This window comes from Cynocephalus volans, chromosome 7, assembly GCF_027409185.1.
Source record: "Cynocephalus volans isolate mCynVol1 chromosome 7, mCynVol1.pri, whole genome shotgun sequence".
Taxonomy (NCBI): Eukaryota; Metazoa; Chordata; class Mammalia; order Dermoptera; family Cynocephalidae; genus Cynocephalus; species Cynocephalus volans.
This window is the reverse complement of record NC_084466.1, coordinates 34,379,783-34,507,118: the sequence shown is the minus strand read 5'-3', so window position 1 is coordinate 34,507,118 and position 127,336 is coordinate 34,379,783. Positions and strand designations below refer to the sequence as shown.

Sequence of the window (127,336 nt, the reverse complement as noted above, 5' to 3'; positions counted from 1 at the left end):
ACAGTCCAGAGTTCGGTTGTGGTCCAAGGATGGCAAGCAGCTCTGTTCCAAGTTCATTCAGTGATGCAGGTTCATCTATCCTGTTGATCTTCTGTCCCCTAGGGTGCTGCTTTCAGTACCGGGTCAAAGTAGGCTCTCCAGAGTCCAGGAAAGGGAACATGGAGAGCTGCCATCTTCCTTTTAAGGATGTGACATGGAGATTGTACAACTTCCACTCACATCCCATTTGACATACATAGCTTGGGATGCGTGACTAGGTGTAGTATCACAGGAGAATGAAATGTAATCTCTAGCCATGAGTCCCAATTAAATTTAAGGGGTTTCTATTGCTAAAGGAAGAAGGCAGATGGACACTGGGGATAAAGAGCAGTATCCATTACAAATCTGTAACTCTGGTTACTGCTCAAGAACTCAAGTGCGCCTTTCTTCCCTGACACAGAATATACCCCTCAAGGCACCATCTCTAAGTCCCATTCGATTACTCATCGAGCTCAAAAGCCAGGAATTCTGGCTGACTGTCGGTGCCCTTTGTTAGGTCCTGATATGACTCCTTCCTGTCCAGGGACCTATAAACTAAAAGATGAATTATCTGTCCCTCCAGTCATCCAATACATAGCAGTGGAGTAGGAACAGATAATCACATTAAAAACTCTCATGTGTACTTTCTGTTCAATTTCTCTGTAAAACTAAAACTGCTCTAAAAATAAAGAAAAAACAAACAAACAAACAAAAAAACCCCAAAACCACACAAAACCTCTCATTCAGAAGATGGGAAACAGCAGTCAGTGGTCTGCGGCAGTCAACAATTTAGCCAGGCAGGAATTGTGAAAAGTCCCCTCTGGTATGAAGTTCCTTGGTTTTACCTGGTTCTGCTCTCTGGGAGGAACTCCCTTGCCCACTGTCCTCCATGGTCACACCTGAAGTGGACATTGGAGAGTGTGGCCGCCTTGTGGCTGCACAGCTTTCATGGCCTGCTTCCTACAGTTATGGGTTTAGGGGCCAGGAGTTTACTTCAGGATTGGAGGGGGAAATGGCAAACTATCATAGCTTCTGTAAGCCTGGTTTATGTTTTATTTTTAAGTGGGACAATTTGTTCAAAAACTTAATAGGCTTCCAGTGCATTTCCTTCTAGTTAGCTCCATATGAAAGTAACCTCAGCAAAGGCCCTAAGTGGTCATAGTTCTTCCATCCACAGATTCCTCTCTTTTATTTACTGGCGTCTGGGCATGGCTCATCCCTCTCTCCCTCAATGAAATGATCTTTGCATGTGAGTTGATTCCCATTGTCTGAGGAAGAGCATTTAATAGAAGGCCCTGGAGAGTTTCTGAGAAAACACTGATATCTCTTTTTCTCTTGTCATAAGGTTTCAGTTGGCTTTTCTAGTTTGGTTGAGTCCTCAATCACTGGACTCCCAGTCGGTTTAGAGCACAGGTCTTACACAGAGCTGAACTGCCACGTCTAAGCACCTGTGCTTGCAAACTGACTAAATTATGCCTTACTTTGTCTCTCTCATGGTGTCTTGTTAAAAGCAGTATCTTAGTCCATTGGAGCTGGGATAACAAAATATAATAAACTGAGGAGCTTATAAACAATTGAAATTTGTTGCTTATAGAAATTATTTCATAAGCAATTAGCCAATACCACGTGTTGTAGGCTTTTGTTTATTAGCACCCTATTTTAAGTACCAGTTTCTATATAAGTTAGGGCACAATTAAGCAGCTCTAACAAAGACCCTCTAAACTACAGTGGTTCAAACAAGATAGACCTTTTTTTCTCTTTGCCTTAGCAAAACAAAGTAGGCTCTGTCTATGAAATTGTCCAGAGCACATGGTTGTACTGTCATGCTCTACGATCTCATGGTCAAAGCTGCTCACCAGCTCCTTAACTGTGCCCCCTACTGAGAGAAGAGGAATAGAAAGGATGTGCTGAAGAAGCTACCCTATTCCTTTCACCCATATCCCACTGGCCACACCTAACCCCAAGGAGGTTGTGAAATGTAGCTTCTAGTCATGTGCTTGCTAAAATGTGTTGAGGGTTTTCATTACTAAAGGAATATGGAGGGATGGATCATGGGAGCTGGTAATAGTCTCAGCCACAGAGCTCTGTGATCCAGGACCCTGACCTATTCCCTGGATAGCTTAATAGTGGATGGTAGCCCATAGCCTCTTATGAAACATCTCTTTGTATACAAAAACACTATGATTAGATCCATGAAATCTTTTTAATAATGTCTTTTCCTGTTGAACAAAGGATTTTAGATCTATGTGGTCAATCAGGTATGATTCTGACCTGATGTCCTCAATTTATAGGCTCTGGAGATGGAGAGAGTTGAAGACCTGAGCCCTTAACCAGTTCCATGACACAGCCAATTTGTCAGTGACAAAGCTCAGATTGAAACCCAGTATGCTAAAGTCTCTTTCACTATATACGGGATTTATAAATGAATACAATAATCTAAAAATGATCCCACTAGAGTAGAATACAGTGACAGACTAGGAGTTACTTGCCAGTCTCTTGTTAGGATAATGCAGTATTTTATTAACTTTTAGAATTACAGTGACACACTGCTAACTCCTACTTAACTTGTGGCTTTTATTTGTCTGGATCAATTTTATGGCATATATTTGAAAACTAAGTTCTGTCCTAGCTTGCATTTGTATAGATTTCATCTTTTACAAGTTACTTTTTGTATTCTGAATGTATCACTATTAATTAGTTATATTTACAGTCCTCTTGGAGTCTATTTAACATGAAATGTTTAAATCATCAAACCCTGGAACCAAATAAAAATTTTACCAAAGTTATAATGTATTATATCCATTATGTGCCTTCAATTTACTATAACTAAAGAAATACATTAAGATTTTTCTCCTTTAAGAGCCATATTATTTTCCATATTTTGCTATTTTGACTATGTATTCTAATATTTCCTCTGGAAGTATAGCTTCTAAATCTTCAATTCTAGTCTGTTCCCTTCTAAGTGTAGTTGTCTTTTTCACTTTTAGGCTTTTCCATAAATACTTTCGCTTTACCTTAGTGTGTAGAAATATATTTCACAATACACTTCTGCAAAGTGTGGGTCCCCAAGACCACCCTCGCTTCTGACATCAACTCCAGAGATTAGGTGTCCCCAACAGCACCTTCACTTCTGACAAAATGACAAGTTTGAGGGGTCCCCAAGACCATGGTCAGTTTTGATAATTCACTAAAAGGACTCACAGAACTCAGAAAAGCTGTTATGCTCATAGTGACAATTTATCACAGAGAGAGGATACAGATTAACATCAGCTAAGAGGAGCATCACACAGGGCAGTGTCCAGTAGACACCAGGTGCTAAGCTTCAGTTGCCCTCCTCCAGCGGAGTGGTGTGGACAACACCTATCTCTCCCAGCAGTGATGTGTGACAATATGCACTGAGTAGGGAACCAGGGAAGCTCACCCAAGCCTCAGTGTCCAGAGTTTTTATTGGGGTTCAGTCATGGACCTTAGTCTCCAGTCCCTCCAGAGGTAAAGCTGATACTGTGTGGTCCAACTTCCCCACCATAAATTACAATATCTGTTGGGTCCCAAGGCCCCCAGGTGAACAAAGTCACACTTAGCAGGCAGGACATTCCAAGGACCTAGACGTTGTCTCTGAGGAGCTAGGGAAAGGCAAACCTCTCCTGGGTCAAAGTTAATCCTTTTCTACACAACTTTCATGTCAATAGTATAAGCCTTGTAAATCTAGAAGTACTCCAAGTTCAGAGCGGTAACAGTGCTGTATTCAAGAAGGGTAGTTCAACTCTTGAAATGTAATTAAAAAGAATTCCATTTTTTACCAGTGCCTCTCAAAGGACGGCCAAGGGGATCCAAATACATACTCCACATCCCCTTTTATTAAAATCCCCTTTCTTCTTCTACTTCTCTCATCACCAACCCCAACCCCCACCCTCAAAACTCTTAACCCCCACCCCCACCCCAGCCTTCTTCTCTACTCTTTCTCATAACATCCTTCAGTACATTGACTTAGGCTTAAATTCAGCACAAAATTATTCTTCCCCTTTAGGAGGTGAGAAGGGGTGGAAAACTGAGCTTACTAATGCAGATTTTCTTTAGTGGGCAAGGAAATGAATAAAATTAAAGCATATGCCCATACTAATAATTTTTTTTGACACAAACACAACTTTCACTGGAACTGGGCACCAGCTGTGTTCTAGGCACTTTACATACCTGGATCTAATATCTCATCTCATCAGAGATGTCACAACCTGGGAAAATTTTCAACAATTGTTGAGTGGAGGCAGAATCATTCTGAAATACTATAGAAATATACTATTGAAGTGTTTAATTACATGATACTTTGATATGATAAGGAAAATATATACTACAGGAGGAAAAATGAAAAAGTGTTAGCATCAAAATATTCAGGATGGAAGATTTCTTTTTGTTTATTTTTTTAACCCTATGGTTGTCTTCTAACTTAATACTGGATGGTTAATTTAAGGAGAAAAAGGGAGAAAAAACCTAAGTGTTCTACCAAAGCTTAACAAACACAAAATTCTGAAATGCAGGCATATACACGTGTTGGTAAGTTTCATAAGGTATTAAGACGTTTTTTTCTGTCAATTCTAACATATGTGAAGGTGCTTAAATCCATTGCGATGTTTCAGTGCACTATGAGTAGTAGAAAAAAATGAACTATAGAGAAAATTTTTCCACTATGTGCATGCTTTCACAGTTCACCAATTCATTTGTTAAACTGCTCGTATACATGCTTCAGGGTGAAATGAAACCAAATTTGAAATATGCTTCAAAGTTTATTCTTCTGGCAAAAGAGAGCAACAAATCTGCCTTTTCTACCTCCATGACTCCTCTGCTCTTCCATCCCCACCCTACCCCCACTTTACCCTGGCCTTAGGAGATTGGTGCAATGGCAGTTAGCACAGTATACTTAATGTAGTACATTTACCATGTTTATATTTTTAGAATATGACACAATATCAACCATGTATCTCCCACATCAGCTATAATTCCTCAATCTCCTCAAATACCCAGGTAGTGCTCACATTTCCCAGATTGTTCTATAAATGTTCTCTTTCTGTTTAAGTTTGTTTGAATTATGATTCAAACAATCTCTATACATTGCATTCGGTTAATATGCCCTTGTCTCTTTTAGTGCACAAGTTTCTCCTCCATCACTTATTTTCCCCTTGCAACTTTGTGGTTGTTTTTGTAGAAGGAGGAGGAGGAAGAGGAGGAGAAAAAGCAGAAGATGGGTCCCTTGTCTTGTAGTTTTCTGCAGTTTGTGTTTTTCATTTTGCTTTGTTTTATACATATTTCTCAGCCTCTGTATTTCGATGTCTTGAGAAGGTATCAAATTCAGTTTTGGTGGTGGTGGTAGTGGTGCGTGTGTGTGTGAAGGCTACTTCTTCAGTGATGTTGGGTACTTTCATTAGAGGCACGTAGTGTCTGTCTCTCATTTTGTGATGTTAGTAATTCATTAGAGATTTCAAAATGCGATTTCTCATTCTATTTTCCCTTTTTCTTTTGTAAGCCAGAATACTTCTATGAAAAGGTACTTTGTCTCATCAATAATTTGGTTACCTTGTATTTGACTAGAAAAGGCACAAAGGATGCTTTATACTTTACTTACCAGTTTTCAAAATAATGTCAAAGTCCTTATATTCTGCAAAGATACTATTTAAGAATAATTTTGAATGCATACATTTAAACATACTTGATGTGTTTAAATACATGACAGTTATTATCTTCATTGATACTTAAATGATCCCATCTTTGGATGATAGGAGCTTATTCAAATTGGCTTCTGAGTCCTTTTGACACTACTAGTTTTTCATAAGAATTTTCAGGCTCATCTTAGTATGTTTCCTATCTTAGACCTCCAATTGGTCTTTTTCTTTTTTTTAAGAACCCCATTTCTTTTAGTGGTAGATGATATTTAAAGACCATAATTAGCCACTAGTATTACTCATTCTATTGGGTTGGTCAATACCTCTAGGCCACGGATAGTGCAAAAAATAAACATAGTATTTTTTTACTAAAAAAGATGAATGAGTTCACACTGATATTCCAATTCAATTCAATTCAGGACTCTAAGGTCAAACTCATAAATCTTAGTGGATATCTTTCTCCCATACTATTAACACCAGCTCTCAATGACACAAACACAATGTTCATTTGCTTTATCCCACAGTGCACACATCACACATCAAAATAACCATGTCAGCACCACAACCAACAATGTATTTCTGATAATTTCTTCAACTCAAAAAAAAGTGCCTCCAGGGAGAGGATGGGATCTGAAAACTGGCAATGATATGGATCATTCTTTCTTAAATACTAACTGCATGTCTTAAACATATTTACTTGGTGTTATTTAAGATCGGTACAAAAATGCTGAAATACTGCAGTATGTGTGGAAGTCTAGCTCAGGGGGATGGTAGAATTTTCTTCTCAGAATTAGCACCTTATAACTCAAGTGACAAACAAGAATGTCTATAACTAATTCTTATTTCTGCTGTGCATTAACCAGAAAGCTAACATCTTTGCAGAGAAACTCTCCCCTAATGTGACAAGACTCACAATGAGCTGGTCTCACTCCATGAGAAAGGCACGGTAGGGGTCAAGCCATACCCAATTATACTATGGTTCTGTCTGGTGTCCCCAAACAGTTACCATAGCCACTTTGAAGCACTGAAGTAACAGATGGTAAATTTAAAAGAACAGCTTTTTAAAATTTAAAACAAGTCCAAATGTAAACCTCCCTCATCTTCTCCATTCCATTCTTTGCCAAAAAAGGGAGAAAAACAACACAAGTATGATTCTGAGCTGTTTATTTTTGAAGTATCATTTATCTTAGGTTTCAAAGTCCATTACAACTCATATTAAACAGTGGATTTTTTTGTAAGCTGACACCTCATTTTTATCCGCTTTCCTTCACTGATGACCAGTATGTGGAAAGAGGAATCATGAGGCTCCAACTTCCAGGAGGCAGTAGCAGAGAGAGAGGCAAGCAGCAACCACTGCCCAGTTCACTCTTCCAACCGATACAGGACGTTAAATCACTATACCTGAATTAGTGTGAAAAATTGCCATTTTTCTTTTTATTAGAAAAATGTTTTATGTAATTTACCTTTTGGGTTTTATAAAAGATGGAGAAATTTAAAAGTACTTTAACTTCTCGTTCTTTGAGCAGGGATGGAGGCATGCTGATTTAACAGTGTATAGTGTTCAGTGCACTAGAGGTTCATGTTGAACTGGAGCTGTGACATGCAGAGAGAGCACACAGTTAGACATCTATTGAGAAATGGGGTTACGAGGCACTGTTTCATTTTTAAAAGGCAGATAATAAAAGTGTAGACTTTTTATCAAAGTGACATTCAAAGTTTACACTTTGAGCTACCAATGATGATGTGCTGTGGTTTGAATGCATCCTCCAAAGTTTATGTGTTAGAAACTTAATCTACAATGCAGCAGTGTTGAGAGGTGGGACCTACAAGAGGTGATTAGGTCGTGAGGACTCTGCCCTCGTGAATCAATTAATGCTGTTATTGTGGAAGTGTGTTAGTGCTGTAGTTTGAATGTTCCCCCAAGACTCGTTGTAGCTTGATTCCTATTGCAACAGTGTTAAGAGGGTGGGAAACCAGGCTACGGTATTTGAAAGGTGAGGCCTTTGGGATGTAATTGGATCATGAGGACTCTGTCCTCATGAATGGATTAGTCCATTCATGGATTAATGGGTTATCAGGGAGTACACTGGGGGCTTTATAAGGAGAGGAAGAAAGCATGTGAAAATGCTGTCTTGCTCAGTTCTTGCCATGTGATACCCTGTTTGTCACAAGACGGTGACCAGATTCCCCACCAAGAAGGTGGCCCTCACCAGATGCACCCCTCAACCTTGGACCTCCCAGCCTCCAAAACTATGAAAAATAAATTTTGTTTTCTTATAAATTACCCAGTTTCAAGCATTAGTTATAAGCAACAGAAAACAGACTAATGCAGTTAGTCATTTAAGAGTGGATTTGTTATAAAAGCAAGTTTGACCCCCTTTTGCTCTCTCACATGCTCTCTCTCACCTATGTGATGCCTCTACCATGTTATGATGCAGCAAGAAGGCCCTCACAAGATGCCAGCACTATGCTCTTGGACTTCCCAGTCTCCAGAACTGTGTGACAAATACATTTATGTTCATTATAGATTTCCCAGTCTGTGGTACTCTGTTCTAGCAGCATAAAACAGACTGAGACACTGTGGGAGAAAAAAATAAAATAAAGTGAACAGGATAATCTTCGTTATGAATGAGAGACTGAAGAGAAATGTAGAACAAAGTCTTCGGACTGTCATTCTCAGTACAGAAGGAGCAGAGGCAGTGAGGGTACCAGTTCCCAGGGCCAGGGAGAATTGGGGTGGAGTGGCGAATCTCTCTCCTCCCTCTTTCTTTCCCCCCACCCTAGGAAGAGCGGCAGCAACAAAAGGTGCTGCCAGTTGCTTCCCATAGCTACAGCTTATGAGAGTCTGAGTGCCACCGAAGACAGCAGGACACACTCAACTTTCATGACCAAACCTAGCCAACATATGTAACTCTAAACTGTTCCCAAAAGATGATCCGGTTTGGGACTATGAATCCTAGGGGCTAGGCTGGGGCAATCACAAAATCTCTAAATAGAGAAGAGGAAGAGAGAGAGAAAGAAAAGCAGCACCAAGTCAAGGTGGATCTAAAAACCAAAATTCTAAAGCATATAAAGAAAATTAACACAAAGAAAGATGGCAAGTAAAATCAAATATTGGGAAATGAAATCATTTTAGACAAAATTAAAATAAAAGTCATTTAAAAAAGACATTAGAATAAATATGTTTAGAGTTATCATTGAGATACATAAAACAGTAACATCATTCTGAAGAAACAGGGAAAATTATGTGAAAAATAATTTTTAAAACTCAGTAGACTGGATAAACTCTCAACTGAAATAATCAAAGCAGTACAAATGGATTGAGAGGTAGTACTAAAGAATTCACCCAGAATATAGCAGAGAGATAGAGAGAAAAAAAACATTTGAAAGAACAATTGAGAGATATGAAGGTAGATCGGTATGAAGATATATACAAATGAATGAATGATTCGATGAATGAATGAACATGTGCACGCGTGTGCACGCACACCCACACCCACACAAGGAATCCCAGAAGAGAACAGAGGAAAAGGCAGAAGCAACAAGCAGAGAGATAAAAAGTGAGAATTTTCAGAACTGATAAAAGATACTAGCTGTCAGATTGAAAATGTACTCCAGATAAATACAGCAAATGTATAATTAGACATATTATAACAGAATAGAGATTATTGAAATCTAGATATTATTGAAATCTAACACAGAGAAAAGACAGATAACCTACAATTAGACATCATTACCAGTGGCTGCCAGAAGAAATAAAATTATATCACTAAAGTTCTTAGGGAAAAAAAATCTACTTACCTAGAATTTTATACCTAGCTAAATCTCATTTAAGGATGAGGGTGAAATAGAGACATTTTCCCCACAGATCCTTACTGAAAACAAACAAACAGGTAAAAAAAAAAAAGTTTTAGAAGGGGGAAACAAACCCAGAGGTAAGAGAGAGATAAAAGAAAAAAATGAACATGTAAATTGATTTTTTGCTAAGTTAGTAATTGAATTACTTACTGTTAAATAAACTATATGTGTGTACATGAGTGTGTGCTCACAAAAGGGGAAACTAAAATTTAAGCAACAATAATAAGGATACTGAAGAAGTACCCATTGGATTCTAAAGTCTCTGTCCTATTTATAAAAAAAAAATTGAAAGTTTGTTAGAATGATTTCTAGTTGAACATGAATCTTAAAAACTGAAGAGCAGCTGAAAGAAAAAAAATACAATCTATAGCTTTTAGACCAGCATAGAGGAAAAAATAAATACACAAGTCTGTAAATTCAAGAAAAGGTAGAAAAGAGGGAAAAAAGGAAAAAGTATGGTGAACAGAAAACACAAAATATTGTGAAAGAAATAAGTCCAGAAATATCAATAATCATAACAGATGTAAACGTATTGAATTCTCCCAATAAATAAAAGTGGCCATCAGATTGGATAATCAAACAAAATCCAGCTATATGTACCTTACACAAATCACTTCTAAAACAAATCAAAATAGAAACATAAGAAGATTAAAAATACTACCTGATAGAAAGCTGGAGTAGCAATATTAATATTTTTAATGTTAGGTGAAATATGTTTTAAGGCAAAATTTCAGAAAAGAGATGGAGGGAACATGACATGATAATAAATGGAACACTCCTCAAAGAAGATATAAATCATGAACATGTATGCATAAAATATACAAAATAACAAATATATCTTTTTATATATGTTACCATAATAGGACATTTAAATATTTTTCTATCAGTAATCAATATATAAGTAAGACTATAGAAGATTTGAATCACATAAATAAGCAATCTGATTTCAAACAAATACACATAAGTTATTATACATATAAATATGTTTAGATAAATGTTATATATTTATGTAAGTATATGTGTGTGTGTGTATATATATACATATATATATGTATATACACTCTGTAGCCAGCAAAAAGAATATATACATGCTATTCAAGTATACATGGAACAGTTCCATATATTGATAGTGTACTAAGCTACAAAGGAAGTCCCACTAAATTTCAATGAATCAGATTTATACAGACTGTGATCTTTAATGACAATGCAATTAGGAATAAATAGTAAGAGATGATAAAACATATATGTGTATATACATGCAAACAAGAATTGCATTCTTAAATTACACATGAGCCAAAAGCATAATCTCAATGAATGTATAACCAAATAACCATAAAAAAAGGAGATTCTACAATGTATAGGAAGCAGCCAAAATATTTAAGGTAAATCTTAGCTTTAAGTTTATTCAGTAACAGGAAATATTTAAATTAAACAGACTATTGTAGTAGGCAGGGCTATACACTAAATATTTGCAGTTCTTCTTCTCGTCATATTCTGTTCTCTGGAAGTTATGTGTAGCCATATGACTTGTTTTGATCAATGAAATGTGAGTGGAAGGAATTATTGCCACTTTTAGGCAGAAGCTTAAAGAGCTAGAACACAGTTTGCCATGTCCTTCTTTCTTGCCTTGGCAATTATAGAAGCATGGAATAGAGCCCCCCTTAGCCTAGGCACCTGAGCTAGGCTAACAGTCTTCCAAGCCCTGAGTCCCTGCCATCCTCTGACTCTCTGTCTGTCCACATGTGCAGTGCGACAGCATCGAAAGGACTGATGGCTGCCATCTCATTTTCAAGTTAGGCTTCCACAGTTGTTCTCTGGATTTCTGTCTCCCACAAGCTAAATTATTTTAGATTTCCTTCTTTGGAGCTGCATTTGCCATCTATTGGCCTAATCACCTAATGAGCCTGATCCTTTAAAATTATGTTTTATTGTTTGCTGTTCTCTCTGTCTCCAGTATTCTAGTAGCATCTGAGAGCTTTCAGACACTGTTTTCCATGTACTAATACAAGTTGCTTACAAATACCATCAAATACAGCTTAGGATCTGAAAACAGACTTTAAACTAGTTATTAAGCTGTAAAATTGTCCTAGTAATTAGCTCTCCCCATCCTACCCATTTGACCACTCTGTAGTTACCAGAACCATTCATCTTTGAGCTTTTTAATTTGGTAAAGACAACCATAGCTTCCATATAGTATTCTATGGTAATTGACACAAATCTTCCTTTCTGAAAATAAAAATATTCTTGAACATAAGAAATAAGAACATGTCTGTAATCATTATGACACAAAACTTCTGTGACAGGATTATAATCTTTGCGAAGGATGTAGGATGAGGTATTGTAGTAAAAACACAGATCACCCCTTTATGATATAATTATTATTCTTTTCTGAAAATTAATTATGTACACAGACCATGAGTAGGCCCTCATTAGAGATTTGTTTTGAATAAACTTGCAGCAACTTTGAAGCTGACATAACTTTCAGAATGTGATGATTTGGTAAAGAGAATGGTGCACTGTTTTCTGGGTGCCGCCTTCTGCTGCAATTTACTGAGGTTCCAAGGAGAACTAAAGGATCCACTTTGAGAGGAGGGCTTTTTGCCCTCACATGTCACATCTCTTTCAAATGATTTCCATTTTTGGTTTGTAGCACTGGTTTGATTGCAATTTGTTGCAAGGGAGTTTTATAAAAGTTCTGTAAATTATTGAAGAAAACTTTTTTGAATTAAAGAAAGAAAACTCTACTGCATTGACTTTTATGATGAAACATTAGAGGAAAACAAGAAAATAGGTTGTTTCAAGTCCAAATACTTTCAAAAGCTCTAGAGTAGACATCCAGCGTGATGGTAGTATAAATTACCATTTTTTTCCCGGCAAGATAGTGATCATATCAAATTCATTTTTCTCTTATAAAATAGCTAAATTTTGAAAAAAATTAAAAGTGCTTTTAAACATGATGTTATTCTTCAAGGTTTAAGTAATATTAGGCTCTTATTTTCAAAAAGAGTAAATCTTGTTAAAAAATATCTATTTGGGGTTAAAAAAAAAAGCTTAAGATTCTGAAAAAATTTCTGAACTTTTTTTAATGTTTTCGAATTTTAAAATACTTCCCAAACCAGTATTGGATCTGTTCAGGTCTGCTATAGGCTGTAACATCATTTTTTTTTTTTTTTTTTGAGTATTCTTGAGTGGTATTGACATTTGAAGAATTCAAATGGCTAGAAATGCAAACAGACAAGTGATAATTTATGCTGTTTTTGTTATCTGCTCAGAAATAAACATTGAATGAATAGCCATTGTACTGTCAAAAATGTTGTACAAGCACTGGCAACCTTGTTGATCTTGGAAGCTTACTGTTTTCTAATCTGTGCTTGGTGACCTTTAAAGTTTCAGTAATATTTGCTTGTTAATGAATCAGACTTTGTTCAAGGTATTCCAGGCTACTTATTTTGCATTTGTCAGTAGTTTTTTCATATAAGCCAAGAAGGCCAGAGAAGGGGACTCTGCTAGGTGCTGCTTAAGACCTTAAAAGAGATATTACAGTTTAGGAACTCGGACTCTGAAGTCAGACTGCCTAGCTTTGAATCCTGGCTCTGACACTCACTGGCTGGGTAACTTGGACAGATTGTTTGACATCTCTGTGCATCAGTTTTCTCATTTATAAAATAGGAATAATAACTACTTCAAAAAACTGTTTGATGATCAAATAAGTTAATAGATGAAAAGGGCTTCAAGCAATTCCTAGCATTTTGTAAGTACCAATAGCTACTGTTAAGATAAATTGTAGAAAATTTCTTTCTAACGGCAATGGTAGATATGTGAGCTATTCATAAAAACAAAACAAACGGGCAACAGACTAAACAATATGAAGAATTAGAGCTTGGTGCTGTATCCTAGTTATATCATTGCTTTGATACATCCCATATCCTGACTGATAAATGAATATCCCGATACTTGCCCTAATGCCTCACAGCTTGATGAGGAGAATCAAACAAGATAATGCACACTCTCTACATGAAGCCTTCCTAAAAGTTTTAGCAAAATTGCTCCTTCTTGGCCACTCCCTATGCTGTTGATTTGTATTTTTTCATAATTCTTATCATACTATGTCTCGTGCTATAGTTAATTGTGCCTGTGCTTCTTTCTCCACTAGATAAGGTCTTGATGGTGGAGATACTTCCTTACTCACTTTTAAAAAATCATCTACCACTGTGACTTGACCATAATAGACATGTGTAAGTGTTTATTACATAGGGCTCTTACATGTATACCTGGCCAAATAGAATTATTATTACTACTACTATATGTGGCTTTATAGGGTATAATTATATGGATTTTTGACATGAATATGAGTAGTAGAGTTGGGTGGGGTTAAATGGAGCAACCCATACAGGGCCTGTTTTCAATAAATTCTGGCTTCATACATTTTTGTATTCTGTCTGCATTATCCCCTTACATTAAAATATAACACATTAGATGTAGCAAGTATTTTTCTAGCTTTAAATTGGGTCAGATGTAAAATAATCCATTAGTATGGGGTCTGCAAAAAGCCTTCTAACTTCCTATGTTGTTACCATGTGATAAATGAGGCTTATGGAAATAACTAATTAGGTTCTTGTCTAAATTCCAGCTAGAACTTGGGGATTTATTTATTTATTCATCTACTCTAAAAAAGATTTTCAATGGTTCTTTGCTATGTGCTAGACACCATGTTAGGTCCTGCACCTGCGTGGTAGGACTGACAGTATTCAAGTCTATTCTGTATAGATAAACAGGAATCTCCATTAAGAGGCATGAAAATCACTTTAACACTGTGTCCCGAATCAACTTGAAAATACAGTTGGGGATCCTTGATCTTAGTTTAACATATTAAGTGATTTTCTTTTCTTGCAGTAATTAGATCTACGAACTTGAATTAATGTAGTGCTCATATTAGGGTGTGTCAACTACATTGATAAAAAATGTATGTTTAAAACATATGAGACTTACTCTAGGAGGAATTGTACTCTAAGGCAAAGGGATAAGGAGAAGAGTGTTTGGGTCACTAGAAACTGAATGAACTTGGGCAAGTAACCCAACCTTGTTAGTTCTGTAAAACTTAATGAAAACAGGTTGTTCCTAGATTTCCTTGGAGAATTGTATTCATATATTCAAGAAGAAACTATGCTGCTTTTGCAATTCTGTTGCTGAATCAATTTGATGTCTGTAAATACTATTTGAGATACATGTGAAAAATACAAATTAAAATAAATTTATTTTATCTCTTAAAATTCACAAGCGTGACCATAGTTCTGAGGGGTAATGAATAGGGACTACTGGGGAAACATGCACTTCTTTATCCTGTTTTGGATGTGTGATATATGGATACATTTCTCATTATTTTATGGTGCTTCAAATGTATCCTTAAAGCATAAAGTTTTTACTGAGACACACTTTCATTTTTCATATCTTCTTTGTAAACCTCTGAAATCAACTTCTGTATTTTGCCTAAAATTAAAAACTATTTTAAAATTGAGCAATTACTCATGCACTTTCAAAACACAAAACTTACAAATTTGCATCAAAATAAACAATCAAGACTGTTAAATTAAAACCTTGACACCATCAACCTCTTTAATTATGTGTTGAAGAGACCAGCATCCTGGTGCTACTAACTTAAAATCAGTGTGCATTTTGAGTGTCTCTGGTGTGTGTACGTGTGCAATTCACAGAAGGGAAAAAAAGAGGGGTTTTAGTAGAAAGCAATGATTTAAAATTTCTCTGAACGTGAATAATTTCATACTTTTAGAGCAGACAAGAAGAGGCAAATTTCTTTTCAGAATGTTTCAGCTCTTTTCTATGTGAAAATTTCAATGAGTGCTTTCTTTTGAAACAATGAAGATTTTTACAATAACTGTTACTTAGAAAACACAGTTGTAAAGCTTGACTACTGGTTGCTTGGCTGTATTCTATAGACCATATAGGGGAAGTGAGGGATGAGAGGGCTGTTTATGTCTCTTCTCCCTTAGAGTATACATTTTGCAGTAAAATGATTGCTTCTCTTTAGATCTTAATTCCTGTTGTCTTCACTATTCTGTGCCTGTTTCCGATTTCTTTTGCTAGTGTGGAACCCAGCAGCTCTTTGTTCTCATTGTGTCTGTCGTCTCGCTTTCTTTGTGTTCCAGAGATACTGCTACCCGCATCTGCCACTGAGCATGCGGGAAAATCCTTCAATAGATTCTTTACTTAGGACTTTCAGTAGTATTACTCCACTTCTCCAGGTTTTAGTAATAGCCAAAAAATCATGAAGATAGACTGAAACTTGGAAAGGTGATGGGTGATACAGGTGGTTAGGTGATGGGCTAGCAAGCTGGGACACAGGTAGGCAAGATTAAGGATAGTTACCACACACATTTATCTAATTTATGGAAGCTCTCACCAAGCGAGTTAAATGCAGAACTCAGAAGCTAAAGATGTAGTTTGACAACTGAGAAGACACAAGTGTGTTTGAGAAGGAAGGCACAGACCATATCTAAAACTAATAGATACAATGTGTTAGCAGTTCCAGAGGGATGTGGTACATTGTCACAAGAATTGGCATGTAAAGTTCCTGATCAAGGACCTTCACCAGATAGTATATCATCTGGCGACGAGAACCAGTGGTGTGGACTTTTCTCATAGTAAAATCTCAGGCTTTTCTCTGTGTTAAACACTCAAAATGCTATCAATACTAATCGAATGAAACGATTCAATTTTTCTGCTTAAAAGCCTTTAAAAAAAAATTAAAATGATTTGCCTGTGGTTTCCAAGAGGTAAGAAATAGCAGGTTTGCAGGTGAGAGTAGAGTATTGGGTAGAGTTCTGAGGTTTTCTGGTTACCCCTCGCCCCGGGGGTCTGACTCCTAGAGCTTGTAAATTATTTAACAGATGGAGCACTATCCAATTTTACTCATATTTCTCCCCATAACGATTTTTGCCTGTTTTGTTCACTGCTTGTATGGCCAGCTCTTAGAATAGTGTCTGGCACAGAATAGGTGCTGAAAGATATTTTGTTTGATGAATGAATATACATAGTATAAAAAAAGCAACTCTGGTTTATGGCGGCAAATGGTGGTGGTAATAGTTCAAATCTGACTATTTTAGAATCAACTGAACACTTGGCTCTGCAGCAGCCGGCCATTCCCCTCTCTTAGTGACAGGGATTTCTTCCTCTTTCTCCTCAGCCTCCTCTCTCCCACCATCTTGTTTCTGTATTACCAATTAGTGTATTCATAGCATCGTCCCTAAGTGTTTCCGTTCCACGTGTCTACCTTTCGGTTTTGAGGATAACGTTCCCCAGCCTTTTGGTTTTCTCTAGGTCTCATTAGCTAGTGGCTGATAATCTCTGTCGTTAAGCCCAACAGTGCTCTCGGAAGGGAGTTCTAAACACTCCTCTAGGGCAGGCACCTGCAGCGACTCCTTCGGACCCGCGCCCCGGTCTCTGAGATCCGCTCAGTTCTCTCTCTGCAGCGGCGGGAGGAAGTGCCTGTGGCGGGAAAGTTCAGGCCAGGTCCAATCAGGAACCCGGGACTAGGTAGCGCGGGTGGGCGCCGGGCCCCAGGCCCCAGCCCGCGGGCCGGCCCCGCCCCCTCGGGAAGACCCGCCCCCGCCCCGCCCCGCCCCCGGCGCCCGCGCCCCGCCCCGCCCCGCCCCGCCCGGGGCCTCGGCTAAAACCCGGAGCCGCCGCGGCGCCCAGGGGACTGTAGGGAAGCACTGAGCATGTGCGGAGGAGCTCGGCGGCGGCTGCCTGGGCCGGAGGCTGGGGCCCGGTGCTGATGCGAGCAGCCGGCTCGGCCGCAGCCCCAGTGTGGTCGGCCCCCCCGGGCCGGGGCGGCAGTGAACTAGCCCGTAGCCTCCCGGTGGCCTGAGGAGCCGGGCCGGCGGCGCGCACCCCGCGGCGGCCGCGGCAGCCCTCGGGGCCCAAGATGATGGCGGAGCAGGTGAAATGCGCCTCGGCGGGGGGCGGCTCGGGAGCGGGCTCCGGGCCGGTGGTGAACGCGGAGCTGGAGGTGAAGAAGCTGCAGGAGCTGGTGCGCAAACTGGAGAAGCAGAACGAGCAGCTGCGGAGCCGGGCGGCCAGCGCGGCCGCCGCCCCGCACCTGCTGCTGCTGCCGACGCCGCCCCCCGCCGCGCCGCCCCCCGCCGGAGCCTGCAGCCCGTTGGGTCCGCGGAGCCCCCCGGCCGCCACGGCCGCCGCTACCCCCTCGGGGGGCCTGGGGCTCGGGTTGGCGCTGGGCGCCGCAGGCGGGGGCGGCGGCGGCAGCTCCAGCCCCAGCCCCGCCTTCCCGGGACCCTACTGCCTGCCCAGCCCGGCGCCCTCCCTGCTCTGCAGCCTGGCGCAGCCCCCCGAGGCGCCCTTCGTCTACTTCAAGCCGGCGACGGGCTTCTTCGGCGGCGGGCCGGAGCTGGGGGGCGCGGGGACGCCACCGGGGGCAGCCGCCGCGCCGCCCTCGCCGCCTGCCACGCTGCTGGACGAGGTGGAGCCGCTGGACCTGGAGAGCGTGGCCGCCTGGAGGGACGAGGAGGACGACTACACCTGGTACTGCCGAGCACCCCAGAGCCCGGCCTCGGAGGCCCCGGGAACCTGCGCGCGTGGGCGTGGGAAGGAAAGGAGGGTGGGGCTCGCGGGCGCCTGTAACGCCCAGTAGCGCTGGCATGGAGTGGCCTAGCAGGTGCCGAGCCGGGCGACGAGCTGAGGCTCTTCACCAAGGGAGGGACCTGTTCTCCGATAGCTCCGGCTGACGCGACTGGGGATGAAGTGGTCCCCCCATTTGCCCTGCGTTCTGCTCGTTAGCATTCACTGCAAGATCCACGTTGTCTTGTCTTGTTGCTCAGTCCCGCTCTTTTTCGCAGTCTTTTTGAGGGGATGACGGGGGATGGGTAGGGGTTGGGCTCCATCTGCGACTGTTACTGTTATTTCCTTCCGAACGAACGCTGGACAGGATCTGCGTGCCGTGCTCCTCCCGTGGCATCTGAAGCCGCCTGGTGACGGAGCTGTCCTTAAAGATTGTTCTTGCAGTCGGAGTTGTGCAGTTGTATGCTGCCTTTCATCGCATTTTCATTGGTATCTTTTTTTTCAGACTGACTTGCTTTTTAAAATGTGCTGGCTTCAGTGGCCTTCCCATCAGTAACAGTGTCAGAAATGAAAGCTTTTCAGGGAGTGGAGCGAGCAGGTTGAAGACACTTTTCATTGGTTCCTATGTTAAAAAATTTTTTTTTTAACTTTTAAAAATAAACTGTAGATTGAAGAAAAGTAAGATTAGAGAAACTTTACTTTCTTGGAAACTTTTAAAGTTATCAGAAAACTTGAGGCCTGCAGTATTTATTCAGTTGATATCTGGTTAGCTCTGTGTACTTTCCATGAGTAAATGAGTTTGGAGGGTCGGATCTCATTCCTCTATTTTTCCTGCTCCTTGATCATGGAGTAATAGTCATTTAATGGTTGGCTTCTTTTGTTTGGTTGGTAGGTTTTCCTTGGTCACTGGACGTAGTATGATATGGTCAGATAAGTATAAGCTTCAGGTAAGGTGGGACTTGGGTCCATGCAAGGAAAATAGACAGTATTTACCTCTGCGTAGCAGTGGCATGAAGAATAGGTACAGTCCTTCTATTAAGGACACTAACAGTTTTTTCAAGCTGGTTTTCCTCACTTTGTGTTCCTGTTGCATGATCACACAGAGGGAATGGGAGGTGGAGAACCTTACTTCTTTCCTACTGAGAACTACAGTGTTTCTTTTCCCTTACATTCTTTTATGTGAGAACTCTAACAGTTAAGCACATTAACTAATTGGTTGGATTCAAGAATCAAAATCAAAATATATGGAGCTATAATAAGCCTTTCAGGGACATTTCCATCTTCCTCCTTAGTACTTTTTGGCAGCTGTGCAAGTAGCTCAAGTTGTAAAATCAACTCACCACTTTCTGGAACTTTAAGCCATTCTTTAGAAGTGACACCTTTATTTTTGTAAAGCCCAAGATTTATTGTAATCTCCTTTTCAGCCTGAATATGGTACTGGAGAATGCTCTCTTGATGGTGGTTTTTACTAGTAACTATAAGCCTTTATGTCACTTTCAAATTGTTTCTGATGACATGTCCTAAACAATGGAAAGAAATTCAGTTGTATTTTTGCTGGGGAGATGTAGGTGATCAATCCCATGCTTAAAAAAATTAACATGTTTTTAAAACTTATTATAATGAATCACCTTGAATAGCTCATATAGTTTTAATATTTTCTTTTGAATAGACTTATACCATACTTAGTTATATCCAACTATTGATATCTTAGCTTTCCTTTTGTAGTTTATTTTTTGTCTAAATAGCATTGAAATAACTACTTATCACCTTAGTGGGATTAGCATTAGTCCTTCAGATGATTTGAAGCAAATTTAAACTGAAACAGGTCCTATTAATTTCATTCGTCAAGGATATAGGTGAATAAGTCAGATCAGTGCCTTGATGCTTTACAAATGTTTCTGTGGACAAATGGCACACTATTTATAGATCTTCCTCAAAAAGAAGGTAGGATTAGAATCCCAGGTGGAAAAACAAGGAGGGATCATTAATCTTAGTGAGATGGACTTAAAAATTTTAAGGTTACCTGATTTATAGATTTTTTGTAACATTTTACATATTAAGATATTTTTGTATTGCAACATGTTGACATTGAAAAAATCAACATAGTTTAGTTTTTAAAATTTAATCCACTTGTGAATGCTTGCAAAGCACTGTGAAGTTTATCACTGCAAACTATACATGTCCTTATCTTGTGGTCTCACAAATAAGAGTGCTTTTCATTTGAACTTCCTGATATAGTTGCAGATTACAATTTTTATTTCCTATGTTTACTAAGAAACAGCTGAAGTAGATATATAGTATCTGATTTTTTTTAAAAAATTAAAAACTAAAAGTTTTATATTTTCATTGCAAAGAAACAAAACATGGAAGTGGGTATAAAGTCACAAATTCTCTTGTTCCCAATCTGTTACCATGACTCAGAATTAACCCTGTTAGCACTTTGTAGATCCTGCAAGATAAAAACACAATTATGCAAATCAATATACAAATATATACATCAGTTTTTTTATAGTTAACTTTCATTGAACATATCTTGGACATCTTTGTCAGTGTAGCTCCACTTCTCCCTGTACAATTGTATGTTTGTTAAAATAACAATATTAAGGACCAAGTTACTGTTCATTTGTGTCACCTACAATTTTTCATGTATTTTTATGATTTCATCCTAATGGGTTAAACAAAATTGACATTTGAAAGTTTATTAATGATCAGATCAGGTGACCTTCTTGCTAAAATGCCATATCTTCAGGAAAGTTTGCTAATGTAGATTAATCAGAGTAGTTCAGAAGTTTTCATATAGGCATATCTTTTCTAATAAAACCTTAGAATATAACTATTCTGTTATTAATAAGTTGAACAAAATTTGGCTCAGAATTGTGTACAAGGAAAATTGTGAATAATAGAACTAGTATTTTCTTGATGATAGTTCATTGTTAATGATCAGGTCTCTTAGGTCTTTTACCTGAACAATTATTTAACCTTATAGGTAGTATTTTTTTTTAAAAAAAGAAACTTTAAGAATGATGTGTTCTACTTTTCATTTTGATAAAAAGCTTTGAAACAAAGCAATCTTATTTCTTCACATATTTATCTAAATTGAGTTTAAAGTATTTAATTTTGCTGTATTACAACCTGATTATCTTAGCACAGTGCTGCCAGAATTAAATGTCTCAAAATTAAAATTGGCTGTTCCAGAACCTTAATTCTTAAGTCCAATTATTATGGCCCTATACTGAAACTTCACATCTCACTGTACTATGCTGACTCTTCAGTTGTATTACTACTAATTTGACAGCCTTAGCTTTCCACATGACCATGGGCTAGAAAGTAAAAGGGTAAAGTATGAGTATCAGAAGCAAATAAACAGCTCAAAAGGACTAAAATCTTGATGCATACATGGGACGTGGTGTGACTGGATTATATTCCAGTCTTTATAGGAGTGTTTTTAAGATCCATATCTCTCTCCCAGTGTCATCAGGCTGAGAAGCACCTGGGTAGTCAGAGGAAGTCAGATCAGTATCAAGTGGCAGTGGGAACCATTAACTGCATACTAGAACTTTTTATGACCTTTTTCAGCTCCCTTATCTCAATGTTGAACAGAGCTCTGAGGTGAAATGAACTTATACACTGGAAGAGTTCAGACTGAAAGTCAGAATATTTACACAGATTCAGAAATGTGTACACCATTAATAGTTTCCCCCAAGCTAGATCGTGACCCATCAGTGGGTTATAGAGTCAATTTAGTGGGTAGACCAACATCTTTTTTTTAAATAAAGTACAGTGAATAGAAAATCAGAGTTCATTGCATCTTATAACACAATACTTGTTTTGATAAAACTTGTTTCAGTTTTACATACGTATGTTCTAGAAATATTAAATGTATTTGTGCATTGTCAAAGTTAGAGAAACTCCAGTTTGTACTGTGGGAAAGCAGAATGGACTTAGAAAACAGGTGGAAAAGCATAGCTCTCTGAAGATAGTGTAGTATGCTGGGATAAGTCAGGTCTTGCATACCTCAGTCAAGAAGATAGGCATTTTTTTAATGAAATGCCAAGATAAAAATACGTTATTGAATGTAAAATACAGCCATAAGGGGGCATTATTTTAGTAGTGACAATTAGCAGAATACTGAGACTTACGTAAAGGAGATGTGGCAGGAATTTTAAATTCACCCAACTGGAAAGAACAGGAGAAAAGTTGTTAATTATACAAGGGAAAATGGTGATGTGAACAAATTAAGGAAAATTTAATGAATGAGATATTTGTCTTCCATGTGTAATACCAAGACCCTAGACAGCTGGCTAAAATCATTGCCAATTCTTCATCAAAGCTGTTGAACACCTTGTGCTATACATATGGCACAGCTAAATTAGACCACCTAAACAGTTTTTTGCATAATTGATTTTCAGTGAAAAGACCAGAGGGTGCTTCACTTTCTGACAGTGCTAATTCAAAATGCAGTGTTTTGTAGGAGCAAATGGAGTTGACTGAAATGTATGATGTGTGTTTTAAACTAGTAACTTTGAATCATTGTAGTGAAACACTGAAATTGAAATTTAGAAACTGAGGGTGGGGTGGAGAGAAAGTTTGCTATAGGACAGTTCATTAACTAGAATTTGGACTTCACCAATGCTTTACTAGCTTAGTGGTGCTAAATTTTGCAGTGGCTGCCCACTTTGATCCCAGGAGATGCTAGTGAATCAAACACTGATTAAGTGAACTGAAGACTGATTGGGCTTATCAGTGTAAGTGGTTTAGCTTTCCTTAAAATGCTTTCTTTCTGGCTATTGAAGGTTCTTAAAATTACTTGTCTGAAAATTACCTCATTGCTTTTCAGTGACAGGTCTACAAATATGTATACTATTTGTTTTGACATTTGTTTTTGTATAATCTGCAAAAGGATGACTTTAGAACCAAATATCTTCTTGAGAATAACAGATTTTTTTTTCTTTTCTACACAGTTGTGATATTTTATTTGAAACATTCAGGGTTATTATGGGGGTTTTGTATTGTCTTTGATCTCTCAGTGGTACCACATGTATTAAGTAGGGAGGTGAAAAGTGTGGAAAAGAAGGGATTCTATGAGAAGGATAAGAGTTTCTGGGCATGTGCTTTTGAAAGTTATGAAGAAAAGTCAAAGAAGATTAGAGAGTGACATTTCAAATGGTAGTTTTTCTAATATATGAAGAATTCCAAAACTTTAGATTGAGGCTTCAGATATTCTTGCAGATTCCAATACACCATTAATTAAACAACTGAAGTTGAAAGAATAGTTAAGTCACTAGGAGGTATGTTATAGTAATGATGGCAAAAATAAGATATTGTACATATTACTGGCATTGTAATGACAGTGAATAAGGTGATGTTTATAATTTTTTTAAAAGATTAGAGCTGTGTAAGGGAAATAATTTTACCTTCTGTGTGTAATTTTGTAGATATATTGTACTCAAGCAGTTTGTAGCTACACAATCTCTATAACTACCCTTTTTCTTTTAAATTTAAATCCAGCTCTAGGCCTAGTCATAGAAATACTAGCCTCAAAGCTATCCTGGACACAGTGTGGAGACTGACTCTGAAAATGATCACTTCTGTCTTAATGCCATGCATTTGCATAGTGCTTCTACAGTACTATTAAAATAATACAGTGAATAGTATGTAAGTAATTTAAAAAACCCTCATGTATAGCAAGGCTTATTAGAGAAAGCTGTAGTCCTCTACTCCTTTCTACTTCCTACTGTTTCACATAGGCATCATGTTATACTCTTCTGTTTTTGCTCTTTATTTCTAAATAGGCTTTATACTTATAGAATCTTAGAGATCTGTAGTCTTGTTATGAAAGTTGAAGACTTACCTCTCTTCTCCTCACCCCCCCAACCACCATATCTTTTTTCTCTTATCACGGATTTTATAGTTTTTCTCTTAAAACTATATTTAATGTCTATATTATGATTATAACTGTTATTAGCTGAGCCCTGTTAACTGTATGTTACATTTATTTTCCCTAATCCCTTTGTTTCTCTAAGAATTAATAATGGCCTCCTTTCCCCTTCACTTTCTTGGAATTCTTTATTGCATAATATTCCCCCAAACACTCCAGTGGAGCCATAATATTCCTCAATAAGGTAATACACATTTGGGGCCGGCCCTGTGGCTCACTCGGGAGAGTGCGGTGCTGGTAGCGTGGAGGCCGTGGGTTTGGATCCTGTATAGTGGTGGCTGGTGGGTTCACTGGCTGAGCGTGGTGCAGACCACACCATGCCGCTGAGGGTTGCGATCCCCTTACCGTTCAAAAAACAAAAAAAACCAAAAAAAAACCCAAAGGTAATACACATTTGGTTATCACTGAAATCTGTTTTTAAAAATTTATTTGGTAGTGCCATTCCTTCTGAAACTCTTAATCCTATCGCTCCAGTCTTTATTGTTTGCTTCCTAGGCTGGATGCATGGTGCTATTGTCATGAGAATTCCTTCAGTTTCTTGCCTGTGTCAGATACCTTATTTCTCAAGCCCTTTGTCTTCATGCTTCACTTATTCTCTTAGGTGGGTCACATCCTCCAATAGCATTATGGTAAGAGGACATGCATGAGAGGTACACTTTGAGATTCTACATTTTTTAAAAAATGTCTTTTATTATACTCTCACATTAGACTCATAGTTGGGCTGGGCATAAAGTCTAAGTCATTCATTTCCCCTCATTTGCAAAGGCATTGTTCTATTTTCTTCAAGCTTCTATTATGTTCTAGCTGTTGAAATGCATTGTGATTTGGATATCTAATCCTTTGACTTTTTCTTTAGCTTTCTTTATCCCTAGTATTCTAAAATGTTGTACCATGGTATGGGTCTTTCTATTCAGTTGTTGTACTGGATATCTGTGGGTGCTTTCACTCTAGAATCCCATGGCCTGCTTTCAACTCTGGGAAATTCTTGTGCTTTTTTTTTTTTTTTCTTTTTAAAAACTTGTGATAGTCACATGTAGGTCAACCTGGGACAATCATTTAATATTCTTATTTGTCTTCTCCCATTGCTAATCTCTGTCTGTATTTTGCTTCTGGGAGACTTCAGCTTGATATTCCAAACTCATTTATTGACTCTTTTGTCTCTGCTACGATAGTTTCATTTTCCAAGAATGAAGAAACTATTTCTTAACATCCTATGTTTTGTGTGTGTGAATGCAACATTTTCTGTCAGATGATATCGGTTATAGTTGTCTTGGAATTTTCATCTGTTTCCTGAATTTTTTTTGTCCTCAGTTCCTTTTTTCCTCTACTTTTAGTCTTAGTGTTTTATGTTTCCAAATATTTGGCACCAGTGGTTGTCTTTTCATCTCAAAGGAAGTACTGAAGCTGATCTAAAGCTCCATGTGGTTGGAGCTCTGACTGGTTTGGCTTGCTAGTGACTGGGTAGGTAGCCAGTCCAGGTTTCAGTATCTCTTGGTGTTCTCTTCAGTTCATCTGTTTCTCCAGTCATAAACCTTCTATACTCCTGTGAGATATAAGTAAGGCAGTCAATTCTAGGAATGTAAAGAGAGAAATGGGGCCAGGGTTGCGGACTTTTAGTCTCTAGTTCATTAAGGTGCTTTATTCCTCCTTCAGCTAAGTTTGGTGTGCCTGAAGTCAGGGCTTCCCTGGATCAGCCTATTCAGATAGTGAATCTCTGATCTTAGATTGTCATGGAGGATTGGTGGGACTGGCTGTATGGGGTAGAGGAGAACATCTAGGATTCTAGCTATTCCTTATGCAGACTTTCAACTGAACTCCCCACTTTCAGGGCCATGATTATCTCCACATTCTATGAAACACAGGATTGGGGTGAGACATAGTACCAGATAGCAGGGATGGATGATGGAGTATGAAAGAGAAATCCGCTTAAGTAAAGACGGCCTAGTGGGTCACTTAGCAACTGAATGTGCCTGTGGGAAGCAAGCACTGCTTTTGAATATGCTGTAAGGCTGTGTGGCCAAATGAAAGAACTGTATTACATAGGCCCCAAGAGATTAAAGAAATCTTCCTTTGGGGTTCCCCTACAAACAAAAACCAAAAAAGACTTTATCAAAAAAAGAAAGTTTGTGGGAGTATGTGAAGTCTGTATGCAAAGCTGTTTGGTGAAAGCTTCCTAGCAGCAGAAGATACCAGCCGTCATCCCATAGGATGCTGGAGTAATGACTAGAAAGAACAGCGCTTCAGATAGCAGCTTCAGATGGTACCTGAGAGAGATTTGCAGACAACAAGCAAAGGCTCAGAGACGTGAGTTTGTGTGTATAATAAACAATGAGGAAAATTAATTTTAAAATGTCTAGAGATAAGGAAGTTCCACAGTTGACAAATTAGTGGCTCATTTATGTCAGGGCTGTGGCACCTACTTCTCTTCACACACACAAGATAGATGGCAGCTCTGAGTCCTAACATCTTAACACTGGCACAAAGCAGTCAGTTCCTGTCTTGTGACCTTTTTTTTAAAAGAAGTATAATATTTTAAAAATATTTAAAGTATAATTTTTTTAAAGAAGTATATAAACTTTATTGAATTATAATACATAAACTGCGCATATTTAAAATGTACAATTTATAGACTTCTGCATATGCATATTCCCATGCATCACCACTATCCAGATACTGCATATATTTCAGCACTTGAAGCTTCCTTGTGGCCCTTTTCATTCCTTCCCTTCTGATCCTACCTACCTCCAAGACAAGCAACCACTAGTCTGTTTCCATCACTATAGATTAGTTTGCATTTTCTGTAGTTTAACATCAGTGAAATTGTAAGTATGCACACTTTGTTTTGTTCTGGCTTCTGTCAAGCCAGATAATTATTTTGAAATTTGACTGTGTATGAATCAGTAGTTCATTCATTTTTATTGTGGGAGCCATTAGATTGTATGGATATAACCATGGTTTGTCCATCTACTTATCTTTTGATGGCCATTTGGGTTGTTTTCAATTTTTGGTTATTACCAGTAAAACTACTGTGAACGCTTACGTGTAAGTCCTTGAATGAACACATGCTTTCATTTCTCTTGGGTAAATACTTAATGACTCAAGAGGCTTCATAGAAATTAGGTGTACTTGTATGTTAACTTTTTAAGAAGCTGCCAAACTCTTTCCTAAAGTGGTTATGTCATTCTACATTGCTGCCAGCACTGTATGAAATTTTCAGTTGCACTACATCCTCATCAACACTTCCTGTGTAGTTTTAATTTTGGCCATTCTAGTAGGTATGTGGTAGTATCTCACTGTGATTTTAGTTTGCATTTCCTTAATGACTAATGATGAGCATCTTTTCATGTACCTGTTTGCCATCAAAGGATCTTCTTTGGTGAAATGTCTATTCAGATCTTTTGCCCATTTTTAAATTCAATTGCTCATTGAGTATGCAAATATTCTTTTTCCCAATCTGTGGATTATTACTTATTCTCTTAGCAGTGTCTTTCAAAGAACAAAGTTTTTAATTTTGATAAATTCCAGTTGATAATTTGTTTTCTTTTATGGATCAAACTTTCAGTCTTAGAAATTGTATCTATGAAATATGTGCCAATGTAAGGACACAAAGACTTTCACATATGGTTTCTTGTAAAAAGTTTACAGTTTCAAGTTTTATTTTTTGTCTGTGATCTATTTTTAGTTAGTTTTGGATATTGTGTAAAGTATGGATCAAAGATCGCTTTCTTGCATATGGATATTTATTTTGTTCCAGCACCATTTGTGCAAAAGACTACCTTTTTTTCAATGAATTGTCTGTACTTTGTTACAAGTCAGAGTTCCATATATGTTTGGTTCTGTTTCTGGACTATATTTCCCATTGATCTATTTATCTTTATGCTATACTGACTGCCTTCATCACTGTAGCTTTGTCATAAGACTCAAAGTTGGTAGCTCTCCAATTTTGTTTCTTAACAGTTGTTTGACTATTCTAGGATCTTCTCATTTTCATATGAATTTTGGAATCGTCTTCTATGTTTCTTACAGAAAAGACTGCTAGAGTTTTGATTAGAATTTTAGTTATATGGATCAGTTTAAGGAAGATCAATATCTTAACAATATTTAGTCTTTGGACCCATAAACACGTTATATCTCTCCATTTGTTTGTGTCTCCTTTAATTTCTCTGAGAATGTGTTGTAGTTCTCAGTGTACAGGTCCTAAACATATTTTGTCAGACTTATCTTTAAGCATCTTATGGTCTTTTAATGGTATTGTAAAATAGAAAGTAAAATTTTAAAAATCATTGCTAATATATAAAAATGTGCAATTAACTTTCTACATCAATCTAGTATCCTATAGTCTTACTATTAAACTCACTTATTAGTTCTACGATCATTCTTTTGTAGATTCCTGAGAATTTTTTACATAGACAATCATGTCATCTGTAAGTAAAGACAGATTTCTTTCTTTCCAATCTAAATGTTTTTATTTATTGTCTGATTGCACTGGTGAGAACCTCCAGTAGATTGTTGAATAAAAGTGAGGCGAGCCAATGTCCTTGTCTTATTCCTGATAACAGGAGAAAGCCTTCAGTCTTTCACCATTAAGTATGCTGCTTTTGTGGATGCTTTTAATCAGATCAAGAATGTTTCCTCATGTTCCTAATTTGCTGAGAATTTTTATCAGAATTATGCCAAACACTTTTTTGTCTATTGAGATTATCATATGGTTTTCTATTTTAGTTAATATGTTAAGTTATATTGATATTTGAATGTTAAACCAACCTTTCATTTCTTGGATAAACCCCACTTTGTAATGAAGTATCTCTTTGATATATTGTTAGACTTAATTTGCTAAAATATTTAGACTTTTGTGTCTGTTCATGAGCAATATTCAGCTTTGGTTACTTTTCTTGTAATGTCTTTGGTTATGGTATCAGGGTAAAACCGACCTCATAGAATGTTAGGATGTATTCCCTCTTGTTTTAATTTTTTGGAAGAGGTGGCGAAGAATTGGTATTGTCTTTAAATGTTTGGGAGAATTCTTCAGAGAAGCCCTCTGGGCCTGGGCATTTCTTTGTGGGTAGTTTTTTGTTTTTAATTACTTTTCCTTCTTTTTACTAACCTGTATTTCTATATTTAAAGTTCATTTCCTATAGGGATCACATAACTGGTTTTTTGTGAACCCTTTAAATGTGAGGAAAAACTTGCCCACAAGCCTATCAGATAATTTCCCCTCAGTTTTTTATGGCTAGGACTGTGTCCAGGGCTTGCACTAAACCAGTCACTGGGCAGAGGGGAGAAGTGGAATTCCCATGATGGCTCAGCCCTATGCATTTAAAGGTGTGAGCTCCAGACCAATAATACCAGCGTCACCTGGGAAGTTTAGAAATTCAGATTCTTTGATCCTACCCCAAACCTACAGAGTCAGAACCTTAGGGGGTGTAGCCTAGCAATTTGTGTTTTAACAAGCTTTTTAAGTGATTTTGATGCACCAAATATTGAGAACAACTGGTCTTAGACTAACAGTTACTTAGGGGACTAGGGAAAGGTACCTGGACAGTTCAGAGGTCCATTAACAAGGAAGAGTGGAAGGGATTATTACTTACTTATGTAATTACTTAGGTAATAATCTTGCCATATTAAGACTGAGGTAGGGCCCAGGAATATGAATTTCTTTTTAAGTTTATTAATATTGTTTACATTCTGTGATGTTGCTGAGCAGTTGGGGGGGGGGAAAGGGGAGATGGGAAGGAAATAGGGTGAGAGAAGGAGGAAGGAGGAGGGGTGGGGTTGAGACCTGTGGTACCCCATTCATTCCTGCAGGGGAGACCAGAAGGCTTCTAGCGGTAGCTTGGTCATTGCCGGGCTGAGTGTAGATGTCAGAGAGGTGTGGTTGAAGCCCTCGCCCCCCACTTCCCTGGCTCAGGAGAGCCCGGGGTGTGGTGGCTTGGTGGTTGTTGCTGGGCTGGTTATGAGTTTCGGGGGTGGGGTGGGCATGGCTGAGGCCCTAGGCCACCCACCACCCCAGCTCGGGATCCCAAGGAGCTTCCTCCGGTGGCTCAGTGGTCGTCACTGGGCTGGTTGTGATGTCGGAGGGCATGGCTGAGGCTCCCAGCCCTTCCCCCTCCCTGGCTGGGTATCCCAGGGGACTTCTGGTCCTGCTGTGTTTTATAAGTGTTCTTTGGTGATGTGAGACCTATACTAGTTAGTATCAAGCTTTGTGGGTATTTTTTTTCTTTCAGTTCTGTGTTGGATTATTTGCTGTTCCTACTGCTTGAACTCTGCACTGGAACTAATTAGTTGTCCTTTGTTTACTTCTAAAGTGGGGGAACTTCCTGTGGGGACCAGTAATTGAGCCCTGTGGTTGAGCTAAATTGCTGCTTTGCTGCTGATTCCCTGGGGAAGGCTTTTTGTGCAGCTCAGGTCTTAATGGTTGACTTTATAGGTACTTCTAGGCCAGTGAGATCGGTACACCCAGATTGTGTAGAAACTCTGGTCTGGGCCTGAGTCTTTTCAGAAAACTGCACTCCCTGCAGTTCTGTTTTCCTGACCAGTCTCTACTGAGTGGTCCTGTGCTGACTGGGGAGCTGTTCAGCTGCCCTTGCTGTGACCCAGTGTTCTTTCTCCCAGTGGGCCCGTCTCCCCCATCGCCCGTGCTCCAAACACTTCCCATGGGACGGGCTGTGCACCAGTCCGTTGCGATGACTCACTGGCCTCTGAGTGGCTCCTTTTTTTCAGTAGTTCTGGCTCCTCACTCCTATGTGGGTCCATGGGAACCTTGTTAGTAGTCTTGCTGTCCTGGGGTCACCAAGGCCCTCTTCTCCCCTGCCACTTCCAAGGAACTTCATAGGTAGGGCACAGCTGCGGCATTTTCCAGCTTCTGCTCTTTCCAGCTTCTGCTCCATGCACTTAGCAGCTACAGCCTGGAAGTGACTGGGGCTCGAAAAGGTCAGAGTGGTCCTTTATTTCTCTCATCGTGGCTTCTCCCACCTTCATGTTCTCCATAGGTCTCTCCTCCTCCTCCCCTGAGCTCTAGTGGCCCCAGCTTGGCTGTCATTGCTTTTTAATAGCTGTAAATTGGTTGATTTGTGGGAGAGAGTGACGCTGGGGTCTATCTATTCCGCAATCTTGACCGGAAGCTAGGAATATGAATTTCTAACTACTTAATATACTGTTGAATATACTGTTGATGTATACAGGAATATGGACCACACTGAGGAAAGAATGATATATTGGAATTACTGTTAAATCAGCTGAGAGATATTCTAGAATCTTCATCTGAAACAGGAGTCAGCATACTGTGTCCCAAGGGCAAATCAGTTCTGTTGCCTGTTTTGTATAGTTGGTGTATTAGTCTGTTTGTGTTGCTCATAACAAAATACCTGGAATTGGGTGGTTTATAAGAAAACAAAATTATTGCTTTGTTTTGGAGGCTGGGAAGTCCAAAGTTCAGGGAACACATTTGGTGAAGGCCTTGGTGGTGGCCACAGTGATGGCAGGGTATCCACGTTTCGAAATGGCAGAGCAGAGAGAGGGACAGACTCTTCATGCTCTCCTTTTAAAGCCCTCAGAACCATGCCCCTGACTACCGTTATTAATCCATTCACTATGGCATGGTCCTACAATCTAATCATCTCATCAAGAACCCACCTTTCAGTTACCTTAATAGGATTTCCCACCCTCTTAACAATCACAGTGGGGGTCAAATTTTGGGGGGACACTTATTCCAAGGCAGCTGGTAAGATAGGTTTTTACACTTCACAATGATGGGAAAAAATCTAAAGGTGAAAATCATGAGAAATTTATCTTTCAGTTTATAAATAAAGTTTATAGGAACACAGCCATGCTTATTTATTTACGTATTGTCTGTGATGCTTTTGGTCTGGAATGGTGGAGTTGAGATAGTTGCAACAGATATTGTGTGGCCTGTAAAGCCTAAAATATTTATTAGCTGGCCCTTTACAGAAAAAGCTTGCCAACCCTGATACATAAGAATAATTTGCCAAAGAACAGTACATTCCCTAACCATCTTTGATAACTGATAAATTAATAGGTGGGAGTCCTGTCTAGAACAGTAAAAGCGTGAATAATGAAGTACGTTGTTTCAAGAATACATGCTCATTAGAATTATGGTAACTTTGAAGGAGTGTTACTTTAATGAGATTTGTAATTAGAATAAGCCTAATGTAGTGAGGTCAGTTACTAGAACCAGCAATTGCGGGGAGATATTTTCCCCTACTTTTTAATTAACTTTTTATTCCTCAAGGTAAACCTTTTTGTATAACCCTAGCACTGAAAATATTCTAAAATTTACCATCGTATACCTTATCAATAAGAGAAAACCTTTACTATAACTTGCAGTGCCTCGAGGTAGTTATTTTGACTACTACCCATTACTGTGTAACAGTGTAGATGCTGAAAGTGAGGTCTTTATAAAGTGTATCTTTTCAAGCTGCTTGTTTGGCTTTAATGAAAAAGAAGCCAAATTTAGTATCGATTTGAGATGGGGGAAATATTTGATTACTTAAGGGTTCAGAGAATCAACAGACAAGAGAATCAACAGACAACTAATCTTGTGCTTGGAGTTTGAAAAAAAAAATGCATAAGATTTGCATTGTTTGCCATGTCATGTTTATATTCATTTGCCCAAGTTTATTATAAGATTCTGTTGCAGAAGAGAGAGATGAAAATGTTCATTTCTAGACATGCGAAGTGAGAAGATCATCATGGTGCCTGTTCACAGCTAGTTCGGCAGCAAAAGCATCTGACCTCTGACTCTCTGAAACACAGTTAAGGGGAAAATTGTTAGACCTTTTTTTTGAAAGTTCTTCTCATGAGGTTACAGAAAGTGTCATATTCTGTTCGGGGATATTTGCCTGTTAAAAATGATTTTTGTTACTTGAAGTACTCAGATATGAGTATTGTTTCCATAGAAACTGTTAAATACATGTTTTCTCCAAAAAGAGGTATTCTCTCTAATCCTATGTCATACCTATAATGTAGATTTCTTTTTTTAAGGTTATACGTTGGCTCTTCAAAGACGTTCACCCCATCTGAGAAATCCCCGAATCCTTTGCAGTGGTGTAGACATGTCCTAGATAACCCGACTCCAGAGATGGAAGCAGCCAGACGTTCCCTGTGCTTTAGACTGGAGCAAGGTAATTGTGAACGTGTGCGTTTACATTCTCCAACTCTCGCCACTCTCAGCTCTGTTTTTGTTGCTGATTTTGGAATAGCCAGTTCAATTGAAAACCTTACTCTGAGGTGCAGCCGTTGCATGCGATTCATTTTACATCAGGGTCATTCAACATAGGGTATACTTAGTTTTGTGTTACTTTTTTTAGCCAGATTTTTAGCTTTTTTAGTTTGTGTATAACATAGGAACACATCCCCCCCCCCTCGTATTTTTTCTGTTTGTAAATATACTGATAAGTAAATGGGTCAGTTTTCAGTTCTCTGGGGTTGGTAACAAGTTGCATGGCTGGAAACTGGGATACCGCTGGAATTTGAGCACCCACCTTATTGAACTACTTCGGTGTTTAGACATATCACTGGAAGTCCTAACCTTTATGGACTGGGAAATAATCTTCATATTGCACATAACAGTAATTAATATGGAGCTCCACAGAAGTGTAAGTTAAAAAAAAAAAAAAAAGACAGTTGTAGAAGGAAAAACAGCAAAAGGAGTGAGTAGTACTCAGCTCCTTGCTATTTTTGATAATGGTAGACTACTTAAAGCTGTGACTATTCGGGCTTTTGGTTTGTCTCTTTTTTTTTTTTTTTTTGGTCTTTTTATGACTAGCCGTACCGCGCTCAGCCAGTGAGCGCACCGGCCATCCTTATATAGGATCCGAACCCGCGGCGGGTGCACTGCTGCGCTCCCAGCGCTGCACTCTCCCGAGTGCGCCACGGGGTCGGCCCCTGGTTTGTCTCAACCTCTCGCTATTTCATTGTTTAGGGACACTGTTTCCATTCCATGCACTGCCTGCATCCAAATCATGCATGAGCTTTGAAAGTACAGATTCCTGCCCTCTTCCTATCGGGGAATTAGTATCTGAAGGTAGGGCCAAGGGAATCTGCACTGACAAGTTCGCCAGTGTGATTCTTGAGCACACTAAAATTTGAGAAAGTTGCCTGTGAAGCTCTTCAAGGATAATGGGTGGTTAAGACAAAGTATGATAGGTAACATTTCTTGAGTTATTAATTCTATAACAGTCAGTACCTTAAGTTCTTGACATCCTTTGTCACATCCAGTTTAAATGTCCTTGTCTGGAGCAGGTACTACATTTTACCTTTAGAGGTGAGGAAAGTGAAGTTTAGGAAAGTTCAGAGGATTACAAGGCCAGAGTGATCCTTGGGGACAGAGTCAGAAGCTGGGTCTCCCTGACATCAGAGACTCTGTCCTTAACCGGTATTGTGTACTGCTATGTTGGCATGGTCATAAGTAATTATCAACAGAAATCTGTTCTAAATATTTGGGGAGGTCAAACTAACAGGAATGCTTTAGTGACATTTTAACTAAAATGAAATAAGTGATTTAATAATATAAAGTTGAAGAATGGTATAGGAACACGGGCATATTAAGGTTAAAACTTTGGTGGCAAATGCTTATCCAATAGAGCAAACATCCCATTGTCAGTAGAATCTAGTATTGGTTCTGTTCCCATTTACCGTAGTGACCCTAAGCAAAGCATTAAATCCCTCTGGACTTTTTCTCTTTCAAGAGTTGTATGGACCATCCCTAAAGTTCCTTACTCAAAACAACCCTTGATTCATGGGCTTATGTGTACACTTTTTTATATGAATTTGGTTCAGTAATAGAAGTAAAATTCAAATGAAATTCAGAATTAGTCCTTCAACTCAGAAGTGAACAACCTTTTTCTGAAAGGGGCCAGATAGTGAATATCTTAGGTTTTTCAGGCTGTAAAGTCTGTGGTGACTATTCAGCTTGGCCATCACTAGAAAGCAGCCATAGATGCAAAAATTAATAAGCAAGGCTGTGTTTCAATAAAACTTTATTTATGGATACTGAGATTTGAATTTCATGTGATTTTTTACATGTCATGAAATACATCCTTCTTTTCAATCCCCCCCGCCCCCCCAAATCATTAAAAACTCTAAAAACCATTCTTCTCTAGTGGGTATTACAGAAACAGGAGCAGGCTGGATTTGGGCCACCCCAGGCCACGGCTTGCTGACCTCTGCTTTAGCTCATTTGCACACAAGGTAGATTTACACACAAGGTGGGTTTTAAAAAATAGAGGAGAAACTTTTGTTAAATTTAATGTAAATAATTCTAATTGGTGATTTCTTTTGAGATTTTAGACCAAGTGCCTGATGTTTCTTTCTTTTTTTTGTTTTTTTCATTTAAGATATTGTGACCTACCTTAGTCTGATATTATCTCCTTTCTGGTTCACTCTTCCTTGTGGGTTTATAAGACTTTGAATTTAACTGTCATTCTAGTGTAGTTTTGTAGGAGAATAGGGAGAAATTCATATAGTTCCTGTATTGAAGAATGCTTATTGGCTTCCAATTAAGAAAGTCCTTTGTCAGTGCTGGTTAATTAAAAGATACAGAAATTATGGTTTTAAACTTATTCATAACACAGTATAAACATTTAATTGGAATAATGTGAGCATTTCATATTTTAGAAGTTTCAATAACCCTCTAGTAAAATATTTTGGTTAGGGCTGGCCAGTTGCTCAGTTGGTTAAAGTGCAGCCTTATAACACCAAGGTCATAGGTTCATATCCCTGAACTGACCAGCTGCTAAAACAAACAAGCATTTTGTTTAGACTTCATTTCTGTCTTGGAGGGTCAGGATTTTCAAGTAACAGATACTATTGAGCATTTTCTTTGAGAGTAGGGTTGTTATCTTTAGATCAAATATAAATTGCCCAAGGATAGAGACTTTGTTTTGTTGATTACCAGTTCCCTGACTCCTGGGAGGGAACCTGACACATAATAGACACTGTTGCTAAAGTAAATGGATGTTTAATTCTTTTTGAACCCAATGACACAATTACTGCTGTTTTGATATCTGTTTTGGTTTTGAATAATTTAAGATGGGGCGGGGCCTTTGCAACATTTTCCTTGCCAGCCACCTGTTACCTTCCGGAGAAGGTGTAGTATCAGTTGAAGTGTCAGCTTGCAGTATTGCTTTCCTGTTCACTAGTGTGTTTACTTAAAAAATAATTTTTACTTATTAATTTGCAAAATGATTAATTAGTAGTTGCACATCTTCCCCCACATACACAGAATGTAGAGTGTTTGCTAAGAAATGTTACACCTCTTTTCCCTGTGTAACAGATACAAAGAAAAGAATTATGTGAATTCTCAAGCACTATGTGTGCGTTGAGGCCTGGACCGACTGCACTTCTGTAATTTCTCCGTTAGGAGCAAAACTGAGTGGCAGCCACCTCCAGTTAGCCTCTCCCTTCTATTGTAAAGATAAGGAAGTTTTACAAGAAAATTCAGTTGATTTAACCATTACAAAGACACAAGGGTATTATCAGAATTATGGCTAACAAGTAGAGAGCTAGTAACATCATTGAACTAAGCAAAGTGACATTACATAATGCAATTTGCAAAAGGTTAAGTTGATCCACCAGCAAAAGCTTGATCTTAGCAAACATTCTCTTTCCCAACACAGTTTTCCAGTACCTTTACATATCAATCAGTAGCTTGTCTGTCCTTGAGCCAGCAACCTTGCTGTGCTACAATTCTTTATCTTACGACAGAGACTTTAGCCTGGGGAAAATTTCCTGTCTTTTGCAAGGTTAACATTTGTATATACTTTTAAGAAGTTAGGCTAAACGTGAAACTGCAGGGCTTTGGAGGCCCTGTGAAATACATTTGCTTTATAAATATTAATATATTCCACAAAGAAACCCACTGCCACATTTAGGAGCAATTAGATTTAAAAGAAAGGGTAATCTTATCCCGTCTGTGTGTTCTAGTGCCTTCTCTCCCCGCAACAGGTAGATAAAAGTTCTTTAATGTTAGTCTGGGGCTTCAGGTGAGATGCTGCTTATGAGAGGAAATATTTTAGATATTTGGTTCCTATTTCTTGACGCTGATGTTTTTGAAAAGAAAATTAAAGATTAATTCCCACTTGGATGTGTGGAGAGGGACATAGTTAGAGGAGTGTGTCTAGTGGGCGGAGCTGGTCTTGTAGCCTCTTTTCTTCTTTTACCTAAGGTCCTTAGCCTTTGCTGGTTTCTTGGTTGTAGGTTAGCCATGGTGGTAAGTTAGCTATTCTTCCTGGGTGAAGGAGTAAGCATCCCCACGAAGGCATCTGAGTAAGGGTTTGCCAAGCTTGGTTTCTGTAGGTACATTAGGCTGCCGTTCTCTATGATCGTCTCTGATTGGAGATTGCTGATGAGCTCATTCAGATTGGAACTTCTTGGAGGGCCTCTATCCATCTTCCTGCTTGCCTACCTTTGGGATTTGGTAGGGTCCTTAAATAGCTTTCATACAGTGTCTGGCAACTTTATGACACTGTATGTAGATAACGAAACTTGGTAAATTATGTGAGAATGTATGGGAAGTATTCAAGCTTTGTCTTGAGGTTGTGAGGACAGGCTTATTAAAATTCTGCTTTTCTGGAGAAAGTATTTTTTCCTGAAGAAAATGAGAGAAAGGATGTTTTTAAGATTCAGTTTTATAGGGAGATAGCACCTGCGTTATGGCTGTTTTAAAATACTGCTAAAAGAAATAATAAGTCTTCACAACTATAGACATTCTTCCAAATTGGTTATTTATTTTTTTTAATACAATAGGATAACTATTTTTAGTTTAAGGTAAGAGGATATTTCAAAAAGTTCATGGAAAAATAGAATTGAAAGATATCTTTTCACGAACTTTTTGAAGTACACTCATATATTCTTACAGATGACTAGTATGTATCTAATACTCTTAAATTCTTATAGGGAATATTAATTGACTTGCATCGAAGAAACTTTTTATTATAGATCCCCAAACTTATTTTCTTCATTTTCAAACTGATCTTTTAATATCAAAATTTTTATATTTTGTAAAGTTTTATGTATCAAGTAATCAACACAGGAAGTTACCTAAGTTTTCTCAGCCTCTTATACATTTGCATTTATTTTGTAGAGTTGTTGAAAGGGATTAAATATGTTTGTGAGGCAGACGTAGCAAAGGCTTAAATATTAGGTCTCTCCCTCAAATATTCAAATAGCGTAAATGGCTTTTTTGAGTAATGTACATGAAATGTTAAAACTAAAATAATTAATCGCTAGACATTAAATTTTCTGGCATTTCTAAATCTGAAGTCTGTTAACAAAGTCTAGAATGATCTCTTTTTCCCCAAATACTGGGCACTTACTTGAGTGTGCAGTGTTAGACAAAGTTCAGTATGTTGGTTGCTTTTCTTCTTTTGAATGTGGTTCTCATAATGTTTATTGTCCATTTGGAGGCACCCTGTTTTTGTGAACTTTGTTTGATTTAATTTTTAATGTATATGCCTTTTTCCAAGTAGAGTAAGCATCTGAAGAGAGAGGTCTTTACCTCAGTTTCCTCTTGAGTTACCAGTGCTAAATAAAATTTTTAACATATCTAAAGTGCTAAATGTTTGGGTTTTGTAATTGACTAATTTGAGTACATTTAAATCTCTTAGATGAGCAAAGAAATTTTCATTGAACATTTGGTGTCGTAAATGGCATCCTACTAGTCAAGCCAAAGAGGGGAAAAAAAATCGTATGGTAGTGTTCATTAAAATGTTCTGAGGATGGGATTTGAGTCTGTTTTGTTCACTGTTCTAACTCTGTCAGTGCCTGGAATAGTTCCTATCACATTATAGGTATTGAGTGCTAATTGTTGAATGAATGAATATGGAAGAAGGAGTTTTGACCTAATAGTTAGACTTCGTGCTGCCTTGTGCTCCAGCCCTACTTAACTCTGTGATTGAGAGCATGCCCCTTGTTTCCAGTGTCATGCCTAGTAAGTGGGGACGTTTAACAGATTTCACAGGGCTGTTAGAAAAATTTCAAGGAATATTGAATGTGAAATTACTTTGAAAAATGTGAAGTGCTATAAAAAGAGTCATTCCTAATATGCAGTACTTCTTTATTCAGAAATTGAATGTAATTGACTAATAAAGGGACCTCTTTGGCTACTTATACTTCATAGAAAATTAATAACATTTTTAGGGGTAGGGAATCTGTTTTCTCTACCTATAAAGAAAGAAAGATGCATGTTAGAGTTAGGAATCTTAAAGTTTCATAAATGTAGTTTATTCAACAATAGTTGAAAATTCAGGACAACCTCTTAAGTCTGTTCCTTTTCTTCTGTTTCTTCTTAGGTCTAAATGTATTCCATTTCTGATGTGCCCATCTTTATTTTTTTCCTATTTCCCTTTAGAATAGAAATAACAAAATCCCATAGAACTTTCATGGGTAGGATTAACTCAGATGATATCCTAAATTGGAATAAGGATAATCTAGAGTCTTTGGTAAATCCATGTCTTGAGGCTGGGATGCTAACCAAATAATGATCAAAAAGCTTTATCTAAGTAATTTGAAACACCCAGTATGTGGCTCAGTTAATTTGGGGCCAGTTAATAAAAGGTTATCTTTACTTCAGATACTCGAATGTTCATAACTATTGAATCAGGACAGGTCACGTTTGAGGAATGTGGGTATAGTTTTCACAAATAGTGTAGCCCTGCACAATTACTATCTTGGCTCCTCTTTCGCTATGATCATCTCTCATTTCCTCTGGGATTATATACTAAGGAAATGTGCATAGGTATCAACCATTCATTGAATTTTTCTTTTATCTTCATGTGGTACCTGTTCCTGTTCTTATTTTGGTTGTGATAGAGTGTTAATCTCTAAATTTAGCCAATGAAGAAGAAAGTTGGAGACTAATCCAGTGTTCTGAAGGTGGCCTTTTCGTTTGTTTAAAAAAAAAAAAAAAAAAAAAAAAAGCCACACAAATTGAACTGAGGCTAAGGAATTTATCAAGTGTTTGTCTCCTGGAACCTGTCCAGTCTTTCCTTGCATGGCCCAAGATGCTATCTCCACCAGCTCATGTTTCTAGTCTTGAGGTGCTCTGTGAAATTTGGAACACAAAATTAAAATTTAGTCTGTGGGGTTCATTTTGGGTAAGCTTTGTAAAGGATTCCTTTTCTCATTGGAAAAATCTGGAATCATGTGAATTTTTTGTACAGAGACTGGGTCTTCTGACATTTGCTATTATTCCTGTGTGCTGGAAATTGAAGACACATTGTCATAGCTGTGAGATTCCAACACATCCTTGCTTTACTCTTATGTTCAGAATAGAGCCACTGCATTTATTTCAGTATTGCCAGTGATTTAGTGTACAGTAAGCAGCAAATAATTAGGGATTTTGCTTCTATATTTTCATTGTCCATCCATTATACCCAGCAGCCTGGAAATGTGTTTGCCAGATATCCTTAAACGATCTTTCTTTCCTTTTTTTTGCCAGTTGTGCATGTGTTTCATGTGGTTTTTTTGTTTTTTGCATTTTTACCATGATTATAAAGGCATTTATTAAAATAAGCAATAGCTTATGACAGTGCATAATGGTGTTGCAGTGAATTTATAATTGGCATGCCATTTTGTTATCCCCCAGCAGTGAAAAAAATAAAACAGATTCTCCCAAAGTAGTTGTCTATTGACTTCATACTACTGTGATGACTTATTAAATTTGACTCTATGGCAATGAAATTAATTTTATTTTGGTAGGTGTTTATGCCTGTTTCTTGGGATCTCTACAAAACAGAGTCAAGTTTAAGGAAGAATTACTAGACTCTTCTTTTCTGAAACACAGGAGCTTGCCAGACGTGATTAGAATGTTAAATCATGAAATGTGTAGAGGATGTTTACTAGGCGCAGGCACAGTGCTAAGTACTCAGGGTGCAGTCACAAGCAAGATGAGCTTGATGTCTGGCCTCTGGAGCGTGCAGCCTAGTGCAAGAAACAGACGACACAGACAGCAGCTCTTGTTCTTTTGTTCTTTTTCTTCCTCTCCCTTAAAAGAAGCATGATGATGCCAAAAGGTGACCTAGCTGAGTTGGAGGAGGATGGTCAGGAAGTGCTTTCCTGAGGATGCGACGTCTCAGCTGAGACCTGAGAGTCAGCAGGAGTTAAGCTGATAACTTGGGGGGTGGGGGGTCGAGGAAGTGAGGAAGACTGTCCCAGGTTCTGTAGTGGAACGAGATGCGGCATGGCGGGCCCTTGTTGAGGGGTGTGATGGTGGGAAATGAAGAGGTAGAAGTTCTGAGCTGAGTGACTCTAAGTGAAACTAGAGACGTGGGCAGAGCTTCCAGGGAAGTTAAGGATTTTGAATTTTGTCTTAAAATGGTTGGGAGGTCTTTGAATAATTTTAAGCAAAGGAGTGACATAACCCTGATCAAGAAAGCTATGGGGTATTGTCTGAATTGTCTTAGAAGATGCAGTCTCTTTTGAAATCTGGTGAGAAGTGGAGGAGAGTGAAATAGTGATTTTGGAAATTCTTTGGAATGTGGGTAAGGTTAGGCTTTAGCTTTTTTTTTTTTTTTTTTAATTGGCAGCTGGCTGGTATGGGGATTTGAACATGTGACATTGATATTATAAGGCTGTGCTGTAACCAACTGAGCTATCTGGCCAGCCAGGCTCTAGCATCTTTTTAAAAGGGGGATTCTTTAAATAAACTTGGGGATGTTTTCTTCTGCTTTTCTCATTAATATCTTGAATTTCTTATGTGACTTCATGTGAGAAGTGGTAGTTGAAATTGTGGCCAAACTCTCATGACACTTAACTTATAGGCTTTGATTTATTGATATTCTCAATTATTTATAAATACATGTGAACTTTAAACATATGTTTCATGTGTTTTGAGTTTTGGAGCTCTTGTCAATTTGTATTGTGAATCTAATTTCTTTCTACTGTCATAGCTGTAAGATTGTATTTCAAGGAACTGTGTGTGTGTATCTGTCTGTATATATGTATATGCATGCTCAGTCTGATCTTCCATTTTCATAGCATTTTCAGACAAGTGAAGCTGGATCAGTAAAAGTGTATGGCAGCAATGGGAGTTGCTAGGGTGTGTGAGTAGTGCTAAAGATGACTGCCAGCGGAGCACACCTACTCTTCAGAGTAGAACCAGATACCTGTTCTTAAAAAAGGCAGAGAGACCAAGGCATGGGGGTCCCTAGCCTTGATTGAGAAGTGGAACTTGAGGAAACTTCGGATGTCCACAGTAGACTGAGCAGGGAGTGGGAGGTGTGTTAGATGAGATGTTAGTGTTCTGCCTCCTTACTTTGCACTGTTGGGGTCCTCAGTTACTCTGCTGGTGCATGTTCAGACACCTATGGGAAGCCTGCTTGTGGAATAATCCACCTATTTACATAGTGCCTGATGTTGGTTTCCTCTTTAAGTTAGAGGTAATACCAGAACCGGTGCAGAAGAAACTCATGCTAGTTACCAGTTCAGATTAACTTAGTCTTTATTCATAAGTATGAACCAGTAACCAAGTCTCACTTGAATTCTGGGAAAGCTAATAGTGTGAACAAAATAAACAGATCAACTGATTTTGTAGGAAACAAGTAACTGAGGGAATGGAGAATTTAGTGTGCTCATATTTAAGAGAATAATATACCTTTAAAACAACAGACCACTGGGAAAAGAAGCAATCAAATCATTTTACTATTTTGGGGGCATTAATTTCTTAGAAGTACTGAAGTAAGAATAGACAGGGCTAAAAAACAAGCTGCTTCTCTGAAAGTCAGTCAATGAATCTCCCAAAAAGATGGAAAATATGAGAGAAGTTAGGAGGCTTGGAAGATAGATCCAGGACCTCTAATGTTTAACAGGAGTTCTAGATGCAGGAGCGGACAGTTGAGAGGAGATATTTAATAAAAGAAAAATTTCTTTGAGCCAAAAAATGACAAATCTGCATGATGAACTAAGGTGAAAAAAGACCTACACCTAGACCTCCTGGTTGAATCTCAGATTTTCCAGAATTAAGGAGAAAATCCTAAAAATGTTCAGAAGAACTAGGATATTTACGATAAAACAGACCTCTGACATTTCATAAGTAATACTGTACACTAGATGAAAAACGAATACTGTCTTTAAAGTTTTGAGGATAAGTTATTTTCAAACTATAATTCTGTATCCAAGCAAATAGATTAAGCATGGGGACAAAGGAAGAAACTTTTGGTTATGCAAAGATTTAGAAAGTTTTACCACTTTATGCACCTTATTTCATTTTTAAACATTTATTTGTACATACTTGTGGGGTATAGCATGTTGTTTCAGTGCATGCATATACTATATACTGTTTCATGTAATCCACCACTTCCTATCCCTGACTGTATTCCCCCTTCACCCACTCCCACCTGTGGTTACTTTTTTTTTTTTTGGATTTTACATATGAGTGAGATCATGCAGTATTTGTGTTTCTGCACCTAGCTTACTTCACTGAACATGATGGTCTCCAGTTCTATCCATGTTGCTGCAAATGACTATTTTATTTTATTTTTTATAGCTGAATAGTATTCCATTGTTAATATATACCATAAATTTTTTTATCCATTCATCCGTTGCTGGGCATTTAGGTTGGTTCCATCTCTTGGCTATGGTGAATAGTGTTCCAGTGAACCAGGCCTGTGATGTTCTCTGCCTGATCGTTATGGTTTCATGCCAAACAACTACTTTCTTTTCTCTGTTCTTGTTACATCTATTAGGATCAACTTATAGCATCTCATCTGGAGATGGAAATGGAAAGTAAGAGAGGGTGTATGAAATGTCTAACTTTTCGGAGTTAGATACTAACAAGGTGATACTTAGTTTGTCTGCTTAAAGTTATACTTATATAGTAATTACATAATTGTCCCAAATTCTGAAAGACAAAACTCTTAGAAAGTGGATCAGAGTGGGGAAGGGAAAGAGACTCTTGTTTTAGACGTGTGTGTGTGTGCGTGCGTGCGTGTGCGTGTGCGTGTGCGCGCGCGCACGCGCGCACCGGCGATCCCTATGTAGGATCCGAACCCGTGGCGGGAGCGCTACTGCGCTCCCAGCGCCACACTCTACCGAGTGCTCCACGGGGTCGGCCCAGACCTTTATGTATATTTTAATGTCTTTTTGTTTGCAGGTATTTAAATGAAAAAGTGAATGGGTTATTTCTAGGGCCAAAAAATAGTTTTTCCCTTGGTCATAAATCTATATATTTGCTTTCTAGCACCTCTCAGATTATTCTGCCACTAGAATGTAAACCACATATATTGTGCTCCTAACTGGAAGAAGAGGAAGTATTGTTCAAATTCAGCTCTCCTCACTCTTCCATTCAGGAATTTATGGTGGTTTCTAATAGTCTCCTGGGCTTGGATTTCTCACCTCACTGTATGTGGTCATAGGCATGAAGACTCTTATTAGTTATCTAGGCTACCCTTACTTTCAGGGAGGCAGGTAACCTCACTATTTTCAGACATGGGATTATTTATTCTATTTTGCCATAGAATTAGATTGTCATAACTTATCTCATGATTTCAGTGTTAGAACTTGAAAGTTATTCTGGTTGGTTGTCATGGCTTGCATTGTGGCAGTAGTCTAAATTGAAAGCAGCTGTCTATAATCTGCATGACAGCATCACATCATTGACAAATTATTAGGTCACTCTCCCCTTGTTCTTTTCAGATTAAATTACTTTCACACAGGCCCTCTGCTCACATTCTGTGGCCATTTTCACTGTCCTTATATTTAATTTAAGCCACAGAAGACAGACCTAAGAAAAAAATGGCTTTTATAAAAGTGACTTTTAAAACATGCCTTTGAAGTGTAATTACTAGTAAAGTTAGATTTTCTTTTAATCTCCCCTGTTAATTGCAGATGGGAAGTCTGACTTGTGAAGTTGTAGAGATCACTCCCGTCCTGGATAACACTGGATCCATGTGTGCTTAAAGCAGACATCTTACCTTGTTTTGACCATTGATTAAGTGGAAACAAGTTGACAGTCCAGAGAACTTCCCCTTTCCAACCCTCATTTTTCAGCTTTACTTTTTAGACCATTGTCCTGGTGAGAGAAGTCCTACAGAAGGACCCATAATGGCGATGGGGGAACAGTAGCGTGTGGTCGTGTGGCTCGTTGAGATCTAAGAAATAGAGAAGGTCTAATTCTTTAGTTATGATGACTAGATACTTTAACAATTAAGATTGTGTTAACTATTAAGACCTAGGAAACATTTGACCTATTCAGTATCAGTAATAATTATAAAACTGTGATCCCTATGGAATAAATGTTAAAATAATACTCCTTACTAAACATGGTGAAATTTTGTAACTCTCATTCAACAAATATTTAATAAACATTTACCTGCCAATCATTGGGGGTAAACAACTCCTTGGTTACTTTCAAACCAAATATATTTTAAAGCTTAATCCTAATGTTGAAAATGACTTTCTTGATTAGTTTTAGACATTAGTTATATAGGAAAATGAATTATTTTAGTGGATGTTTTTTTAAAGGTGGCATGTAAATTATGTTTTTGTGAATTAGTACATTTTGAATACAACTAGAGGTTTAAATACTAAGTATCTACAGTGTCCTAGGATCATGTATTATGCTTACTGATTTTTAAATCATTACATTTGTCATCATAGATTGAATCAACAGGAACTGTTGGGAAAGACTCAAATTAACCTTCTTGTAGGTTTTTCTAGCTGTAATTTGAAGAGTGAGAGACTTGGCCATAATGACCAATTTACTCAGATTAAATAGTCCATCAGACCACCAGTTAGGAACATTTACTAGTTCTCTAGCCCTTCTCCTTATACGAATACACTGACAAATACAGTTGACTACTCTTTATTTTGTGTATGTCAGGAAAAGAACACAATGAACACCTGTTTTGAAGAGGTAATAGGACTTCCAGACCCCATATGCTTACTTATCAGGTCATGGAGTACTGTGGAGAAATTAATGCTACTCAAGTTTACCCAATAAAAAGTAGTAGATCAGATAAGCTACAAACCGTATGTTACTACTCCAAGGGGGTTGCTCAGGTTGAAGCCAAGTCAGGGGTCACTTACTGTGAACTTATGGACTCTTCAGAAAACTTAGTCTCAGTCTGTGCAGTTAGGGTTTATAGGAGTGAACCAGTAAAATACTGTATTCACCTTGGTTTTTAAATTCTTTTGTTGAAGTTTATCATCATTACCATTATAATGAAAATCAAATCATCACCATTATCATTGTCACCATTATCTTCGTCACTATCATCACCATAGCCATTATCATTATTATCATCTATATCACTGTCATCATCACCAACATCACCAGCAGCATCATCACCATCATCATCACCATCATCATCATCACTACCACCATCAAAATTAAAACCAAATCAGCACCATCATTATCGTGATTTCATCACAAGTCTATAAGCTCAGTTTGAGCAAAAATCTGAACTGTTTGTTTACTCTGCCCAGTGTCTAGAACTATGTCTGGCACATAGTATACATATAAACATTTATTAAATAAATGTGGAAGCTATTAATGAATACATGGGCAAATACATCAGTTGCGGTGGAAATCTGGTGTAATGCCAACATAACATGGAATAGGCTGCTCATTGCTGGAGCCTGGATTTACAGGATCAAAAATAAAAATCACCCTTCCACACCCCACCCCCACAAATAGTTTAGTCCAAACGTTTGAGTGCATCTGTGTGCCAAGCACTTCCACAGGCTCTAGGTATGTAAAGATATAATATCACTTAGGAAGTTTATACTTGAGAGAATGATTTATGGAAATGGTGGTCTTCCTGCCCTGATGGTTCGTGTCAAAATGCTGTGGTCTGGATAAAACTTCCTGCCAGTTTAAGGGGGAATAAAAAATATTATAGGGTCTCATGTCTCCTTTACCTTCACTGACCTTAGACCACTCTGTAACTGGTAATAGTAAAGGATTATGTGGTTGGATTCGTGTTTGGCTATAACTGACACATGCTTGCCTGTTGTAAAAATAAAGCAGAAGGATTGAAAGTCTGTTAATCTTACCTTGCTTCCTTTTCCCTTACTTTCCAGGAACCTGTGATAATGAACATTACTAAGAGCCAAGATGACTTAAGGAACCTGTGGTTTTGAAGACACCACATTTATTAAAAACATAGTATTTGGGACATTTGTTCCCTCTGAGGTTGTCTTTAATAAATGAGAACTCTTGACTGTCCCGATCAAACTGTTGAAGGCTCACGGTTCAGTACTTTGTATCTGAGTTGGTAGCATCTGAGGAAAGATGATGAAATTGTCTAGATAAGATATAACATAGGGCTGGCCGGTTAGCTCAGTTGGTTAGAGCACAGCCTTACAACACTAAGGTCACAGGTTCAGATGCCTGTACCAGCCAGCCACCCAAAGGAAAACAAAACAAAATTAAATAAAAAGTGTGCCCATCATTTTGAGAAGACCAGGTAAAACTTTCTGAGAATTAGGACAAGTGGAAAATGCCTACAAAATCTTTCTCCCATCTAGCTGCTAGAACATTTTTCCTCAGAATAGAGTATATTTTTGCTACAGCCTGCCATAACTTTTTATTTAAAAATGCTTTATGGTTCATGAATGCATGGTGTGTGCTTTCATCTTGTCCTCTCCACAGCCCTGTTTATCACCCTCCCATAAACACAGCTTTTTTTTTCCCCAAATGAGAGCACTAACATGTTACATGATTTCTCCACATCTCAGAGCTAGCATGTGGCAGCATGGACACTGGAACGCTCATATTTGGATTCTTACTCCAGTGCGCTTTTAGTCTTGTGTTGATTTTACTACCATGTTATGGAAAATTGCAGGAAAGAAGGGTGCTGTTAGCCATCACTGTTATGAATCAGCACCTGACATACCCTTGTAGAATAGTCCTAGCCCTGTGCCTTTTTCTCAGTGAATATTATAAAACTGGTATTTATGTTTGCCCAGAGGTTGGCAAACTATGGCTATATCTGGCTTTCTGCCTGTTCTTGTATGGCCCATGAGCTAAGAATGTCTTTCATGTTTTTAAATGGTTGAAAAAAAATAATTCATGACCCATGAAAATTTTATTAAATTCAACTCTCAATTTTTATAAAGTTATATTGAAGGATGGCCACATTCGTTTGCTTACATATTGTCTGTGGCTGCTTTCGTGCTTTGTCAGAGGAGATGCTATTGCCAGCAAAGCCTACAACTCTCATTGTCATTGAATACAGCCACCTAGCCTTTGTAGACAGCCCCTCTTCTCCATCTAGCTCTTCTTCCCGAGGGTTACCCATGATCTCTAAAATTCCCAGTGGCAGATTAGCTTGAATTTTTCATGTCTCCAGTGGTGGCCATTCCAGGCCATTACTACATGAGATTCTTTATTCCAGCCTCTGCCTTCTTAGACTATTTTCTGAATTCTAATTGACACATAAAAGGAGCCTTAAACCCTCCTTCATCTGTGTTCTCCATATTCCCACTACCTTTACCTTCTTGTTTCAGAGGGAGAGAGAACCCTCCCTTTCCAAGGCTGCTCCCTCCAGTTCATCTCTGTCCTATTCTTCTTATCTCCAGGATCTTACTCTAGTGTTTTCCCTTCTCTGTAGACTTTTGTCCACTGGTTCCATTCTTATTCTAGAAACATGCAGGCCATCCTCACTTGAGCCTTATACTCAAGTTACAACCCTGTTTTTCCTTACTTTTACAGCCAAATCTCTCTCCCAAGGATTTCTTCTTCCTCATTTTATATCTGCTTGACCTGTTAACTCTGTTTTCTCTTTACCTCTGTTAAATCTCTTCTCATCAGTGATCCAGACAACTAGCCAGCAGTTGTCTTTTAGTCCTCATCCTACAGGACCTCTCTGTAATAGTTTCCACTATTAACTATAGCTCCCACATTGAATGAAACTCTTCATTAGTCTTCTCAGGCTCCACCAATCCTTGAGAATTCTTCTCTCTGAATGACCTTTCTTTGTCACTTCTACTGATTCTCCCTGGATCTCCTCTTAATTGTTGCTTCCTTAATTCCCTTCTGTTTTCCTTCATACATTCTTCTGGGGTAATTTCATTCATGCGTATAGCTTCATCTAACACCTGTTTGTTCATGTGCCCTGAATCTCTTTCCTGAACTCCAGCTCCATACTGGACACCAACACGTAGGCAGGTTCTGTGACCATCTTGAATTCAACTCATTGTTTCATTTTAGCACGCTTATCTCAGGTTCTCTGTCTTAGTGGATGGCACCATGACTTAGGAACCATAGCATTAGCTTTGGTTTCCTTTTCTCCACTCCTGACAACCAGGTGTGGCTTATGGAGCCTGTTCTTGCCCAGTGTTTGGCTCATTTGGTTCAGGACCTTGTCATGTCTCACCAGATCTGCTATGAAAGCCTCCTAACAGGTCTCCCAGTTTTCAGTCTCTGTGCCCATTTAGTCCATCATCTATATGGCTATTTGTGTCACCGTCATAAAATATCTGATCATGTCAGAACATTAACTGTATATTAAAGTTTATACCGTATATAAGATAGAGTAGAAACCAGTTCTACCAACCTCTCCAGCCCTAACTCTTCTCTCATGTACCCTATGTATTAGTCTAAACATTTGCTCTTCCCTGAATATATACTGCTCTTTCATGCCTCCATGGTTTCACATGTGTTTTTTTTTTAAAACATAGTTGATTGTACGTATCGTTTTCCATAATGGCTGTACCAATTTTCGAGTGCACCAGCCGTGTAGGAGAGTCCCCCTTTCTCTGTATCCTTGCCAGCATTTGTTCTGTCTTTTTGATAACCAATCTGACTAGAGTGAGATGATATCTCAGTGTGGTTTTGATTTGCATTTCCCTGATGCTGAGTGATGTTGAGCATTTTTTCATGTATATGTTGGCCATTCGTATATCTTCCTTTGAGAAATACCTATTCAACTCCTTTGCCCATTTTATAATCAGGTTATTTTTAAAAAATTTTTTATTTTTTTGCTGTTAAGTTGTTTGAGCTACTTGTATATTCTGGATATTAATCCCTTGTCAAATGCATAATTTGAAGATATTTTCTCCTACTCTGTAGGTTGTCTTTTTTGCCTTAATTCTTTTCTTGTGTAGAAGCTTTTTAGTTTAATATAATTCCATTTTTTTTCCTTTTGTTGCCTGTGCTGTGCTTTTGGGATCATATTCATAAAGCCCAGTCCTCCTTCTTGAAGTGTTTTCCCTATGTTTTTTCAGGAGTTTTATAATTTTAGGTCTTATATTTAAGTCTTTAATCCATTTTGAGTTGATTTTGGTATATGGCAAGAGATATGGGTCTAGTTTCATTCTTCTACATATGGATGTCCAGTTTTCACAGCACCATTTATTGAAGGGGTAGTCTTTTCCCCAATGTATGTTCTTGGTGCCTTTTTTGAAGATCAGTTGGCTGTAAGTACATGGGTTGATTTCTGGGTTCTCTATTCTGTTCCATTGGTTCTATCTAGTGTCTGTATCATCCCAGGGATGCAAAGATGGTTCAACATATGCAAGTCAATAAATGTGATATTCCACATCAGCAAAACCAAAGACAAAAACCATATGATTATCTCAATAGATGCAGAAAAAGCATTTGGCAAAATTCAACATCCCTTCATGAAAAAGTCTCAGTAAATTAGGTATAGAAGGAAAGTATCTCAACAGAGTATAAAAGCCATATATGACAAACCCAATGCCAATATCATCCTGAATAACATAGTATTTAGGAATACTATTTAACGTAGTATTGGAAGTACTAGCCAGAGCAGTCAAGAAAAAGTCAAGAAAAAGAAACAAAAGCCATCCAGATTGGAAAAGACAAAGTCAAATTGTTCCTGTTTGCAGATGACATGATCCTATATATAAAAAAGGCTAAAGAGTAAAAAAAAAAAGTTGATAAATGATTTTTGTAAAATTGCAGGATAAAAATTCAACACACAAAATCAGTGGTGTTTTTATACTCCAATAATGAACTAGCAAAAAAAGAAATCAAGAAAGTTAGCCCATTTACAGTAGTCACCAAAAAATAAAATGCCTAGGAATAAATTTAACCAGTGAGGTGAAAGATCACTGTAATGAGAACAACAAATCACTGTTGAAAAAATGAAAGAGGACACAAAAAGATGGAAGGACATCCCATGCTCTGGGATTGGAAGAATTAACATTGTCAGAATGTCTATGCTACCCAAAGTGATCTACAGATTCAATGCAATCCCCATCAAAATACCAATGACGTTCTTCATAGAAATGGAAAAAACAATCTTAACTTTCACATGGAACAAAATAAGACCCTGAATAGCCAAAGCAATCCTGAGCAAAAAGAAAAAAAAATAATAAAGCTGGAGTCATAATACTACCTAACTTCAAATTATACTACAAAGCTATTGTAATCAAAACAGCATAGTACTGGCATAAAAACAGACACCGTTAATTCTGTCTAGAGTGGCACTGTATCCCATGAAATAAACTCATCTTCAAGGACCATATTAAACATAATGTCTTCTGGTTGAAGTCTTTGGATTCTCTCAGAAAGTTAATCACTGTCTTCACTTGGCTGTGAGTGTGCTTCTCCATGCCACTGTCACTGTACTTACTATATCTTACCTTTTCTGTGAGACTCTTCTTTTCTCCACTGGTTCCATTCTCATTTTATAAACATGTATATCTTTTTGATCCTAAAAGCCAATCTTTCTTGCAGGTCTTTTTTGCAGCAGCTGGTCTTTAGAAACTGGAGTGGGAAGGAAGGGAGAGCAAGTACTGTATTTTATTCATCTCATTCTCTGTGGCATCTGGTACTTTATAGTCACAATAGTGGTTGCCTACTCAGATGAATAGAGAAATGAATTTTGCAAAGTGGGTGTGCGCAAAGGTGCCAGACAGATTTTCCAGAATGACCATGGAGTAGGGAAAGGCTATAGGCTGTGCACATCTATGAAAGATATTTAGGTAACTGCTAGAGAGTGACCTGTAATGTTTTTTGGTATCTCTTGATAATTGTTAAGAGAAAGAATGATTCTGGATGTGTTTTGCAAATGTTGGGTGTCTGAATCATTCTGGAGTGCTACTTTTTTTTTTTGGCTCAGGGTACACAGGGCTTTGCTTATGAAGATTTAAATGATAGTTGGGCAACTCCTCAGGGCAGAACCTGGATTAGGGAATGATAAAGGAGACTCTAAGTTTGGCTAGCTGAGAAGAGAGCTACGAGCAAGGAGATACAAAACCGTGATTTACTTAGAAAACAATCTGTGAATTTTACTAAAGTGGTACTAAAATTTGCTGTTAATGAGTTTTTAAGGTTTATTAAAAACCGAAGAAAGAAATCATTTATAGGGCTGCTTTAGACTGATTTCTTCACACTGCTGGGATCATTTCACCCTTCTGAAGTGGTATTCTAGATCACCTGCTTTGTGCAAGAGACAGATAATATGTAAAACGTGATAAATTCAAGTGAGCTGTAGTCTCTGCAAGCTACAATTTTGCTGTTTAGAGTCTTATTCTTAGGTGAGAAAGGAGAAAGACAGGAGAAGTGGAGAAGATCATGGTTTGTATTCTAGAATAATTTCCCCCTGATAAGAAATATGGCCCTACTGTTAGAAGCTACTAGAAAGAATGAAGGCACTCATTCTTTCAGCCCTCCAGAACTTCTTCACTCAGCGCAAACCAACTCAGATGCTGCATTATTGACAGTAGAGTATATAGAAATTCCAGTAAACGCAATTGCAGGAGCTAGCTCATTCTAGACAGTGACTCCCGTTGAACTCATTTTGATATCCAGTCACAGGTCCTAGCCATTACTAATATGAAATCATTTAGCTGGAAACCAAAAGGTTGATACACACAAAGTGCATCACCCTAGTAGTTATTAGGAAGTATCAACACAGTGCTCTTAGAGGTATGTTTCTTCACTGAACCTCCAGTTGGTTTGATCTAATTAGATTAACCTTTGTGTTCAAAAGATACTATGCTAAATTACAGTTTTTTTAAAGTTTAAGAAATTAGGCAAAATAATTTAGATATCAAAGTAAAAGTGGTAGGATGGCTTGAAATAAGGAAATATTAGCCAACTTGCCCAAATTTTGAGCACATTTAGCATTTATTGAGTGTATACTGTGTGCCAGATGTTGTATTAGGTACTGACTCTCTACAGAGAAAACGTGTGAAAATGTCTGTTTCCAGAATACATGGTAGTGTTGCTTTATTTTTGAATTTTCTTTTTACGTTCATTCATGTCTTTTATTAACTCATACACAATTACTTCTGGTTTGTTGAAGCAGTAAGTCAGACAACATTTGCCACAATAACGTCAAAGTGGCGGGCCATGAACACTCTAGCAGCACATTCGTCTGAAGGGCCCTCCTGACAAAGGTGACTAATTTTGCTGTACTGTCATTGTCATCCACCTTATAGTATTTCAAAAGAACCAGCTTAACCTTTCTTCTCTTGTGCTTATTCTTGGGAGTGGTGTAGGCTTTTTCTTTTTTTTAGCACCACCACGAAGTCTCAACATAGGATGAAGAGTGGACTCCTTCTGAATGTTATAGTCAGACAAAGTACCTCCATCTTCAGTTGCTTGCCAGCGATCAGTCTTTGCTGATCAGGAGGATTTCTTTTTTATCCTGGATCTTGGCCTTTACATTTTCTGTTGTACTCAAGGGTTCAACCTTGAGAGTGATGGTCTTCCCTATAAGGGTTTTTATGAAAATCTGCGTCCTGGTGGCAGTTCCACCACAGGTGGTGGATTAGAAAGGTGAATGTTTTTAGTTTAATGCAGCATTGACCTTTTGAGGATTATCACTAAGATTTTAATTAGATCAGCAAGTTTTTCCTTTTATGTTAATTGAGTCATGTTGCTTTCTGAAATTTGATTTTGATTACGTGTAAAGAAAAAGATATTCAACAAAAATTTTAATATTTACTGTATTTACCAGGAGTCTAGACAAAGATGATCAAGAGATGGTAGAAATGTCATTGTTTCTGGGAACTTTTGTTATCCACAGAATAATTTTCATTGAGGGGGAATTAAAGAAATATAGATTCTTTCTTAAACCTATCCTGTCACCTGTCTTTCTGTGATTTTCTTGATATTATTATCACTGGAGCATTTATCAAGTCTAGTTTTTTTTTGGTTATGCTTTGCTTAATGTACAAAAATAACTACACAGATACATTGTAATTTATTTTTTAAGTTAGGCAGTTTTGAAGATGTACACAGAATAAATTGACTGTTAGACACTCTCATCTTTTTGTTCCAGAAAGATGAGGCATTAGTCTATAACTTAGTACACATTCATTTCAATAGAAAATGCTTACTAGACAAGGTAGGAAAAGTAGGAAGTTTAACCAGTAAGAGTGTATTCTTAACAGGATAGTTTCACAAACACTCTAGTAGTGGGCATGAGATACACGGCAGTGGATAAGGGCGATGGCGGGCTGATCCGAAGTACCTTTAAGGTCTTGTATTTGATGAAAAGCCTGCAGTACTTCAATGGACGAGAGTAACAGTGAAAATAATACATCACAACAGGCTTGCTGCGAGCAGTGTCATGGCTGGAAGTTTGTTGAGGAACTGGTTGTAATAATCTGGTGAGAAGTGGTGAATGTCTGATTAAGGAAGTTGCAGTAGAACCAAATAGAGCATTTGGAAGGAAGTGTTCTGGGAGGCAGTTGAGTTTGAGGCATTTGGGAAAGAAAACCTTGCCAAGTATGATGCATTTAATCAATGCATTGTCATGTTTGGGGCCAACCTGGTGCTCTAGAGGTTGGAATTAAATGAAAAAATACATAGTCCATGGCACCTCCAAGTTGGAGAAGCCCTTTTCTTACAGGTGGAACTTTCAGAGTAGGAGTATAGAAAATTTTTAACTGTTGTTGCTCAGATGTTTATCACCCATTTTCTCCTTTGGCAAAATTATCTTCTTTCTTAGGGTCATCATTGAGCCTCTCAGAAAGTTTAACATCCTTATATGAAAAAAATATGTTAAGCTAATTAAGAAGATAAAATTGCCTTTAAAAACATTCTGTTTGTTTGCTGTGTTCTTTGTAAAAATGCTTTCTGTTATAAATCTTACAATTCTTTAGCTACATAGTGAAGAATAACTAGGATGCTTTAGCTTCCGCTCTTTTGTTCCTCTCCTCCTCCACTACAGCCTTGGGCACTAATAGAGCATCATTGTTTTGTTAGCTTGCCTGCACAATAACTCTCCACCCTCCCCTTAAAAGCCTCAATGCCAAAGAACAATGTAGAGCATTCTTTCTTGCCTTAGGCGCTAATTGTGTTCTTAGTTGGGATCTTGCTGTCACAGCCACGATAACTGTGTCATTGTACAGAGAGGCTGAGTCACAGTGGTTATTGTGCAGAGTAATGAATGCTGTTTACTTGTGGTGTGTTGTCGCCTGCATCCGCGGGTGAGAACACGCAATCACTGTAATTTGCCTGGTGAGTGATCAGACTGGTGTGAAATAACATCATCTGTGAGCAAGTTAGTCACAAAGAACTATTGGCCTTTTAAAAAATATATAGAATCTTTAATGAGAAACTTTGAATAATAGAAATTGAAGATGTGAGAACAGCTGCCTAGTGTGCATTGCACATTCACCCTGATTTTGCAGTGTATTTCAGTGTCAGGTTGACTTATGTAGACGTGAAGGAGCTGGGAGTGCGTGCACACTTGTGCTCCGGCTCATGTTGGGAAGAGCTGCTTAACTGAGAGTAGATTACAGGTCAGATAAGTGATGTGACTACTGCTGGTGTCAACTGGCAACCAGGCTTCACGGGAATGGTCCTCTTGGTGAATTGTGTGGATTCTGAAAATGTTATCATCATAATTGTAGCTTCCTTGCCTAGTTCTTATTGTTGGAATGTGGTGATACTTAACTTAAGAATTCTTTCTGAAGTAAAAGGGAACATTTTACTGTCTTATGTAACCTTGATGGTCTTTTGCAAAGTTCTTAAAAATCCCAATTTTGGAGTTGATTTTCTTAACTGTTCACATCCCACAGCTTCTTTCTCCCATCCCACTGCCCGTTTTTAAGCACTCTTCAGCTGTTTGACTGCTCATTAGCATTGCTCATTAAAAGTGATCTGGGGAATGCATTTCAGAGTAGTCTTTTTTATCCTTGTTTCAAGTTTTGTCAAATTTCCAGCAAATATAAACTAAGTTGTTGCTTAACGTGAAGTTTAACCTGATTTTTATTTTTTGCCTATTCTCTGCATCCTGCTTAATACATGTCTAAATGATTGCTTTTCAGAGAAGTACATTTTGACTAGCACAGTGATTTGTATCCTGTGAAGGGACAGGAAATATTGTTTGGTGTGACTCACTCAAATTTTTACAATTTGAGGTCTTTTTTATGATCCCAAGAACTTAGAGATAGCAAAGGGATGGTAATTTTGGAGTGGGGATATATATTAATTAGGACAGGTGAGGTAATATAGGAAGTTTTAGATCATCTATGCCCATTGTAGGTACAATTCCTTTTTGTTCCTTATTTAAATTCTGTATCAAAATAGTATTAAAGTAATAGGTATAATCCTGCCTTTAAAAGTTACATGAATAATATGTGTTTAATGCAGAAAATTTGGAAAATATTTTTTTAAAAAGAAAATCCAAGAGATCACCAATAGTCTCTGCACCTGCCTTCTAGAATAGCTATTGTTAAATTTTGGTGTAGATGCCCTTCTGTTATTTTGTAGAGCATTTTTTCATAAACCTTGTTTTGGACTCAAGGCTGTTGGGAAACCACAATAGTCATTTTAAGTTTCTCCCATAATCTAAGAACAAGATTTTTGATCAACATTTTCTGATGTTAAATGTGTTGAAAATTAACCTTAGAAAAAAAATACAGAATTGTGAAGTTATGTTAAGAATATTTCCCACAATTTCTAAAGATTTCAATTTTCTCTGAGTTTTTCTTTTGACTCTATCTTTTTTATATTATTACAAAACACCTGTCTTTATTCAGAAATACAAAACATTTCTAATGTAGAAATTAAACATTTTCATTTTTATATAGGCCTATTGGCTTTAATCAAAGTGAGATTGATTTACTTTTTTATAATGGGTGTGTAAATGGACCATGATTCACAAATTGCCTATTTTTACATATTTTCTTCCTTAGATCAATGGCCGTCAGTTTAGATATTCTTATGAAAAGTTACTGTTTTTTTTTTTTTTTTTTTGTAAATCTCTTCCCTTTGTCTTCCTGACAAATCAATGCCTGCTTCTGTATAGCTAACTGCTGCTGTTTTCTGCTTCTGTGACAGCTAGCCGATGGCGGAGTCTCTTCTCTTCAACTGCCTCACTGGCTTTTCCTTATAGTCCTGTTGCAAGACTCAGCCCTTATAGCAATGGCATTAATACTCCCAGCTTCTCTAAAACCTCAAATAAAGCAATACTAACACCTGAAAGAACAGGTAATATTTCAACTTCTTCACTAGCTGCTTGCTTTGTATTTCAGTCACTAAATACAGCTTAAATATTTATCTTCCATTGAAAAGCTTGAGGGTAACCTTACTATAATGGAGTTTATGGTGCACACTTACTTTAGGTACAAAAAGGGCTAGCATTGATTTGTACCCTACCACCATTGATCTACTGCTCTCAGTTGTGTGTAGTAGGCTGTCTTCCCAATTTAGCAAAAACATATGTATGTAGCTACATATCTCCAAATGCCTGCTATGCTTTTAAAATTATATCAAACACAATTTAGGTAGTTTTGATCATGATTCCAGGTTGTAAGCCTTTATATCTTGTCTTTTATTTTTTCTGGTAGCTTTTTTTATTAAGCTAGGGCTATGTAGAAAAAATAGTCATACTGGCATTTTATGAGATGAAGTTCTCACCATTTCCTTATTTGTCTGAGCACTGATGTGATTCCATCCTTACAACTTTCTTCCATTTGGTTCCTTAATTCATTGATTCTTTTATCTCAAGCCATTGCTTTTTAATCTCGTGGGTGGCTGCAAGTCTGCTGTGACTACTCACTAGTCTGCATTATGAAGGTTTTGTATGTTTCTGTGTGTATATGTGTGCCTTTTATGTGTGATATTCTTATCCATTTATAGGACTGCTACTTGTACCCATTAAAGAATGGAGCAGATTAACTTTTAATTTTAAAATATGTAATCAGTTACTGACATAGTATATGAATATGTATTATATACCATGCCTTTAGATATATACTTATCTAACGGGATGCAGATTTTACCATTAGTGACTTTTTTAATGTGATAAAAAAATGCATAACGTAAAATGTACCCTGTTAACAAATTTTGCTAGTAAAAAGTACAGAGTGGTTTTTTTTTAAATTATGAAAATTGAATTTGAAGAAATAGTAAACAAATGGTTTTGTATATATAAACTATGAACATGTGAGGCCATGCTTATTGTCTGACCATCAAGTGGTAATGTGTTTGTTATTTTTTGTGACATGAAGATAGGAAAAAAATTGCCAACAGTTTATGCAGGAATTGTAAAGCATATATAGATATCAGTTCTTTACATTAAATAATAAACATATGTCCTTTGTGTTTTAGGTTATACTTCCAGGGGCTCCCCTCTCAGTCCCCAGTCATCTATTGACAGTGAGCTGAGTACTTCAGAATTGGAGGATGATTCTATCTCCATGGGATATAAATTACAGGACCTCACTGATGTTCAGATCATGGCTCGTCTACAAGAAGAAAGTATGTTCTTTTTAAACTAAAAAAACAAGGCTTTCACTTGGAAAAAAAGGGGGGGGGGAAGGAGGGAGGTTCAGGCATTTTGCTCCAGGTAATAGGCAGACAGGTTCTTTGTCTCATACTGTCCTACTTTGTAGGTGGAGCAGTTATGCTTCTCACATCAAAAGGTGTTAAGACATACTTTCATCAAAATATACTGGTACATAGACATTGGTGGTGTAGCCACTGTACAAACAGGTTGGCAGTTTCCTAAAAAACTAAACATGCAGCTTCCATTTGGCCCAGCAAACTGCGCTCTTGGGCATTTATCCCAGAGCAGTGGAAATTTATGTTCACACAAAAACCTGTGCATGAATGTTCTTAGCAGCTTTATTTGTGATAGCCAAAAACTGGAGTTAGCTTAGATTTTCTTCAGAAGGTGAGTAGTTAAACAGGATGTGGTACTACCTTACCTTGGTGTACTACTCAGCAGTAAAAAGGAACAAACTATTGATACACACAACTGCATACTGTATAATTCCATATATATAACATTTTGAAATGACAAAATTTAGAAATGGAGGACAGATTGTGGTTGTTGGGGTTTAGGAATTGGGGCATGGAATCTTGGGAGGCAGGTGGATGTGGTTCTAAAAGGGCTACGCAAGGGATTTATTTGTTTCGGTATTTTGTGGTGGTGAATATATGAAACCTGTAGGTAATAAAATTGTGTAGAACTTAATACTAACACACACACGCAAGTAAAACTGGGAAAATCTGAATAAGATGGGGGGATTATATCACTGCCATTACCCTGGTTGTCATATTATTCTATAATTTTGCAAAATGTTACCACTGGGGAAAACTGGGCAAAGTCACAGTTATTTCTTAGCACTGCATGCAAATCTACAGCTATTTTAATAAAAATTCAAATAAAAATGCATTGATATACTTTTCAGGAATAAGTATATCAGTATCATATACTGTCCTGTGGAAGAGAAGATAATTGGAAACAGGAGTTTTTCACTGGTTCTGCAATAAAGTTGTAACCAATAATTTGCTACTAAACTCCTTCAAAGACAGGAATGGTATCAAGTGATACAGCAAGATGTGGATCACAGAACTGGGCTAAGCTTGTTTTGGGGTTCTCTTTTCAGGTCAACATAAGTAGAAACAGCCAAGTATCATCTAAACATAATAACTTCTTGCTTTAAGAATTAGTCTACCATGAGAAACATGGTAAGGCTTATGCTAGGTTTAATAAGATCTGTTTTGAGGGGAAAAGTTATTATTTCATATTATTATTTAGTAACAGTAATTGTAAATACTCTTTCTAAAAATGTACGGTAAATAGATGTCAGTTTCAGAAATGAAGTAGTCAGGAATAGACTACTTAAAAAAAATGGTATTTACAATGAATTAAATAATGAGAAACTTACAGTTTGACTATTTTTAGATGGTTGCTGTTTAGGATGACCTAAAACTATGAAGTATGGAAGCATCAGTATGCTTTGAAAGTGATAATATTAGTAAAAAGGAACAAAAGAGAGGTGACCTTGTTAGAAAATATTCTCACCTCAGGTTTTAAACTTTCCTTTTGGTTTTGACAAGCTTAGCCCAGTTCTGTGATCTACAGTTGGGGGTGGGAAATTGACTGACTTCCTAAGGGAGCAGAGATTTGGTTATTTTATTCATTCTAACTCATAGCAAACTACTCATAACAATGATGGATATTTCTTTCTAAGTTCTCTCTTAAATATGTCCAGATTTGAACAGGGATGGTTTGGGGAAATCAATAGATAATGATTGATGAATTGTAGTAGGTATATTTAATTTTCATTGAAATTGGAGCAGTCTTTTTGCAAAACAAGATTGTCTAATATTAGACATCTATTTGGTAGGTAAATGTGTATTCTTGGGATTTAAAAAACTTAAGAACAAGATAATGAGTCTATTCGAATAATTTGGCACAAATTTTCATCAAATATTTGATTAATTGTAATTTAATTTTAGCTAGATCAAAATATCTCATAAGATAATACTGTTTGTTGTATAGGTCTCAGGCAAGATTATGCTTCTACTTCAGCATCTGTGTCAAGACATAGTTCCAGTGTGTCATTGAGTTCAGGAAAAAAAGGGACATGTAGTGATCAAGAATACGATCGATACAGTCTGGAGGATGAGGAAGAATTTGATCATTTGCCACCACCCCAGCCTCGTCTCCCAAGATGTTCACCTTTCCAAAGAGGAATTCCCCATTCACAGACTTTCTCCAACATTCGGGAGTGTAGGAGGAGCCCTAGTTCCCAGTATTTTCCTTCAAATAATTACCAGCAGCAACAGTGTTATTCACCTCAAGCCCAAACTCCAGATCAGCAACCAAATAGGACCAGTGGAGGTAGGTCGTATGCCCTCTTGGTATTTGATATGAAATGGTTTTAAGGTCAATGTAAATAATTGGTAAGTGTTTCTCAGAATTAAGTTCATCCTCAAGACCTTATCAGTTTGGTCTAAATTTGCATCTGTAATTGACCATCCCTGATTGTGTGTCCCAGGTTTATAGATTTATGGCTTCAAGAAAAACTACCATGGCGTAGCTGGCTCTGAATGAGTTGTGGATGGGCCGCGTCTTTATGCTGTTGCTACACAGCTGTAGGGCAGGGCTGTGCGAGTTGAGAGTGGATGGCCGAGCCCCGTGCAGTTAGAGGCTCTGAGTTGCATTGTTCCTCACCTGTTGTGCAGCCTCTAGTCTCTTAACTGCCTGTTCCTAGCACAGAGTGATGGTAAGCCTGGACGCTGCTGCTCCTGCACATCCAGATTTAGAGAAAGTTTGGGATGTTTCTTTTCCTCTGATTTACTGACATCTGGAATTAAGATCTGTGTAGCAATGGGAATATAGAGATGATATTTGGCGTGGTAGTGGGAAGTTGATCTGTCCTAGTATCAGCATGGTTGGAGAATGTGTCATTGGCTTTTATGTTTTTTTCTGTTTCTCTGTTAATCACCTCTCTTCCATCCCCTTCTAGGAGTCAGACTGCTTGACTTCCAAAAACTATATAGGAAGAGCAATTATGTAATATTCTACGCCTGGTGTGCTTTTGAACTAAAGATCAGCCAGACCCTCACACACAAATCTCATATAATACTAAACAAACCACTAAAAAATAATACATATTTATACAGTTATAGCTTTTAATTAATGTGGCACCATTTTTCAAAGCCCGACCCAGAAGTGATCAAAACAGTATTTAAAAATATTACTGTCAAATACAAATTGTATCAGTGATCGGTCATTACTATGTTTTTAGTTTTTACCTTTTCTTCCTCTGTATTTGTATCATTTATGATAATTGAGAAATCATTTGAACATATTTAAAATTTTATATTCATAATTTATTTCTTTTTTAGTACCTTCAGATTTCAAGTTGAAAAGAGTGGCAGCTAAAGAATGTCATAGTGACTAATCTAGTAAAGCTCATAATATCAGAAAGACAATGTATTCCATGTACTTAACAGAAATCATAGTATCATATTAAAATTGAGAGAGCACCTGCAGTTGTTTCTCTAAAGGTCTTTAGTCGATGTTTTAGGATGTTATAGTTATCAAGCAGATGCTAGCTCTGCATCTTGATCAGTATTATCTATGGGATCAGTTTCCCCCACACCACTGTTCATTGCACCTTAGAAAAGTGGTATTCAGTCATTAAATACCCGTTTGAAAAGGATTAAGTTTCCTTTAAACCTGTGCGATGGTATTCGTCATAGGTAAGTGGAGACCCACCACAGTTTAGGGTCTGTTTGTGGTAGTTTTACTTTTTCTAAAAGGTCTAGTTCCCACATACAAAGGAAAATACAATAAAAAGGCAATTTTTTGAATACTATTTCTGACTAATTATCCTAAGGGTTGAAAGCACAAGCTCTGAAGTCCAGTAGACCGTGTTTCAGTTCAGTCCTACCAGTTACCTCTTTTGCTTAAGAGGTTTTTCAAGACTGTAAGCTTTGGTTTCCTTAGATATAAAATGTGAACAAGATAATGTCTGTCTTTTAGAAAACAGGTATAATTTCACATCAGACTATCTGGTGCATATTTTTCCAACCTAAATATGTTACAAGGAATAAATAAAATAATGAATGTTATGTTTTCTGGAGTGGATGTACTGAATAAAGGTCTCCCATCCCCCCTCCCCTTTTCTTTTAAACTTTTATTGACATGTGGCTTAGATATCCAAGCCTTCATTTGTTACCACAATACTATTTGAACAAAATTGTGAAATAGGAATGGTAACTTTGAAACTAATCTATTAAATGTTTTTCTAAATTACCAAAATAACATAGATGAAAGAAAATAATTAGTTGTTAAATCACTAATCCACTTAAAAATCCATTTGAAAAGAAACTAGAAATGTGTATTTATACTAACTGCTTCCATGGCTCCTCAGTTCAAAAGAGATGGCTCATAAGAGCTCCTGAAATATTTCTGAAAGTTATAGAACTAAAAGGAACATATTTGGAATAACTTGTCAGATACCAAAAATGACTAAATCTTTCTAAATCTTTGTGAACCTTCCTGTAATTTTTAGGGTATGGCAGGGGTTATCAGTGGCACGATGTAGTCATTGTATAGTGTGAGGACCTCCCTTAGACACTGCGTTAACTATAGATGTACCTGTTTGGTGGGTAACTATCTCCTTTATAGAATCTTTAAAGATTCTCGAGTCTTTGTTCCATAGAGTGGAGACTCTTGCTGCCTCTTTAATATGAGCAAACTCATTTGAGTTCTTTCCTCGTTCTATTCTCCCAGTTTCTGCTGCATCTCAGTCCTTGAAGATTAAATTGCTGATTTCTTATGAAGGGTTCCTTGAACTGTAAAGCATTTGTGGTTATTAATACATTCCAAGTTGTTAGACAAGAAAGTGTACGTCATTGCCAGATGGTCTGACACGACTTGGAGATCACAGCTTAGCTCTCAGAGGAATAGTGTCCTAAATATTTACACTTGGAAGGCTTTATTCTTAAGAGCATATTTCAGGGCTAAAGCTTTGTGAAACTGACTTGTGCCTAAATATTAGTGAAGATTGGTTTTAAACACTGATGCATATAGATGAACAGAGATTAGAGACATAACAACCAAGTGTAATGTATGAACCTTGTTTGTATTGTGGTTTAGAGGGAAAAGCTTACAAAAGATATTCTTGAGATGTTTGGAAAATTTTGTGTATGGATTATGATACGTTCTTAATTTATATGCGATAACAATATTGTGATTCTATAGAGTTTTATTCATAGGAGATCCATGTGCATTTAGGGTTAAATTGTCAAGATGTCTGGAGCTTTTATATTGTTTAACAAAAGCAAACAAATGTATATATGGAGATTAATTAAATATGGCAAAATAAAAAAAAGTAGATCTAGGTAGAAAACATACAGATGTTTATACTATTTTTCAGTATTTCTATATATATGTGAAAACTTCTATAGTTAAGTAGAGCGAAATTTTAAAAAGAAATGTAGCAGTTCAATAAATCTCTAAACAATACCATCTAATTATTTCCCTCTGCCTCCCTGCTGCTTAAAATATATGTATAGTGAGAGTAATTTAGTCCCATACTGATAAAGGCTCAGTTTTTCACACCAGTTTTTGTAATATTGAAAAGATCTAGGGAACCGGCTGGTTAGTTCAGTTGGTTAGAATGTGGTGCTGCTAACACAAAGGTCCAGGGTTCAATCCCTGTACCGGCCAGCTGCTATTTAAAAAAAAAAAAAAAAAAAAAAGTCTATGTATTGTAGGCTCTAAGACTTTATATACCTTTTCTTTTAATTCTTCATTTCCTCTACACACCCTCTGCTAATGTATTAAATGCCTGCTGCATGGGGCTAGGAACTTTAATAATTTGGGAATATATGACATATGATTGTTAAAAATAGTAAGGAGGTAATTGGGAAAATAGTCAAGAAATCTAGCAGTGGCAGTATTTGAGCATTATTACTCTAGAATTATTACAGAGAATGAGGAAATGTGTGAGCAGTTGATATCCCAGCCAGGAGGTGTATAGAAAAGTTTCTCTAAGGAGGGGATATTTGTACTCACTCTTAAAGTATTAATAAGAGTTAGCCAGGTGGATAAAACTCTTTTCTGGTCTTCTGTCATGGCACTCTCTACAATTTCTTATTATACTTTCTTATTATAAATATTATTTATGTATACTTATTATACTTGTTTAATGTTCTGTCTTTTCCCTGAACTACCCCAAGGGGGCAAAAGTTGCTAGGCAGGGCTACAACTAATGGGTATAGGTAACATAGAAGGAACAGTGTGAAGGGGGACAAAGAAAACATGAGTTTGATTTTGCCCTTGAATGGAATTTGAATTAGTATTTGAATATATTATTTGTTTTCTGATTTAGCTTGAAAGGACATGACCACGAGCATGAATGTCCTGATATGTGTAATTCAGTGTTTTGGAGTGTATGTTAATAAAGAGAAAAATACCTTGTAGAGTTGGAGAGATGAAGAAAATATTAGATATTACAATGGTTTGTGATCTTCCAAAGTTCACACCTACCTTTCAAAATGTTATTCTTTAATATTTAATTTCTTTCATTTGCAAGAAACTAAATTTAAATTTATTTTAGTTTTTCTCCTTAGAATCAATAATGCAAAAAAAAAAAAAAAAAAATTGAGAAATGCTAGACTATAAATGCAATGAGAATTGGGGACTGTACCTGTCTAATACAGTGCGGTATCCACAACATCTTATAGAGTGCCTGGCATTTAATATATACACAATAAATACTAGTTTCCTTGTTCGTTCATTCCTTCCACAAAGTGGGGAAGGGTGTCCAAGTGGAAGGGACCTGCATGCTCACAGGCACAGAGAGTATGGCATATTTGGGAACTTCCTTCATCCCCTGTGGTTGGGAGCAGGCTGAGTGATGATGGTGGGGGTAGCAGGAGATAAGGCCAGAGATGTATGTGTACAGAGCCTGTTCCTTGAAGGCCTCATCTAGGCCCTGCTCAGGGGCTGGGGCTTGCAGACCTACGTGAGGAAGAGAGTTGGAGGAATTTAAGCAGGGTGGTGACCAGATCCATGCTTGTGCTCTGGAAAGAGTGGAACTTGCAGTGTGGAAGACACATTGGAAGAGAAAGACAAGGCGCAAAAAGGCTGATTAAGAAGACTTCATGAAAATGTGGGGGATAAATAATAAGGTCTGAACTAGGTGGTAATGGGAGATTGACTAAATATATGTAAGGCAGAATTGGTGGGCCTTGAAGTCTAGAGTGAAGAGGGGAGGGGACTCTTAGGAGACTCTCCAAGATGCCTGGATTACAGCGCCACAATCAGACATTAAGTAATGCTGAAGGAGCTTTATGTGAAGGAGAGAGAGAAAAGAATCCAGTTTTGTGCTTGAATGGGCTTTAACTTAGCATTCAAATATATCCTTTGTTTTCTGAGCTTGAGCGATGACATGTACTTTAGTTTTTTGGGGGTATGTATTAATAAAGAGAAAACTATCTTAGAGTTGTTGTCTTGTGGCTCATTTCAGATCTCAGCAGCAGTGAGAAGTGCTTGATTCTCTGCTGCCCCTTGGTGGCAGCAGGTGTGGTTAGCAAGGAGAGAGAAGTCTAAGCATTCTCTTGGTCTTTTCCAAGCCTCTAGACATTTGGTGGCCTGCTCATGACAGTTAAAGCTTTCCAGAAGTTAATGTGGTCATGTTGATGTGATGAGTGGATATCTCAGAACATCTCAAGTTGGAATTTTATTTATTCCATTTCAATATGTTAGCATAAGGTTCAATAAGTAGTTTTTACTCCTCTAGGTCTTTTTTTAAATACACATGTAATAGATTCTAGTGTTTAAAAATTAAAGGGCTGTAAGATTATTTTACAGCCTTATTTGATATAGCTGTTTAGTGGAACTCTTGGTTTGGTTGGAAAGTAGGGTTTTCTATACAAGAGGTTAATTCTGTTTGTTTGTAATTCACATGGTCATTTTTATTTATTTACTTTTGGAATCTAGTGTTCTTATTGGCATAAAATTTGTGGTTTTTAACTTAGCAAAGTTCCTTTCTGTCCCAGATAAGCTCCGAAGAAGTATGCCTAATCTAGCCCGGATGCCAAGTACAACCACTGTTAGCAGCAATGTTAGTTCTCCAGTCACCGTACGAAACAGCCAGAGTTTTGACTCAAGCTTGCATGGAGCTGGAAATGGAATTTCAAGAATACAGTCTTGTAGTAAGTATAATAATTATTTTTTTGTAATTTGTAACTAATGATAACATCATTAAGAAAATATCTTATTATTCCATTTCTTTTTTACTTGCAGGAACACTAAAGGGAACTTTTCTTCTTGTCTTGTAACTTGTTCTTCATATTTCATCATTATAATTTAGTAGTATTTTCGTATTTCACCATTATAGTTTAGTAGTAACCAGAGCCTGTGTTACCAATTTATAGTAAACTGTGTGTAGTCCTTTATATGCAAGGAGTATGAAGTATGCAATGAAGTATGTGAGTACTAAATGGTGATTGATTTATCCACTCATCATACAGAAGTCTCTCTTCTTTGCAGATCTCCTTCTGTATAGCTGTCTACCTGATGATACCTTTACCCTGACGAAGCCCACTGAATTCTGTCTAGCTATTACTTTGGTCTCGTTTTTCACCAGTCCCTATTGGTTTCCCCTCCCAAATGAAGTTGTATTTCAGTGTGTCTAAAGTAGTTTTATCTACTCCGTTTCAGCCTACCACACAATCGCTTGTTCACTTTCTATACATTTTACCCAGCAACTAGCAACGTAGTGATTGTCGAACCTAGTGCTGTGTGTTTCTGCTTTGTGTGGGGATGTGGTGGTTCCAGACTTTTCCTCCACCATTCCTACTCAGGCTATCCATATGGGTAGTTGGAGTTATGTCTTACACTGACCCCTAGGAGGAAGACATGCGGTCATAGTCCCAGTATTCATATTCCCGAACTTGGGAGGCCCGAAGTGTGTTCAGAGTATACTGGCCAAGAGTCATCAAGCAGATATGTCGAAGTCTGCATCCGAAGTGGTTTGTAGCCCCTTCTCCCTCTAACCCAGTTTTGTGTCTCAAGTAGTACTTCCCCAGCACGTGATGGTCTTTCATTTCTTTATGTCTTCGTTCCTAGCAACTGAATGACGGCATTTACTCTGTCAAAGGAACTGTGCTAACTGGTTTATATTCACTGTATTTAGTTCCACCAACAACTCTGTGGGGTAGTTTCTATCATCATTCCCATTTTGCAGATGAGGAAACAGTTTTAGGTAGGTTATATACTGATTTGCCCACAGTCATGCAGGTGGATGTGTGGAGATTCAAACACAGGTCAGGTTACCCCCAAGGCTTGTGCTTTTAACTGCTGTGATATTCCGTCTTCACCTGCTGTCCTCTGCTTGGTGTTCTTTTTTTCCTGATTTACTCAGTTTACTCCTATTTACCTTTATAGTGCAGCTCAAATACCCTTGGAAAAGTCTTCATTGCCTCGTTGACCCAAACACACTCTCCCATATACCCCCCAAACAAGTCTAGTGTGGATTAGATTTTTGGTGCTTACCTCTTTTATTCAGTGTCTCATGCTTTACTGTTGGTATGTTTGTCTTCCTTACTAGATTGTAATCTCCCCCTGGGATTGGACCATAGTCTATTCGATTTTCTGTTTCCAGTGCCTGGAAAGTTGCCTGAACATAATGAACTCTCAGTAAATACTTGAATGAATGAATTTCATAGGGTTGTATCTTAGGGCTTGACCTGTTAAATATTTGAATTAATGACTTGTGTAAAGACACAGAGACAACCTATAAAATTTGCTAATGGTGTAAAACTGAGAGGACCACTAACTAATTGTATGTCAGGAAGATAGGACAATTAGCCAAATATATCATGAAGAGATTTAACAGAGAAATATACAATTTTATATTTGAGTTACAAAAGGTGGGAGAAATATGGTTGGACAATAACAAATGTGGTAATGATTGGGAATTTTCATTGACTCCAATTCAGCGTGCACTAATAAGATGATTTGAGTACCAGAAAAATGTATGTAACCCAAAATAGAATAGAATGTTCACTACAGAGAACATACAGCTTTGATTGAAGTGCTCAAAAAATGATGGAAACATGTCAAAAGGATATAGGAACTAATTTGAAGAAACTCCCAATGGCCAAATCAGGGACAATTTTAGCCATAGAGTATGTACTTATAATAATGGATTATAACTGATAGAATAAAATAGCCATGGGATCATGCTTAGTTGAATAAGTCAGTAAATGGAAAAGATGGGGAAATTTTTCTTTCAGTAGAATTCCAATTAGTAAATGTAAAAGAAATGAAGAAAATAGAAAAATCATTTGTTAGTCACCATAATACTGAGAGAAGACTCCTGAGAAGAGTGTTAATGTGTAATAGAAGGTCGGTCATAACTTTTTGTTTCAAATCTTAGGATTCTGCTCTCATTTACTTGCTTTCCGGAGTATCCTAAACCACTGTTCTTTATACATTCTGAGTTTATATCGTGAAGATCCGTAGTTCTGGACCATTTTACTTTCTGGAAAGAACAAAGAGAAAGCTGGAAAGGTAACGTGGTCTAGAAGGAACACTGCTGTAGACAGAGAACTCACTTTGGGTCTTTCCTTAATCATAAACTCTTGGGCAAGTTATGTATTCTTCCTGATTCTTTTTTCTCACTTGTCAAATTAAGATTATGCCTATTAATTTTAACTAGTTACTCACCTGTTTTTAAAAAAAAATATCAAGGACAGTTATCTATCTTGTGTGTAGGAGAGATAATAGGACACTATTCCTACATTACAGTCCTGTAGTTTCATTTCAAATGAAATTGATTGGAATTCCACGGAATCTGTAGATCAACTTTGTGAAAATCTTAACAATATTAAGTCTTCGAATCCATTAACATACAATAGCCCTTCACTGATTTAGGTCTTCTTTTATGTCTCTATATCTCTCAGCAGTGTTTTGTAACTTTCTGTATAGAGGTTTTATATCTTTATAGTTTGATATATTCCTACGTATTTGATTTTTTAATGTTCTTATAAATAGTAATTTTTTCCAGTTTTAGTTCTAGTTTGCTGGTATTTAGAATACAATTGATTTTTGTATTTTGATACTGTATCCAGTGACTTTGCTAAAATTCATTATCCTCATAGTTATAGAATTTGATATATACCCTACACAATGAGTGTATATAATCACCAAAACAAATTTGAGTGGGTTCAAATTTGGGGGTTCATAAAACTCCAAACTGGAAATAACCCAGCCTTTGGACAGCAGGGGAATAGGATACATTTTGACATTCATGTAATGGAATACCACATAGTAATAGAACAACACAGGTGAATCTCACATGATGTTGAGTGAAAGAAGCCAGATGCAAAAGGGAACATACTGTGTAATTCCATTTCTATGAAGCTCAAAATAGGAATAACCAGTCTCTGGTGAGAAAAGCGAGAATAACAGCTACCTTTGGGGAGTAGTGAGAGACGAGGGCATAAGAGAACCTCGTAATGTGCTGGTGATGCCTTACACCTCGCTCAGGGACATATTACGTGAGCGTGTTCACTTTGAAAATTCACTGAGCTGTAGACTTAAAAGAAATCGAGCCAAATTCATATGTTGAGTATTTTGAAAATAACAGACTATTTGTTTTTGAATAAGTTTTGGTTTTAGGGTTATAGAAAAATTGAACAGGAAGTGCAGAGAATTCCCATATAACCCGTCAGCCTCCCTACTGACTTAGTTTTCCCTATTATTAACATCTTGCATTAGTGCAGTGGACCTGTTACAGTTGATGAACTAATATATTCAAATTTGCATGGTTAAAAACTAACAAATTAAGGAATGGTAGAATTGATTGGGAAGAATTAGAGATGATTATTCAACCGAGATAAATTTATTGTTATCACAAAGCTAAATGAGAACAGACCTATGGCAGAATCTTACATAGATTTAGTTTTCACTAAATTTTTGACTACTAATTTTGTACACATACATCAGCATTTCTATGTGTAGTTTTTACCTAAAGTATACTTGGGAAAAAATATTCAAGAAATATTTTCAAGAGATGTTAAACTAATAAAATTATGGGTACATTTCTTTTTCTTTCTCCCCTCCTATTTTTATTTCAAAAAGATATTTATTATATATTTTATGATTAAGTAATTCGAAATCAGTTAAACTGGTTTAGAAAATGGTGTGTTCATGTTTAACTGAATTGCAAGCACTAGGCAGCAAAAGCTAGGATAATTAGTAAACAGGCAGAATTATGTGTGTAAGTTTCTGTTAAATTTGTGATTAATTTTTTTTCCTTGGAGAAAGGAAACATAAAATTTTAAAATTTCTGTCTAACAGTTTGCTGTTTTTTAATGTGAAATGATACAAAGTGTTGGGCCAGTATATTGATGAAGTTTTTAAGGATTCTTACCCAGAGAGCTCCCTTCTTTTTATTGATTTTGCTGCTGTTATAAAGGTAATAATAGCTAGTACTTTTTGACTGGTTACTGAGTACCAGGCACCATTGTAAGGCTTTTTGTAGATTAATTTATTTAATCTTCCCAGCAACTCTATGAGACAGGCAAATGTCGTAATGGATATTATTTAAGGAATATGTCTGTAAGCTCTTTGTGCTTACAGATATCACTTCTTTCTTCCTTTCTATAATTACAACTGTTAAATTGCCCCCTTGTTTAATTTTCATGAAACCATCCCCCAGAGCAATCATCAAGAAATCCTAATGTCTTCCAAGTAAGCAAGGAAGAATTTGTCTTTTAAGAACCCAGTTTATCAAATTTGCTGAAGGAAAGGAGGCTGTGCTTAGAACTGGCTTCTGAACAGAGTTACACACTCTTAAATGTTGCCGATTGACACGATAGGAGACTCTTGTCAAGAATTAGAATTTTCCACTACTAGAAAGGTAGGGGTCCAAGATGGCGGCGGCTGCGGCGGCTGGTGCGGAGTAGCCGAGGTGGAAAAGGTGGCCACTGGGCCTCAGGCAGCTGGGAAACTTGTGGACATTCCTCTCGCCATCTCTTAAGGGAGGACTGCCGCTGCTGGCCGGTCGTGGGGGATGACCGCCACTTTGCCCCCAGCAGGAGAGGCTGCCTCACTTACAGACAACAGCTTTGAAATGTGGAGCAGGAAAAGAACTGTTTCTTAGCTGCAAAAGCGAGTCTCGAAACAGGGAACACGGCGCCAGGGCTGCTGTGGATGCAGCCAGGATCCCGGAGGCTGGGGCCGCACTGAAGGCGGCCAGCTGCCCTATTCAGGATTCGAGGTTTCAGGCCAGCATTAAAGAAGATTCCTGGGAGCGCCCGAACCGCGCCGCGACTGAACAGCCCGAGGCGGCAGCGGCCGAGAACGGGGAAGACGGCAAACCAGAGACAGAGTGAGCGCCCGACCTGGCACAGCTCTGTTTGGGGGGCGGATGCCCACCAGGCTCCCGCCTGCACCAACAGGCCACTCACCGCCCCGGTGCTGCCTCCATTTTCCCAGGTGCGGGCAGCCCCGCCCTGCTCGGCCATCACTGAGCCCTCCCACTTGCTTGGCCTGGCACGGGGCTTTCTGGAACCTGCGGACCGGCCTCTCCTCCCACTCCCTCCGCGGTTCTCTGGCGGGGCTGGTGGCGGGGGGCGTCCCCAGCCAGTGTTGGGAGGGCAAGGAAGGACGGGTAGGCCGACTGTCACTCCACCACACCCTGGACTCCGGCCCCAGGTAAACTCCCTGTTACTGGGAGGCAGATACCATCTCTGCGACCACCAGTTTGGAAAAAAGCCTGACGAATTTCTGGTTGGGAATAGTGTGGTAGGAGAGTTCCCAGGTCCGCTTGAACCTGCTGGAGAGCAGGCTGCAGGTGGGCGCTAGATTTGGTTTATACCGGGGGTGATACAAAGGTGAACAAGACCCGAGAAAGATCTACACAGTGCTACAAAGGCACCCAGAGAGACCGGTCGTCTGTGCCTAGCAGAAACCTGGCAGACTTCCTGGGCGAGGCGGTGCCGAGCAGGGTCTTGAAGGCACAGCTGACAGACGAGGGGTGCAGAAGACACGCCCCAGCCCAGCACAGTGCGCACAGAGTGGGGAGACGTGCGGCTAGAGAGGCGGAGACTCGACAGAAACCACATACCCGGTGGGGTCGCCACTGCACGATCTAACAGCCTGGGCCAGAGCACACGGAACAGGGAGAAGTCCTGCACAGGAAGTGAAAGCTCAACAGAGATCACACACCCTGTGGTACGTGATCCACCAGCCCAGCAGAGTCCAAGCTGACCAGAAAGGTGGCTCCCCGGAGAAGCCCAAGACCCGAGGCAACCACACACACAAGGCACTAGAGGCCAACTGAGCAGTCACGGAGGTAGCCATACCAAATTGGCAACCATAGCAACATCCTAATTAGTCATTAGTCTCAAACCGGTGGACTATGAAACCCCCTGCCACAATGAATAAACACCAAAAAAAAGATACCAGAAATACAAAAAATCAAGAAAGTACACCACCAAAAGTTAATAAATCTCAAACTCTAGATCCTATAGAACAAGAAGCCCTTGAAATGACTGACAAGGAATTTCGAGTGATAATTCTAAGGAAACTGAATGAGATACAAGAAAACTCAGCTGGACATCATGATGAAATGAGGAAAAGTATACAGGATCTGAAAGAGGAAATGTACAAGGAAATCAATGTCCTGAAAAAAAAATGTAGCAGAACTTGCTGAACTGAAGAAGTTATTCAACGAAATAAAAAACACAACGGAGAGTTTAACCAGCAGGCTTGTCGAAGTTGAAGAGAGAACCTCTGAACTTGAAGATGGGCTATTTGAAATAACACAAGCAGACAAAAAGAAAGAAAAAGGAATCAAGGACATTGAAGAAAATCTGAGAGAGATATCAGACAACTTTAAGCGATCAAATATCCGAGTCATGGGTATTCCAGAAGGGGAGGAAAATGGAGATTCCATTGAAAACATATTCAACAAAATAGTGGCAGAAAACTTCCCAGGTATAGGAAAAATCACAGATCTTCAGATCCAGGAAGCTCAACGATCTCCAAATGTATTCAACCCAAAAAGACCTTCTCCAAGACATGTCATAATCAAATTGGCAAAACTCAGAGATAAAGAGAGAATCTTAAAAGCTGCAAGAGAGAAGCATCAAATCACCTATAAGGGAGCCCCAATCAGGTTAACATCAGACTTTTCATCACAAACCCTAAAAGCTAGAAAGGAATGGGATGATATTTTCAAAATACTAAAAGACAAAGATTGCCAGCCAAGAATACTCTACCCTGCAAGGCTATCCTTCCGTAATGAGGGGCAAATAGTATATTTCTCAGACAAACAAAAACTGCGGGAGTTCACTACCACACGACCATCCTTACAAGAAATCCTCAAGGGAGTACTGGGTTTGGTTCCTGAAAAATAACTACCACTGCCATAAAAACCCAAGAAAAATCTAAACCTGCTAGTATAATAAAAATGGCATTCATGAAGAGAAAACAAGCTAACAAAAACACTATCTACAACCTAAGGAACCAACAAACACAGAAACCAAACAGTAAATCAGAAAGCAAGGAACAAAAGACACCTAAGACAACCAAACAACCAATAAAATGCTAGGTATAAATCAACACCTTTCAATAACAACTCAATGTAAAAGGCTTAAATTCCCCAATTAAAAGACACAGACTGGCTGACTGGATCAAAAAGCAGGACCCAACTATTTGCTGCCTACAAGAGACCCACCTTTCCCATAAAGATTCACACAGACTAAGAGTGAAAGGTTGGAAAAAGATTTACCATGCAAACAGAAAAGAAAAACGAGCTGGAGTAGCTATTCTTATATCTGACAAAATAGACTTTAAACTAAAAACCATAAAAAGAGACAATGAGGGACACTACTTAATGATAAAAGGACTGATCCATCAAGAAGACATAACAATCATAAATATGTACGCACCCAATGTTGGAGCAGCCAGATTTATAAAACAAACTCAATTAGACCTAAAGAAGGAAATAGACACTGATACCATAATAGCAGGGGACCTGAACACCCCACTGTCAATATTAGACAGATCATCTAGGCAAAGAATCAGTAGAGAAACACAAGATCTAAACAAGACTCTAGACCAATTGGAATTGGCAGATATCTACAGAACATTCCACCCAACAACCTCAGAATATTCATTCTTCTCAGCAGCACATGGATCATTCTCCAGGATAGATCACATATTAGGTCACAAATCAAGTCTCAATAAATTCAAAAAAATTGGAATTATCCCATGTATCTTCTCAGACCACAATGGATTAAAACTAGAAATTAATAACAAGCGAAACTCTGGAAACTATACAAACACATGGAAATTAAACAGCATTCTACTTAATGACATATGGGTCCAAGAAGAAATCAAGCAGGAAATCAAAAAATTTATTGAGACTAATGAAAACAATGATACATCATACCAAAACCTGTGGGATACTGCAAAAGCAGTATTGAGGGGGAAATTTATTGCATTAAATGCTCACTTCAGAAGAATGGAAAGATGGCAAGTGAACAACCTAACACTTCACCTTAAAGAACTAGAAAAACAAGAACAATCCAAACCTAAAGTTAGCAGACGGAAAGAAATCATTAAGATCCGAGCAGAACTGAATGAAATTGAAAACCAATAAACAATTCAAAAGATCAACGAATCAAAAAGTTGGTTTTTTGAAAAGATAAATAAAATGGACAAACCATTAGCATGGCTAACAAAAAAAAAGGAGAGAAGACTCAAATAACAAAAATTAGAAATGAAAAAGGCGATATTACAACTGACTCATCTGAAATACAAGGAATCATTCGAGACTACTATAAACAACTATACGCCAACAAATTTGAAAATCTGGAGGAAATGGATAAATTTCTGGACACACACAAGCTCCCAAAACTGAACCATGAAGATGTAGAAAATTTGAACAGACCAATAACAATAAAGGAGATTGAAGCTGTTATCAGAAGGCTCCCAACAAAGAAAAGCCCAGGACCAGATGGATTCACAGCAGAATTTTACCAAACATTCAAAGAGGAATTGATACTGATTCTTTACAAACTATTCCAAAAGATTGAAACGGACGCAAATCTCCCAAACTCATTCTATGAAGCAAACATCATCCTGATACCAAAACCAGGTAAAGATATAACCAAAAAAGAAAACTACAGGCCGATATCCTTGATGAATATAGATGCAAAAATCCTCACTAAAATACTAGCAAACAGAATTCAGCAACATATACATAAAATTATTCATCACGATCAAGTGGGATTCATCCCAGGGATGCAAGGTTGGTTCAACATACGCAAATCAATAAATGTGATACACCATATTAATAAACTAAAACACAAGGACCATATGATCATATCTATAGATGCTGAAAAAGCATTTGATAAAGTTCAGCACTCATTCATGACAAAGACCCTCTATAAGTTAGGTATACAGGGAAAGTATCTCAACATAATTAAAGCCATATATGCCAAACCCACTGCCAATATCATCCTGAATGGGGAAAAGCTGAAAGCTTTTCCTTTAAGAACAGGAACTAGACAAGGATGCCCACTCTCACCACTCCTATTCAACATAGTGTTGGAAGTACTAGCCAGAGCAATCAGAGAAGAGAAGGAAATAAAGGGCATCCAGATTGGAAAAGATGAAGTCAAACTGTCCCTGTTTGCAGATGACATGATCCTATATATCGAACAGCCTAAAACCTCTAGAAAAAAACTGTTGGATTTGATAAATGATTTCAGCACAGTAGCAGGATACAAAATCAACACACAAAAATCAGTTGCATTTCTTTTCTCCAATAGTGAACATGCAGAAAGAGAAATCAAGAAAGCCTGCCCATTTACAATAGCCACCAAAAAATTAAATACTTAGGAATTGAGTTAACCAAGGAGGTGAAAAATCTCTATAACGAGAATTACAAACCACTGCTGAGAGAAATTAGAGAGGATACAAGAAGATGGAAAGATATCCCATGCTCTTGGATTGGAAGAATCAACATAGTGAAAATGTCCATACTACCCAAAGTGATATACAAATTCAATGCAATCCCCATCAAAATTCCAAAGACATTTTTCTCAGAAATGGAAAAAACTATTCAGACATTTATATGGAACAATAAAAGACCACACATAGCCAAAGCAATGCTGAGCAAAAAAAATAAAGCTGGAGGCATAACACTACCTGACTTTAAGCTATACTACAAAGCTATAATAACCAAAACAGTATGGTACTGGCATAAAAACAGACACACTGACCAATGGAATAGAATAGAGAATCCAGAAATCAACCCACACACTTACTGCCATCTGATCTTTGACAAAGGCACCAAGCCTATTCACTGGCGAAGGGACTGCCTCTTCAGCAAATGGTGCTGGGATAACTGGATATCCATATGCAGGAGAATGAAACTAGATCCATATCTCTCGCCATATACTAAAATCAACTCAAAATGGATTAAGGATTTAAATATACACCCTGAAACAATAAAACTTCTTAAAGAAAACATAGGAGAAACACTTCAGGAAATAGGACTGGGCACAGACTTCATGAATACGACCCCAAAAGCACGGGCAACCAAAGGAAAAATAAACAAATGGGATTATATCAAACTAATAAGCTTCTGCACAGCAAAAGAAACAATTAACAGAGTTAAAAGACAACCAACAGAGTGGGAGAAAATATTTGAAAAATATACATCTGACAAAGGATTAATATCCAGAATATATAAGGAACTCAAACAACTTTACAAGAAGAAAACAAGCAACCCAATTAAAAAATGGGCAAAAGAGCTAAGCAGGCATTTCTCTAAGGAAGATATACAAATGGCCAACAGACATATGAAAAAATGCTCAACATCACTCAGCATCCGGGAAATGCAAATCAAACCACATTGAGATACCATCTAACCCCTGTTAGGATGGCTAAAATCCAAAAGACTATGAACGATAAATGCTGGCGAGGCTGCGGAGAAAAGGGAACTCTCATACATTGTTGGTGGGACTGCAAAATGGTGCAGCCTCTATGGAAAATGGTATGGAGGTTCCTCAAACAATTGCAGATAGATCTACCATACGACCCAGCTATCCCACTGTTGGGAATATACCCAGAGGAATGGAAATCAGCAAGTCGAAGGTATACCTGTTCCCCAATGTTTATCGCAGCACTCTTTACAATAGCCAAGAGTTGGAACCAGCCCAAATGTCCATCATCAGATGAGTGGATACGGAAAATGTGGTACATCTACACAATGGAATACTACTCAGCTATAAAAACGAATGAAATACTGCCATTTGCAACAACATGGATGGACCTTGAGAGAATTATATTAAGTGAAACAAGTCAGGCACAGAAAGAGAAATACCACATGTTCTCACTTATTGGTGGGAGCTAAAAATTAATATATAAATTCACACACAGACACACACACACACACACACACACACAAAACTGGGGGGGGAGAAGATATAACAACCACAATTATTTGAAGTTGATAGGACAAGCAAACAGAAAGGACATTGTTGGGGGGGAGGGGGGGAGGGAGAAGGGAGGGAGGTTTTGGTGATGGGGAGCAATAATCAGCCACAATGTATATCGACAAAATAAAAAAAAAAAAAAAAAGAATTAAAGGTACAACAACAAGTAGAATAAAAGTCATAAAAGTGTAGCAGACTTTAAAATAAACAATATTAAATCTTAAAAAAAAAAAAAAGAATTTTCCACTACTAAGTCCTATCTGGAACCTGTAATTTTCTTTTATCTCCTATGTGTATTGTACTCTCAGACAATATAAGATCTTCTGATATAACAGGGATTTCCTGAGTTGGAATTTCAGTAGAAGGTTCCTCATGAATATCATTTTCTCTTCTAGTTCCATCACCAGGACAGCTTCAACACAGAGTCCACAGTGTCGGACATTTCCCAGTGTCAGTCCGACAGCCTCTGAAAGCCACAGCCTACGTGAGTCCCACCGTTCAAGGCAGCAGTAACATGCCTTTATCCAACGGCTTGCAGTTATATTCCAACACAGGAATCCCCACACCAAACAAAGCTGCAGCTTCTGGAATCACAGGCCGCAGTGCACTTCCAAGACCTTCACTGGCAATAAATGGCAGTAACCTGCCTCGAAGCAAAATTGCACAGCCCGTTAGAAGGTAAGAGTCTTTATTTGTTTGCATAACCTCCTTTGCAGCTGGAACTTAGACACTGCTCCCGGAACCACCCTGACTTTTCCTCAGCTCAGTGTAACCGTAATAGCAGCTCACCGCCCTTTATGGCCTGACTTGTGTTCTCCTCCCTCTGGAAATGACGGGAGTTCCTGCCTGGCCAGGTCCCCTTCTCTCTGATCTCGTTTTCTTCCCTTACTCCTTTGTCACTTCACTCCTGCCGCCCAGCTTGCTTTCGCTTGCATTCGCTTGCATTCGCTTGCATTTACTAGCTGAGCTCGCTCTCCAGGGCTTGCTCCCTGCCTCTTTCAGCTATTTGCTTAGGGACCGCCTCTCTGCAAAACTGTAGGCTCCATGAGGTGAGGGTCATTGATTCTTTGCACTGCTGAACATCCCCAATGCCACCAACTATGTCCAGCACAGGGTGGGGTCTCAAATATTTGTTGAATCAATCAATCTTTTTTTATCAAAATGTCTAAAAATGTGTTAGGCATGCGTGCCCATGCACACCCTCCCCCCACACTCCTGGTTTCAACAGGATCTTAGTGATATCTAGCTGGGGCGTTATTGGCTGGTAAGGTTGGTATAGTCCTGGTAGAACTTTTTTTTTTTTCTTATCTTCACAATTCCAGGTTGCAGGAGACATTTTAGACCAGCTCATGGTCATGATAAGCTTCTTGAACTGGATGTCCTGGAGTGTCTTACAGTAAAAAATCCATAAGAGTGTGTTGAGGAGAAATTTGGAGATGAGAAAATGGAGAGAGTAAATACAGACAACTCTTCCAAGAACTTAGAATGTGAAGGAGGAAAGGGAGGAAACCGTAGTAAAACTTTTTTGTGTTTTTTAAAATTTTCTGATTAGGAGTAATAGATGCTCAGATCCAAAACAAATGCAGAAACTACTGAAAAACAAAAGTGTAAATAAAGGCTGACCCATAACCCAACCACCCAGATAGAAATCATTTTGGCACATGTGTATTCAACACACATTCTGGCTTCTCCTCAGTAAATGCAGAGCTGTGTCATCATGTCTGTGGCTGAATGGAATCACATTATTTGATGTGTATAGGTTATTGTGAACCATCCATTAGTTTTTGGATATATGTCTCCAGACTAAAACTCCAGGAAAGGTTGTCACTGTCAGCCTATATGATAAGGGTCTGTTCCCCCAACCTTAAGCCAACACTGGGTATTATCATTCTTTTAACATGATAAACAAACTTTCTTCACATTTCTTTGCTATTTGTATTCAGTGAGGTAGCCATTTATGTTTTTAGGCCATTTTTATATTGAGGACTTTGTCTTTTCTTTCTGATTTTAGAATATTCATTATATTAAGGATATTGTTCCTTTTAATTTATGTTGCAAATTTACGTGTGCACATACAATAGTCATGGCATTGGGCTCCAGCAGGTGAGCATGTTGTAAAGGCCAGAGTGAAACACAAGTACACTTGTGACAGGGACAGTATCTTGTCATTAACTGGGGTGGAGGAGCGTTGATGGGAAAGCAGATCAGAGTAAGTGGTATGACATCTGGGATTATTAACGATCTATTTCCTTTTCTCATCCCTTTATAGTTTCCTTCAGCCTCCAAAGCCTCTGTCTTCACTCAGTACTCTGAGGGATGGGAATTGGAGAGACGGTTGCTACTGATGCGGTTTTATGTGCCCTTGAAGAATGGGAAAGAAGTGGAAATGAGGGTGTGTCCCCCAGCTGGCTGGGTGACAGGGTGTTGGGCTTTTCTTTCCCCTGTGCATTTTAACATATTTACTGCATTGTTTTTCAATGGACCAATCACCAGAGACTAATTATTGCACTTAAATATTTGCCTGACATACTGCACCATTCTCAAAATCCATGGTGGCAGTATTAACAACACTTAGATCTAGGAAGTTTTTGTAGAACTGCTCTGTACCTGAATCCTTTTTGAAAGAATTGAGATGTATCAATAATGCTTTGCCATATGAGTTTTTTTTAAAGTAACTTGTTCAATTTACTTATGTGTTCTAGACATCTTCTCATTACATGTTCAGTATTTTAATACATTGCATATTTACAACTAGGTTCTATAACGTATGCTTTGAAATTTACTTTTTTATAGTTTACAGGGATTTTATTTTTTTGTGCCTATTTCTTTTTACACCTATGTGAACCACTATGGAACAACTTAAATTTTGTGCCATAAAAATATTTTTGTGGTAAGGTACTATTTTTTTAGCTTAGGGATATATCAGCAAAAATACATCGTACAATTTGAGAGACATAATTTTATGTTGAATGAGCACAACATAATCTGAAGCATTGCAAGGAGATAGCCAGACAGCAGAGTTAAATGGTCTTGTCTTTTTCATTGTTAATTTATTGTCATACATGAGTTTCATATTTATAATGGCATCACAAGCTCATTGCACTTAATATCTGCAATGTTTGCTACTATACCACAACTGATTTTCAATACTTTACTATAAAGGATGAAATTGTAATGTTTTATTAACGATGCTTCTGGAAATGAATGCATTTTAAAGCAAATAAATCTTTTTGATAGACCTTTTACAAAATCCATTTGCACTAATGAATGCTTTCTTAGAGTATTATATGACTTAATATTTGTTACTGTGTATACTGCTGTTTTGGAATGTTTAGAAATAAAGACTCTATTTCAGCAATATCAGGTCATGCATGAATGTGCAGCATAAACAGGACGAATACCATATATATGTTTCACTACAATTGTGGAAATGGTTACTGTTGCTGTGTTCTTTTCAGGGCATATATATCTCAAACAGATAGACTTAGAATACTCACATTTGTAAAAATTATTTTTCTATAAAATACTTCTGGTAAGAAATGAGGTTTTAGTTTTACAGCAAAGTTTAGGTCCCATTTAGAAACACCACTAGAACTTGAGTAACTTCTTGCCCAGGAACACATTTGTGGATGAACATTGTCAGTGCAGATTTTAATATTTTGTGGGGATTGAATTTTGAAATACTTTCTCAGTATCAGTAAAATGGCAAGGTACTATCATTCTACATTATATTTAATGTGTGTTGGAAAACTTCATGTGAAGGTACTATGGAAAGTTTAGGCAAAGGTTTTTGTTAGGTTTTAAAATGGACTTCTATCTGTGGTCATTAGAAGTTTTTATTTTTTTAAAAACGTATGCCTTTGTATATAATTCTATGTAGAGCTGAAAGGACCGGTATTTAAGTAAAGTGCACTTCAGATGAAATGTGAGCTAGAGGAGGGTGAGATATGATAGGGGAAGTAATATTTATTGAGCCCTTGTTTAGTGACAAGAGCTGTGCTAGATATTTTGTATACATTTGTCTAATTCAATTCTAGCAATCATCTACTGTTATCACTCTGAGTCACAGAGGTGACATTAGCCTTGGGTAAACATTTAGGTATTAAATAGTGAAGCTGACTTTTGAATTCAGGTTTATCCGACTCGACAGTCTGTTTTCCCCACTACTTTGCTCTCTTCCTATGAACGCATGTAGTTATGTTAGTATATTTGAAAAAAATCAGTTTATATACTGCTGAGGATTAAATTAAATTCTTTAATTTGTTTTCACCTCAAATGTTTGACTTATATTCAAAAATGTCTGCTTAGCCCTTGGGATAAAGAACAAAGATCTCTTCATCTTGGATCTTTGGAGAGAAAGAGTGTAAACCACAAACAAGTAAATCACTACATGTTAGGTCATAAATGCTATGAGGGGGAAAAAAAGTCAAAGGGAAGTTGAGAGAAAATAGGGGCGAGGGTACATAACTTATCATTCTTGATGCACAGGAGAGAATATGTACAATGCATGTTCTAGGGCAGTGGTTCTCAAAGTGGGGTTCCCATATCAGCAGCAGCAGCATCTTTTGGGAACTGGTTATAAATGCATATTCCTAAGCCCCACCCCAGACCCACTGAATCAGCCCTCTAGGTGATTTGCAGAAGCCCTTTTGAAAAAGGCTGCTGGAAAGGAGGGAACAGCCTGTGTGTTTGTAGAAGAGCAAGGAGGCCAGGTGGCTGCAAACAGAGGAACAAAGAGGGAGGTTGTAGGGATGAGGTGGGAAAAGTGGACTACGGTAAGGGCTTTGATTGTACTCTGAAATGGGGAGCTGTTGTGTGGTCCTGAGTGGCAGAGTACAATGTCTGACTTATTTTTAAAAGCATTACCCTGGTAATTGGTGAGATTGGGCTCTAGTAGGACAAGTGTAGATACAAAATGAATTGGATTATTTTGGTAATCCAGATGAAATGAGTGGAGGTGGTAAAAATGGTCAGATTCTGGATATGTTCTAAAAGTAGAACTATCAGGATTTCTTTATTGGATTAATGTGCTGTGTTAGTAATCAAGAGGAAAAACTCCAAGGATTTTAGGCTGAGCAACTAGAAGGATTGAGTTCCTCCCACAGAGATGGGGGAGGCTGTGGGTGGAGTAGGTTTGAAAGTTAGTTTAGATGAGAGGAAATCTATTTTTCTGGTATTAAGTAGCTACATCAGATTTCTTTTAGTTCATATTTATATAATGTATATTTTTAAGCCTTTTACTAGAGTTTTAGCATTCTTATGCTAAAAAACACACAGTTCAATTTTTATTTTTTAAAAATCTGGTATGAATCTTTGCTCTCAAATTGAGTATTTAAGACATTAGTGTGTAAAGTAATTACTGACATGTTTAGATTTAAATCTAAACATGAGCATTCTGTTTGTTGCATGTGTTCCTTTTGTCTCCATTTTTGTCTCCCTTTAGATTGTTTTATCATTCTACTTTTCTTTCTTATTAGTTTGAAAATTATACCCTAATTCTCTTTTGTTATTCATTTAGTTATCCCCAAGAAATTACAATTTGAATCTTTAACCTATCAGAGAATATTGTTACCTTTACCATCCTCCAAGCAACATAAAGATTCCCAGCCTCCTTTGTTGAAAGTATATTAAGAATTTCAAGATGGTGACAGTAGAGCATTAAACCAAGCCTGACCCTTCAGTGCATGGGACCTTGTGCTACTGTGTAGGTTGCACACCTGCCCGTGAAGCCAAGGCTGGCTAGAAAGAGAGTGGAGAGAGCTGAGTTGGAGGGGGAGGCAGGACAAGGTCCTGTAGGACTTCAGGATTATGTTAAAAACGGTGAATTTTATTCCAAGTTCAATGGGAAATTATTTATTAATAACACTACCGTTCTTCCTTTGTGCCACTCTGCTTAGTCTTTAGGAATTTTTACAGATGTAATCCTCACACAGCTTTAGCGAGGTAAGTACTATTACTATGCCCATTTTAAAGATGAAGAAACTCTTTACAGAATGGTTAAACAACTTGCTAAGGTCACAGATATTAAGTTTCAGAGCCTGGATTTGAAGCCAGGTTTTTAACTAAAAAGGAGTAACTTGAGCAAATATAAATTTAAAAACTCAACCTTTACATGAGAATGGATTAAAGAGAGCTGAGAGTGGAAGCGGGCACAAGGTGATGGGCATTCCTTGTAGAGGCGGCATTACAGATAAGGGAGCAGCACGTACAAAGAACAGAAGTGCAGTTGTCAAGGGAACCAAGGATTGTTTAATTTAGCTGCATTGTAGGGTGCAAGAAAGTGCTGTAAGAAACTAAGCTGAAAGGATGGGCAGGAGGACCTGGTAGCCCTTACAAAGTAGGAACAGGGAACGAGGTGTCTCCGAGGGGAAATGTGGAGGCAAGAATGGCATCTAATGCTGTGTTCACCAGGACTCAGTACAGGTAGCGCAAACTACTCCAGTATTTTACAACACAATTGGAGGGAGGAATTTAGTGCCTGCAGCAGCACTGGAAGGACCAGTGTTAGGCTGGGCCTCTGAGAATGGCCCCTTGCATAGCATTGCACATCTGGCTTCCCAGGGGGTCTGCTAATGTTGCCGGAGGTGGGCAAGTGGGGAATCGGAAGTGACCACTTGGACCATTGGCTCCCCAGACACGCTGTCTTTGCTGTGGCCTGGGGACCAGGAAGCAGCAGCATGGATCTGCGCCAACAAAAAGTGGAGGAGCCACGTGTCCCACTGGGCCCACCCATGGAGTGGAGGGGGTGTGAATAGATATGGGCACTTCTGCCAGTGCTGCCACAGAATAGAGCTGGTGCCGTCACATCTGTGCTTGCCTACAGAAACATCAGATGCTGCTGACTGTCACCTTCCACTGCAAAAGTGTCCCTTCGGTGGGCCCTAAATCACATCTGGAAGCCTCGCGGCAAGGGAGTCTGATAGGTTTGGTTTTTAGCTTTCAATCTTCTGCAGTGCAGGGCGGCCATCCAGAGGAGCAACATATCCACCATGAAGACAATCACATTCGCCCTGTAGACAGTGGACAGATGGGAAGAAGACAGGAGGGGCATGAAAATAGTAATATAGGCAGGGCTTGATGAAAGACTTTGTTTTCAACAGAGTTAAGCTGGTTTGGCGGTTTGTACTTGGCAGTGTCTTTTTAGTGAACATCATGTTCAAGACTTAGAGGAGCAAGGGCTGTGGTTTGCTCTCCCACAACCGCACACCCAGAGATGTATCACAGGCAACAGCCTTGCCAAATGTTTTGCCATGGCGGGACGTGAGTCACCATTTTTCTAGCTCCAGCACCATTTTCCTGATCTCTGCCTGACTGCTAAAGCCAGTGGCACACCTTTTACATGTTGGTCATAGAAGAACTCCACTTCCTGCACTGATGGTTGTATTACGAAGGAGAGGTTTATTAGTTTGGTCTCCCCCGACCCTGCAAAGCAGATCCTGAGATGAGAGTACATAGTTTAATTGGGAGGTGCAGGAAATACCATAGGTGAATAGGGACTTGAGAAAGGCCTGGGAAACCAGGCAACAGAGGGGACTTAATATGCAAATTAACAGTGTGGGCAATGGAGCTCACGCCTGCAAAGAAATTCTGAGAAATAGTATCAACACTCACCTCAGGGCTACCCACTCAGGCGCCGAGTTATTTATATACCACCTTCCATCAGTCAATGGGTTAGGGATGCTCCTGAGAGGTGTTAATTTCCCAGACCTCCTGTGTCGGGTGACAAAGCTGCCAGCTGTTGATGGCACCTTCCACAGTTGCCTAGATCAGGTTGCAAACTGTGGCCCATGGGCCGAATCCCACCCACAGCTTGCTTTTATATAGTTTACAAGCTAAAAGCGATTTTTACATTTTTATGGAGTAGTTTTTAAAAAATCACGTGACAGACTGTTGCAAAGCCTAAATTCACTTATATGTCACTCTACAGAGAATGCTTGCCAACCTCTGGTGTAAAAGATCTTGCATCCCCAGATCTTAGGTTAAAACCAGCCATTTCTCCCATGTAGTCCATGTCCGATAGAGGGCAGAAGAGGGTTCGCTTCATGTAGTCACTGTCCACGTGGGGTGCTGCCTTATAACATTTGCACGTACAAGTAACGCAACAGAAGGCACCAGGGCTCATAGCAGCAGGGAGACATCACGTAAAATAGAGCACCAACTCCATTGTGCTTCAAACTGCAAGGGACACATGTCATTTCCTGTCACTATTACTAAAGCCAGTCACCAAACCTGACTGCAAATGAAGCAGGGAAACCTAATATTCTGTGTCTAGGAAGAGGAAGAGACCCGGACATGTTGGTGAGCTGTACTCAGATCTGCCATGGCTCTTTCATAGTCTCCTCCATTTTCCCAATATAGTTAAACAAGGTTTGGATCGAAACGGTGTTCTCCATATGGTTTTCTGGAATTAATAACTGCTTCATTAAAAAAGAAGTCTTAGATTTCTTTGAACCTGCTGCTATGCTTTTTACGTTCTGCATGGCTCTGTAAACACTTCTCTTCCAAATAGTCAAACTTACCAGATAATCTATCAGTCCCAATCTAATATGAGACTTTCTAATAGTTGCGGAATGGCTAAGAAATAGTTCCAATACCTTCATTATTTTTCTTTTTTAAATATTATTTGAGGAACATATTAATAAATTCAACATTTTGTGTTTCTAGGTGTCTTGTTAATTTTGAAGTATGTAAACTTTCAGTTTTAAGAATAGTGTAAAAATTACACACCAAGATCTGTCATTCTCTGCACAATTAATAAAACCTTAGATAATATAAAATCTTGAGCTTTTATTTTCTTTAGAATGAGGCCCAAATGAAATCAAAATTTGATGATCGGAGTCAACATTTTTCTTGTAATACACTATTTATACATTTAGATCCAGCAGTTGCACTTGATCATACCTTTGTATTTTGCATGTCATTGTTCTTTTACTTTCCTTTTTTTTAAAAAAAAGATAATTTATTACACATATATGTGGGGTATAATGTTGATTTTCAATAATTGTGTACAATGTATGATGGTTAGATCGGGATAGTGAGCTTATTCTTTTACCTTCTAACAACAAATTTACCAATTTGGAGGATAATTGGACTGTTACAATGAAAAAGTAACAATTATCAAGAATTTAGGAAACGTGATAAGCACCCTGAAATAATACTGCAGGATTATAACCCAAACTAGTGGAAAGTCTCAACATTTTACAGAGGATAAAGTTATGCTGCATTTTGCTTGACTATTAATTGTAAAATACAAAATTAAATTGTGAAATATTACCTGCATTTGTTTTCTATTGCTGCATAACAAATTACCACAAATTTAGGGGCTTAGATCAACACAAATTTATTATCTCAGAGTTTCTTTATGTCAAAGTCCAGGCTGAGCTAAACTGGGTTTTCTACTCAGGCTCTCACAAGGCTGATAATGTGTCTGATGGGCTGCCTTTCTTTTCGAAGCTCAGGGTTTTCTTCCAGGTTCATTCATGTTGTTGGCAGAATTGAGCTCCTTGCTCTGTAGAACTGAGGCCCTTGTTCTGCTGGCTGTCAGCCTGGGGTCCAGATTAGCTCCTAATGTTTGCCAGAAGTACCTTGTCCTGTGTCCCTCTCCTTATGCCCTCTTATGTTTCAAAACTGTCTTTCTAAACAGACCTAGACTTTTTAAAGATCTGACTTGCTTAGATGTGGCCCACCTGGGGGATGGCTTGTTAGCTCAGTTGGAGTGTGGTTGTGACACGGAGGTCGAGGGTTTGAATCCCTGTGCTAGCCAGCTGCCAAATAACAAACAAAAAACAAGAAATTGGCCCACCTGGGTAATCTCACTTTTGATTAAAAAGTCAACAGATTAGTAACCTAATCTTGGGAGTGATATATTCTATCATATGCAAATGTTTAGTCTGCACTTAAGAGGAGGGAATTACACGAAGCAAGTACACTAGGGGGCAGTAATCTTGGGGGCCACCTTACAATTCTGCCTATCACCCTGTTCCATTGTGTTGATGGTCAAATTAGTTATTATACGCCAGCAAATCAAATGAGATACCAGTGAAGAAAACATCAAATGATCTTTCCTAGCTAAGACATGCATTCACATCCCATCAGCAGAGTCTTAACAGCACCACAATGTTCTTGGAACACAACAGGTCTTGGTAAGGATCTGTGTGATCCCTTCTAATATTTTTTATTCTTTTCTGTTCTATTTTATATCAGTTTTTAAAAAGCTGATCACAACTCACAAAGTGGATGTCATGAAATGGATTTCATGACCCATAATTTGAAAAACAGTCTTAATGGACAAATTTTGTCTTAATCTGTAAACATTTCTCTTTATAGAAAAGGACACTAAAGTATACATATGCAAAACCAATTTCTGAATAAATTAATATAGGCTAAATGATAGGTGCAAATGGGTAAACTGTAATCTTCAAAAATTTATTTAAAATTCCAAGACAATCAGCAATACCACCACAGTCCTCAGGAGGGCAGCATCGAGGTATATTTGAGACTTAAGTTGTCAAAAGTTTTCTAATGAATAGGAATTCTAAGTGTACCTACAGTGTACTAGTGCAAGGAAAAAGTGGTTTATGTTTGGCAACTGAGAATCAGTCCTGTCAAAACCAAAAGAGCTATGATTTATTTTTTTTACATGATCCAAGAGAACAAGAGAATTAGTTGAATTCTTTTATTCCTTGCTTCTTCCTTTCCTTTTGCATTTTTTCTTTTTGTCCTCTACAACCATCTCTGCCCTATGTTCTTGGTCCAGGTAAGGGCCAAAACACATGGGTCCTGAGGACATGGCAATCATAAACATTTTTTGCTGACTCAGATTCATTGTAAACTCCCTATTTCCACACTGAAGTTGACTTCTATCACAACTCTTACCACATGATAATCGGTGGCTCTTGTGCAGTGCCATTTTTGTGAATGGATACAACTCTCTTAACCAGGGTGCAAGAAGTCCTGCCCTGCAGATGAGTCAGCATGTTTTCTTATCTTCAGACTTCGAGTGGCTTGAGAGAGGCTTTTCCTAAACCACAAACAGTGAAATCAAGCTATCTAATCAAATGTTCTTAGACTGTTGGACCTTTTCAGGCTTAACCCTATTTATGACTATAGAAGGAAATACACTATTTTGAATACCTTCTTTTTATCTCTATTCTGGACCCAACATGGTCTCACCTTAAAATCAGGGTCTGTTTGATACCACTGTGACTCACTCAACAGGAAATAGGCAGGAGGGCCCACATCGTCTAGTTAGATATGGAGCGAATTTCCTGCTTTTTGTTTTACTTAGGTCCCTATTGTCACAGGTTACAGCACTGGCCCTAATATGTATTTGTTTCAAATAATTCTATTTTAGGAGGTGTTAGGTTGACTGGATCATGTTTCTATGTTTTTAAAGGGCCTGAAGTGTGTTGGGTATAGCTACTTACGTGAATTTCATATTTTTCCTTTTTACCAGTGTGCCACTTAGAGAGTTTTGACACTTGACCTGCTTTCTCTTTGATCCCCTGCATTCATTGCCTGCTGTGCTCAAAATGCTGTTCCCACAACCCTTTCTTTGTCTGCATTCCCTGCTACATGAGTCGCCTGAGACCTCTTCTGGGAAGTCTTGTCTGTGGTTGTGTGTCTTATAGCCCCGCAGTATTGTAGGTGCCTATTGATTTGTCTGTCTCTCTCAACAGACTGTACCCCTTCAGAACTGTGTCCTATCAGGTGCCTGGCACCTAGTAGAAACACAACAATACTTTTTGTATGAACTAAATCATAAGTAACTTCTGAGGCTGTTGTTGACTTTGAGTTGATAGCCAAGGTACTTGATAGACAAGGTACAAGTTGTTGGTAGGCAAGGTCTCATAGGTAGAAAGAGGCCAGTGTGGGGCTTGTGGTGGTGGTGGTTAGGTGTTTTTGGATAGGAGAAGTGTCCAAGATAGAGATGAGGTCAAGAAACTGGGGCTTGGGAAATTTAAGCTGAGGATGGACACATTTAGAGTCTGAAGAGGTCTGGATGGGTGTGGGTTGCAAATACAGCTGAATCTTTTGGCTCTGGGAGGGACAGGGACAGACCTTCAGCTTGGCATCTTTTTTTTTTCTGGTTGCCAGGGCCATCAGGAAGACACAGTAGGCCTGCTGGCTGCTTGGGTGTGGGAGAAGGTGTGGACTCAAGGGCAGTGCCGGAAATGCAGAGAAGACTCACACTCTGTACAGGGGCTTGACCCTAAGTGGAATTTGAAGAGGAGGAGCCTCATATTCAGGAAGAGAGGAGGAATAAGTTACTGCCTGGTGGAAAAACCCCAAACTACAAGTTTGCTAGAGCTATGCAGTCTTTGTTTTGGTTTACTCCCAAATATGTGCTCCTTTTCTTCCTTAAAAAACAAACCAACAAACAGAAAAAACATAGACTCGTTATAAAAACTCCAAATCTCTCATTAAAAAAGTTACTATAACTCTTCAGCATCTCATCTGCCCCCCTTTCACACACACACTCTCAGGTCCCTTAGCCTTAAAAGGCATCCCCATATACTCATCTCCCCCAGCTGCTCAGGGTCTGGCTTCCAGGAACAACCCAGCTGGATCCCAGCTGACTGTCCCCTCTTTCCCAGAAGTGACCCGAGCCACCAGGGTTACTGTGGCCCAGAGTGTCCAAGCAACCCCAGAGGCAAGACTGTTATTTCAGTGCTTGAAAAGGAAATAGTCCTATGTTTGAAGAGAAGTCGTTCAGGACCTCTCAGGCTAGGAACACAGAATGGGATTCATATTCAGCAATCTCAGCATCAACCATTTTAAGTCACAGTTTGAAGAGGACTTGGAAAAAAACTCTCATTACTAAAACCCAGAAATGAGCCACATTCTAGAATCTGGAGAGTTTCTCTCCTGTGAATGCAGATCCTCTCCCTTTGGTCATGGAATAGTAAACTCCTAGAAAATAATAACCCACAGAAAGTTAACAGATGAATGTTGAGTTGCTTTGCTGCTGTCATAGAGGATACCGCAATTGAAGAAAACACACTAAGGTTTTCTGAATTCAGAACAAGTGTTTGGGAAGGCACAGAAGGTTGTTCATTATAGATACACATGTGAACATTAGGAAAAGGGGTGAGTTGAAGATTTCTCTTTTATTTTGTTTTTCATAATTATACATAAAAGGAAGAGACTAATAACATAAGTGTCTAAAAAGCAAAGCATATGTATGATGTATGAAAAGATCCGAGTTCAAGAACACTCACTGAAATACCTTTTATAGTCATGAAAAGTAGGAAATAACCGACGTGGGCCTCAATAGGAATTTGGGTAAAGAAACTGTGGTACATAGTGAAAAGCTGTATGGTAGTTAAACTGAATGGCTAAATTACATGGAACAACATCAAAAAACTTGAAAACATAATTTTAAATGAATAAAGCAAGCAGCAAAGGCTATGCCCAAAATGATAGCATTTGTGTCAATGTTAATATTGAAAAAAAATTATGTTACATAAATTATGTACAATTATAACAAAGTTTGAAAATACAAGAAGGAAACATCTCAAATTCAGGATATTGATTTTTCAAGGAGTGGGAGGGGAAGGAGATGGGGGATTGAGATTGTAGCTGCAACTACAACGTCATATTTTTAAAATAAAATTCTGAAGCCAATATGACAAAAATGTTAAAATTTATTAAATTTTTGCAATAATGCACTGATGTCTGTTTTATTATATTTTGTTCTCTTTGGTGTTTTTGAAATGTAAAATTAAGGAGACATGAATGTAAGCATCTAAAAATTACGCCTCAGAAAAAAACGGTTGTTAAATGACTCCGCTCATCTACTCTTAGGCTTTTCAAGCAGAAATCCTTTTTCATTAAATTTTGCCTAACCAATGCAGTACCTCTGGGAAATCACTGGAAGAGAGGAGAGGCTGCAAGAGGGAGAAGAAATGCAAACAAATACAAGTCTTTGGCTACCAGCAGGTTTTTATTTTCTCCCAAATGGGAACTCTTTGAAGGAAAGGATAGTCTTTGATCTTCCTGTACCAATCCAGTGCATCCAGCCAAGTCCTAGGAACACAAAAGCAGCTAAAAATATCAATAACAAAACTTTCAGTTGTTCTTCTGCACATCTCAGAGCAGGTTCACGTAGATTCCTGCATGTCCCCTCACCAGGATCCTGGGAACCCCATTCAGATCCCATTACCAGCGCCACTCTGCCTAATCGCAACGGGCTTGTCCTTTTCAATGTGGAACTAGAAGGGCTTTGTTCTGAGAAAGAGGACCTGGGAAATCTTGCTGAGATAGGTTAGTCTGGATTGAGTTTGGCTCATTCCTGGGTTGATAAACATCGAGAACAATGATAGTGTGTTTCTCTGTTGGATTTTATTGAAAAGAACTTGTATTCAATAATTCTGACTGTGATAGAGCCTTAGCATATTTTCTCTCAGTGCCTGCCATAACATTTCTGAGGGTATTCATGGTTTTAATCTATAAACCAGCATTTTGAGGATCTCTGTGTGAAAGATGTAGTGAGAACTGGGCCAGGCTGATTCAGAAAAACTGGAAGTTTGTCTTTTCTTTTTCTATATCTGTGCTCATGGGTCCGAGTAAGTTATTCTCTCTAGGCAAGAGAAGGCAAGTACAAATGTTTCGCACTGCTCCATCAGGGTCGATCATTTATATCACAGGTTAACTAGAGAACACCTGCACACACTGTTCTGTTTACTCTGCAGAGGTGTTTCTGCCATTAACATCCTAATTTCTAATACTTACCTTTTGATTCTCAGCAAATGGATTGATTGAAAGGATAAAGAAAAAGTCCTGGATATAATAATGCAAGTTTTATAGTTTCTTTAGGCTGACGAGTAGTGGTCAAGTGGATGTGGGGTCCACTCTAGCCCTAGCTGCCTCACCAGGAAAACAATTCTAAAGAATGTGGAGAAGTTGAAGACATCAGCCAATCTCTTTGTTGATCACACATAGCAAATTCTTATGTAGGGAATTGTTAGCAAATTACAGCCCGTGGACCAAATTCGGCCCATCACCTGATTTTATGAATAGTTTTAATGCAACGGAGCCATGCTCATTTGTTTACATATTGTTTACAGTTGAGTCAAGTAGTTGTGACAAAGAGCATATGGCCCACAAAGTCACATAGTTCCCATGTGACCTTTTACAGAAAAAGTTTGCCAACCTCTGATTTAGACCATGAAGTAGAAGTAGACAATATAAGTTTCAAAGAAAAAGCTTTGACCTTAAACTTAAATTTATGTTTAATCACTGTTCTGCCTAGACAGTAAGTAGAGCCTAAAAGAAATGGATAGAATCCAGTGTCTCATCTCAATGATCATAAGTCAACATTTTAGTACTTTATATCTCATTACTTAAAATTCTGCATCTCATCAACCTGTTCTGTGTTAAATGGGTTGTGACGAGCACACAAAAGAGCACAGAAAAACTGAAGTGATATATCCAATAATGAACAAAAAAGGATACTTTCTATAAAAGCCAGTATTAATCTATCAACCTGAGATGTTTTACTCACTTTCAGGGGCTGCAGAATTTCAGCTGTCAGCTCAGTCTTGCTTGGCCCCTTTACCAGTCCTGACCAAGTTGGCCTCACCCTTATCTATAGGTGGTTTCTGGAGTAATTCCAGAGTTTGGGCTGCCTAGGGTCCAGATTTGTTCTCTATTGCCCCTGTGTGGACAAAGCCCCAACCACAATCTACATGGCTAGGACTGGGACCACTTTTTAACCCTTGCCTGCTCTTATACCTGCTAATAAAGACCCTATTCCAATTGTATGGTTTTATCCCTTCCTCAGTCAATGCTCTCCAGCACCACGATTCTACCACGTGGCAATGTGAAACAGCTCAGACTCCTGAGCAGTTAAAGCAGCCTGGATCACTTGCCCTCAGACATTGTGCTTCGGGCTACTGGTGATCCCAGCAAGACCCAGCCCTGTAGCTGGGTTAGCCTCTCTAGCTCATTCTTGCAGATCCACACTCATCTCAACATTCTCTGACAGCCCATATTTGAAGCCCCAATATGCCTTGCAAGTAAAAACATAATGGTTTTGTTTGTGGTCTACCTAAGCTATAAAATACAAGCTTCAAATCTTTGAAATAAACAGGGTACCAGAACAAGCCTGTTATGAGATGAATCGGTCATGACTAAAATACTTGTATTTGTCTAATGATTAAGCATCTTGCAGGTGAGCCCACTTTCTCATGTGAGTTCCTGACCACTTTCACAACAGGACAGAGGAATTGGTAAGTGATCTGAAACCTCCTATCACAGAGTGACCAGAGATTAAGAATTTCCTCCAGCTGTGACGCCTGCACTCACTGAAGACTGTGGCCTTACAGGTTCTTGCCAGGGTCCCCAGTCCCCAAGTAGGTGAATGTCCACTTACACTGCCCAAACAATTTATCAAAACACAGCACTAATAACCTATTATTACCCAGTCTTACACAAGGGTGGGGCTGACCCAGCAGCCACTACATAGATGCCTGCAGATCATTACCTTGCCTTTTGTTTGGACAATCCCAAGAGAAAACTAACCATTCCCAAACTCTGGCATCTAGACCTTTATAATTGCTGTAAAGATTCACCACTTAGTGGAGGATGCCTTCAGGAAGGTGTCTGACTTTGTACCTCATCTATTGCTTCCACTCTTGTCCTTCTAGCCATACTGATCCTTTAACACCTAAGTCAGATTATATTTCTCCCCTGATTAAAATGTTTCATAACCACAGCAATTATTCGAGCTGGTGAGGCCCTGCACGATCTGGCCCATGCCTGCCTTTCCACGCTGTTCACTCTTCCCAGGCTCTAGCCACACTGGAGTCTCATTTCTACCTCAGGGCCTTTGCAGTTGCTGATTCCTCTGCCTGGAGTGCTCTTCCCCAAGATCTTTGTGTGCTTAGCTTTATCTTATAAGCCAGGTCTCAGCCCAGTGGCACCTCTTCAGAGAAGTGTTCCTGATCACGCTAGCTAAAGTAGACACCCAGGGCCCACTCACTCTCTCCTCCATTACCCTGTTTTACTGTCTCCATAGCACTTATAACTCTATGGATTTATGTTAACTTATTTATTTATTTTATTTATTCATTTGTTTATTTTTTAATGTCCACATTTCAACAAGAGTAAGCTCCATGGAGGCAGAATTTCATTTGTCTTCTTCATTACTTAATATTCAGAGAATAGTAGTATGCTCTCCACAAGTATTTTTGGACAAAAATCGAACAAATGAATGAAATAATGACTAGTTTTCTCCACTACTGCTTCTGTCACTCATCCCAGGAAGTGCTTCCTCTCCGTTGGATCCTTAGGCACGTCCTCTCAACCAGGACCCACATTTCATATATGCCTTTCAGAAAACCCCTAAATTGATTTTGAAGTCAAGGATCTGCCATATCTCTGTGGACAAATAGAAATCAGCTGAACAGCCCTCTTATTATAATGTGCTGACAAAATTGTTCCTCTAATTTTTATACCATTAAGTTTGCCCACAGTTATTAATGAGAAACCCCCCAAAACTTCCTCTGCTAAATGCTTACATATTCTTACAAACTTATCAAATTAAATAATGGAGGTGAACAGGCTATGAAAAGTTTATAATACTGTGCCAATCAAGATTACATGTGTATTTGAGAGACATCTTTTATTGATCTTGAGAAATACACCATCTTAAAAGGAATTATTTAAGTACAAAATGGTAGTCAATAATTTTTGAATGTGTCTAAACCATACATTTTATTTGATTTCACTGCAATTGATCATGCAGGTGTATCGTCATCAAGGATTAGATCAGTGGAGTAGACCACATTGAATGATAAGGAGGATTTATTGTAGGGATTTGACTTCATGCAATTTTAGGAGCTGGTTAGGCCATTACATTAGTGTGTTGCCCCTAGTGCTGGGCCTAAGTCAGCTGCGCAAGGGACTGTAAAGGAAAGAAGGGCATGAAGTGTGGAGGTCAAGGACAAACTGAAACCCATGAGGATGGACAAGAACCTGTGTGTGTCCCTCAGGGGAGCTCATGGTGATCTCTAACTGCTTCCAAGCTTCCTACTTTGGTGACATGAGTGACTGCAAAAGAGTTGGTGCACATTGCCACAGAGAAGCTGAAGGAAGAGATCTGGGAGGAGCTGGCAGAACAGATGACTGGATACTGCCCCATGCCAGCAAGGTGACCCAGCAGATCTGTGACAGCACGAATGATGTGAGCTGCAGCAATACCCGACTCTCCACCAATCTTCCCAGTGTGGACATGGCTCCTGCTTTCCTTCTACCTTCTAAATCTCACACAAATTTCTCTTGTGGCCAATCATTATTCAGAACATGCAGGGAAGGGTGTTCTGGGAAGTGTATTTCCAGTTTAGGTGATTTCACACAATACAAAATCACCATAGCAGATAGCATATTTTACTAACGTCTACAAACCATACAGGCATAGAGATATATTTCTTTGAAACTCATTGATTCCAGGAGTCAGTAGACCTGGGTACTAGTATAGACTTCACCTCCAGCTAACACTTTACCTTTATGGAGTCATTTAAACAGCCTGACCTTAAGTTATTGCATTGGCTAGCTAAAGGCATTTAGATGGCATCTCTAAATGGCTTTCCAATACCATCATGTCCTGACTGTCAGGTTTTCCTTCTCATTTTTAAAAAATTAAATTACAGTTTAATTAAATTTATTGAAATTTAATTAATTTTTTATAGAATTTAATAGAAAACTCAACCAATGAACATGACCATTCATAAATGCATATATCTACTATATGTTCTAAATCTATAAAGCTTTAAAATACTTATTTTTTAGAGATACACACTGAACTCTTCGTGGATGCAATGATGTGACGTGTGGGATTTGCTTCAAAATAACAAGGGATAGAAGAAAGTGCCATGGAAGGAGAGGATAATCATGAAACGCACAGGCCGTAAATCAATAATTGCTGAAGTTAAGTGTTGAATGTGGGTAATGGTTCATTACACCATTCTCTCTACTTTTGTATGTTTGAAGTTTTCCATAATTTTATGTTTTTAAAAATGACATGCTAAAAGTTTTGGTTATTACATTTTTTCCCTCATTTTATTTTATTATGAAGTAAGAACAATGGGTGTAATTACTCCATTGTAAGATCCCCAGAAGGACAGAATCCTCTGCCCATCTGATAATTTATACGTGCTAGTTCGTATGAATTAGTCTCTCCTCATCCCCCACATTGCAAGCCCAGACCTGGGAACTTTTCTTCACTCACATAGCAGAATATTAAAACATTTAATATGCAAAACATAATCCGATCCCCTTGTTTTCAGAGCCTTTCTGCTCCAACTTCAACAGAGAATAAACCTCCTGTCTCCTGTCTGTTTGGAGGGAATAGTCACCCAGCTCCAAGGGTTGAGGAGTGGTATTGGAAGGCTGACTCCTTCTTATAGAAACTTGAATGACTCTTGTTTTATCAGCCTTGCCCACGTATAGCCTGACCAGCTGGGAAGCTAAGGTGGGGATTGCCTTTAGGAAGGTAGGACTCTTTTTTCTGGGCTCCACGAAGTCAGTTGTAACTAGTCCTTGGAATTTTTATCTTCTAAAATATTATCGACAAATATTATTTCCTATTGTCTCATTTACAATTCTTTTTGTTCTTAATAATTGACATCAATTTTATTCTTCATTATAAATGTTGGTTCCTGAGGGGAGCTGGAGATAATGCGTTTGTTTAATGCAGCCCCTTTAGCTAGAAATCCCTGCTTGATTGTGTCACCCCAGATCATCATATACCCTTGTTTTCACAGAACTCATTTCAGGTGTATTATGTGTTTCTACAATTCTTCCTCTCTTCTTCATATTCAGGCCTCATGTCTCAAACAAGGCCAGCCTGGACTTGCAAGATCTGTTAGATCCCGCTGCTGAACCAGATTCCTATGTTCAGAATCTCTAGATCATCCTGTCTCTCCTGACATGGGTGATGCTTCATTGAATAGAATTCTTATTCTAGCTTAACCAAACCACTCAGAGTGATTATTACCATCAAAAGCACTCAGACCACTGTGGAAGAGTGCACTTATCTGTGTTTGGAAGCAGAACCCAGACTAATTCTACCTTCTGGAAGGTTACAATGCCAAATCTTCTTTAAACAATATGGGCAGCTATAGCAAATTCTGTTGTATTCATTTGCAGGTCCAGTGAAAGGGGATTTTTTTTTTTTTTTTTTTCCTTAGAGGAGTCAAAAGTTCCTTCTGGTCATTTTGTAATCAGTATGTTGCATTAGTCTGTTTCTGTTGCTTATAATGGAATACCTGAAACTGTGTAATTTATAAAGAAATAATTTATAGTTTTGGAGGCTGGAAGTGCAAAGTCCAGCGAACACATCTGGTAAGGGTCTTCTTCTGCATGGGAACTTTCTACAGTGTCCCATGGAAACCAGGGTGTCACATGGCAAGAATGGGCTGAGCAAGAGAGTTAACCTCACTTACTCTCCTTGGAAAGCCATCAAAACTATGCCCATTACTCCATGAATGGATCAATCCGTTCATCCATTCATGGAGTAATGGACACAGTCCTTACAATCTAATCACCTCTTAAAGTTCCCACCTTTCAAATACGATAATTGGGTTTCCCACCCTCTTAACACTGGTAAAATGGGGATCAAGTTTCCAATACATGAACTTTTGGGGGACACTTTTAATCTATCATACATACAAAGCATGTTTGGAGGAGTGAAAGGCTTCCAGTGGTGATGGTTACAGCTCCTGCTGCCCACCTCACAGAGCTCTGGTGGACAGAGAAGGCCAGGCAAAGGAGAAGCCAAGGCATTGGCAGGGACCTTGGGAAGTTTTACAGGGCCCTGTAGAGTGGGGCTCCCACCTGCTACTTTTATGTACTTCTGCAAGAATTGACCGCAATCCAAATTCTGTTGCGATCCAGCAGGAATTGTGACCCTATGCCAATTTACAAAACTGCATTTGAAATGAATACTTTAAAATCTCTGCTTTGATTTAGGCTGCTGTCTTTATCATAAAGAGAATGGTTTTGGCTTAGGAATTAAGGTCGAATACTTAAATGAAGAAAACCCCCAAATTCCATACACTTCTGTTTCTGCCTGTTTACTTCTTTTTGTAAGATCAGAAATCAGGCCTCTCATAATACCACTTTCCTGTTTTTTTTCTCTTTCTTTTTGTTTCTTCCTCCTTCTTTGCTTCTCCGCTTCAATTATTTTCTAATATTTATTGAGTTACTGGTATTGGAGATTTGTTTTACAAATGATAAAACATAGTTCCCGTCTTCAAGGCACTTACAGTCAATGAAGTAACTTTAACATCAAGATTATTGTTCAGGTAATAAGAGGAGAAAATATTTCAAAAAGAGCCAGATTTTTATTTATTTTTTTATTTTCCTCTTCATTTAAAATTGCATGCTCCATTCTCTGCTCTGTTCTGCTTTGTCTCTGAACAGAAACATCATCATCCAAATCACCGTTTTTTATAACTCGCATGCCACACACGTTTGCTCAATTCCCCTTTCTTTCTCACTAAGGAATATATCATCTTTGGTTTGGGTTTGTTAGTCCTTAATTAATGTCTGCCTCAAACCCTCCCACTTTCCCCTGAAACACAACTGACTGCGTTTAAACTCATCTGTTTTGTATTTCTATGTGCACAACCCATGGGGTTAGAGTTGGTTTCTTCCATTGTCTTAATTGAATCCATCTTCTACGTATAAATATTTTTAAAGGAAATGTGAATTGTGCAAGCATAGGCAAGGACCATGGGTTTGAGGTTTCTTTTTATTATTAATTGCCTGGGTATCCCATGCTATTCAAGCATGCTTTTGCCTCAGTTTCCCAATCCTGGGTTTCACCTCTAGAGTAATGGCTCTGTTGAGTTCATAGATGCAGTACATAAGAAAAGGGCTACATAAAAAGGGCGTTGACTGTTACCATTATTGCTTAAAACACTTTAAGATTGTGGAATATCACAAAATATGCCCCTTCCCTCATTGTCATGGTAATGAGCAAGAACATGTGATGTTTTATATTTCTTCAGTGTAGTTCAGTGTCTGTTTGGGATTTATTAATCAGTTAAGTGCCTTCCTTCTTACTCTGGAAAGGGGACAGCTGTGTTATTCTGATGAGATAAAATAAGCTTAGATGAATCTGGCTTGTGAAAATAACTTCCTTTGGCTTATAATTCCTTCTCTAGGCCTTTTCACACTATGCCTTGCTTCTATGTCTATATATTATCTTCCACCTGCTTAAGGTGAAAGTAACTTTAAAAAGTCTGACAGTGAGGTTAAGTTTTTAGTATTGTTCAAACAATAAAAAAGATCTATGTCCAAAAGTTTACAGGGAATGAAAATAAGAGACAACTTTTCTTCTATATTGATTTTTTTTCTTTTAAATCAATTTAGTTCATAGCTGGAATTGTTCCAGCTATTATTCCACCTTAAGAGGAAATCTTTTCTGATAAAATAGAAGTTCCCTTACTCATGGGTTCTTTATTTTGTAAAATTGAGAATCACTTTAATGCCTTAAGAATATTATTTGATTTACCAAAATATGATTTTCACATAGGCTTTAAAGAAGTTGCCTGAAATTATGCATATCATTCTACACAAAGCAGGAAGTCAACTTTTATTTTTATTTTTATTATTTTTTAATTTTTTTTCCCAAATTTTATTTTATTTTGTCAATATACAATGTGGTTGATTATTGTGGCCAATTACCGAAACCTCTCTCCCGCCTCCTTTTCCCCTCTCCCTCCCAACAATGTCCTTTCTGTTGGCTTGTCGTATCAACTTCAAGGAATTGTAATTGTTGTGTCTTCCTCCCCCCCCAGGTTTTTTTTTGTGTGTGTGTGTGTGAATTTATTTATTTATTTTTAGCTCCCACCAATAAGTGAGAACATGTGGTATTTCTCTTTCTGTGCCTGACTTGTTTCACTTAATATAATTCTCTCAAGGTCCATCCATGTTGTTGCAAATGGCAGTATTTCATTCGTTTTTATAGCTGAGTAGTATTCCATTGTGTAGATGTACCACATTTTCCGTATCCACTCATCTGATGATGGGCATTTGGGCTGGTTCCAACTCTTGGCTATTGTAAAGAGTGCTGCGATAAACATTGGGGAACAGGTATACCTTCGACTTGATGATTTCCATTCCTCTGAGTATATTCCCAGCAGTGGGATAGCTGGATCATATGGCAGATCTATCTGCAATTGTTTGAGGAACCTCCATACCATTTTCCATAGAGGCTGCACCATTTTGCAGTCCCACCAACAATGTATGAGGGTTCCTTTTTCTCCGCAACCTTGCCAGCATTTATCATTCACAGTCTTTTGGACAGTCAACTTTTAAAACATTAATCAGATGTGCTTTTTCTTGACATCCTATGTAGCTCTCCTACTTTATTAAGGATAGAATCCAAACCACTTATTGTGGCCTGTAAGGCCCATTGTCATTTGGCCTGGCCCACCTCTGCAATGCTATCTCTCAACAATTTCCTTTTACTAACTACATTCTTCTACACTAACTCATTGATTCATCTATTCACTTGACAAATATTTTGGGGATCTAATATGTGGTAGGAACTGTCCTATACCCTGTAAATATCACTGAGAACAAAAGCAACAAAGTCCTCGCCCATATGGAACTTACATTCTAGTGGGGGACAGGTAATAAATACAACAATATATAATATATTAGTGATAAATCCAGAAAAACCAAATACAGCATTCAATGCAAAGCAAAAATAGAAGAAGTTGTCTTTGAAAGGTGTAAGTAAGATGAGAGGATAGATTATGAGATTTGAACTAAGTGCAATCTAGGCAGAGAGGATCGCAAGTGCGAAGGCCCTGAGTTGAGTTTGTGAGATTGAGAGGCAACAGAAGAGATTGTTACTGGAAAGGAATTGGGAGAGAGAAGAATGGGAAGGTGGGGTCATGGGATTATAGAGACAGGCAGGGAAAGAGCATGTAGAAACTTGTAGGCCATGCAAAAAGAGTTGTATTTTATTCTGTGTTCAGAATAGACTCTGAAAGTGTGAGAGGAATCTGGGGGCAGGCATGAGGGTCGTTGCCATCATATAGGTGAGAGATGATGGTATCTGAGGTGAAAAAAATGGCAGTACAGTCTGGAGAAGAATTTGGATTCTAGAAATATGTTTCATGGTTGAGCCAAAAGTATTGTAATTGGATTTGATATGGTGTGTAAGAAAAAAAAAAAAAAAAAAGGAACTTAAGGATGACTCCTGGATGTTTAGCTGGAGCAACTGAAAAATGGTGATTCCATTTTCTAAAATGGAAAGATTGAGAGAGGATCGTGATCGGAGGGGTGAGCAAGGTTTTGTTTTGGATATGTGGAGTCTGAGCTGCCTGTTACACGTCCATTGGAAGACAGTCTAGGGAGTTGAAAATGTAACTCCAGAGCTTATGAGAGAGCTTGCAACTGTGGCATATAGATGATATTTTAAAGCTGAAGCAGCAGATAAAATCAATTAGGGAGCTGATGTGGATAGAGAAGAGGGCAGTGGGCTGAGCCCTGGGATGACACAATGGTTAGAGGTTAGGAAGAGAAGAAATTGCCCACACAGGAGATTGTACAGGATCATTAGCTGAGGCAGAAGGAAAATGGGCCATGTAGTGTTCTGGAAACCTAGTGAATAAGGACTTTCAAAACGGTGGAAATAGCTGACAATGTCAAATGCTGTCAACTGTGTTAAATGAGATGAGGACTGCCTTGAACACTGGATTTGGCAAGATGGAATCACTGGACAAAAGTGACGGAAGTGTAGTGGGGTGGAGGGGCACTGGGCAAACTGGAATTAGTTAGCAACTTAGTGGCTAGCTAAGAAATAAATTGAATGCAAAATCCCTAATATTCTTCTTATGCTTAATAATGTACTAGTGTTAAAATTAAAATAGCAGAGGTTGCCAGAATTTAAGGTCATGGTTAGGTTGTGTGAAGCATAAGTTCGTAAACTAAATGGATGCTGGAGATGGGTTCTTGAGATCAGGTGCTCAGACCCACAGGCAGCATGGGAGAAGGAGATTTTATGCAGCTTCCAGGGCATGTGGCACAAGTTCTTGCTCTCCCAGCTGTGCTACTTTTACAATCAACCTCTTGAATTTTGGTTTCCCTGTGTAGAAAGTAATGACTAGGTCAAGAAATTGCTGCTAGAATGTTCTGAAGTAGTGTATGCAAAGGGACTAGTAAGTAGCATGGTCACTTGGCTTTCTTTTCTAAGGTGTTAGCAAAAAGTTGTGTCTATGTCATTGAACACTGAAGCTCATGCATGAACTTTTATCTCTTTGGATTTCTTTTATCCTGGAGAAACAAAAAATAGTTCAATTATAAAAGGTCAACTCAGCTTCACCCAAGTGTGGGTAAAATTATTAATAGTCACTGTGCTCAGAACTCTTTCCCTGGAAAAAGTGATTCTATTATTATCTTTTTAAAGAAAAAGAGTCTCTCTCTCTCTCTTCATCTTTCTCTTAATCCTTGTGTATATCTCCCTTTTCTTGTTTCTTCTTCCGGATTTTTGCTTCCTTTTATTTTCTGATTTTACAAACACTGCTTGTTTATTTTAGGGTGTAAGGAGGACATTTTTAATTCTCAAAGAGAAGGTTTATACTAATGACGGCAGTGTCAGATAATTTTTTCCTGTGGATTTCCTATTAGATAACTTCTTGACTCACCTCCATCTGTTCCAGCTCCCATCTGGTTGAGGCAGGGAGAACTCATGACCGTTCTTTATCAGACAGTCAGTGAGCAAAACAAAAGACCTCTGTGGAAACTTTTACAGATCCTAACTTTGTGATCTCCCCACCACTTTTTTTCTTTCTGCATAGGATGTATTTAGCTGGGGAATTTGAGTCCTCAACAACTTCTGCAGTAGCTGAGCCCCTACCCTTCTTGCCCAATTTACCAGGGTGTGATTGAGCCTTGAGAGTCCTCCATACTTGCCTCTAAGATGCTTTCTGGCAACTGTCTCTGTTGCATAGAACTGTTATTCTTCAGTCATTGCTCAGGAGGTGGGAGACTTCTGAGCCCAGTAATAAACGATGACATTTCAGGAAGCTGAATGCTGGAGGTTTTGTGAAAACAATTACTCTCCTGAGAGAGGTGCAGGTTGGGCTGCCTCCTTTGTTTATTGTCTCATAGAGGTACATGAACTGTACATACAAGATGGGCTCCACAGCGTCCCTTGAACAGGGACCCCTGTTTTTGCCTAAGTTGTGTTTGTCACACTCAGTGGCCACTCTGTGAAGAGGAAGGAGGTAGGCTTTGCTTAGGACTGATTGAGTGGTGCAGAGGGAAAGAGGACCCATACACTGACTAGAGCTGGGCTTTTCTTTTCTTTCTTTCTTTTTTTTTCTTCTGGAACTAGGCAGGTTTTCTTTGCATGTGGTCCTGGGGATCCTTTAAGTGCTTACATGAACTCAACAGGCACCTGTGATTTATATTTTGAATCTTGCCCAAGTTTGTGCAGCCAAGTTTTGATTTAGTCTGTTGGGGAGATTTTGAACTTACTATGAGAAGACTGCTTGAAAACCAAATAATGTAAGTGGATGTGCAATTGCTCTGAGTTGTTTTGAAATGAAGGAACTGTACTGTTCTAGAAACACGTACTAAGAGCTAGCATTGCCATTCTTGGCTAGGGAGCAAAGTTGGATAGGAGAAACTTGTGAATTCTGAAAAATCGTATCTACCTGCCTTTCATTTTTCATCTGTGCTTTGGAAAGAAGTATCTGTCATATAAACCACAGATGCCTATTAATGCTACTAAATCCTAGAGCTCACATCAGCTTGAGCTGTGGGAGAAAAGACCAGGTGGAAAATGGTGGGTCTTGATTTTAATCAAGTCCTCTTAAAAAGACTCATTCTTATAAAGAGTATTGTGTGTTTGGAAGCCATAACTCTAAAAAAAGTTCCCACACAAATTATAACTAAAGGAAGTATTTTTAATTTTTTAAAAGTTGCAGCCTTTTACAAATGAGAACCTACTAGTGTTAGCTTCTCAACTTTTTATTAAAGAGCCAACCAAATGTATTTGTTGTTCTAGGTGAATCACTGGGTCACATGAAGTTTTTCAAGTCTAATTTTGGTCTTCTTTTTAAGGTGGTTTCAGTAGCGTTAACTAACCAAAGCAAATTCACCCAACTCTCTACAGAATGCTAATCAACAAAAGTTTCATTGTTTTCGGAGTCCCATGATAAATCAGTTTTATGTCCTCCATGTGAAAGTTCTAAGGTTTTAGAGGAGAATGTTAAAAGCGAGACCTCAAGAGCCACTCTGACTGCTATTTTTTTACATAAAATAAACAACAATAACAACATCAGAGAAATGAGACCAAAATCCCAAACCCAACTGTCCAACAACTGCCAGATGGTTCTTATCTCACGAAAACTCGCACAGATATAAAGAAGAAACATCAGCAGAGAGGTCTGTTGGTTTCTGTTTTTTGTCCTTTCTCCACCACTTGTTATCTATAAATTTTCCCTACAGTGGAAAATAAATACTATCCTTCCTTCCACATTTGTATCTGCTGTAAGAACTGAGGGAAATCCTGCTGTCTTTTCTCATGAGATTGTGAAGTGTGATGGCTGGTAAAAAGAATTCAGTTGCAGGGCATCAGATTCTGCTAAACTTCAGCAACAGATGCGTATGTGGGCCCCTGAGGCACTGTTGAGGGGACCGTGGGGGGAGCGCACTCTACTGTGAAGTTCCTGGGACTCTCAGTGTGGTACGAGCTTCTGCAGCCTGAAGTATAACCACACGTGAGCAGTGATGCTTTATTGCTTTGCTTTTCTCGATTGAGATGAAAAATTTTCTAACACAGAGCATGTTCACCATTGATAGAACCCACTCTGAAAATGGCAGAAAGGAAGAATATGATCTAATTCCAGGTGCTTCTGAGAGTTTGGCTCTATAAGCTTGGCGGCTAGACTTTTCCCATTCAACAAACAAAAGTCACTTGAGAATTTAAAGCTACTTAGGATGATGGCTGTAGTTCAAGTGGTTAAAAATTATCAAAAGACTACATATTCTCTCAAAGCTCCCTTAGGATTGTGTTAATTAATGTAATAAATAGCTATTGCCTTTCTACAGGATTTTAAGATACAGAGTTTTCCGGATTTTTTTCCCTATATACCCCCCAGAGTTAGAGCGCCAGTGAAGTCTGGCATATACAGCGTGCTCTCCAGCCTTGGCAGTATCCTTCCTGTTGCACTATAGTCATTTTTCATTTTTTCTTGTGCACGTGTTAACTCCTCAGTAGCTATCAAGAAACTGAAAAGGAGAGGCTACCTTATAGTTCTCTTTTATTACCTTTTCCAGAAGGGGAAATGGAGCTCGTGTTGGCAAATCAGTTCATCCTACTAAGGATGAACCCACTTCAGCTTTTTGTCCTTGTCTTGTACTCTGATCAAGAGGGTCCGTTCTTGGGAATGTTAGGACTTTGCAGTGGACTCTGAAGGTGTGTTGATGATACCTTCAGGTAAGCTTTACCACAGCTCCTGCTTCACACTCATGCTCAGAAAACCAACCCTGGATGGCTCTTTAGGGAGCTAACATTGACCTACTTTCTTGCTTTCTGCTTTATATCTTGGATCATGGTAGAACTAATGAAGTATTATTTATCTTTTCCTCCCAAGAGTGGCAAACATCACTTTAAGCAATCTCTGTTTTTCAGTCTTTACTTAAAAATGCTGCAATGTGGTCATTGACATCTACCATATATGAAGGCTGATGATATGCCAAGCACAGAGCAAGTGCCATGTGTGTCCTGTCTCCTTCTCTACCCTTCTGTCCTCACTCACCATACCCAGCCTTGGTAGGTAGGATGTTTTTTGATGGCAATGAGTGTGTTTCCATCTCACAGCCTTTGAATGTGCAGATGCCTTTGCCTGAACCACTTTGAAATGCTCTTCCCTCTGCCTCACGTAACTGATGCCACCCATCACTCAGGTCTCACTCGATGTCACTTTCTCAACAAGACTCACTTGGCCAACTTTTCTGTGACAGCATTCATAGCACTTACTGCCATCTGAAATTGTCTTGTTTGTTTAAGGCTTACTTGTTTATTTTCTGTCCCCGAATCCTCCATGACAATGCCTTTTTCAGAAGAGCAGGGGCTTTCCTAGCACATATTCTGCTCTATCCCCAGCATGTAGAGTGGTTTGTTACACATAGTATAGTAGTTACTCTACTCATTGAATAAAGAAATAAATGATCTCACTTAATATTTACAAAAAATGTGGGAGATACTATCTTTCCTGTTAAAAAAATGTGTAAATAGAGACTCGGGGAAGTTAAGTAAATTTCTTGGTGTTGCAGAGTCAGCAAACGGAGGAATTTTGCATGTCTGACTTTGTCAGACCTTCATGATCATCAAAATCTGTATCTTCATTCTTGTCTTCACCTTGTCATACCACCATAAGAATCACCTTGGAGTGTGAACCATGGATGGGCTTAACACTTAATCATTCATTTATTTACATCCTGACATACTCTTGAGAAATTTCATGTGGATCAAAAACACACACCCTGAAGCTAGATACCATTTCTGGTCAAATTAGTGGAAGAGGAAAAGCATCCCAAGAGTGGATGAGATTAAAAATGTAGAAGGAAACTGGGAATGAGATTAGTACACAAAATGCTCATCAGAAACTATGTTGCATTTGCTAGGGGCGAGTTGCAACTTTGGCTTTATGTTGTCTAGAAGAAAAAGAGCAATTACATTCTTCACAATGTTCACAAGACAAAAACTAATCAGTGATTCAAAAACAGAAAAATTTTGTGACCCCAGAGAAGTATGAGGGGTCTTCAAAAATTTATGGAAAGATTTATATTACCTTTTAATTCGATTTTTCCATGAACTTTTTGAAGTGCCCTCACATCCTTGGCTTTTCTCACAAAGAGGTACAGCGTGATGTGAAGAACAATATTGCCTACAGCATCTGTATGGTAAATATAATCAAAATTTACTTCTTTCCCCCATGTAATATGACGAACCACACCAAAGCACAAGTGAATTACTTTGGAGGAATCATGTTTATATCAGGCCATAAATACTGTTCCCTTTAACCAGGCTGATCAGTACTGATCAGTGTTTGATGTAAAGAGCATGGTACACACACAAGCTCTGAGACTTTGCACGCGCAAACTCTGGCACTACCCGGATTGCAAACAGTCAGATACTGGTTAGATGTGTAACCATAGCTTTGACAATTAGCATGTATTATTAACTTGTGCAATGGGGAGTATTTTAGATAGGACAATTTAAAAATTATTATTATACTCTTTTCTATCACCTCTTGGCAGGTCTGAGGCACAGGGGCCATCCACTTGGCGTTCCATTTATGAATCGTTATTTATTCCTATCACAGTTTACAGAGAGTGGAACATTTAATTGTGAGCCTAGACTGACACTTCATCCAGTGTCATGTAAGTAGTGATTTAATTTTGTCTAAATTTATTGAATCATCTGGATGGCTCTAAGTATTAAACGGCTCTAATAATATTTCCACACACAAGCAAGTCATTTTCAACAGCGGATTGATTACACAAGATGGGAACCTTTGGCGCGTCAAGCATATGCACAGTTGCTGGGAAATAAGTCAACGAAACACTAATCAGTTCATTTAGGAACTAATAACATCAGCCCCAAGGCTACAAGAGCCTTCAGACCAGGCTCCCTCTGTGAGGGGCACATGGTCTCTCTGAACTGGTAGTAGAGTGGATTTCATCAGATAAGCTGTCAAATGCTTCATAGAACATGCCTTGGAGAATTAAGCTTCTACTGTTCATACAATTTTATCAGACACTAGCAAAGTAGATTTTCCAGTAAAACAGGAAGTTGCCCTAAGGCTATGCTTTTGAACATTTATTCAAGATGTACTTTAAATGCTGTTTCAGCTGTCACTTTTTGCTATTGGCAGCAATGTTTTTGCTTTTGTTGCAGATGAACAGTTCTCTTTAATCACCAAAATCAACTAAAGTGTGGGGAAAATAAGAGCTGTAAAATTAGAGCATTTGCCAAAAGAGTTTAGGGTCGGCAGGTTTGGACGCAAAAGCAATCTGAGCTGATTTGGAACCACAATTGAGATCCTGAATCGGCAACAAAGAGACTTAACATTTCTTTTAATAAAATTAATAAGATATATTTAAGGAGGCAGTATAGAATAGTGGTCAAAAGTATAGACTCTGGAGCCAGACTGCCTAGTTTCAAATGCTGTTTCCAAAAATTCTAATTTTTTTGAGCGAATTACTTAATTGCTTCATTCCTCAGTTTCCTCATCTATAAAAGAGGAATAATTACATGACCCATACGGCTACTGAGAAAATTACATATAACGCTTAGAAAGCACTACATGACTAATGGCTATTATTACTATAGCTCTTTATAAAATCAGTAGGAGATCGTATAAAAATAGAATATAAACATATTGACTCAGTACCGTAAAGTATCCGAACGACTTCTGAAAGGTATATCAATACAAGACTTTAAGAACAAGTATCAAATTTCCACCCGTGTTTAGGCAGCACAGAATGTGTATCTCAGAAACATGGAGTGAATAAACATGCAGCAAATGAAACACTCAATTCTCAATAAGTGGAATGCAGGGGAATTACAACTTTCACACCTTCCACTAGGAAATAACCTCCTAGTAGATAGTAAATACATACAAGTATTCTGTTATCCAAATATCTGTCACATAGCCAATAAATTGTAAAAATGCAGTTATTTCTAAGTTATTATTTATGAATCGAAACCAGAGTCTCAGGAAATGACTGGCTGATGTCACATGCTATTCATGGGGTCCTCTACTTTCTTCTAATCTGAGAATAGAAGAGCCATTAATGTTTTTTGCCTCAAGTCATTTCTGAGGAGCATCAGTTCATTTCCTCCGTATAGTAAAAGAAAGTGAAGCTGCTTCCTTGACGGTCGTCTTAAAAGGCAAACTTAATATTAATTTATAGCCCAAATCTGTAAGTTTTTTATTGCTGAAAAAGCAAACTGCTTTAGGGTACTTCATCAGCCAACATGGATAACATAAACAACACTAACCTCTAAATGACTAGCTATTGGCATGAAATAATTGGTGCTACGGAGTTATATTAAGAAAAAGTGGGAAACAGAGACTCTTTCTAAAGAGATATATTGTTTCGGGTGTCAGTTTCTCAGAAAATGCTTTCTGATCTGTTACTAACACATAATTTAAAGGTAGCCATTAATGCAATTAATTGAAGGTAACTATTAATGCAACACAATTATCATTTTAAATATTTAAATACTTATCTTACTAAAGTGTTATAATGATTTTAGTACTTATTACCAAGCCCTATAAGATTATATCAGGAATAAGGAGGGAACCAATGAATAACTGATTTTTATTAAGCTCAAGCTTTGGGTTGTTTTAGTCTCAGTGGCCCCACGAACTTCTCACAATGCCCTTATAAAAAGAGGAATCAGGAATTGATTCTGGTAGTTCTAAGATATCTAGGGGCAATTAAACGGACCAAAAACAGATATGACAGATGGTTAGATGTTTCTCAGTCTCATCCCCTCTTTCTGGGCCCTCAGGAAGACTACATTTCCCAGCCTCTGCTGTAGTCAGGCTGAACTACGTGACTGTGTTAGGGTCGCATGGTGACCACATGCGACATGTGTTTCCTCCGATCCTTTTCATAAGCCTCCCTGCACAATCCTCCATGTTTTCATTTCCTTTTGTGATGACTATGGAGACCATGTGTTAAAAACGTAAAGATCGTCCAGTCACAGCTGGTGAGGGTAGCTGCCCAGCAAAGTCATCAGACCTGCATTGGGCTGTATATTAACTCACTAAGATTTCAAGGTCTGTTTGTTACTTCAGCATATCTTAGCCTGTCTTGAATGACATACCAAGATAGCTTGATAGATATTCAAGGCAAATATCTTCATAGATACTGCATACAGGACCGGCATCTTCCTATGTGTTGTGAGAAAGTTCCACAGGGAGGTAAAACGATGGCTCCTGTGCTTGATGAGAACTTTATCTTTGAGAAATATCTAACAAAACACTGGCTTGTAACTCATCATGTAGTTTAAAATGTGATGTTTATTTTAGGATCGTAGGCTATTTTATCAGTGGGACCTCACAAGTTGTCTGGTCAGTGCATACTTCAACCTAACAGGATCCTAATATGATCTTGCCACTATCAGTCTCTACTAACTGCTTCTGTAATTTGGATTATTATGATAATTTCTACTTAGGGAAATTTGAATGATTTTGAAATTTCTTCTTCTTCTCTTTCTATTTGCTTGAAAGGAAATGTGTATCATTTTTTTTTTGAAGTTAAAAAAATGAGGGTGATGAGGGCTGTGATAAACATAACCACCACATGGCTCTGCCTGGGATCCAGAAATGGGAGTATGTCTGTGGGTGCATGTTAGGGAGGGTTTTATGGGGAGGATTAGTCCTATATGGAGCCTTGATATATGAGAAGGAAATAACCTGACAAAGAAGGCAGAGAAGAACATTCCAGACTAAAGGATCAGCATGGGTAAAGGCATGGAGGTAAATAGGGACATTTAGGAGGCTCAGTCTGGCTCAACTGTTGGTTGCTTGCAGAGGGCGGCCCCAAAGACAACAACACTGGGAAGTGAAAGATGATGGAGCATTTTAACTCACACTGTAACAGGAAGAGAGAGGGACGGATTTAAGATGTCAAGGTGACATGCCTTGAGTCTGATTTAACATGTGCATCAGTGAGGGAATCATGCACAGTGACTTCTGGATTCTGGCTTGGAGACTGGGATGAGTGGTTGGTTGTAGGCACGACTGAGACAGGAAATTAAGAAGCAGAATCAGATCTGTGTGTGTGTGTGTGTGTGGTGTGTGTGCGTGCAAGGATGTATCTGGAGAAGTATGTGTCTGCATGCTGGGAGGACGACCAATTGAGTTGGGTACATAATGAATTTGAGATGTTTGTCCAAGATCTGTGTGGAGATGCTCAGAAGGCAGTTGTATATAAAGATATGGAATCTAGGAAGGAGATCCAAGATGAAAATACAGATGTGGATATGGAAGTCATCATATTGGGTAGATAACATCTCCACAGTAAGGCAAAAGGGGTTAACAGTGGACTTCAAAATCTGTAGGAGAACACACCCATTTAAGGAAGGGGAGAAGATGACAGTGGAGAATTCTGTGACCACAGAGCCAGGAAGAAAATCAGTTAAGAGTGATGCCACAGAGAGAGGAAAGATTTCAAGAACAGAATGGTCAATAATATAACTTGCTATAAGTAGAAAGATTACAAAAAGGACTAAAACTGGATTTAGAAATGCGAGGTTACTTGGTAAACTTGGCAAGACAGTTTCAATGGACTGATAGGAGTGGAAATCAAATTGTGGGTGAATGAGAAGCAAACATGGGAAAGCAAGGAGAGGTAAGAAATACACTTTTTAAAGACGCTTGACTCTGAGGGGAGAAGGAGGTATAGTTGCAGCTAGGGAAAGATTTAGGGTCAAAGGGAATGAGGAGGAAAGCATATTTATAGGAAAAAAAAAAAAAAAAAAGAATGACCAGAGGGAGGGAGGGGCTGGAGATGGAAGGATATAGAAGATGATTAATGTGTGGAGATTCCCGAGACGTCAGAGAGGGGTGAGATCCAGTACTTGTCCTGGGATGGGAGGAGATATAACACATGCCCTAAGGTAGATGAGAAAGAGGAAACTCTAACATAGACACAGATACATTCTTTACTGGTGGTAGGGAGGTCAGGAAATTGAGAGATTTTGTAAGGAGGTGGCTACACATGGAAAGATTCTGGAGCAAAATTTAGAATCCAGTTGAAGTTAAGATACTAATGTATTATTGGCCATAAACCTGCCATGTTGCATGGTTTTTCTCCAGAAGGTGGAATGCAACTGGCCATACCTAGGGTTGGAGGTTTGTTGGATGGCTAAAAAGAAGAAAGGAGACAAGGGAATTGAGCCTGTTCATAAGATGAAATAAGAAGGGTGGGATAAATTTTGAATAAATAAGGAAGACTCAAGAAAGGGCATAATGGAGAATGAGAAAATAGAAGATCTTAATTATGCTGGTAGAAGTCAGACAGCCGAAGGGGTAGAAAGTGGTGATCAGAATGTAAGGATACTGGAGCTTATACTAGGCTTAAAAATTGTCCACCCGAAGACACTTAATCTTTGGTACCTGTGAATATTACCTTATGTGGAAACAGAGTCTTTGCAGATGTGGTGAAATTAAGGATCTTGAGATGTGGAGGTTATGCCGGATTATCTGGGTGGGCCGTAAATGCAATCACAAGTACCCTTATAAGAGGAGGCGGAGGGAGATTTGACACAGACAGAAAAAAGAAGGTGATGTGATAACCTTAGTAGAGAGAGAGAAATCTGAAGGTGTTACATTGTGGGACTTCAAGATGAAGATACATATATATCTATATGTATATATGCATGTATGTTTACATAGATCACTAGATTTTGGACTTCTGGCCTCCAGAACTGTAAGAGAATAAAGTTTTGTTGTTTTTGAAGCTGGAAATTCAGCTGAGTTTCATTGAAATCAAGGAAGTTAGGGCTCTGAGGCAATGGTGTAAATAGATTGTTCATTTGCTTGTTCAAGTTACTTGGGACAATGAAAAAGCTGGACACAGGGGAATATTTTTGGCCTAGGCACCAAAGTCTTGAATTTACTTTAGATTTAGTGTTGGGAGAATCAGCGAAAGACAGGGATGAGTCAGGAAGATGCTGGTACCAACAAGTTTCATTAGTCTCAAAGGAGCAGGGATATTTACATGAGGTAGAAGGAACACCACCCCAGTGGGCAGTGGAGAGGCCTCTGTGACATCCAGGCCCTGCAGTATGGGGCACCAGGAGAGAAGGCAGTCTCATGGCAGGGGCTGCAGAAGAAAAGGTGTTGCAGGGGGCGAGGCAGGTTTCAATTCAGAGAAGCAGGTGGAGAGTGGGAGTCTTACCCGATGTGCATCTCAGTTCATTTACTTATCAGCTTTCCCAGAGGTAGATGTTTTCAGTATTAGATTTTATCTCTCTCCTCAAATCAGCTTTTTTATATTTCCATTTTAAAATATCTTTATTATGTATTTTTTTCTGTCAAGCATGATAATTTTTAATATCCATTTAAATATGATGCTAAATGCAGTAGAGCCTCAGGACAGAAAAAGCTTTTTACGTAAACATATGGCCAGCAACATATAATGCCACGTTTTTTCTTCTTGGTTTCATTAGGGCCATAAGAGCGAGTTGGAGATTATTTTGCATAAACAGCTGGCTATTGCTGGACATGAACAAATTAACTAGAAGTGATTTGTCTTTAAACAATGCACTACTGGACCTGTCTACTTTAAATAGAAATGTTGACTTTCACTAAACTAATAAACTTTTTATAGACATTACAGACATATCTGTTGACAAAGCTCAGTCTTTGATATGCAAAGGATATAACTTTGTTATGAAGTTTATAAAAGCTTATTCCTTAGAGTTTATCAGAATGACTTTCATCTTCAGTTGTCTGTGGCATATTATTCAGCCTTCACACTGCACCTGTCTGGTATGAAGACAACACATTACCCCCATTAGAGAGAAAGTAAAAGAACAGAATAAGCCTAAGTGATTTGCCTACTTTAATTACATCCTAAAGGGAGATCATAGCCCTTACTTTTGGCTTGTAACCTCATGCTATTATTTTAGTTTAGCTTTCTTTGGAAGTATTAAAGAATGTGTTTTGATGTAAAGTTTTCTGCTTAGTTTCCAATCTAAATAATATTTCACACTTTATATATAACATAGTATCAGTTCTGCTGTAATACTTTGAAAATGTGAATTTGCTCTAACACAGCTGATATACTAGGGAATGATTTGAACATGATGTGAAGGTCACATTTATGTTTGTGCAATTTCATTCCCAGAAACACGAGGTAAACACAGAAAACTACACCCAGCTGGCCCCAGCAGCAGAGAAATACACAAAACTTGCCCTACACATTCGAATCATCTACCAGCTATCTCAGGTCATCGGATGTGCTATGAGCCTCTCTCCTCCACATCTGCTGTTACTACTTTCTCTCCAATTTCAGAAAACCTTCCTTCCACCTCTTCACAATGACTTCCAAGCGGCAGTCCTCCCAGACATCCACTTCTGTAAGCCAACTTCAGGTCTTTTTCAAGTAAAGTGCCATATTTACTGTAGTATTTGTGTATTTCTCACCCAGTTAATGTGTGTAAATCTGTGCTACTGTCTTTACCAGTTTCCTGTTTTGTTTTGTTTTTTTGTTTCACTGATGAATGTTGTGCACCTAACCCCGTATTTTCTCATATGCCCTGTGGTTTGTATTGCAAAATATTGCAAAGCACAGTGATTTTTAGGAATGCAGATAATAGAAAACTGTATGTGGACTATAGTTCATCACACTTAAACCCCATAGTTATCTAGCATTTGTTACGGGTCAGGCACTATTCCAGACATGGTGGAGGATACAAAGAGGACCCATTCTGGTCCCTGCCTTCTAGGATCGTGGTCTGTTGGAGACAGTCCCGCACATAAGTATCTGTAATGATAAGTCACACTGAGCTCATAAATGAAGAGTCAGGAAAGGTGGAGGGGGAGAAAACTTCTCCCTCAGAGTATCTAGGAGGGTTTCTTGGAAGACACAAGGTTTGATCTGGACAAGAGGAATGTGAAGAGGCTTTAGCAGGCAGGAGGAAAATATACAGGTAGAAAGGTTTTCTGGTGCTTCTTATTTTATTTTATTTTATTTTTATTATACATACATGTGGGGCACAACATTGATTTTCAATAATTGTGTAGAATGTGTGGGGGTTAGATCAGTAGAGTTAGCTTATTCATCATTATAATACACAATCATTCCTTGTGTCTGTTGACCAATTTCTGGTGCTTCTTAAATGAAACTTTAAATGCTTCCTTTAGTAGCCAAATCTGAGCCCACAATGGTAGAAACTTTGAGAAATAAACTGACTACCAAGGAAAGACCTCTATGTATCACATACAGTTTATCTCCTTTGAAGAGCCTAAGTTAGGAGTCCAAGTCAGGTAAACCTGACTTTTGGTATCTATCCATTGTCCCTGTGAACAAGCCTCTTCTCATTCTTGCTGTCACTCTTGTCCTGTAACTCCTGAAGAATTTTCTTCTCCAGTGGTTGGTTCTTGCCTCAATATTATTTGACAATGTAGTTGTCACCTAAAAAGAATATGGCCTCTTCCATGGAGACTTAAAACTCCAGAGGCATTTTTAGTGGGGAATCTGGAAGGATTTAGGAACATAGGAAAACACATTTGTTGAGCCTTCACCATATGTCAGCCACTATGCAAGTCAATTTCATATGTGGGACCTTATTTGATGGTCACAGTAATCTCATGCATTCCTATAATTCATCATGCCTACAGCAGAAGGGATGGAGATGCTTGCTACATCAGTAGTTATTAACCTTGACTGCACATTAGAATCACCTAGAGTGGAGGGAGGTTGTAGAAATCCCTTTGCCTAGACTATGCTCAGCACAATGGAATCAAATCTGTGGTGGTGGGACCCAGGCACTGGTATTTTTTTTAATGCTCCTCAGGTAGTGCCAGTGTTCAGCCCAGACTGAGAACCACTGACCCAAAGGAAGGTCTTGTAGCCCTGCTATACCAGCCTCATAGAAGAAAGTTTCAGAGCAAATCTGAGGGCAAACTCATTAGTTAAATGAATAACTTTGTGTAGACTCTACCCTTCACATAATAATATGAGAGCAAAGAAACTCATAAAATTTTCTTCAAAAATGACTTTAAATCAGAAATTTGCTTATGTGAAATATATGGAATTTGGGAGCTTGTTGAATGTGGGAGGCCATTTTTCAGTTCTGCTTCTCTGGGCCTGAGCAAAGCTGGTGGAAGAACCAGTCATGTGAGGTCAGTATCTGGGTCAGCTCAGGGTTCAGGAAGAAACAAACAGGGTGTTCATTACCACGGAGATGCTGGAAACAAAGAGCAATCCAGATAGCAGGTATAAATGATGCCCTTAGTTGAGCCAAGGAAAGTGTCAGAGATGCAGGGTCTTGCATTAATGAGTCATGGGATCCAGAAGAGATTGCAAAGGAAATTTTAAAAATGGGAAGAATCAAAATTCTTCAGTATGATGGGGTGAGCAAAGTTCAATGATTGGTGGTTACTCTTTCTGGGTGCTCATGCAGGTGCAGGTCGGCTGTTAGAGGTGTCCAGCTTTAGATATCAGTGGATAGGGAAGAATCAAAGACAATGATATGACAATAAATCCCTTAGGTGAAAGTATTGTAATGTCCATAAGAAGGACAAAAAGAACAGATTTTTGGTGCAGTGTGTGTGTAAGTTGGGGTGAGCTGGGGTGGGGAATAGCATAGTAGAACCTAGGCAGAGGGAGAAATGATAAGTTTGCTTTTGGTACATGTTACATTTGAATTGCTGACAGTTCTTCCCATGGAGGCGTTCAGAAGCCAGGGAAAGCTGTAGAATTGTTGTTCTGGGTTTCAGTAGATCACTGAAGCGTGCTGGTAGATACCTTCATAAAGGTCCTTCATTGCTCAGTGTTCACAAAGACTCCAAGCTCCATGTTCAGTCACCAATGGACTAGATTTGTTGGCTCTATCTGTTTCTGTGGGTCCTTTGTCCACTCTTGGTGGCTGTTTTCTTCCAGCATGTATAGGCAAGAACCATTTGAAATGGATTCATACATTTTCTAGAGAAAACTATAGGAATATATAGTTCTCTCAGGAATTTACTCAGAAATTCCTAGAAGGTTGAAGGAGACAGCCTGGGAGACTATACAGTTTTTGCCTTCTCTTGTGTTTGGCTGGTTCTCAGAGGTTACACTGGTTCTTTCCTTTTTGCCCTCAGTCTATTCTCTTCTATGCCCTGCTTTGTGCCTCAGGAGGCTGATCCCTAAAAACTGCTCCCATTCTGGATTCTGGCTGGGTTCAGCCAGCGAGAAACCCTGGTAGGAGATCAAAGGGCAGGAGGAGAGATAATCAGGGCATTTCATCTCCACTCCCTGCCTTCTTTGGTACCACCTCTTACACAATCACTGAAATACAGCCGTTGTCTGTCAGATCCTCCTTTGTGGCTCCCGTTTTCATTGAATTCTGATAATGCTATTTCCTCCCTTTTCTTCTTTAACCAAAGTGGTAGTAATGATTTCCTTCTGTTGCTAACAAGTGTCACGGTATCCTTTTTGGGCTCCTTTAACTTTACCCTCAGGTCTGCAATTGTTCTCCTTATTAAAGTCCCTTCATTTTAACAATCTGGGAGGAGAGGTGGTAACTTCTATTTCTTGTTGGGATCCTGACTTATTCAGTTGTCCTGAGGACAGAGAGTGGTCCCAGTACTCCCTTCACTCCCAGCAAGAGCTCATAGACTATGGGAGACTAGTATTTGAATAGAAGACCACTCCCTGCCACCAGGGGTTCCAAAATTTGAGGTTAAGGTCATTTAGCATTCCCACATCTACTATTATATTTCCTACTTGTAGGCTAAGAGGATCGTAGAATATCCTTTATGTTACAAGATAAATGTTAATTATATTACTTATATTTATAATAGGATGAGGTTTAATAGATAATATGGCCACTCTACAGACATCAGACAGGATAGTTAAGGATCTGAAAGATTTTTTTCAGTGACATATTTTATAGTGACTCAAACATGGAAAAATTATCAATATATTTTCTTTTAATGATGTGCTAACTCTTTGAACTGAAGTCTTAGGTTTCCAGTCAAGCATAGGCTTAATATTTTTCCATCATGACTATTGAAAACAAAGTATTCTTCTCATTTGATCTAATGAGATAATAATCCCCCACTCCAAAGAATTATAGGCAGGAGCCTAATTGATGGACGTGCTATTTCTTTCATTTACAGGTAGACAGTTATTCATGGGCTTTATATGGCATAACTCAATGAGTCAGTCAACCAAGAATTATAATTATGGCACACAAGTGCTGGGACTTTATTTTTCTGCTATTAAAAATGTGTTGTTTCTCATTTAGAGTTGTGGGGAAGACTTTTAAAAGTTTAAAAGGAGAATATAAAAATGACTGAAACATTGGAAAAAGGTGAACTTCTTGGGGTCTTTGAGAGAATTAGGATAGTGTTAAATGAAAATGGATTGAAGGGTCAATTAATAAATACCGTATAATGTGACAGGTACAGGTTATTCATCTCTACTGAGGGAATAACATGAGGTAGAAACCTCTGCTGTCTCAGCTCCTCTCTGAGCCCTTTGCAATTTCACATATACAAGGCATCATTTTTCTCTTTCTCAACAAACTCTTCTGAGCCAGACATGGCTGCCGGGTAGGGCAAGACTCATCTTAAGGGACAAACCCGACAGATAATCCAATGGAGACATCAATCAACAAGGGCTGGACGAAGAAGCTGAATCTGGCAACCTGGCCACGGGATGGGCTCTGGGGCACCTCCTCAGAGCAGGAGGGTTCAACACGCGGGTAGCAAATTCTTTTACAACTGGTTATGCCTGACTTCCTATGTTTTCTCTGCCTCTGTCATTCCGCAGTAAATTTCCTGAGGTCAGGAATGAGGTCTTCATTTTAATTCCCCACAGCATCTCACAGGGAGCTTGGTGCTTTTATTATTCATACTTGACTTGTAATCAAGTTAAGGTTAAACTATAGACACTAATGCTGACAGAAATAAATGGAGTACTTTTGTTTTTTTGAGCATAAATCATCTTCCATTTTATGTGATGGAGGACAGTACTTGCCTTGGGATGAGGTTTAAATTAAATTATTCAAAAAGATCCATTCTGGTTCTAGGATTCCAGAATTAAGTGGCAATCAGGGAAGCCCCATAATACTGATTGCCGAAAGAACTGATGACTTGGATTTAAGGTACAGATTATGGAGTAGACTGTATGTTGGATACTGAATCCAGGGTTAGACAGGCATTCTCTTCCCAGAAGTCTCTTGAGTAGTTTAACATGTATTGGGTGAGACTGGGCTTTCTAATGGGCACAAGCGGCAAAAAGTAAAGTCTTCCTTCTCAGTGTTCATGGAATTGTTACCGGTCTTCGGGGCTCATAGCAACAAGCAGGCTGCAGAGCTGATGAGGAGGCGGGTTGAAAAGCCCTATTAGAGGCGAACAGGGTCCTCTTCTTCTTGCTCATTTGTGCTGCTTCTTTGAGTCTGAAGGACACTAGGACTGTTATCAGTCTTATTGGACAAGTGAATATAAAGGTAATTAAAGAGACCATGCCTAATAACCCAACTCTCACAATTTAAAAGTAAGAAAGAGGCCTGAGAGGGTACCAGGGATATACCTATCATCCTAATTAAGTGCTAACAAGACAGTTGTCCTCACTTTGGTAACTTCAGTGTATTCCCTGTATTCACTGTCTCCATCCAGTGGACTCATCTACAATTCTTAATTCTTCTCCATGGTTACCCTTCTTCATTCTCCACATGAGCAATGTGTCTATAGGTTTCAGTGTTTAGCAGGTGGTGTCCCCAAAGCACTCATCCCAAATTGCCTATCCAGTTTATTCATTCATCCACCTTTTCCCTGCAGTTCAGATTTGGCCAAATGGCCACACAGTTTGAACGTGTCATCTCTCCTAGCATTTCTACTTTATTAAGCAAGCACATCTCATAAAGGAAATTAAAAGGAGATGTGTGGCAAGCCCATCCTCTTTTTACTTAAATTAAAGAATTACCTAGCCAACTTGCATTGCTTCAGGGAGGTGGGTAGAGATAAATCAAATATTTAAATGAGTCAGGTAAGAATAGACAAATGAATATGCATTATCATGTGGCAATTTTCTAAATCAGAGAACCCTCTGGCTCTAGTTATATTTGAACACCTCAATATTTTGATTAAATGTGCCCAAAGGCAGGAAATACTGTTTTTAGAAATGTAGAACAATGGTTTTGGATGTACAGGTCAAAGAAAAACTCATGTTGCATAATTACTTGAAACCTCCCAGTTTTATCTGAGTTTGTTTATCATCTTTTTTATCTAGCCTTTTAAATTATAAGTTAGAATTCTGGGAATGGATGCACATTGACATTTTATGTGAAGTGGATTAAGAAGGTGAAACCCAGAGAGTCTGATCGATCATCAATATTTGCTGAATGTTAACTCTAGGAAATGGACTAGCTATTTCTGTACAGCCACAGGCCAAGGTATAGTTACATGCACAGGAAACTAACCTAAATAGAGGAGTAAGTGGAGAAATTATGTCACTTCTGTTCTGATCGTAATTGACAAAGAATAATTTCCTTTAAGCATAATAAACTGTTATTACGACAATGTAAATGAAGATTATGTTTTAAGCACAGAAAATGATTATTCTCTATCCAGATAAATTTCAATAAGCTACTTTTTTCATTGTCCACACATATTTTCTCTTGGCTTCTACATCTTAATTTCTTCTTTACAAGATTTTCTTCCAAAGTAATTCCTTTCTGTAATTTTCTAACTTTCAGGATATATATGTAGAAATCTGTTTTCAGACCATTTCTAATAATTTGCTTAGATTTTTAACAGATAATTTCTGATCTCAAAAGCACAGGCAACAAAAGAAAAAAATTAACAAATGGGATTATATCAAACTAAAAAGCTTTTGAACAGCAAAGGAAATAATCAATAGAGTGAAAAGACATTCTACAGAATGCGAGAAAATATTTGCAAACTATGTATCTGACAAGGGGATAATATTCAGAATATACAAAGAGCTCAGACAGCTTTACAGCAAAAAACCAAATAATCCAATTAAAAAATGGGCAAAGGAGCTGAATAGACATTTTTCAAAGGCAGCCATACAAATGCCCAACAGGTATATGAAAAAATACTCAACATCACTAATCATCAGGGAAGTGCAGATCAAAACTACTCTGAGATATCACCTCACCCCAATCAGACTGGCTATTATAAAAAAGACAGAGAATAACAAATGCTGGAGAGGATGTGGAGAGAGGAACCCTCCTGCACCATTGGTGGGGCTGTAAATTAGTACAGCCATTATGGAGAACAGTGTAGAGGGTCCTTAAACAATTACAGGTAGAACTTCCATATGATCCAGCAATTCCACTCTTGGGGATATATCCAGAGGATGGGAAAACATCAGGTCAAAGGCATACCTGCACTCCCATGTTTATTGCAGTTCTATTTACAATAGCTAGGCAGTGGAACCAACATAAATGGCCATAAATGGACGACTGGATAAGGAAATTGGGGTATGTCTACATCATGGAATACTACTCAGACATAAAAAAGAATGAAATTCTACCATTTGCAACAACATGGGTGAGCCTGGAGAAAATTATCCTAAGTGAAACATCCCAGGTACAGAAAGAAATACCTCATGTTCTCACTCATAACCAGGAGCTGAATCCATAAACAAATGAACAACAAAGAGAGACAGAGAGAAAGAAAGAAAGAAACAACAATCACAGTAATATGTTGAACTTTTAGAAAACTAGAGGTGGAAAAGGGGAGGGGAGGGGAGCGTGAGGGGGGCTAATGAGCAATTGGTCAACGGACACAAAGAATGACTGTGTATTGTAACGATGAGTAAGCTAACTGTACTGATCTAACCATCACACATTGTACACAATTAGTGAAAATCAATGTTGTACCCCACATGTGCATATAATAAAAATTTAAAAATTAAATTAAATTAAAAAGATAATTTCTAATCAAGCCCAATATATTTCTTCAAAAACCAGTCTGTATCAAAGAAGAGGGGTGTTTGATTCCATGTGTAATAATTACTCATGGATACAAAATAATCAGTCAAGATAAGCCAGACACCAGATAAATGGCCAGGTTGGAATCATAGAAATTTGCTGTCCAGGAACTCTTGTTGATCAGATGATCATGGGGTTTTCAGAATTAAGAAATGACATCATAGATTTAGTCCTTTTATACAGTGTGTTAGGTAATGAAGAGGGAAGGAATTTTTTTTTTAATACTCAGAATGAATTAAGCATGCAGAAAAGTCAAGTCAATTACATTTCTCTACTAAAGTTGAAATAGACAATTCAGGATTCTCGCCAGAGATATTAGAGACTGAAAATAAGCTGCAACTTTGGCAAAATCCATTTTTGTGTAATTCCTAAACTACTCAGCAAAATAGGAATGAATGACTATTTTCTTAAAATAGTAAAACATATGCTTTAGGACAAAAGCCAGCATGTTACTTAATGGGGAAACATTAGAGGCTTTCCCGCTGAAGTTGAGAACAGAACAAGGTTGCCCAGTATTTCCATTATTATTTAATACTGTGTTAGTGGTATTAGCAAAGAAAATTAGAAAAAGGAAAGCCTCTATTTGTAGGTGACATGACATAAAGGAAAAACAACTACAGACAGTAATAGTCATCACAGATAAAAACAAAATCCATTTTAAAAGTGCTCAAGAGCCAACTTGTATAGGAACTTATTGGCCAAAGATGGGGCAATTTGAATATCAGTTAGGATATTGAATACAATTGACTGAGACACATCAAATTATTTAAATCCATGAGTTCATGGTAATGCTAAAATTTAAAATTCCTAATTGGTCACCATTGTTGGATACTAGGGACCAATTTGTTCCTTGCAAACTGGGAAGTAAAGGGAAATAATCAAGCATTTATTCTTCCTTTCTTATTTGAATTGTAACCAAATAGTATATAAGAGGAAGTTTCTCTCTATAGAAGTATTCCAACTAATAAAGAAGGAATGGTAGAATCAGAAGATCACAATTTTGTAAGTAACTAATGGAAAAACTAAGAAACAAATGGATCTGGGCATTGATCATCAATAGCTGTCAGTAACACAATAAAGAAGACAATCAGAAATTATGAGCCTCTGATGGAAGAATACAATACCATCCATGAAACAATTTTGCCATTAAAAAATTTTTAAGCATGAAACTAATTAATCTTCAAAGCATCTATCTATTTGCAGGCATTGGATTAAATTTCACCATGGGGATGCAATCTGCAAAATCCAGACTCAGAAAATTCTATGTGACCAACAGTTTTTCAACTTAAATTACAAGGAAATAAAAAGACACAGAGGATGACCCTATGGATTAAATGAGGTTTATAATACATGTCAACCAACTGCCATGGATGGACTACATTTAGATCCTGTCTAAAAGAAAATAAAAATAACATCCCTACAAAAATCATGATGAATTTGAACACTAACTGTGTATTTGATTATATTCAGGTACATTTTAGGTATGTTGATAATATTGTGCTTACACCAAAAAGTTAATATTCTTCCATTAGAGATATATACAAAAGTATTTATGTATGATATATGATATGATAATGTGGGAGAATAAATACAAATGCGGACAGGGCAGGATTGGTCATGTATTGATTTTGGAGACTGCCAGAAAGAGGCATGTGTGAACATTATGATCTGTATATTTTTCTATATGTTCAAATTCCCCATGATAAAATGTTAAAGAAAAGAAGCTGCCAATAAATGCTGTATGAGTCAAGATTGCTAATTGCAAGCAGAAGACTCGCCTAGGCTTAAATGGATCAAGAATTTATTAAAGAATATTAGAAAATTCACAGACTTTCCAGAAGGAGGAGATCTTAGCAGCTATGTGGGCAGGGACAGCATCCAAACCATACCTTTGGGGTCATCCCTCCAAGACCCCACTGTGCCCACCCCTGGGTACAGCTCACAAATAGTATCTGGTCCTGGTACTAGCTGCCAGACCTCACCCCCCTCACTACCACTGTCCAGTGCAGTGTCTGTACTTTCACAGTGCTCCTTCCTATATCTCCATCTTGAAAGGGTTTGGAAGCCCAAGCCACATACCTGGACCTCGGCTATAGGAAGGCAAGGAAAGTGAATAGGAGGCATCTTCAAAAAGTTCATGAAAAGATTCATATTATCTTTTAATTCAGTTTTTCCATGAACTTTTTGAATTAACCTTTAATCTGGCTGCTCCCTTAGAGAAAAAGTCCTTATAATGTGGGAAATTAGCCAACATAGTAAGGGATTTAATACACCGGACAAACACAAAGTGTGACAAATGTCCATAAATGTCCATTCCAGCACTTTATTTTGAGAGAAGCTCATTAGAAGCATATGATCACTAAAAATATCATGGATTTTAGATGATGTTAGTTTGATAAAAGCTGAATTTCTGTCAGTCACCCAGAACTCTGGTTAAATTCAGCTAACAAATAAAATGAATCAAGAATAAGTGAATGATTCAACATGGTACCCCACAGATATGTACAATCAACTGTTTCAATTAAAAAAAAAAAAAAATCAGTGAAGGAAATGCAAATTCTACCTTATGTGCTATTTCTTTAAATCTCACTCATATTGAAATACTTTAAAATATAATAAATAGATGTTATGATTTTTTCATTTAAATGTTTCAACAAAGTGATTTTAAATCTTTTTAAGTTTAAATTGAATTTTTTGGTCAAAATAGAGCTTATTAATTATTAGTGCTAAAAGACCTCCAACACAAAAGAGCTGTCTGCTCCCCATCCACTGCTTTGCTCAACTTTTAGCGGTTTGTTCTAGTATTTGTGTCCATTTTCAGAATAATATGCATTAATAATAAAACAATAAAATAATCTCTTGACTTGGACTATAATGAAGTATGATTTTAGTCTCCTACTCTCTTTTCCCCGATCCTCATCTAATTTTCACAATATGGTTATATTACAGTCTTTGGTTAACTTTTTATTTAGTGGTTTTAAAAAATTCAATCATGTTTATTTCTAAGCCATATAATATACAAGGGTTACATTTCCTTCATTTTACATCATTTCACTTCTCTTGGAGTTTAGGTTTGTTTTTTAAAATTTTATTCTTAGTTTTTGGAATCTAAGACTAACTCTTCTAGACTCCAGTAGTTCTGTAAAATGTTTCTCAATTCAATTTTGCTCGTGGTTGAAACTATCAAATAGTCTGTTTGCTTCTCTTCTGAATAAATTCCTCCTGGAGTTTCTGGAACGATCTGGACTAGTTGCTTTCCAGGCTGGCTGTACCATTCTCACCCTAGTACTTTCTCATAATTATTAGCAATATATATATACCCAAGTTAAGGAGAGACTTTTCATATGCCAAGCCCTATATAAAGTACTTGACACACATTACTTCACTTAATTTCTCACACATTTCATTCATTCAGTGAATATTTATTAGCATTTACTACATGCCACCTGCTGAGTTAGACGATGGGCATATTCTACTAAGTAAAATATGGAACTTACAGTCAAGGAGGGAAAGCAGATGTAAATCATACCCTGAGATAAGTGCAGGGAGCGATGAGCAACGTGTAAAGTATGGGAAAAGCTCTTTGAGAAACTACACTTGAGTTGGTATCTAAAAAATGTGTTGAAATCTATTAGGCCAAGTGGGTGATGAGAAGAAAGGAAATGGAGAGAATATTCCAGAGAGAGAAGGACAGCACACGCACAGGCCCTCTGGCTGGGTAGAGAGTTCCATATTTGAAGCCCTGGAGGTATGAGGGACAGACAGGTATGAGATGTGACTGGAGTGGCGAGGAGATTGGTCCGTGCCTTGGGCGCTATGCTGAGGATTTAGTTTGATATCTACCTCTGGCTCCTGCGATTTGACAACCTCTTTAGGTTTATTGGGCATTGGTTTCCTCCCTGGTTTGGCTTTTTGGCTCAGCTTTCTCCACTTGTTGGTGTGCCCGAGTTCTCAAGAGAGTAAGTCCCTGCTCTAATCTTGATCTTTAGGAACTGACCTGCTGACTACCAGGCTAAGCTCCCAGATGTCTGTGGTTAGGGTGGTACTTAGAAATAGAGCTGAATATATGTGATCTAGAAAAAATGTAGTGCCAGTGTCTCCACACATGAGTCTAATGCTGTGCTGCCAGTATTCCAACAGCGTCCTCTTGGGATACATTTTATGCTCTTTACTTTTTATTAACAGCTCTCTGGTGAGAGATTGGAGAAATGTGGGAGAAGCAAAAAGAGCTGTGGTATTAAGCTGCTAATCACAGTATGGTTTCCCAGGGAATGGGCTCAGCTAGAACAAATGGTCTAGGCCAATGACATCTTTTTTTAAAAATGAATTAATTAATTTATTTTTGTGACCGGTAAGGGGATCGTAACCCTTGGCTTAGTGTC

At 38.4% G+C, this 127,336-nt stretch overlaps 1 protein-coding gene across 5 annotated transcripts; it reads left to right on the top strand.

Moving 5' to 3' along the window:
- Window positions 1-17,469: 17,469 nt before the first annotated feature.
- SLAIN1 (SLAIN motif family member 1) lies at window positions 17,470-80,568 on the top strand. Of its 5 annotated transcripts, XM_063103394.1 has the most exons (9): window positions 17,470-17,762; window positions 17,820-18,083; window positions 33,058-33,197; window positions 57,284-57,433; window positions 58,556-58,705; window positions 60,738-61,079; window positions 66,758-66,913; window positions 78,619-78,901; window positions 80,493-80,568. In XM_063103394.1, the coding sequence occupies exons 1-9, from the start codon at window positions 17,470-17,472 to the stop codon at window positions 80,566-80,568; spliced, it is 1,854 nt and encodes a 617-aa protein (XP_062959464.1). The 5 variants fall into 5 exon arrangements, with proteins under 5 accessions (XP_062959464.1, XP_062959466.1, XP_062959463.1 ...); XM_063103396.1 differs by lacking the exon at window positions 57,284-57,433; XM_063103393.1 differs by having other exon boundaries at window positions 17,470-18,083.
- The last annotated feature ends 46,768 nt before the right edge of the window (window positions 80,569-127,336 follow it).

Bases quoted from the DNA above. Each gene is read 5' to 3' on its own strand.
- SLAIN1 (XM_063103393.1), top strand. From the start codon at position 17,470: ATGATGGCGGAGCAGGTGAAATGCGCCTCGGCGGGGGGCGGCTCGGGA. The intron at 61,080-66,757 runs GTAGGTCGTATG...TTTCTGTCCCAG, and splicing joins ACCAAATAGGACCAGTGGAG to ATAAGCTCCGAAGAAGTATG. The intron at 78,902-80,492 runs GTAAGAGTCTTT...ATCCCTTTATAG, and splicing joins ATTGCACAGCCCGTTAGAAG to TTTCCTTCAGCCTCCAAAGC.